General features: G+C 44.5%; 3 protein-coding genes across 3 annotated transcripts; all 3 read right to left on the reverse strand.

Moving 5' to 3' along the window:
- Window positions 1-10666: 10666 nt before the first annotated feature.
- Window positions 10667-29803, reverse strand: P3H3 (prolyl 3-hydroxylase 3). The gene is made up of 15 exons (XM_077258192.1): window positions 29363-29803; window positions 24706-24858; window positions 24422-24599; window positions 24048-24179; window positions 23770-23903; window positions 23154-23243; window positions 21382-21434; window positions 20902-20933; window positions 20664-20788; window positions 19571-19666; window positions 18711-18858; window positions 18504-18621; window positions 15755-15830; window positions 14436-14576; window positions 10667-12010 (listed from the first exon to the last, which is right to left on the reverse strand). The coding sequence occupies exons 1-15, from the start codon at window positions 29726-29728 to the stop codon at window positions 11825-11827; spliced, it is 2028 nt and encodes a 675-aa protein (XP_077114307.1). The 5' UTR covers window positions 29729-29803; the 3' UTR covers window positions 10667-11824.
- A 3567-nt stretch (window positions 29804-33370) lies between these two features.
- Window positions 33371-40758, reverse strand: LOC143769541 (tumor protein p63-regulated gene 1-like protein). Its single transcript, XM_077258194.1, has 5 exons — window positions 39085-40758; window positions 38645-38736; window positions 38075-38251; window positions 34559-34715; window positions 33371-33838 (listed from the first exon to the last, which is right to left on the reverse strand). Exons 1-5 carry the CDS (start codon window positions 39253-39255, stop codon window positions 33644-33646), a joined length of 792 nt encoding a protein of 263 aa, XP_077114309.1. The 5' UTR covers window positions 39256-40758; the 3' UTR covers window positions 33371-33643.
- Window positions 40759-47797: 7039 nt separating this feature from the next.
- GPR162 (G protein-coupled receptor 162) lies at window positions 47798-81620 on the reverse strand. The gene is made up of 5 exons (XM_077258195.1): window positions 81487-81620; window positions 73154-74897; window positions 51205-51391; window positions 49096-49280; window positions 47798-48601 (listed from the first exon to the last, which is right to left on the reverse strand). The coding sequence occupies exons 2-5, from the start codon at window positions 73991-73993 to the stop codon at window positions 48074-48076; spliced, it is 1740 nt and encodes a 579-aa protein (XP_077114310.1). The 5' UTR covers window positions 73994-74897; window positions 81487-81620; the 3' UTR covers window positions 47798-48073.
- Window positions 81621-144179: the final 62559 nt, after the last annotated feature.

Consider the following 144179-nt stretch of genomic DNA (forward strand, 5'->3'; position numbering starts at 1 on the left):
CACTGGTGACATTATACACAGGAGCTCTGTATATAATGTATAGGTAATACAGTGATCACTGGTGACATTGTACACAGGACCTCTGTATATAGTATACAGTGTATAGTGTCAGTGTATAGGTAACACTGACTCACTAGTGACGTCTCTAGGTGAAGTCCTTCATCTTTCATCCAGCACAGACCGCCATCATTTCTTCCAGCCAGGGCTCGTCTCTGCAGGAAATAACACAGTTATCTAGAGCTCCGCTTGCAGAACACATTACTTAATTTTTCCCAACTTCTACATTACACCACATGAAGAAAAGAAGGCGACATAGTGTCACTCTGCAAAGTAACAGGACCCCACCATTTAAAACAATATACTCAAAATAAAATAAATACATCACTGCAGTAATAATATCCCTTAATTAGCCCCTATGATAATAATATTTCCCATCCTGGCCCCGTGTGTCTCATTCCTGGCTCCAGCCATATGTTCTCCCATCCTGCACTCATGAGTATCCATTCTACCCCATATGATCTCCCCATCCTGCCCCATCTGTCTCCATCGTATCCATCCTGACCCATGATCCTATCCTGCCCCATGTCTTTCATTTTACCCCGTGTCTCCAATCATGCCCCATATCTACATTCTGTCCATGCCTCCAGCATACTGCCCCCAGTGTCTCCTGCATATTGCCCCCAGTGTCTTCAGCAATCTGCCCCAGTGTCTCCAGCAATCTGCCCCCAGTCTGTCCAGCATTGTGCCCCAGTCAGTGTCTCCAATCTGCCCCAGTGTCTTCTCTCCAGCATTGCCCCCAGTGTGTCCAGCAATCTGGCCGTTCGCAAAGAAAAAAAACCAAAAAAAACCGAGTTCTCCTCACCTGTCCTGTGCGCTCCAGCGGCGAGCTCCCTCCTGCAGCTCGCACTCGCCGGCGACGTGTGTGCTGCGCCTGCGGCAGACTTCAGATGCCAGCCTCCAATTGGCTGGCGGCTGTTGTTAACTATTGACGTGCGGGCACGCGCCCGCACGTCAATAGGTGAAACTGCCGCAGCGCCGGTAGGGGCCCGCTGAGCATATGAGACGGGGCCCAATGCGGGCCCCCTCTCTGCCCACCGGGCCTATACGTCAGTCAGGGCAGTAATGCCCTGACTGGCGGTGGGCAATCTGAGCGGTAGCCGAGGGCCCCCCCCCACACCACTGGGCCCTTGACTACCGCCCAGATTGACCCTATTATAATCCGCCCCTGACTGCACCCAATACATTGTACGGGCGATATTTATCTTGCAGAGACTGAGCGTCTCAGCAGGGGAAATTGACATGCTGCGGTCTGGAAAGACGCGCCGCATGTCCGTCTCCGCAGGTAAGCCGTGGGCGTTGGTGCATGCATAGAGGAGATGGGATTTCTTAAAATACCATCCACTATGTTATCACATCTGGACGTTGCGGGTTGGACGCTGAACAAGTACACAGTGTCCAGTCCACAGCGTTTACTGACCGTGGGAACATACCCTAAGATTATTAATATCTGTGCAAAGTGATTTGACCAGAAGAATAGTGAGTGCAGCTCTGGAGTATAATACAGGATGTAACTCAGGATCAGTAATGTAATGTATGTACACAGTGTCTGCACCAGCAGAATAGTGAGTGCAGCTCTGGAGTATAATAAAGGATGTAACTCAGGATCAGTAATGTAATGTATGTACACAGTGACTGCACCAGAAGAATAGTGAGTGCAGCTCTGGAGTATAATACAGGAGGTAACTCAGGATCAGTAATGTAATGTATGTACACAGTGACTAAACAAGCAGAATAGTGAGTGCAGCTCTGCAGTATAATACAGAATGTAACTCAGGATAAGTATTGTTATGTATGTACACAGTGACTACACCAGCAGAATAGTGAGTGCAGCTCTGGGGTATAATACAGGATGTAACTCAGAATCAGTAATGTAATGTATGTACACAGTGACTGCACCAGCAGAATAGTGAGTGCAGCTCTGGAGTATAATACAGGATGTAACTCAGGATCAGTAATGTAATGTATGTACACAGTGACTGCACCAGCAGAATAGTGAGTGCAGCTCTAGGGTATAATACAGGATGTAACTCAGGATCAGTAATGTAATGTATGTACACAGTGTCTGCACCAGCAGAATAGTGAGTGCAGCTCTGGAATCTAAGGGTATGTGTCCACGTTCAGGATTGCATCAGGATTTGGTCAGGATTTTTCATCAGTATTTGTAGCCAAAACCAGGAGTGGAACAATTAGAGGAAAAGTATAATAGAAACATATACACCACTTTTGCATTTATCACCCACTCCTGGTTTTGGCTACAAATACAGATGAAAAATCCTAACCAAATCCTGATGCAATCCTGAACGTGGACACATACCCTAAGGCTAGGTTCACATTGCGTTAAAGCAGCCCGTTCAACACGTGCGTTAAATGGGCTGCGTTAACACAAGTGCTGAAATTCGATCGCCCTAGCGCAGATAGAGCTAGCAGATGCTCTATCTGCGCTAGCAGTGACGGACCCGGAAACACTGCAGCCCGCGTCCAAGAGTCTGTCACTCAATGACAGCACATCGCTAGCACACGCCCATTTTGGCATGCGTTGGCAATGCCCCCGAAATAGGGCTTAATTGCAGCGTTAACGGACTGCTTAAACATAATGTGAACCCAGCCTCATACAGGATGTAACTCAGGATCAGTTCAGGATCAGTAATGTTCCCCTCGTTTAATGACAGAGAATCCTACAATGGTCACAGAAATAACTTGAATCTGACAAAAGTAATAATAAATAAAAAATCTATGAAAATGAAAGTCAGACTTTGCTGTTCAGCCATGCTTCCACAGAGTTAAAAAAAAACAAAAAAACTCATGAAATCGGCCTGGACAGAAATGATGATGCCCTTTACTTAATATCTTGCTGCACAACCTTTTTGAGGCAATCACTGCAATCACACGATTCCTGTAACTGTCAGTGAGACTTCTGTACCTCTTGACAGGTATTTTGGCCGCTCCTCAAGAGCAAACTGCTCCAGTTGTCTCGTGTCTGAAGGTCGCCTTTTCCAGACGGCATGTTTCAGCTCTTTAGGTCAGGGCTTATAGAAGGCCACTTCAGAATAGTCCAATGGTTTCCTCTTAGCCACTCTTGGGTGTTTTTAGCTGTGTGTTTTGGGTCATTACCCTGTTGCAAGACCCCTGACCTGTGACTGAGACCAAGCTTTCTGACACTGGGCAGCACATTTCTCTCTAGAATCCCTTGATAGTCTTGAGATTTCATTGTACCCTGCACAGATTCTAGACACCCTGTGCCAGATGCCGCAAAGCAGCTCCAGAACATAACAGAGCCTCCCTCCATGTTTCACAGTAGGGACAGTGTTATTTTCTTGATATGCTTCATTTTTCCGTCTGTAATCATAGAGCTGATGTGCCTTGCCAAAAAGTTCCATTTTTGTCTCATCTGTATAGGACATTCTCCCAGAAGCTTTGTGGCTTGTCAACTTGTAGTTTGGCAAATTCCAGTTGGCTTTTTTATGATTTTTTTTTTCAACAATGGTGTCCTCCTTGGTCGTCTCCCATGAAGTCCACTTTGACTCATGCAACGACAGATGGTGCGATCTGACATTGATGTTCCTTAAGCTTGAAGTTCACCTTTAATCTCTTTAGTAGTTTTTCTGGGCTCTTTTGTTACCATTCGTATTATCCGTCTCTTTGATTTGTCATCAATGTTCCTCCTGCGGCCACGTCCAGAGAGGTCGGCTACAGTCCCATGGATCTTACATTTCTGAATAATATGTGCAACTGAAGTCACAGGAACATCAAGCTGCTTGGAAATGGTCTTATAACTTTTACCTTTCACATGATTGTCTATAATTTTCTTTCTAATCTCCTGAGACAACTCTTTCCTTCACTTCCTCTGGTCCATGTTGAGTGTGATACCCACCATGTCACCACACAGCACAGTGAGGATCTGTAGCCCTATATACCGGCCACTCCCTGATTCCAGGATTGTAGACCCCTGTGATGCTGGTCAGTGGACACACCGCGATTTAACATGTCCCTTCTGTCACATTATTTTCAGGGTGCCATCATTTCTGTCCAGGCCTGGTTCATGAGTTTTGTTTTTTAAACATTCTGTGGAAGCAGGGAGGAAAAGCAATGTCTGACTTTCATTTGTTCATTTTCATAGATCTTTTATTTATTGTTACTTTTGTCAGATTCAAGTTTTTTCTGTGACCATTGTGGGGTTTTCTGTCATTAAACGAGGGGGACCAACAATCGTGACCCCGTGTGTATAATTAGGATAACGCTCGCGGACAGAGGACTCTCTTACTTTAGAGGGACATTTGTCATCTGGTTTTTGGAGCCTTTTTTGCGTGTTCTTATCCGTACTTAGATCTGGACGTGGTGTGTGACGCGTCTCGTGCCTCAGAGCGAATACCCTGGATTGTGAGTGTGGAGGGCGCAGGACAGCAGCAAAAGCCACCAGATTACACTAAAGAGATTATCCAGCAGACGCACAAGGAGAAGGACGGCTCACACAGAGGACGGAGGAACAGGAAATGTCAAAAACTGCAAGAGAAGCCCCTGGAGTCAGCCCAGGACTACTGACAGGGGCCCCATACCGGCCACGAGACATCCACAGAGCAGACAGCCTGGACAAGTGAAACCTCAGAGCGACACAAGGAGCCACAGCGGGAGTCTCATTTGGTTACTCAAACCGAAAAGATTTTATTAGCAAATTAGCTGAGTGAGACGGGTTAACTCCATCCATCCAGAGCCTCTCTAATAGCACTCACACAGCACTCTGCTCTCTAGTAGCACTCAGCCCTCTCTATTAGCACTCAGCTCTATCAGCACTCACAGTACTCCGCTCTCTATATCAGCTCTCTCACAGTACTCCACTCCTATCAGCACTCTCACAGTACTCCGCTCTCTATATCAGCTCTCTCACAGTACTCCACTCTCTATATCAGCTCTCACAGTACTCCGCTCTCTATATCAGCACTCTTACAGTACTCCGCTCTCTATATCAGCACTCTCACAGTACTCCGCTCTCTATATCAGCACTCTCACAGTACTCCGCTCTCTATATCAGCACTCTTACAGTACTCCGCTCTCTATATCAGCACTCTCACAGTACTCCGCTCTCTATATCAGCACTCTCACAGTACTCCGCTCTCTATATCAGCACTCTCACAGTACTCCGCTCTCTATATCAGCACTCTTACAGTACTCCGCTCTCTATATCAGCACTCTCACAGTATCCCGCTCTCTATATCAGCACTCCACTCTCTATATTAGCACTCTCACAGTACCCCGCTCTCTATATCAGCACTCCACTCTCTATATTAGCACTCTCACAGTACTCCGCTCTGCATATCAGCACTCCGCTCTCTATATTAGCACTCTCACAGTACTCCGCTCTCTATATTAGCACTCTCACAGTACTCCGCTCTATATTAGCACTCTCACAGTACTCCGCTCTATATTAGCTCTCTCACAGTACTCCGCTCTCTATATCAGCACTCTCACAGTACTCCGCTCTCTATATCAGCTCTCTCACAGTACTCCGCTCTATATTAGCACTCTCACAGTACTCCGCTCTGTATATCAGCACTCTCACAGTACTCCGCTCTCTATATCAGCACTCTCACAGTACTCCGCTCTCTATATCAGCACTCACAGTACTCCGCTCTCTATATCAGCACTCTCACAGTACTCCGCTCTCTATATCAGCACTCTTACAGTACTCCGCTCTCTATATCAGCACTCTCACAGTACTCCGCTCTCTATATCAGCACTCTCACAGTATCCCGCTCTCTATATCAGCACTCCACTCTCTATATTAGCACTCTCACAGTACTCCGCTCTCTATATCAGCACTCTCACAGTACCCCGCTCTCTATATCAGCACTCCACTCTATATTAGCACTCTCACAGTACTCCGCTCTGCATATCAGCACTCCGCTCTCTATATTAGCACTCTCACAGTACTCCGCTCTCTATATCAGCACTCTCACAGTACTCCGCTCTCTATATCAGCTCTCTCACAGTACTCCGCTCTGTATATCAGCACTCTCACAGTACTCCGCTCTCTATATTAGCACTCTCACAGTACTCCGCTCTATATTAGCACTCTCACAGTACTCCGCTCTGTATATCAGCACTCTCACAGTACTCCGCTCTCTATATCAGCACTCTCACAGTACTCCGCTCTCTATATCAGCTCTCTCACAGTACTCCGCTCTGTATATCAGCACTCTCACAGTACTCCGCTCTCTATATCAGCACTCTCACAGTACCCCGCTCTCTATATCAGCACTCTCACAGTACTCCGCTCTCTATATCAGCACTCTCACAATACTCCGCTCTGTATATTAGCACTCTCACAGTACTCCGCTCTCTATATCTGCACTCACAGTACTTTGCTCTCTATATCAGCACTCTCACAGTACTCCACTCTCTATATCAGCACTCACAGTACTCCGCTCTCACTATTAGCACTCTCACAGTACTCCGCTCTCTATATTAGCACTCTCACAGTACTCCGCTCTCTATATCAGCACTCTCACAGTACTCCGCTCTCTATATCCACACTCTCACAGTACTCCGCTCTCTATATCCGCACTCTCACAGTACTCCGCTCTCTATATCAGCACTCACAGTACTCTACTCTCACAGTACTCCGCTCTCTATATCAGCACTCACAGTACTCTACTCTCACAGTACTCCGCTCTCTATATCAGCACTCTCACAGTACTCCGCTTTCTATATCAGCACTCTCACAGTACTCCGCTCTCTATATCCGCACTCTCACAGTACTCCGCTCTCTATATCAGCACTCACAGTACTCCGCTCTCTATATCAGCACTCCGCTCTCACTATTAGCACTCTCACAGTACTCCGCTCTCTATATCAGCACTCTCACAGTACTCCACTCTGTATATCAGCACCCTCACAGTACTCCGCTCTGTATATCAGCTCTCACAGTACTCCGCTCTCTATATCAGCACTCTCACAGTACTCCGTTCTGTATATCAGCACTCACAGTAGTCCGCTCTCACTATTAGCACTCTCACTGTACTCCGCTCTCTATATTAGCACTCTCACAGTACTCCGCTCTCTAGATTAGCACTCTCACAGTACTCCTCTCAGCACTCACAGTACTCCGCTCTCTATATTAGCACTCAGTACTCCGCTCTCTATATTAACACTCACAGTACTCCGCTCTCTATATTAACTCACAGTACTCCGCTCTCTATATTAGCACTCACAGTACTCCGCTCTCTATATTAACACTCTCACAGTACTCCGCTCTCAGCACTCTCACAGTACTCCGCTCTCTAGATTAGCACTCTCACAGTACTCTGCTCTCTAGATTAGTACTCACAGTACTCCGCTCTATATTAGCACTCTCACAGTACTCCGCTCTCTATATTAACACTCTCACAGTACTCCGCTCTCAGCACTCTCACAGTACTCCGCTCTCTAGATTAGCACTCTCAGTACTCCGCTCTCTATATTAGCACTCTCACAGTACTCCGCTCTCTATATCAGCACTCACAGTACTCCGCTCTCTATATTAGCACTCTCATAGTACTCCGCGCTCTCAGCACTCACAGTACTCCGCTCTCACAGTACTCCGCTCTCTATATTAGCTCTCACAGTACTCCGCTCTCACTATTAGCACTCTCACTGTACTCCGCTCTCTAGATTAGCACTCTCAGTACTCCGCTCTCACTATTAGCACTCTCACAGTACTCCGCTCTCTATATTAACACTCTCACAGTACTCCGCTCTCAGCACTCTCACTGTACTCCGCTCTCTAGATTAGCACTCTCAGTACTCCGCTCTCTATATTAGCACTCTCACAGTACTCCGCTCTATATTAGCACTCTCACAGTACTCCGCTCTCTCTATTAGCACTCCGCTCTCTATATTAGCACTCACAGTACTCCGCTCTCTATATTAGCACTCTCATAGTACTCCGCGCTCTCACTCTCACAGTACTCCGCTCTCACAGTACTCCGCTCTCTAGATTAGCACTCACAGTACTCTACTCTCTATATCAGCACTCACAGTACTCCGCTCTCTATATTAGCACTCTCACAGTACTCCGCTCTCAGCACTCACAGTACTCCGCTCTCAGCACTCACAGTACTCCGCTCTCTATATTAGCACTCTCACAGTACTCCGCTCTCTAGATTAGCACTCACAGTACTCCGCTCTCTATATCAGCACTCTCACAGCACTCCGCTCTCTATATTAGCTCTCACAGTACTCTGCTCTCACTATTAGCACTCTCACTGTACTCCGCTCTCTAGATTAGCACTCTCAGTACTCCGCTCTCTATATTAGCTCACAGTACTCCGCTCTCTATATCAGCACTCTCACAATACTCCGCTCTCTATATTAGCTCTCACAGTACTCCGCTCTCTATATCAGCACTCTCACAGTACTCTGCTCTCTATATTAGCTCTCACAGTACTCCGCTCTCTATATTAGCTCACAGTACTGCGCTCTCTAGATTAGCACTCTCACAGTACTCCGCTCTCTAGATTAGCACTCTCACAGTACTCCGCTCTCTCACTCTGTGAAATATTTGCCATCCGAGGTGAATGAGAACTCTCTGCGCTGTTGCATTATTGCAGATCGTTGCGTCACTTTGTCATACAATTTGGGACCGAGATGACATTTGGCGGTCAGCGGAGGACGGTCGCATTGTTTTTGCTTGGTTCTGCTGCAGGTCACTTGCTGGGGGTAGTTGTCCTGTGTATAAATGGCTGCCGTGTTGTGGGACATCTGGTCTGATGTGAGGCCATATGGGCATACGCTTGGAATAACAGTTTATACTGAGAGGATTATGTTTTGGGCAGTATGGTTCTTGGCCATCATATTCGGTGCCAACACTCTCACAAACAGCTGAGGGTTTGTTGCAGTTGTCTCCAGTGTAACAAGCTCTGTGGGGTAAACAGCAGCACAGATCTTCCTTTTCCCCTGGTGAGACAGAGGTGGTGTATCCTATTCTACTAATGGGCGTAGCGCTTTGTGTGCATGGACGCTTGTCCCCCTATAAAAATGACACCTTCGTTGCAGAGATCTGGTGTTCCAGTCAAGAGAAATCTACCGTAGAAGTCATATTCAAATTAGTCTGTAAGTGCACTGGGGGCGTGTCACTGCTGCTTCAAAGTGTACTGACACGCCCCCGGTGCACTCTCAGCCTGATTTGCATATGGCTTCTACACTAGATTTCTAATGACTGGAACATGTAATCTCTACAAGAAAGGTGTCATTTTTATTAGGGGAGATATGTCTACACAGCCAGGAGCCAGTAGGTCTAATGACTGACTATATACGAGAATTGTATAGTCACATTTACTATGGGGGAGAGGGTCACTTTAAGGGTTGATATCAACATCCTTGGTAGTCTAGTGTATTCATAAGATCAACATCAATATTCCTGGTGGTCTAGTGTACTCAATATGATCAATGTTAATTTCTCTGATGGACTAGAGCCATAAGGGGTTATAAATATCAATGGTGGTCTAGGAACGCAAAGCGGTATCATTGGTGGTCTAGGGTAGGAAGAGATTAATGTTAGCATGGCTGATAGTCTAGGGCTACATTAGGTTAATATCAACGACCATAGTGGTCTAGGGTAGGAAAGGGTTAAAGTCAGCATCACTAGTGATCTATGGAAGAATATTAGCATCCCTGGTGGCCTAGGACAGTAAGGGGTTAATGTCAGCACCCAGAGCGGTCTAAGGCAGGAAGGGGCTATGTCAGGATCCCTGGTGGTCTCAGACAGTAAGGGGCTATGTCAGGATCCCTGGTGGTCTCAGACAGTAAAGGGCTATGTCAGCACCACCGGTGGTCTAGGACAGTAAGGGGCTATGTCAGCACCACCGGTGGTCTAGGACAGTAAGGGGCTATGTCAGCACCACCGGTGGTCTAGGACAGTAAGGGGCTATGTCAGCATCCCTGGTGGTCTAGTAGAGTAAGGGGCCATGTCAGCTTCCCTGGTGGTCTAGGGCAGTAAGGGGCTATGTCATCACCCCTGGTGGTCTAGGACAGTAAGGGGCCATGTCAGGATCCCTGGTGGTCTAGGGCAGTAAGGGGCTATGTCAGGATCCCTGGTGGTCTAGGACAGTAAGGGGCTATGTCACGATTTAGGCTGTAAAGTGGTTAATTAGAACATCCATGTGTGATGGTGTAGGGCAGTCAGGTGTAATGTCAGCATCCCTGGTGGTCTGGGGCTGTTTTTGCTGTGTCTCTTTCTGTGCACATCCTCATACTATGCCGTTTTCCCTTCCCCTTTGCACCCTGATGTCTTTTTTTGCAGCCCGTCTCTCGCTCCTCGTCTCTATGTATGTCTCTCCATAGCCAGGTCGGATTTTTGCAGCATGGCTGTCTCTTTGTGCACCTGGTGGTCTCTCGTATGCGGTCAGGGGGTCTCGTTCTGCCCACTGTGTTCGCTGCCCGTCTCTGTCCATCTCTCGGATCGTCCCCATATAAAGCCATCCCGCGGTCTGATTTTCGCTAAGTGTCTCTTTCTGTCCGTGCGTCTCTCTCTCGGATCGTCCCCATATAAAGACATCTCCCGTGTCCCCCCGGGCCGCGCTCACAAGCACCTTATTGTGTAGAAACCATCTTGTGATTTTGGCAGCGCCGGTAATGCACTTCTCCCCCAGGTCACACAGCGAACTGGAGGCTTTATTAGAAAAATACAAAAACCTCATCATTAACCCACCGATGACCGGCGCAGCGCCCTCTGCGGCGGTCCCGACGTACGTGCCGAGCTCCTGGCTACAGAAACACAGAACATAACCCACTATAAGAAGCACTAAACCTGCAGCATTCCAATGTTCTGCACGGCTCATTGCTCTCTGTTATCAGCCAGGCCGGCTAATATGAATTAAGAGGCTGCAGTTTTGGGGATTTGGAATAGGAAATCCTAAAAATAATTAAATGCTCTTTCCTCCTTTGTGTCATAGCTGCCCCCAAACCATTTCTTTATAAATATCACTATATTCCTCTTATTACGCTGGGGTGCTATTATCAGCCGCCCCCCTTATAACGCTCCGACACTATTATAAGCTGTCGTCTGCAGGTTCAGTCTGCGGCTTTAATCTTGTGTTCCGTAAGGAAACCTCATCAGCGGATGGTAAAAGGTTTCTGCCACTTTCTATCAATTTCTCGCCATTTTTCATCATCTCCGCTTGCTGTCAGTAAATGGAAACTTTCTCATATCCAGAAATTGAATCCAGCTTCTCACAGCTGAGGGTTCGTTACACGTTCAGATAATCCTTGGCGAGTCTCTCTCCTGTGCTAGACGTCTGGTACAATGTATCAGAGCCAGGAAAATGTAGCAGCCGGGAGTCCAACTTAGATGCAACTGTAACAACTTCTCAGCTGTGGGAAGTGTGACGTCTTTATGGGATTTTAAGTCGGTGGATGCAACCAAAAACGTTTTCTTTTACTGCCAGCAAGCAGAGATCTTGAAAAAAATGGGGAAGAACTGTAGCAAAAAGTAGATTAGAAAGTTGCAGAACTTTGTATTATGCACTGATTGGCCTTTGTCTACATCAATCTTAAAGAACCTCCCCACCCCAACATCCCCTTTAAGCCATGAAGTGTCCGCAATGTTCACAGCCGGTGACCCATTAACCCATACCAGGCTACAGCCTGCCGCACTGTATGTCGTTAAGACACTGCTTTACCCCCTAAACCTGCAGAATCCCCAAAGCGAGGGCGGTCTGCAGAGCATCAGTCCATTAACCCCTTCCCTTCTGTCTGGCAGGGGCCGCATTGTGCTCAGTCTCCTCCGCGGCCTCTAAAGTTCATCTCTGATTTTCCTGGCGACTCTTCTCCTCTGCTGCCGTCCGGACGGTTTCTCGGTCCCTTCATTTCCGGAGGTCGTTGTCCTGGACGTCTCCCTGACAATCCTGGCGGGTTTGTCTTCGGCTTCCTTGGCTTTACTGACCTCGCCCGTCACTATGCTTTTTGCTTTAATTCTTTCCTTTAAAGGGGGAAAAAAAACCAAAACACATTAGTACGGGACGCCATATTGACACCGCCACCGGCAAGGCAGCGGTCATCCATTAACCCCTTCATGGCCAAATGATGTAATCAGGAGGGGACGACGTCATCAGGAAGGGGACGACGTCATCAAGAGGGGACGACGTCATCAGGAGGGGGACGACGTCATCAGGAAGGGGACGACGTCATCAGGAGGGGGACAACGTCATCAGGAGGGGGACAACGTCATCAGGAAGGGGACGACGTCATCAGGAAGGGGACGACGTCATCAAGAGGGGACGACGTCATCAAGAGGGGACGACGTCATCAGGAGGGGGACGACGTCATCAGGAGGGGACGACGTCATCAAGAGGGGGACGACGTCATCAAGGAGGGGACGACGTCATCAGGAAGGGGACGACGTCATCAGGAAGGGGACGACGTCATCAGGAAGGGGACGACGTCATCAGGAAGGGGACGACGTCATCAGGAAGGGGACGACGTCATCAGGAAGGGGACGACGTCATCAGGAAGGGGACGACGTCATCAGGAAGGGGACGACGTCATCAGGAAGGGGACGACGTCATCATGAAGTCGACGACGTCATCAAGAGGGGACGACGTCATCAAGAGGGGACGACGTCATCAAGAGGGGACGACGTCATCAAGAGGGGACGACGTCATCAAGAGGGGACGACGTCATCAAGAGGGGACGACGTCATCAAGAGGGGACGACGTCATCAAGAGGGGACAACGTCATCAAGAGGGGACGACGTCATCAAGAGGGGACGACGTCATCAAGAGGGGACGACGTCATCAAGAGGGGACGACGTCATCAAGAGGGGACGACGTCATCAAGAGGGGACGACGTCATCAAGAGGGGACGACGTCATCAAGAGGGGACGACGTCATCAAGAGGGGACGACGTCATCAAGAGGGGACGACGTCATCAAGAGGGGACGACGTCATCAAGAGGGGACGACGTCATCAAGAGGGGACGACGTCATCAAGAGGGGACGACGTCATCAAGAGGGGACGACGTCATCAAGAGGGGACGACGTCATCAAGAGGGGACGACGTCATCAAGAGGGGACGACGTCATCAAGAGGGGACGACGTCATCAAGAGGGGACGACGTCATCAGGAGGGGGACGACGTCATCAGGAATTGGACGACGTCATCAGGAGGGGGACGACGTCATCAGGAGGGGGACGACGTCATCAGGAGGGGGACGACGTCATCAGGAGGGGGACGACGTCATCAGGAGGGGGACGACGTCATCAGGAAGGGGGCGATGTCATCAGGAAGGGGGCGACGTCATCAGGAAGGGGACGACGTCATCAGGAAGGGGACGACGTCATCAGGAAGGGGACGACGTCATCAGGAGGGGACGACGTCATCGGTTTCTGGCTGTGCGTTCTTAGTCTCTCCGATGTTCACATCTGCGCTTCCATTTTTAATAGTCGGATGTCATATTCCTGCGATGGAATCTGCTGAACAATGGACACCAGCAGCGCCTGGCAGACCCTACTGATTTATAGGGGTGGTCCGGCTGTTACACTAAAGGGTCTATGGTTTCGACCGGAGATGAAAAATCGCTGCATACAAAAACGATGGAGCCTACAGAGTCTACGGTGTATAGGACAGAATGCACAGATTGTGTCTTCCCTGCCCGTCTCCTCCATTCCTTCCTCATACTATAAAAAATAATAATGAAAAAAAAAAAAAAACAACTAAAAGAATCATATTACCATTCAGGATTCTGGGAAAGCTGGGTGAGATCTCTCCCGGGAGCTGTTTTTCCATCTCAAACACAGATTTAAAGGGGTTGACCATTTAATTTTTCAGAAATATCCAAAAATGCTGATAGAATTTAAAAAAAAAAAAAAAATAAAAATAATTTATTATGCTCATCTTACTGATCCTTTCCTCTCTCCTCCCCAAGTGCTGCCTGGATCACTCTCCATATATATTTTATTCTGGCCATGCAGACATGTGACCGCTGCTGCCAATCACTGGTGCTGGTCACCTGTGTGGCCAGTGATTGGCTACAATGATCACATGTCCATCTGGGTGGTAGAAGAAGCCCAGCGGTTGCCTGGGACCCAGGTATCACTAGAAGATCAGCAGTAAGGGTATATATTGTATATTTTTTAAACATTCTGGGCTTTTTACAAAAAAAGAAAAGTTGGTGTGAACATTCCCTTTAAATAAAAACAGCTGCGGAAAACTTGGGTGTAAATAATACAATTTAGTGGAAAGTTTGAGAAGATGCCGGAAAGGAAAAATCTTATCATTAAATAACATGATCGGAGCATAACTTCCCTGAAGATGTCGAAAAAAAAAAATGGTGTAAAAACAAGGCAGGCGGATGTACAGGACGCGGGGACGCAGGTCCGGCTCTGACATTTACTCAGACTGGTGTTACCTGTTCTGCGTGTTCTGCCGATCCCGTGAACCACAAAGTGATCGCACATCTTCTCCCCTGTGTCACAGCACGAACCCCGTGGGCATTCTCACCCCCCGAGCTGAATAGGACCAGGCGGCCACAGCGGGGGCGGACCTCTGCCTGCTCGTAAAATACAGAGGACTCAATTAACATTTTTAATATATATATATATTATATAATTATTTTTTTTTTACTGCAGATAGACAAAAAAAAATTCTGATACAGAGCGCCAAATCCTCTGCACACATAGGGTTTATTGATAGAAGGCTCATTTCCCGCAGACACCACTAGAGGGAGTGTAGAACACACAGCACTCAATAATAGCAGTGTATGCACTATGCTCCTCAGCTCCCCCTAGTGGTGGCAGCTGGCAGAGTTTTACAATTCGGAGCCCTAATTTTCTTTGCTGTTGGGGGGATACATCAAGCAATAAATGCAAATTTTGGACCTAATAGAAGGAGTATTAAAGTATGTATATTAACGTCACACTCAACTGCACAGCAAAAAGCAACTGAACGTTATTCTACTCCTCTCTGTTATCAGCCGTTTCACTGCAGGAGGAGGATGACTGCAGCGTTCTTCATTTTCCCAACAGGGAATTTGTTTTTCTGATTATTGCCGTATGATCACTATTATTTGCAACTAGATTCCAGCCTTTAGTTCATACAGCTTTAATTTTTAATTTGATAATCCGGAATGTTTGATAATACGGCACTTTTTTCATTATTGTCGGATTAAAGGATGCAAAGTTTTTTTTTATTATTTTTTTACCATCATTTCAAAAATCCTTGGTGGTCTAGGGGCATAAAAGGGGTTATTTGCAAATTCCTTGGTGGTGTAAGGTGGTCAAGGGGTTAATTTTATGTTCCCCGATGTTTCAAGGTAACAAATAGTAAATTCAGAAGTTCTGATCTTAGAATCCCCTCTCAGCCAATCAGACAGAAGAGCATCTTAATTAGCATAAAGAATGAGCACAAGTTGGTTAATAGAATTCCCAGATTTTCAGATATTCTGGATTATCAGATGCTCAAAAAAAGTAAAGGAAATTGGAGGAATTTATTGTTTCAAAAACTTTGCTGCAGAATTTGCTGTAAAAGAAATATTTTTTTTTAGGAAAACCACAAAATAGAAATGATGGTTTATGTGTCGAAATTTCTTTTAGCGTCTTTTGCTGTTTTTGTGTTATCGTTACTGGCTGCTCTTCACTATAATACATCAGCAGCATCACCTGCAGGCGACCAGTGGTACTACACCCCACCACAATAAAAAGCTACTACGTCTATAAATCTCACACTCACCGAGACTGTTGTCCCGTCCATTTCTGTGAACAAAAGGTCGCCCCCTTGAAAGTCGTCATTCAGATAAAGCATCCCACTATGGCGGAATAAATCACAGAAAGGTTATGGATATCAGTCCTAATTAAACTACGGTCAAGTCCATTTTAAAAAGTAAGGTGACATGTTAGAAGATCTCAGGGATGTGTGGCCTCCAATAATCACTGCAAGGGCGCATACTCATTTGTGAGAAAAACGGGTGAGTGCAATCTGATTAAAAAAAAAAAAATCGGACTGCACTCTGACCAATGTTATTCAATGGGTTACAAGTCATCTGCAAACTTCTCAGCTGAAAAAAAATCGCAGTATGCTGCCGTTGGTTGTGCATATTGGCCAAGATTCGCCAATGCAAGTCAATGAGACCATGCGAGTGCTGTCCGATTTTCATACACCGGCATCCTTTGAAAAGACGGTAATTCATCTGCCATGTACAGTAAAATCACAGTGTGGCCCGACAGAATAGATATATACATAGAATACACATTATATATATAGATGTCACAGACATTATATATGTATGTTAGATAGAATAAAAACCAGCAATTCAGCAGCTGCATACAGTAAAATCACAGCAGAAGCCGACAAGAAAGAAGAGATGGATTACATACAGTAAATACACACAGAATAGGTAGATATATAGATGTCAGTGACAAATACAATTAGTAAAGTGTGTGTGCAGCTTACTGTACATGTATTTAATTATTAAAAGATTATTTGTCTGAAAAAAATGGTGTGGGCTCCCACGTAATTTTCTTAACCAGCAGAGGGAAAGCCGACGACTGGGGGTAGATGTTTATAGCCTCGGAAGGGGGCAATACCCATGGAGCTTCCCAGGCTATTAATATCAGCTCACAGCTGTATACTCAGCCTTTACTGGCTATTAAAATGGGGGACCCCCCAAAAAATGATAAAGGGTACCCCTATAATTAGTAACCAGCAAAGGCTAGGCAGACAGCTGCGGGCTGATATTAATAGCCTAGGATCCTCCATCACTTGGTGGCTATAAACATCGGTCCTCAGCCGTCGGCTTTCCTTCTGCTGGTTAAGAAAATTATGCGGGAGCCCACGCCATTTTTTTTCATATAAATAATCTTTTAATAATTAAATACATGTTCAGTAAACTGCACACACAGTGTACTAATTGTATTTGTCACTGACCTCTGTATATCTATCTATTCTATGTGTAAATACTGTATGTAATCTCTCTCTTCTATCCTGTCGGGTCCCGCTGTGATTTTACTGTACGTGGCTGCTAATTGCCGGCTTTTCATCTATCTAATCTGTATATATACATTTGTGTGTTTTTTGAAGAATATTTCCTATGAAAACTACAGTATGTGTAAATTTCATAGAGAATTGCTCTATGTAAAAGCTCACCTTAAAATTACACTGCATTTGGATGTAAATCGTATGTTAGGTATGAAAAAAAAAAAAAAAATCGCATGAAAATCGCATGACACTTGCATGGCACCAGTCCTACTTTTCTGGACCGAAATCAGAACTTTTTTTTTTTCACACATAGGGGTATGAGCCCTAAAAAAGGGTAACGATAAATTGCCAGAAGTCTCCCATTCACTCCAATGGGACTGTAACGCAGATTTAAAGGATAAGATTTTGGGCCCACATGAGGTCATTTGTTTTTCCTTTAAATGGATTCATTTTGGGCTATAAATACATTTTTGCAGTCGGCTTTTATACTCGCTTTGTTTTCCTGTACATCGCTGGCTGTAGAATATGGTACCTGGAAATCTGTCAGTGAGCTTTTTTTGATTTTTTTTTTCTTTTCTGAATTCCGTGCTGATTTATGACCACATGAAACTTAAGATGAAGTTTGTAGTCAAAACTCAGCGGAGAGGAGCTACAAACAAGACAGATAAAAGTGACAAAGGTCAGAAGGAGCTCGCAGACCGATTCTCAGTTAACTCGTTCTGCAGACAGTAATGTGCAAGGAAACAAACAGCCCGTACAAGCCAAACGGTGCAACATTTCTAATAATCATTTATTTTTAGCTCAAATTAAATTAAAATAAAAAAAACTCTGAATGTGTCTGTCTCCTTTAAGGCTTTCTATGTTCTTCCCAGGACAACTATCTCATATACTTGGACTATGCAGTGAACATTGGGACTGTTGGCAAGCAGGTGCATGATCACTTAAAGGGTTTTTTTTGATCTAAAATGTATTTTTGGGGGGCTAAAAATCTATTTTGCAATTGGGTTTCATGCCAACTTCGGCACAATTTTCCTTCTACAGCCTCGGTGCTGCACTTTCTATTGCTGGCTGCAGAATGACTTAACTGAGAATCCGTCAGTGAGCTCGAACCATATCAAAAGTTGAAAGTGCAGGAAATCGAAAAGCCTTTAAAAAAAGGTCAAATGATGCAAAATTTTTAATAAAACCCAAACATTATTTTTAGCCTCAAATATAAATAAATGGTCCGCTTAAGTGGACAACCCCTTTAAATTTTCAGACACAAGGCCTTGGGCTGCACTACTGAGAAAGCATGCCCTCTGCAGTACTCGGCAGCAGCCCGCACTTTCCCGGGACCGTCGGTCGGCAGGGTCTCAGTGGTGCAGCCTCGGGCTCTGCGGCCTGTAACTTCATTTCCTTCTATCTCAGCAGAGAAATAACATTTTGAGAAAAGGTTTTCACATTTTTGATGGAAATTCTGCCGAGATGATACATGGGGGGTTCTGGGAGCGCAGTGTTCACTCACCTATAGTCTCTGTGGATATACGCAGGGGGCTCCCGCCAGCACTCCTTCTCCTCGGGGTCCAGGATACAGTTGTCTGCATGCACGGGGTGACTGAGGTCGGAGCGTCCCTCCTGCTCCCCTGACAGTGAAAAGAGGGGACGAAGTTAAAGGGGCGTATAGGGGAGTATATGAGGTCGGCCCCATAGTGACAGCGGGAGCCTCACTTACCCGCAATGGCTGAGCGGCACACGAGCTGCGAGTATGAGAAATGCAACGTCCCGGCCTCAAAGTACGACTGCGCCAGAACACGAGCGCGCTCCGTCGCGTGGTACAGAAAGTGAGCGCGGTGGCGATCCACCGATCCCGAGGAAACCATCTATAAAGAGATCCCCCAAATTAGCAGTAATTACCATACGGGAATGATGAGATCCGACAACTAAGATGGAGGAGTTCAAAAACCAGGAGTTTTTCAAGCAGAAACTGCCTCAGGAAACGCTACTTTTTTTTGGAGAGTTTTTCTTTTTTTTTTTCCTGAAGATTGGACAGTGACAAATCTTTTTACAAAAGTGACATGTATGTGTTCATTTCTTCCAGGGATTTTCCAAATCCTCTACAGAAAAAAACAAAAAAAACAACCCTCTCCCAAAAACTCCTCCTATGAGCAGCAAAATATATTTTTCCTATAATAATTAATTGGAAGAGTTTTGTAGGAGTTTTAGAGGAAGATTTGTGGGGGATATCTGCTACATAAACTCCTAAAAAGATATTAAATGACTACACCCTAAAGGGGATGTGCACACCATGACTTTTTTTTCTGGGTTTTTGGAGCAGAAACTCCAAGTTTTTGAAGAGTTTTGAGTTTTTGTGCCTGATTTTTGAGAGTTTCTGCTCCAAAAATTCAGCCTAAAAAAACAAACAAACAAAAAAAACAACTCTGTGCATGTACCATTGGGAATTCTTTTCAGCGTCTTTTTTTTTTATTGTTTTTTCAGGGGGAATCCACCTGAAAAAGAGGTCTTGTGCACACAGCCTAAAGAAATCTTGTCAGACTAGTGGAAGGGTCCGCTCTTACTGCCCCAGATTGGTACCTGAAGGGCCTGCAGGACAGTCAGGCCTTGGATTTGTTCATGGGCCGTGTGAGGGGATCGTCTCCTCTTCATCGCTTCTCCGGAAGCTTCTGCTTCCTGAAGACACACAGAAACATTGTCACATTGGTATTCGTTATAACGAGGGTCCCGCGCAGCATGAAAACTACCAAATGATCAGGCAGAGCGGCCACAAAGTGCTCAATCATAGAGGCCGATCTCCGTGACAATTGTATGAAAGAAGGAAGAAATGATCCTGCGACAAATATTCACCCCGGGCATGAAACGTTCCTTGTCCCAGACCCCGGCAATGTTACCATCAACCCCTTCCCACTCCAGATGACTGCATTTTACGCCCACCTTAGGATTGTAAAGACTAAAAAATACACTTAAAAGTAAAAAAAAAAAAAAAGTATTAAAAACATATTTTAAAAATTCCAGTCACCCCCTTCTCTCCATTAAAAAAATAAATATTTCCTTTTCCACAAATGTCCAATGTAGTAAAATATACAAATTATTTAACCCCTATGGTAAACACAATAATGCAAATAAAAATCAAAAAGTAAAAATTACCGCATTCCCCCACAATAAAAAATGTACCCCAAAAGGTAGCATTAAAAACTACGGCTTGGCGCACAAAAAAAAACAAGCCGTCACATTGCCCCATGGAAGGAAAAATAAATAAGGTACGGGTCTCAGAAAACGGCGACTGAAAAAAATGTAAAAAAAAACAAAAAACCCAAAACATTCCTTTAGAATTTTTTTTTTTAATAAATTACTACAATATATATATTAAAGATTTTTTATCAGTACACTATATGGTAAAGTGAATGTTGTCAACTCGACTGGCAAAACAACAAGCCATCACATGGCGGAAGCAAAAGGAGATGGAAAAACACTAAAAAAAAAAAAAAAAAAAAAAGAGTTATGGCTCCTGGAAGAAAGGGAGGAAAAAAGTAAAGTGCAAAAATAAAAAAAATAGTCCTGCGTCCTTAAGAGTTTAATCCCTGTATCTCTGACTACCGGGAACGCTGACATTGACCCCTTGTCTCCCCTGGTTCTCCAGGGAACCTGACACTATTCCTTCTTCACATACCTGCACCAGTCCAAGCAATGCCTCGCACTCCTCGTCAGTGAGGACTCCATCCAGGGTGACTCTGGAGGTCCCGTTCATCTGCCGGGGAGTCAGTGTGACCGTCACCTCCTCGTATGGGAGTAGTCCTGCAGAACACGATGGGAGTTTACTGGTCAAGTGCGCGGCCATATACCCGTATGTCTATACCATCACACGGTGAGAGCGCGAAACGTGGCACAGTAAGTCGCACGGTACTCACCGCCAGCCTCCTCCGCGGCCGCTCGCTCAGCCCTAGGTAAAAAAAAAAAGAGAAGGAAACCTTATTAGACATAGAATGTCGCAGAGGAAATCTGTGATCTGATTGGAGCAGAGGTGCGGCGCCCCGACAAGGCGAGTATTGTGCATCGTAACCCAGGCATAACGCTCCATGAGCGCCCCCTCACAACAAATAATGGCCCCTTCAAAATATAATAATGTCCTTTAAAAAGTAAAAGTAATAGTGCCCACTCTTCCCGAAAAAAGTAGGTTTGGCGTCTTGCAGCATGGCCGGAGAGCGGTGCGGCCCCCTACAGCTCCTGCTCTACCTCCACATTGATGTAATGGGTCTCTTGGCCAGGAGTTCAGGGCATCTGACCCGTCCGGGATCTCACACGTCACCCACATCACAGTACTTTTTTTTTCCTTTAGTAACCTGCGCCCCTGCGGCCCCCCGATGCTGAGCCTGAGGGGCTGACCTCACCTGATTCTCTCTCGAAGACTCTCTGGAATAATTTCCTCTGGAGTCCATAGATCCTAAAAAGACAGGGGGTCGCAGACAAGAAAATGGCGTCATTTATATTCTGTCTGGGGGGCTAGAAGGGGGATTCACACAATTGTGCAACATTTATAGAATAGGGAATAAGTCACTGATCGCTGGGGGTCCGAACGTTGAGAACCCCGTATGATCTGAACACAAGAATGTTCCCTTTCACTGACACCAAGCAGAGATCTCGGAAAAAAAAGGAAAATTCAAAGATAAGTATATTTACTTGTATCTAAAAGGGGCTGTCCGCCTTTGAAGATTTTTTTTGTTTCTTAAATGCATGTGTTTGGGGCTATAAATCATTACAAATGTTGCACCGTTTGCCTTCTTTAGCCTCTTTACTGCACTGTCTATTGCTGCAGAATGGGTTAACTGAGATTCGGCCAGTGAGCTCGCTCTGACGGTCTGACGGGCAGCTCGTAACTCTTTTATCGGTCTTTTTCTGAGCTCCACAGACCACAAAGTTGAAAGTGCAGGAAATAAAAGAGCCTGGAAAAGCCGAACGCTGCAAAACGTTTAATAAAAGCCAATTGAAAAAAAATGATTTTTAGCCCCAAATACATGCATTTAACCCCTTAACCCCCGGAGATTTTTTTGGTTTTGCGTTTTCGTTTTTCGCTCCCCTCCTTCCCAGAGGCATAACTTTTTTATTTTTTCCGTCAATATGGCCAAGTGAGGGCATATATTTTGCGGGACGAGTTGTACTTTTGAAAGACACCATTGGTTTTACCATGTCTTGTACTCAAAAACGGGAAAAAAATTTCCAAGTGAGCTTAAATTGCAAAAAAAGTGCGATCCCACACTTGTTTTTTTGTCTTTTTTTATACTAGGTTTACTAAATGATAAAACTATCCTGCCATTATGATTCTCCAGGTCATTACAAGTTCATAGACACCAAACATGACTAGGTTATTTTTTATCTAAGTTGTAAAAAAAAATTCCAAACTTTGCTTTAAAAAAAAAAAAAAAAATTTGCACCGTTTTCTGAGACTCGTAGCGTCTCCATTTTTCGTGATCTCGGTTTTGTTGAGGGCTTATTTTTTGCGTGCCAAGCTGATCTTTTTAATGATACAATTTCAGTGCAGATACGTTCTTTGATCGCACGTTATTGCATTTTAACGAAATGTCGCGGTGACCAAAAAAACGTAATTCTGTCGTTTTTAATTTTTTTTACGCCGTTTAGCAATCAGGTTAAATTTTTAGATCGGGCAATTCTGAACGCGGCGATACCAAACATGTGTAGGATTGATTTTTTTTTTTATTGTTTTATTTTGAATGGGGCGAAAGGGAGGTGATTTGAACTTTCATATATTTTTTTTCATATTTTTTAAAACATTTATTTTTTTAACTTTTGGCATGCTTCAATAGCCTCCATATGTGACTAGAAGCTGGCATAACTCGATCGGCTCTGCTACATAGAGGCGATGGTCAGATCGCTCCTATGTAGCAGAATTACTGACTTGCTATGACCGCCGACCACAGGGTGGCGCTCACAGCAATCTGGTATCAACACCCGTAGAGGTCTGCAGGAGACCTCTGGTTGTTATGCCAACAAAGGCAAATTTTGCACATTTTCTGTCCTTTGCATTGGAGCAATAATAGGAGCTGGGAGTTGGAGAATTTTGCACAACCTTTCATTTTCATTCACATCCTCATGAAGAGAATTAAGGAACATTGTAATAAACGATGAATGAATAAATGTGTCTGACCGGATCCTGAAAGTCGATGCCCAGGTTCTCCATGACGTAATACAGCAGCTTCTTCTCGGACAGCGCCTGGCGCACGTAGGACGCGATGTTCTGCAAAGCAAGACACCAATCATAATCCAGAACCTCGAAACTGGCGACATCGTCCCGAGGAAAAAAGTGGGAAAAATTAAAGGAATTTTCCATCATTAAGAGAAAAGGAGGCATCGGTGCCTCCAGCTCAGCTGCGTGGTCTATTAGAATCTGATATAGTCTGCCATCCATCCCTTGTGCCCCCTGCGTGCTGATCTGTCCCTCCTCCATGCTTTATACTGCAGCTTTGCTTTTTGAGTCTAGCTTGCTTGTGGGGATCAGATCCCACTCGGCGATGATCTTCGACCCCAGCTTACTGCACTGTCCCTTAAAGTCTGATATTCACACCGGATCTCATCAGAGGCTCCTGCTGATCATCCGCCCCTCCCCCATGCTTTATACTGCAGCTCTGCTTTTCAAGATTAATTTGTGGAGATCACATTGAATCCACCAGTTCTGAAAGGTCACTTTTCGCCATATAACGCAATTACTGTACTATGCGGGGACATCTGGAAGGGGCACATACTTTTTCACCGGCGGTCATTACCTCGCGAGCTCTGATCTCACTTTTCCTTTGCAGTTTCTGCTCATATCCGCGGAGACTTTCCAGCAAGGTCTCATTACGTGGATGGAAAAGTAGTAGGGACCGTGCGATCTGCGCAGCCGACTCCCAGGCCCCAACTGTAAAGACAGAAGGACAAGAGGGAGAACGGTTCGGAGACTACAATTCCCAGCATGCCTTGATGAGCTGCAGCCGTCAGGACATACTGGGAGTTGTAGTTTTTACATTACAAGGTGACGCACAGCCTGGAGAAGACGACTTACGCTGGGAATATCCTCGCTGAAGCAGCTGCAGATGAGAGACGAGGACGTCCTGGGGGGAGCGCTTCTGTCCCGGCGTTAATGACACCTCCAGGGCGCACCGCTGCTTACACTGTAAGACCCGAGAGTAATATTCTGGGGGAGGACAGGCATTAGTGATCACCCAAAAGTAAAAAATGGTCACACGAAAGAGCAACGTGACCCCCGCTCTTGGCATTTACTCCATGCACATCCAAAGCAGCTTCCAAAATCCTACAAATCACCCTTGGAAACTGGTTTATAGTCATATTTTTGGGGTCACCCCATGAGTGAACATCAATATACAAGGATGGGGAGACTACAAGTCATGGACCGGCAGAGAAGACATCTACAGATACCTGCGATGACCTCAGGGAAGTCTCGGTGGGTTTCATTCTCGTGCTCTCGTAATCCCTCACAGAGGGTCCGGCAATCATGGAGCGTAGACAGAAATGAGCTCAGAGACTCCTCCAGCCTCAAGACTGCGGTGGTCGGACGCTCCTGAGATAGGAGAGGCAACGCTTGGGCAAACAGAGCCTGGGGTAAGAGGACATCATGGTGGTCAGTCGGGAGGAGCAAAACCAGGAGCAATGGATACCAATGAGGACAAGGAACACTCGTGACTTGTAGCACCAGCTGTTACCTTGTACGGGGGCTCCTCCAGGTCTCGGAAGCTTCGTTCTTCAACCCCTTTCATGGTGCGGTACCGGGTAACATCTCCATGGATCTGTTCATGATGGGGGTTCCTCACATAGAAAGTGTAGGCAGCGGCAGCCGCTTCATCCAACTCCTCCAGCTGTGAAAAGTGAGGGAAAAACAGACATGGCTCAATCCCACCAGAAATCAGACTTCAGCTCCATCAGAATCTAAAGCCGATGTCTTCTTCTCCACCAAAACTAAAATTCCCCATCCATCCAAAGTCTAGGGCCAAGACGCCTCCATCCTGCCTGAGCCTAGGGCCAAAGACGCCTCCATCCTGCCCGAGCCTAGGGCCAAAGACGCCTCCATCCTGCCCGAGCCTAGGGCCAAAGATGCCTCCATCCTGCCCGAGCCTAGGGCCAAAGACGCCTCCATCCTGCCCGAGCCTAGGGCCAAAGACGCCTCCATCCTGCCCGAGCCTAGGGCCAAAGACACCTCCATCCTGCCCGAGCCTAGGGCCAAAGACGCCTCCATCCTGCCCGAGCCTAGGGCCAAAGACGCCTCCATCCTGCCCGAGCCTAGGGCCAAAGACGCCTCCATCCTGCCCGAGCCTAGGGCCAAAGACGCCTCCATCCTGCCCGAGCCTAGGGCCAAAGACGCCTCCATCCTGCCCGAGCCTAGGGCCAAAGACGCCTCCATCCTGCCAGAAATTAGACTTCAGCTCCACCAGAATCTAAAGCCAATGTCTTCTTCTCCACCAAGACTAAAATTCGCCATCCCTCCAAAGCCTAGGGCCAAAGTAGCCTCCATCCTGCCAGAAATTGCTCCATCAGAATCTTCTAAATCCAATATCTTCTTCACACCACCAAAACGAAAACTCCCCCATCCTGCCAAAGCCTAGGGCCAAAGACGCCTCCGTCCTGCCAGAAATTAGACTTCAGCTCCAGCAGAATCTAAAGCCATTGACTTCCATTCACCAAGCCCAGCAATTTTACGCCACTCTCCATGAGGGAACGGGGTGTAATGTGAGGCATGTCTCTTACCAAATCAGACATCTGACAAGCGGCTTATGCCTCACTGTGTGCCTCCCCACAAAAACTAAGATTTATGTAGTAAGTAATGCCTATGTTTGTCATGAATTAGACAAGCGGGAGTCGCCAGGCTCCGTACCAGAGCTTGGTGATGGTGTAAAAATGCCAAAAGTCGCTACATTTTTGTGCAACCTCATTACGACTTTTCAAAGCTTTGTAATCCAGAATTCTTATGTAAAAGCTTTGAAGAATCGGAGCCGCTGTCTTCTTCATCCCACCAGAACCAAAACTCTTCATAGCACCAGAGCCTAGAGCCAATGACGCCTCCATCCTGTCAGAATCTAGAACCAATGATGCCTCCATCAAGCCAGAAGCTAGAGCCATTGATGGCTCCATCAAGCCAGAAGCTAGAGCCACTGATGGCTCCATGCAGCCAGAATCTAGATCCAATGACACCTCGATCCAGCCAAAAACTAGAGACAACGATACCTGCATTCATCTAGCCAGAATCTAAAGCCAATAACGCCTCCATCCACCCAGAATCTAGAGCCAATGACACCTTCATTCAGCCAGAATCTAGAGTCAACGATGCCTTCATCCATCCAGAGCCAATGACTCCATTCATCCAAAATCTAATGATGCCTCCATCCATCCAGAATCTAGAGCCAATGATGCCTCTATTGAGCCAGAATCTAGAGCCAATGATACCGCCATGTCATTATAACCTAGAGTTAATGATTCCTCCATCCCACCAGAATGTAGATCAGGGGTGGACACCATTGGTGCAACTTGTTCAGCTTCACAGGGGCCTAAAATGTCAGGGGGCAACTTCCACCTCCAAAGCAACTTATGTCACGGACACATTATTGGGCTGCAAAAAGGCGCATATACTGTTCTTGCTCGGGGACCTTCATTTGTCTGTGTCCGCATCCTTGACCTAGAGCCAATGATACGATACCTCCATCACACAACACTTTAGGGTCATATATGCATCCTACCAGAACCTAGACCAACAATATTTCCATAAGACCAGATTCTAGAGCTAACGATACTTCCATACCACCAGGACCTAAAGCAAATGTTACCTCACATCCCTCTGGAATCTAGAGCCAATGTCACCCTACATCCCACCAGGACCCAGAGCCAACGTTACCCCACCAGGACCTAGAGCCAATGTTACCCCACATCGCACGAGGACGTAGAGCCAATGTTATCCCATCAGGACCCAGAGCCAACGTTAGCCCACATCCCACCAGGATCTAGAGCCAATGCTACCCCACATCCCACCAGGACCTAGAGCCAATGTTATCCCACCAGGATCTAGAGCCAATGCTACCCCATATCCCACCAGGACCTAAAACTAATGCTATCCCACCAGGATCCAGAGCCAATGCTACCCCATATCCCACCAGGACCTAGAGCCAATGTTATCCCACCAGGACCTAGAGCCAATGTTATCCCACCAGGACCTAGAATCAATGTTATCCCACATCCCACCAGGACCTAGAGCCAATGTTATCCCACATCCCACCAGGACCTAGAGTCAATGTTATCCCACATCCCACAAGGACCTAGAGCCAATGTTATCCCACATCCCACCAGGACCTAGAGCCAATGTTATCCCACATCCCACCAGGACCTAGAATCAATGTTATCCCACATCCCACCAGGACCTAGAATCAATGTTATCCCACATCCCACCAGGACCTAGAGCCAATGTTATCCCACATCCCACCAGGACCTAGAGTCAATGTTATCCCACATCCCACCAGGACCTAGAGCCAATGTTATCCCACATCCCACCAGGACCTAGAGCCAATGTTATCCCACATCCCACCAGGACCTAGAGCCAATATTATCCCACATCCCACCAGGACCTAGAGCCAATGTTATCCCACATCCCACCAGGACCTAGAGCCAATGTTATCCCACATCCCACCAGGATCTAGAGCCAATATTATCCCACTTACACTGGAGCTCATGTGTTGTTCTTACCAGTCAACAAGCTATAATTTCATTTCAGCCATTTGTTACTTAAAAATCTGTTTCTGGGAAAGCTGGATGACAATGCTCCTTCCAGGTCGGATACAGGATTTCCCCAGATCCTCAGACTCACAAATACAAACCTGGAAATGTCCAGGAGTCAGAATCCAGATGAACGGTGATGATGATACTCAGCTTTCCCCGAAATGGATAAAACTTATTAAATGGTTGGAGGAGGTTTTAATAACCGGACAGAAGAGAACAGAAGTGACGGGGACCAGATATTCACTCCGGACGCTCCAGCCTATGTGGGCGCTTTTCCCTCTTTGGTTGTGTAGATTTTAACTTTTTAATTTTATTTTCTGTCTCCATAAACAGACGGCGCCTCCCCCATCCCCATATACACATCCACGTGTGCAAGCCCCTACATGGCTGCAATGCATTCTGGGCAGTTAACCCCTTGGATAATTTTCCTGGACAGTTTCCAAAAATCACCACCAGCAATGAATGAGACATTGAGGCGTCACTCACCGGCCGTATACTCGTCTTCTATCTGCAGAGTATTATACCGCACATAACATCCATACTGATACCTGCCACCGCCGGACCCCGAATCCAGCATTTGTGGTTTATAGGACCCCCCAAGTAAAGGATCCATGATTCCCTGCAGACCATTGCGGTGTACAAGCCTGGACTGCAGACCATCGCATCTCACCATCAGTGTCACCTTTGCATGTTTGGAACCAACTGCAGATCATCACACCCAGAACAGTAGTTTACCTTTTTCTACCCAGTTCTGGACTGCAGACTATTGCACCAGTCACTGCACCCTCCTGCAGACTATTGCACCAGTGTCACTGCCACCCTCCTGCAGACTATTGCACCAGTGTCACTGCCACCCTCCTGCAGACTATTGCACCAGTCACTGCACCCTCCTGCAGACTATTGCACCAGAGTCATTGCACCCTCCTGCAGACTATTGCACCAGAGTCATTGCACCCTCCTGCAGACTATTGCACCCTCCTGCAGACTATTGCACCAGAGTCATTGCACCCTCCTGCAGACTATTGCACCAGAGTCATTGCACCCTCCTGCAGACTATTGCACCAGAGTCATTGCACCCTCCTGCAGACTATTGCACCAGAGTCATTGCACCCTCCTGCAGACTATTGCACCAGAGTCATTGCACCCTCCTGCAGACTATTGCACCAGAGTCATTGCACCCTCCTGCAGACTATTGCACCCTCCTGCAGACTATTGCACCAGAGTCATTGCACCCTCCTGCAGACTATTGCACCAGAGTCATTGCACCCTCCTGCAGACTATTGCACCAGAGTCATTGCACCCTCCTGCAGACTATTGCACCAGAGTCATTGCACCCTCCTGCAGACTATTGCACCAGAGTCATTGCACCCTCCTGCAGACTATTGCACCAGAGTCATTGCACCCTCCTGCAGACTATTACCCCAGGGTCCTCCTGCAGACTATTACCCCAGGGTCCTCCTGCAGACTATTACCCCAGGGTCCTCCTGCAGACTATTACCCCAGGGTCCTCCTGCAGACTGTGGCCTCACCCCCGCCCCATCAGTCGCCCTCTGGTGTACCCCTACCAGGCAGCCCCCGGACGCCCCCTGTGCCCCGTCTCACCCGGTAATGGGCCAGTTGCAGGTAGTTGTAGGGCGCCCCCTTGTGGAAGGTCTTCTCCGTGTCCTGGGTCAGGCGGTACAGGGAGGGCTCCCCCAGCTGCAGCCGCTCGCAGCTCAGCAGACAGTCCGCCCGCTCCATCACCGCCTCCTCCAGCTGGGCCCCCCGGAGCCCGCATTCCTCCCCGCACCTCAGCCGCACTCCCCGCACCGCCCGCAGGCTCCGCAGCGCCCCCCACAGCTTGTCCCGGGCCTCCGACCACTCGCCCTTGGAAAAGAGAGAGACCCCGTCCCAGAGCAACTCATCGGGGGGCTGCAGAGTCACCGAGTGCACCAGCCCCAGGCTCAGGAGCAGCAGAGGGGCCTGCATGCTGGGGGGCAGCCGGGGAAGAAGGGAGGAGGCCCGGCCGAGGCTGACATCCCCAACCGGAGGAGGAGGAGGAGGAGAAGGCCGGGGGAGGGGGCAGGTGAGGAGCAACGTGGACGAAAGCTGAGGAGCAACACAGAAAGGAATGACCAGAGGGAAGCAACAATGTAACAACTGCAGGGAAGAAACAATGTAACAACTGCAGAGAAGAAACAATGTAACAACTGCAGAGAAGGGGAGACAATGTAACAACGGTAGGGAAGAAACAATGTAACAACTGCAGGGAAGCAATAATGTAACAACTGCAGGGAAGAAACAATGTAACAACTGCAGGGAAGAAACAATGTAACAACTGCAGGGAAGAAACAATGTAACAACTGCAGAGAATAAACAATGTAACAACTGCAGGGAAGAAACAATGTAACAACTGCAGAGAATAAACAATGTAACAACTGCAGGGAAGAAACAATGTAACAACTGCAGAGAATAAACAATGTATCGACTGCAGGGAAGAAACAATGTAACAACTGCAAAGAAGATGAGACAATGTAACAACCACAAGGGAAGAAAACAATGTAACAACTGCAGGGAAGAAACAATGTAACAACTGCAGAGAATAAACAATGTATTGACTGCAGGGAAGAAACAATGTAACAACTGCAAAGAAGATGAGACAATGTAACAACCACAAGGGAAGAAAACAATGTAACAACTGCAGGGAAGAAACAATGTAACAACTGCAGAGAATAAACAATGTAATAACTGCAGGGAAGAATCAATGTAACAACTGCAGAGAAGAAACAATGTAACAACTGCAGAGAAGAGGAGATAATGTAACGACTGCAGGGAAGAAACAATGTAACAACTGCATGGAAGCAACAATGTAACAACTGCAGGGAAGAATCAATGTAACAACTGCAGAGAAGAAACAATGTAACAACTGCAGAGAAGAAACAATGTAATAACTGCAGGGAAGAAACAATGTAACAACTGCAGGGAAGAATCAATGTAACAACTGCAGAGAAGAAACAATGTAACAACTGCAGAGAAGAGGAGATAATGTAACAACTGCAGGGAAGAAACAATGTAACAACTGCATGGAAGCAACAATGTAACAACTGCAGGGAAGAATCAATTTAACAACTGCAGGGAAGAGGAGACAAGGGTAACAGCTGCAGTGAAGAAACAATGTAAGAACTGCAGGGAAGAAACAATGTAACAACTGCAGAGAAGAGGAGACAATGTAACAACTGCAGGGAAGAAACAATGTAACAACTGCAGGGAAGAGGAGACAAGATAACAGCTGCAGGGAAGAGGAGACAATGTAACAACTGCAGGGAAGAGGCGCCCAGGTAATAACTGCAGGGAAGAAACAATATAACATCTGCAGAAAAAAAAATGAAAGAAACAATGTAACAATGGCAGAGAATAGGAAAGAACACTGTAACAACTGCAGATAAGAGACAATGCAAAAAAAACTGCAGAGAAGAGGGAAGAAACAATGTAGAGAACTTCAAACTTAAACTTTCCTTTCCTTTTTTTTTTTTTTTGCATGTAACTTTTGTACATGTTGTTGTATTTTAAGGACTGACTCTTTTCCAGCTACAAACGCCTAAAGCTATTCGTGCCAATAGGGTGAATCTAGAGTAGCGGCAGAGCGACTGCTGATTGGTGGTCACTGGTCAGCCATGATATCGCCTGTTTAGGCAGTCACCTGCACCTCCATGCGCATAAGCTGTCATTGTTCTCAGCAGCATGTTTACACGGGACATTGTGCTGCCGAGAATGATGATTTTTATTGGTGTCGGGTGATTGGCAGCCTGTTTACACAGGACATTGTGCTGCCGAGAATGATGATCTTTATTTATTTGGGGTGATTGGCAGCCTGTTTACACTGGATGATTATTGGGAAACACATCCAGGAATACTACTATAAATGGTCACTTAGGGCCGATCAGACAAGTGTACATGTGTTTATGAGGCTGTGAGTTTGCTCTGTCCATCCGGCCATTCCATATTCCAATCTGAACCCATCCAGGTTATCAGCTGTAATCTTTATGGAACATAGCAGCTAGTCCTCCTTTTACCTGCAGCGCCACCAGTGGAGAAAAGAAGAATGACATGTGTTTTCCAGCATGCTGTGTGGGTAATGCATGGATGTGATGGATCCTCCAGAGCCAGCGACTCTCTGTATATCTAGTTTCTGCTCAAGTTGGCGGACGAGGATACAGAACAGAGGACACTCCTGCTACCTTAAGTGTTTTATAAGATTTTTTATTTTTTTCTGTATCAAACAACCCCTTTAAGAACAGGCTGATAGTTTATATCTAGCAAAGTCTGATCAGAGTCATTTCGAGACCTCATCAGTAGTTTTAACCCTTTGGATGTAAAGGAGAATGTTGCCATTCACTAACAACAAACAGTGATTATGAAAAAAAGTGAAACATTGATTCATCAACTAGGAAGATAACTGAGAAATAGTGTTGAGCATTCCGATACTGCAAGTATCGGGTATCGGCCGATACTTGCTGTATCGGAATTCCGATACCGAGATCCGATATTTTTGTGGTATCGGGTATCGGTATCGAAACAACATTAATGTAAAAATGTGTAAAAGAGAGAATTAAAATAAAAAATATTGCTATACTCACCTCTCCGACGCAGCCTGCACCTTACCGAGGGAAGCGGCAGCGTTCTTTGTTTAAAATTTGCGCTTTTCTTTCCTTTACGTGAGTCCCGGCTTGTGATTGGTTGCGTGCCGCCCATGTGACCGGGACGCAACCAATCACAGCAAGCCGTGACGTAATTTCAGGTCCTTCAGGATTTTAAAATTACGTTCCGGCGTTGTGATTGGTTGCGTCGCAGTCACATGGGAGACGCAACCAATCACAGCAAGCCGTGACGTAATTTCAGGTCCTTAAGGATTTTAAAATTACGTCCCGGCTTTGTGATTGGTCCGCGTCCCGGCAACATGGCCGCCATTAACCAATCACAAGCCGTGACGTCACGGGAGGCTGGACACGCGCCCATTTTAAAATTTTAAAATGCGCGCGTGTCCAGCCTCCCGGCTTGTGATTGGTTGACCGCGGCGCAACCAATCACAAGCCGGGACGTCACGGGAGGCTGGACACGCGCCCATTTTAAAAAGCGCGCGTGTCCAGCCTCCCGTGACGTCACGGCTTGTGATTGGTTAATGGCGGCCATGTTGCCGGGACGCGGACCAATCACAGCAAGCCGTGACGTAATTTCGTCACGGCTTGCTGTGATTGGTCCGCGTCCCGGCAACATGGCCGCCCTGACCAATCACAAGCCGGGACTTCACGTAACCAAGTAAAAGCGCAAATTTTAAACAAACAACGCTGCCGGTTCCCTCGCTGAGGTCCAGGCTGCGTCGGACAGGTGAGTATAGCGATATTTTTTATTTTAATTCTTTCTTTTACACATTTATATGGATCCCAGGGCCTGAAGGAGAGTTTCCTCTCCTTCAGACCCTGGGAACCATCAGGGATACCGTCCGATACTTGAGTCCCATTGACTTGTATTGGTATCGGGTATCGGTATCGGATTGGATCCGATACTTTGCCGGTATCGGCCGATACTTTCCGATACCGATACTTTCAAGTATCGGACGGTATCGTTCAACACTACTGAGAAACCTTTCCTTTTTTAATAATTAAAACCCCTTTAGATATTAATCCCCCCTCAACCCCTGCAGAGTGGTCTGTGCCATTTGGATGCTACAATGTATCACTGTGGATGATATTATTTATTAGTAACTCCATCTATTAATAGGAAGCTCATAGGTCACAGTGGAATAGCAGAGCCGGCGATGCGGGCGGCCCGGTGTCCACACCTGCCCTCATGGTCGTACTACTCCTAGTGTTTCCACGATGGTCGTCTTCATAGAAGGTTCGTTGCTCAGAATCCAAACCCCCATCGAGGCTTGGCGTAGCCCAACTGGACCTTTTTGTTAAACAACGAGACAAGTCCGAGGGACGTATCTATGGTCACAGGCCTCTGGAGGACCATCAGACCGTTGGCATGACCGGGGAGGGGGCTGCGTTCATGCGCCAGCTTCACCATCTCCACTAGCTGCTCCATGAATGTCTCCGGCTGAAAGAAGAGAAGAAGAAACGGATAATGTGGATCCTCTGCGCCACCTCTTTCTCCGCTCACATTCCTGTCTAACCTCTTTGGTCACACCGGATCAGCTCCTGAAATACTCTGTGCTGCTAAGGAACTCCGCTCCCTCTACATTTCTATAGGATCCTACAAAAATTCCATTTTTTTTTTGTATATCAACACTATTTAGTCTTAAAATAATCTACTGTGGGGGAGACATGGATTACAAATGGGGACCCCCTGTTATCTCCCTTCACCAATGTAATCACAGGTCATAACTTTTGAGAATATCTCTTTAAACACTCTGTGCTGCTGTTGGGGCCGCGCTCCTTCCATTATGTAGATCGTGAGCTCCCGTTTGTTTCCATTCTCACCTTCAGATCTCACAGCCACATCTTTAATTACAAAATTACACATGGAGAAAGATCACTGCACCATTGTTACTCTCTCCTGAAATACTCTGTGCTGCGGTACGACCCTGCCCCCTTCTATTATCTAACTCTTTACATCCCATTTGTTTCTATCCTCGTCTTCACATCTTCCATTTTCCCCAGGCAGCCCTCACTCACCTAACCACACAAGAGTACAGGTCACTGACCCAATTCTCTCCTGAAATACTCTGTGCTTCTGTGAATCATCGTTCTTTGTTCTGCTTCCTCATATGATCCAACTGAGAGTATATGAAGGATGGAAGGAGGGATAATGTCTTACCTGGCACATATCTCTCAAGTCTTTGTCTTCTGGGTTTCCTGGGTGTTGGATCAGGTTGATGTACGATAGATCTTCTGTCCATGGATTCCACCACGATAGGAGTGACGGAGGTTCCCTGAACTTGTCCCATTTTATCTGGATCGCATTTCCCTTTCGTCTGGAAAAGGCAAATATTAATATAAAAAGGTCGCCATATCCGAAAAATATAACAATGTATAATTTAATTACACTTATTCTTCGTAGCAGTCAGAGGACGGCATGATACACAAAGTAATTTACTGTAGTGGCATGATAACATGTTTACCTACAGCCACCACTAGGGGGAGCTCCCTGTATACAGAGATACATGATAAGATCCTGTCTGCAGCCACCACTAGGGGGAGCTCCCTGTATACAGAGATACATGATAAGATTCTGTCTGCAGTCACCAGTAGGGGGAGCTCCCTGTATACAGAGATACATGATAAGATCCTGTCTGCAGCCACCACTAGGGGGAGCTCCCTGTATACAGAGATACATGATAAGATCCTGTCTGCAGCCACCACTAGGGGGAGTTCCCTGTATACAGAGATACATAAGATCCTGTCTGCAGACACCACTAGGGGAAGCTCCCTGTATACAGATATACATGATAAGATCCTGCCTGCAGTCACCACTAGGGGGAGCTTCCTGTATACAGAGATACATGATAAGATTCTGTTTGCAACCACCACTAGGGGGAGCTCCCTGTATACAGAGATACATGATAAGATTCTGTTTGCAACCACCACTAGGGGGAGCTCCCTGTATACAGAGATACATGATAAGATTCTGTCTGCAGCCACCACTAGGGGGAGCTCCCTGTATACAGAGATACGTGATAAGATCCTGTCTGCAGCCACCACCAGGGGGAGCTCCCTGTATACAGAGATACATGATAAGATCCTGTCTGCAGCCACCACCAGGGGGAGCTCCCTGTATACAGAGATACATGATAAGATTCTGTCTGCAGCCACCACTAGGGGGAGCTCCCTGTATACAGAGATACATGATAAGATCCTGTCTGCAGTCACCACTAGGGGGAGCTCCCTGTATACAGAGATACATGATAAGATCCTGTCTGCAGTCACCACTAGGGGGAGCTCCCTGTATACAGAGATACATGATAAGATTCTGTCTGCAGCCACCACTAGAAGGAGCTCCCTGTATACAGGGATACATGATAAGATCCTGTCTGCAGCCACCACTAGGGGGAGCTCCCTGTATACAGAGATACATGATAAGATCCTGTCTGCAGCCACCACTAGGGGGAGCTCCCTGTATACAGAGATACATGATAAGATTCTGTCTGCAGCCACCACTAGAAGGAGCTCCCTGTATACAGAGATACATGATGAGATCCTGCCTGCAGCCACCACTAGGGGGAGCTCCCTGTATACAGAGATACATGATAAGATCCTGCCTGCAGCCTCCACTAGGGGGAGCTCCCTGTATACAGAGATACATGATAAGATACTGTCTGCAGTCACCACTAGGGGAAGCTCCCTGTATACAGAGATACAGGATAAGATCCTGTCTGCAGCCACCACTAGGGGGAGCTCCCTGTATACAGAGATACAGGATAAGATCCTGTCTGCAGCCACCACTAGGGGGAGCTCCCTGTATACAGAGATACATGATAAGATTCTGTCTGCAGCCACCACTAGGGGGAGCTCCCTGTATACAGAGATACATGATAAGATCCTGTCTGCAGCCACCACTAGGGGGAGCTCCCTGTATACAGAGATACATGATAAGATTCTGTCTGCAGTCACCACTAGGGGGAGCTCCCTGTATACAGAGATACAGGATAAGATCCTGTCTGCAGCCACCACTAGGGGGAGCTCCCTGTATACAGAGATACAGGATAAGATCCTGTCTGCAGCCACCACTAGGGGGAGCTCCCTGTATACAGAGATACATGATAAGATTCTGTCTGCAGCCACCACTAGGGGGAGCTCCATGTATACAGAGATACATGATAAGATCCTGTCTGCAGCCACCACTAGGGGGAGCTCCCTGTATACAGAGATACAGGATTATATCCTGTCTGCAGCCACCACTAGGGGGAGCTCCCTGTATACAGAGATACATGATAAGATTCTGTCTGCAGCCACCACTAGGGGGAGCTCCCTGTATACAGAGATACATGATAAGATCCTGTCTGCAGCCACCACTAGGGGGAGCTCCCTGTATACAGAGATACATGATAATATCCTGTCTGCAGCCACCACTAGGGGGAGCTCCCTGTATACAGAGATACATGATAAGATCCTGTCTGCAGCCACCACTAGGGGGAGCTCCCTGTATACAGAGATACATGATAATATCCTGTCTGCAGTCACCACTAGGGGGAGCTCCCTGTATACAGAGATACATGATAAGATTCTGTCTGCAGCCACCACTAGGGGGAGCTCCCTGTATACAGAGATACAGGATTATATCCTGTCTGCAGCCACCACTAGGGGGAGCTCCCTGTATACAGAGATACATGATAAGATTCTGTCTGCAGCCACCACTAGGGGGAGCTCCCTGTATACAGAGATACATGATAAGATCCTGTCTGCAGTCACCACTAGGGGGAGCTCCCTGTATACAGAGATACATGATAAGATCCTGTCTGCAGCCACCACTAGAAGGAGCTCCCTGTATACAGAGATACATGATAAGATCCTGTCTGCCGTCACCACTAGGGGGAGCTCCCTGTATACAGAGATACATGATAAGATCCTGTCTGCAGCCACCACTAGGGGGAGCTCCCTGTATACAGAGATACATGATAAGATCCTGCCTGCAGCCTCCACTAGGGGGAGCTCCCTGTATACAGAGATACATGATAAGATCCTGTCTGCAGTCACCACTAGGGGGAGCTCCCTGTATACAGAGATACATGATAAGATTCTGTCTGCAGCCACCACTAGAAGGAGCTCCCTGTATACAGAGATACATGATAAGATACTGTCAGCAGCCACCACTAGGGGGAGCTCCCTGTATACAGAGATACATGATAAGATCCTGTCTGCAGTCACCACTAGGGGGAGCTCCCTGTATACAGAGATACATGATAAGATCCTGTCTGCAGTCACCACTAGGGGGAGCTCCCTGTATACAGAGATACATGATAAGATCCTGTCTGCAGCCACCACTAGGGGGAGCTCCCTGTATACAGAGATACATGATAAGATCCTGCCTGCAGCCACCACTAGGGGGAGCTCCTATTGAACTCTAATATAAATCTATATGCAGTGAGCTCCCCCTAGTTGTGGCACAATAATTTTATAAGTGAAGCACTCGATAACGTTGCATCTTTTTTCCATTGCATGTATTAAAACCCTGGACTCAATTTCTTATTAATCACATTTAACCATTTGCCTTTGCAGGATACATTGATCATTGCAAGCTGCTCGATTTTCAGAGACAAAGCACCCATCCCCCACCTCGCCCCTCGTGCGCCCCTGCAGCAGCTGCATAACTTCTTTGCTTTGTCGGCTTACTTACTTGTTCAGAGCCATCTTGGGATATGACAGAGGTCCCCATATCACTGTGTCGATGTAATTCAGGGGGATACGAAACACGTGAGATCTACCAAGCTCCACAAAGTCGTAGTAACAGATCAGTAGTGATCGGTCGCAGAGAAAAGCGATCACTTCTCGCTCCGTTCCCCAGTGACTCATCCTGCAAGACAAGAAGACAGTGAGAGAAGCCACAGCAAATGCCGGTGAGCGCTCCTCCAGGAGGACCACAGCCGCGCTCCCCCAGGAGGACCACAGCCGGCTCACTATGTCCCTAATTCCTCCAGTAGGTGGCACTAGAGAGGCAGCCCTCATCCTCCTGGAAAAGAGCTAATTTGCATAACTATTTCCCAGGAAGCACTGCCTGACCATAAGTCTCCATAATGAGACACAATACCAGTGATAGGAGGGAAGAACACGAGGAAGAGATGAGAATGATTAATCTTATATCCCCCATGGGGCGATGGTGGCAATCGTGGGACATTATTCCGGAGTTTCCCATTGTTCTTGCTTCATCGTGGATCTAATGTAACGCAGATACTCGGAGAAGCCTTACTGCGCCAGGATCCAGGTGCTCCTCATGTTCCCGTCTTCTCCTGGAGATAAGTGGCTCTGAATTTCGTGGACGGCTTGCTGGACCACTGTGGGCTATGGGGTAACAAAAAAAGGGTCACGTGGATTCCCTGCCATTGCCAGCACATGACGATGGGTCATTACAGAGGAGCATTAGGTGATGGATGTAGCAGAGCTGAGTGACTAAACCACGTTATAGGCAGGATCCCATAGGTGACATAGGCCCTACAGCGGGTACGGTCAATGACGGGGCCTTTCCCGCTAATCTCCCACCAAACACTAGGATGCCACTAATTGCTGTCCGGGGTCACACTGGAATAGAGGGTGAAGGGGAACAGAGAGACCCCGGACATGATGTACAATAATGAGGGTCCTGACCTATTTATATATAGGGGGCGCCCCCACATGCAGTGCCGACATTACCCTGAATATGAAGTAGTCCTCATTGGGGGGTTTCTCCTTTACTTCCGGAGCAATGTTCTGGGGGGTGAAGGATTGTCGCGGCTCCAGCGTGTACATGGGGTGACTGGGCATTTTGGGGTCCGTGTTGTCAGCGGGTGACGAGGGCTCACTGGTTTTCCCCTCTTCGCTCATCCTTATAATGTCCAGTGATGTAATGTCGATTCTGGGGGCTTCTTTCTTCGGTTTCTTGCTCTCGCTGTCTCGTTTTATCAGTATCTCATCCTACTGTCCCTTTACCTGTTTATAAGTCTCTTGCTGTCTCTTTTTTATTTATTTGATCCTATTTTACTTTTTGCCGTCTGATGTTTGGTCCTCTCTCTCTCGTTAGACGGTGCCTTGCGCTGTTTTACAGTCTTTCTTTTGTTGCCAGTTCTTCACTTTCTCTGTCTGTGTTCTCCACTTACGTGACGGTCTCTTCACCTGTTATTAATCTCTCGAAGTCACTTTTTGTGTCTTCTGCTGTACATTTGGCTTCTCCTTGGTTCTTTTGTTGGACAGTCTCCTGCTGTCTCTTCGCCTGTTGTTACTCTCTTGCAGTCACTTTTTGTGGCTTCTTCTGCTGTATATTTGGCTTTTCCTTGGTCCTCTCTTTAGTTGGAGTCTCCTGCTCTCTTCGCCTGTTATTACTCTCTTGCAGTCACTTACTCTGTCTTCTGCTGTCTATTTGGCTTTTCCTTGGTCCTCTCTTTTATTGGACTGTCTCCTGCTGTCTCTTCGCTTGTTATTAGTCTCTTGCAGTCACTTTTTGTGGCTTCTTCTGCTGTATATTTGACTTCTTTGTCCTCTCTTTAGTTGGACAGTCTCCTGCTCTCTCTTCGCCTGTTATTACTCTCTTGCAGTCACTTTTTCTGTCTTCTGCTGTATATTTGGCTTTTCCTTGGTCCTCTCTTTTAAAGAACTGTCTCCTGCTGTCTCTTCGCTTGTTATTAGTCTCTTGCAGTCACTTTTTGTGGCTTCTTCTGCTGTATATTTGACTTCTTTGTCCTCTCTTTAGTTGGACAGTCTCCTGCTCTCTCTTCGCCTGTTATTACTCTCTTGCAGTCACTTTTTCTGTCTTCTGCTGTATATTTGGCTTTTCCTTGGTCCTCTCTTTTAAAGAACTGTCTCCTGCTGTCTCTTCGCTTGTTATTAGTCTCTTGCAGTCACTTTTTGTGGCTTCTTCTGCTGTATATTTGGCTTTTCCTTGGTCCTCTCTTTAGTTGGACAGTCTCCTGCTCTCTCTTCGCCTGTTATTACTCTCTTGCAGTCACTTTTTCTGTCTTCTGCTGTATATTTGGCTTTTCCTTGGTCCTCTCTTTAGTTGGACTGTCTCCTGCTGTCTCTTCGCTTGTTATTAATCTCTTGCAGTCACTTTTTCTGTCTTCTGCTGTCTATTTGGCTTTTCCTTGATCCTCTCTTTAGTTGGACAGTCTCCTGCTCTCTCTTCGCTTGTTATTAGTCTCTTGCAGTCACTTTTTGTGTCTTCTTCTGCTGTATATTTGACTTCTCGGTCCTCTCATTTGTTGGACTGTCTCCTGCTGTCTCTTGATCAGGCTGCTGACTGCTCCTCACCTGGGTTCTGCTGTCCTGAGCTCTGTCTCCAGCTGTCTCGGTAGCTGCCTGTCTCTTTGTGTTGCTTGCTGTCTCTAACTGTACGCAGGAAGCAGGAAATATCTCTAGGAAACGAAACCAGTTTGCCCAGTACTGGTGAGCGCTCACTGGGCTGTACACAGCGGGTAGAATGCTGTATACCAGCTAGAACAGAAGAACCTCGGCTTTATGAGACAATGTGCAATCCTGGCAAACAAAATACCATCTGGCGGCAGTGTAGATGACTTTTTGTGGCAGAGGAGATACATTTTCTGTTCCCTCGTCCATTTCTCCTGAATGTCCTCCATTGTTTCCATAAGAGTCTGGAACATACGATGTTATACACAACTGATCATCAGAGGAAGCCGCTGTCCAGAGGTGGCCGAACACGGCAAAATGTGTCATCAGAAAGTGACCTATTGTTTCATTCACATTTCTATATTATCTTTTTGGAGGTTTTGGGGATTTTTTTTAATTTTCTTTATCAATATCTACATCCAGAAATGTTGCATTTTTTACACTGAGCCTCATATATATTTAGGCTGAATTTTCCAGGTCTATAGAGATCAGTTCTCCGCAATCACATTAAAATGACTGATAACACCTCTATATACTGAAGATCCAGCAGTCACAATAGGTGATGTCACAGCTCACCTCCTCCTCCTGTACAATGACTGATAACACCTCTATATACAGTAGATAACACAGGATCCACCATTCACAATAGGTGATGTCACAGCTCACCTCCTCCTCCTGTACAATGACTGATAGCACCTCTATATACAGTAGGTAACACAGGATCCACCATTCACAATAGATGATGTCACAGCTCACCTCATCCTCCTGTACAATGACTGATAACATCTCTATATACAGTAGATAACACAGGATCCACCATTCACAATAGGTGATGTCACAGCTCACCTCCTCCTCCTGTACAATGACTGATAGCACCTCTATATACAGTAGGTAACACAGGATCCACCATTCACAATAGATGATGTCACAGCTCACCTCATCCTCCTGTACAATGACTGATAACATCTCTATATACAGTAGATAACACAGGATCCACCATTCACAATAGGTGATGTCACAGCTCACCTCCTCCTGTACAATGACTGATAGCACCTCTATATACAGTAGGTAACACAGGATCCACCATTCACAATAGGTAATATCACAGCTCACCTCCTCCTCCTGTACAATGACTGATAACACCTCTATATACAGTAGATAACACAGGATCCACCATTCACAATAGATGATGTCACAGCTCGCCTCCTCCTCCTGTACAATGACTGATAACACCTCTATATACAGTAGATAACACAGGATCCACCATTCACAATAGGTGATGTCACAGCTCACCTCCTCCTCCTGTACAATGACTGATAACACCTCTATATACAGTAGATAACACAGGATCCACCATTCACAATAGGTGATATCACAGCTCACCTCCTCCTCCTGTACAATGACTGATAACACCTCTATATACAGTAGATAACACAGGATCCACCATTCACAATAGGTGATATCACAGCTCACCTCCTCCTCCTGTACAATGACTGATAACACCTCTATATACAGTAGATGACACAGGATCCACCATTCACAATAGGTGATGTCACAGCTCACCTCCTCCTCCTGTACAATGACTGATAACACCTCTATATGCTGAAGATAACTTAGGATCCACCAGTCACAATAGGTGATTTCACAGCTCACCTCCTCCTCCTGTACAATGACTGATAACACCTCTATATACAGTAGATAACACAGGATCCACCATTCACAATAGGTGATGTCACAGCTCACCTCCTCCTCCTGTACAATTACTGGTAACACCTCTATATACAGCAGATAACACAGGATCCACCATTCACAATAGGTGATGTCACAGCTCACCTCCTCCTCCTGTACAATGACTGATAACACCTCTATATACAGTAGATAACACAGGATCCACCATTCACAATAGGTGATGTCACAGCTCACCTCCTCCTCCTGTACAATGACTGATAACACCTCTATATACAGTAGATAACACAGGATCCACTAATCACAATAGATGATGTCACAGCTCACCATCTCCTCCTCCTCCTGTACAATGACTGATAACACCTCTATATACAGTAGATAACACAGGATCCACTAATCACAATAGGTGATGTCACAGCTCACCTCCTCCTCCTCCTCCTGTACAATGACTGATAATACCTCTATATACAGTAGATAACACAGGATCCACCATTCACAATAGGTGATGTCACAGCTCACCTCCTCCTCCTGTACAATGACTGATAACACCTCTATATAGTAGATAACAGAGGATCCACCATTCACAATAGGTGATGTCACAGCTCACCTCCTCCTCCTCCTGTACAATGACTGATAACACCTCTATATACAGTACATAACACAGGATCCACCATTCATAATAGGTGATGTCACAGCTCACCTCCTCCTCCTGTACAATGACTGATAACACCTCTATATACAGTAGATAACACAGGATCCACTAATCACAATAGATGATGTCACAGCTCACCATCTCCTCCTCCTCCTGTACAATGACTGATAACACCTCTATATACAGTACATAACACAGGATCCACCATTCACAATAGGTGATGTCACAGCTCACCTCCTCCTCCTGTACAATGACTGATAACACCTCTATATACAGTAGATAACACAGGATCCACTAATCACAATAGATGATGTCACAGCTCACCATCTCCTCCTCCTCCTGTACAATGACTGATAACACCTCTATATACAGTAGATAACACAGGATCCACTAATCACAATAGGTGATGTCACAGCTCACCTCCTCCTCCTCCTCCTGTACAATGACTGATAATACCTCTATATACAGTAGATAACACAGGATCCACCATTCACAATAGGTGATGTCACAGCTCACCTCCTCCTCCTGTACAATGACTGATAACACCTCTATATAGTAGATAACAGAGGATCCACCATTCACAATAGGTGATGTCACAGCTCACCTCCTCCTCCTCCTGTACAATGACTGATAACACCTCTATATACAGTAGATAACACAGGATCCACCATTCATAATAGGTGATGTCACAGCTCACCTCCTCCTCCTGTACAATGACTGATAACACCTCTATATACAGTAGATGACACAGGATCCAGCAGTCACAATAGGAGATGTCACAGGTCACCTCTCAGCATGTATGCCTATCTACATCTGGGACGAATGGGCTGGGCAAGTCACAGTGGCTTCTGCTCCATTCTGGCCCAGCAGAGGATCCCTTTATTATGGTCATATGTGAGGACGCAGACAGGCGATCATTGGACAACCTCTTTTTGAACAGCTCAGAGTATTATCAGCCAATGAACATATCAATGACCTGTTCAATGCAACTTTACGGTAAAAATTTTTGAATAATGATTTTCGTGGAGCACAAGTGAATACCAATCCATTTTCCAATTAGTTAATTGAGCCCCAATTACTGTAGACAGACGTCGTCTGATGTCCGGATACTTCTGCCAGGACGGACCTGCTGATGATGGGCTCATAGCGGAGGATAATTCAGAACATATATGTGCAGCAGATTCAGGTTTTATGGTAACGGAGCCGTCAGCGATGGTGTAAAGACAACTAGAATCCTAAGACTATGTTCACATGTGTTTTTTTTTTTTTCAGATGTTTTTTGAGCAGTTCTGTTCTGAAAAGTTTTTCAAAATGCGCTCAGAAACTGCGTGTAAGACTCTTCTTATTCAGTATTATTAAAATTACTTGCTGTTCATATACTTGCTGTTCATATATTCAGACTTTTGAGCATTTTTTAACTTCCTCAAGTTTCCAAATAATGCTTTAAAACAGTAAGAACAGAGATAGCGAACATACAAATACACTCACATAAACAACAGAGGTAAGAACCGGGGAGTGGAGGATGGGGTAAAACCAAAGTAGGAGAAGGAAGGGACTTATCACACACTGAAAACCCAGCAACAGTCACAGATAAATCCACCAAACGCCTTCTCCAATAACCACCAACAACCTCCAGCCATGCAGCAAAAGCTAGGTCTGCAATAAGGGAAAGCCAGGACCAACATTATATAGGAGATGGTAGTGGCTAACAGTGAACACCTGAGAGCCTTAATGCAGGAAAGCTTTCAAGAGCTCTCAACTGAGCAAATTAACCCCTGCATTGCTAAAATAATTTTACTCCGTTTAAAGGGAACCTGTTACCCCCAAAATCGAAAGTGAGCTAAGCCCACCGGCATCAGGGTATCTACACCATTCTGGAATGCATTCTGTAATGCTGTAGATAAGCCCCCGATGTATCCTGAAAGATGAGAAAAAGAGGTTAGATTATAGTCACCCAGGGGCGGCCCACTGCGGTCCGGGTCCGTTCGGCGTCGTGGTCTGGTCCGGGGCCTCCCATCTTCATAAGATGGCATCCTCTTCTTGTCTTCACGCTGCGGCTTTGGCGCAGGCGTACTTTGTCTGCACCTGTTGAGGGCAGAGCAAAGTATTGCAGTGTGCAGGCGCCAGGCCTCTCTGACCTCTCCCGGCGCACTGCAGTACTTATCTCTGCCCGCAACAGGGCAGACAAAGTACGCCTGCGCCAGAGCCACAGCGTGAAGACAAGAAGAGGACGTCATCGTAAGAAGATGGGAGGCCCCGGACCGGACCGCAGTGGGACCACCCCTGGGTGAGTATAATCTAACCTCTATTTCTTATCTTTCAGGTAACATCGGGAGTTTACCTACAGCATTACAAAATGCATTACAGAATGCTGTAGATAAGCCCCTGATGCCGGTGGGCTTAGCTCACCTTCGATTTTGGGGGTGACAGGTTCCCTTTAATATGAAGGTGAAGTGCTTCTAATCAGTGCAGGAGTAGGAGAAATCAGATGCTGCGGTCTTCTGGCTCCTCTCTGTTGCAGTAAATATGACATGAATATAACTACTATAATGCTGCCCCCTATCTACAAGAATATAACTACTACTGTATAATACTGCCCCTATGTGCAAGAATATAACTACTATAATATACTCTCTTATGTACAAGAATATAACTACTATAATACTGCTCCTATGTACAAGAATATAACTACTATAATACTGCTCCTATGTACAAGAATATAACTACTATAATACTGCTCCTATGTACAAGAATATAACTATTATAATACTGCCCCTATGTATAAGAATATAACTACTATAATACTGTCCCCTATGTGCAAGAATATAACTACTATAATACTGCTCCCTATGTACAAGAATATAACTACTGTAATACTGCCCCATGTACAAGAATATAACTACTATAATACTGCCCCTATGTACAAGAATATAACTACTATAATACTGCTCCTATGTACAAAAGTATAACTACTATAATACTGCTCCTATGTACAAGAATATAACTACTATAATACTGCTCCTATGTACAAGAATATAACTACTATAATACTGCCCCTATGTACAAGAATAACTCTACTATAATACTGCCTCTATGTACAAGAATATAACTACTATAATACTGCCTCTATGTACAAGAATATAACTACTATAATACTGCTCCTATGTACAAGAATATAACTACTATAATACTGCCCCTATGTACAAGAATATAACTACTATAATACTGCCCTCTATGTACAAGAATATAACTACTATAATACTGCTCCTATGTACAAGAATATAACTACTATAATACTGCTCCTATGTACAAGAATATAACTACTATAATACTGCTCCTATGTACAAGAATATAACTACTATAATACTGCTCCTATGTACAAGAATATAACTACTATAATACTGCCCCTATGTACAAGAATATAACTACTATAATACTGCTCCTGAGTTCAAGAATATAACTACTATAATACTGCCCCTATGTACAAGAATATAACTACTATAATACTGCCCCTATGTACAAGAATATAACTACTATAATACTGTCCCTATGTACAAGAATATAACTACTATAATACTGCTCCTATATACAAGAATATAACTACTATAATACTCCTATGTACAAGAATATAACTACTATAATACTGCCCCCTATGTACAAGAATATAACTACTATAATACTGCTCCCTATGTACAAGAATATAACTACTATAATACTGCCCCTATGTACTGTACAAGAATATAACTACTATAATACTGCTCCTATGTACAAGAATATAACTACTATAATACTGCTCCTATGTACAAGAATATAACTGCTATAATACTGCCCCTATGTACAAGAATATAACTACTATAATACTGCTCCTATATACAAGAATATAACTACTATAATACTCCTATGTACAAGAATATAACTACTATAATACTGCCCCCTATGTACAAGAATATAACTACTATAATACTGCTCCCTATGTACAAGAATATAACTACTATAATACTGCCCCTATGTACTGTACAAGAATATAACTACTATAATACTGTTCCTATGTACAAGAATATAACTACTATAATACTGCTCCTATGTACAAGAATATAACTGCTATAATACTGCTCCTATGTACAAGAATATAACTACTATAATACTGCTCCTATGTACAAGAATATAACTACTATAATACTGCCCCTATGTACAAGAATATAACTACTATAATACTGCCCCTATGTACAAGAATATAACTACTATAATACTGCCCCTATGTACAAGAATATAACTACTATAATACTGCTCCTATGTACAAGAATATAACTACTATAATACTGCCCCTATGTACAAGAATATAACTACTATACTACAGCCCCTATGTACAAGAATATAACTACTATAATACTGCCCCTATGTACAAGAATATAACTACTATAATACTGCTCCTATGTACAAGAATATAACTACTATAATACTGCCCCTATGTACAAGAATATAACTACTATAATACTGCTCCTATGTACAAGAATATAACTACTATAATACTACTCCTATGTACAAGAATATAACTACGATAATACTGCCCCATATATACAAGAATTCTGTATTCATCACTCTTATTTCTTCCGCTGCTGCCATTTTTTTTTGTGGCGGTGTAACTTTATGTATCATTCTTTCTTGCCTTGATTACAACACAAACAATTTATAATCAAATCACAATTTATTTTTTTGTCAGTTTTTGGCTCATATTTCCAGTGTGTTTGTAGTGTGTTTATGGGTGGGCAAAGTGGCGTCATAGGAGGCCTGAGAGATAGAGGCAGTGTTAGCTTTGTGCCCCCATGAAGCCCTTTGCCCTCTCACAAACAGCAGATTTGCCTGAGAACAACAGAATCATAGGGAGGGTCCATGTGCAGCCCCTTCTTCAGTTCAGGGGTGACTGATATAAAGGAGGTAAATGTGAACGACCCTGTACACTCGTCTTCATGAAGTCCCGACTTTGCACCCCCTTTCAGACAAAGACGACCTACGGCTTTCAGTTACAACAAGTGGGGGGCTACAAAGGGATAGACGTCTCTCGCCCAAGCCTGCCAAAGACATTCCTCCCTCCAGTCCTTTCCTTGGGTGTGGAGAGGGTCTTGGGGTAGAGCGGACTCTGTGGGGTGTCCCAAGAGGTGAAGGACAAGGAGTATCATCGATGAAGGCTGTGATTTCGTCTCGAAAGAAGGAGTTGTGGATGCCGCTCCCCATTACTGGATGCCCTCCCATTCCTCCCTGCAGGAACTGGTGCAGGGAGCTGAGACCATCGTCGACTTCTCCTCGAGAAGGAAGCTGGTGGCGACCCCAAGCTTGTATATCATGACTTCTTCGAGGGGTGGAAGGGCTGCCTCCCCGTACAGATCCAGGCCCACCTCGTATATCATCCGAAGAAGACCACCTGAGCAAAAGTGGTGAGGAGCGAGGAGGAAACAGGTCCATTTCATCATGGGACATCCTTCGGGACAGAGGAACCTAAGTGGAGAGCGATAAATCAGTAGTCTTGCCATTATATGGCCAAGTCATAAAGGTGAGAATTCTTCTCTAAGAAGGACAAGTCTGGGGATCTACTTTGCTTTGTCCCCAGGGACTTATTTCTTACAAAGTCCTGTTGTACCTACCACATTCTCCCACAAATCTGGATCTACCTGACTCATCGACATTCTTCCCCATGTCACATCCCATGTTCCTCGTTGGCTCTACCTCTTTTAGAGCTCAGGTATGTGGCAAGGGGTAATCTGGAGGTGTAGGCACTCTGAATGTCGCCACATGGTGCTGCAGAGTTGCACCGCACTCTACCTGTGTAATATGACATGCGATTTTATTCCTACAGATTCCATATGAAGTTAGATGCTTCTGGAGGTGCAGTGTGGGGCCATCGATTGTTATTGGGGTCTCATAAGGAAGGCAATATTCTTATATGGGAGGAGTGAAACTTATGAGGACGCCATGAGATACGTATACGTCACCTGGTGTCGATGCACCTGTAGGTACTGGCTTCGATCTGTGGGCAGAAGAACGTGCCTTACAGGAAGAAATTTTCCATCTCTCAGGTCCCCTCCCAGGTAATGTGGAGGTCTCTTAATGGCGGCCCCATTGGAATCAAAGCGAACTTCACACAGTCGACCATCCGCAAAGTCATCTCGACCGCTGTCTGCAAGGGAAATAAAGAGCAGCAACATAAGTGCTTCAAGGGCTTTATCTGCAGCTTCTTTATACTCCAGAGCTGCATTCATAAGTCTGCTGACGGAAACACTAAGCAAATCTATTGACTGGCTCCTAACAGCTAAGCCGTAAGGTGTCGAGAAGAGAATTGACTTAACAAAGGATACCCCTTCCCATTTCATGCTGTCAGCAATGACACCACATGGAAGAGAAATGTCATAAGACACCAATGGCACCACATGGAAGAGAAATGTCACCAGACCTGAGAAAGAAATTAATTTCTTTACACAAGAAAGGTGAAGGCTGCAAGAAGATCAGCCAGGCTGTACTTATCAGTCAGATACTGGAGCAAAACTGATGCAAAAATGTAATGAAAATATGAACCTGCAACCATCTCACAGAGACGTTGAGGAGACCACTGAAGTTACCACCTAAACAGGAGAGTGTTCTGGTGAGAATGGCTGAAGAAGGTTGACATGGAAGTTCACTAAAGAAATAGAAAGCCAGTGTGTGGTGAGTGTTTCCTGTGGCACAATATAGCACATACTGCAGAGGAATGGCATCCAATGGTGTTGTCCATGAAGGAAACCTTTTCGAAAGCTCATGCACAAAAAACCCACCTACAATGTGACAGCCTATTCAGAAAACTATGAAGACTACTGGGACTTTATACTTTGGAGTGATGAGACCAAGATAATTGCTTTTGTGTTTTGCAGCTGATGGCTTCAAACCTGTATGGTGTAAGGTGAGGAATTCAAAGAAAATTGTGTGGTGCCTACAGTGAGATATGGTGGTGGTGAGGAGTTCAAAGAAAAATGTGTGCTGCCTACAGTGAGACATGGTGGTGGTGAGGAGTTCAAAGAAAAATGTGTGCTGCCTACAGTGAGACATGGGGGTGGTGAGGAGTTCAAAGAAAAATGTGTGCTGCCCACAGTGAGACATGGTGGTGGTGAGGAGTTCAAATAAAAACGTGTGCTGCCTACAGTGAGACATGGTGATGGTGAGGAGTTCAAGTAAAAATGTGTGCTGCCTACAGTGAGACATGGTGGTGGTCAGGAGTTCAAAGGAAAATATGTGGTGCCTACAGTGAGACATGGTGGTGGTGTTGACAGTGTCCTTATGTGGGGCCCTTGGTAGACGTGCACTTCTCCAACATGACAATGATCCAAAACACACATCTAAGGCCACTGCTGCATTTCTGAAGAAGAACAGGGTGAAAGTGATTCAGTGGCCAAATGTCTCCTGATCTGACAACCGAACACCTACAGGGCGTTCTGAAGAGACAGAGACAAGTTGTCATCACTGAGCATCCAGGCTCTAAAAAAGAGCTCATTCTTGAAGAATGGAAAATGACAGATGTTGCAACATGTCGCCAACTTGTTGATTCCAGGCCTACAAGACTTGTTGCTGTCATGTAGTAGCTTTTGATTGTGGGGTGTACTCATTTTTGCATAAACTGATAATTGTAGGTAAAAATATACTTTGAAAGTCAGCCTTGTAAAAAAATTAGAAAATTGCTCGTGTTCAGTGAGATATTAAAATCTTTTTTGGAAAGGGGGTGTACTCATTTATGCTGAGCATTGTATATCTATTTGCATTGGGTTTGTTACTTTAAGCATGCACGTGTGTTGTATATAGCAGGATTATTTATGTATACAGTATAGCGCTGCTATGTATGTGCCAGGTATTGCGGTACTATTTATGCATGGCCTTTATCGTTATTTGACGCGTGTGAATGAGAGGACATGACGGGGTGCCGGCAGTATCGCATCAGTGCTGATAAACCGTCACATCACGCACAACTTGAATTGCTTCCGCACAAAAAAAAAAGTTGACCGTTCTTCTGAAAACTCCTTCCTAATGGCCGTTTGCAGCGATTACCGCAATAGAGTTAATAAAGTGTTAACGCTCACCTTCATCTCCACTGTCAGACAACATGGAGGCACAGTGTTCCCAAACGGTGCGTAAGTCTGCACGGTACCGAGCGCAGGACCAGATAAACGATGGAAGGAGAAGAGTCTGCGCCATCGAACACCATAACACGCAGAGCACCATCCACGGCGGAGCGCTATCATAACGAAGACTTACAAAACTCACCACCTGCAACACAAGAAAACATCGACGAAAGCTATAAAAAAATGTAATTAGGTTCAACGTTTTACTTGGTAATGTGTAATTCCACATTATGGCCTGAAGGTGTCACTGCTGATCACACATTATATCAGTAGCACGCTCTATAAAGGAAGCCATAACTAAGAGGCTGCATGAAATTACACGTTGCTGGAGCTTTCGTTTCCGTGTATGCGGTAATGGAAGAAAATGTTTCATAAATTATGGAGTGAATAAAAAGTAAACAATTAAGCAGCGATATCATCCGCGTACAAAAGCGCATCATAGAAAGGAAATGCTCACACAAACGTGTCACTGCTGAAAGCAAAGTTCTGGAAGGTTTATTTAAGGACAAGTTAACCTTTCCATTTCCCCACCTGATAGAACATTACCAGCCACTATCCGTATTTGTATCATCAGCAATAAGTAGATAGTAAATACCGCCCCCTATGTACAAGAATATAACTACAGTGGCATGTAAAAGTTTGGGCACCCCTGGTCAAAATTACTGCTGTTGGGAACAGTTAAGCAAGTTGAAGATGAAATGATCTCTGAAAGGCCTAAAGTTACAGATGACACGTTTCCTTTGTATTTTAGGCAAAACAAAGCTACTTTTTCATCTTTTACATTTTAAAATATTACAAGAAGGAAAATGAGCTGATGCAAAAGTTTGGGCGCCCTTCTTGAAGATTTGTGCGCTCAGATGACTTTGACCAAGTTTTCGGTCCTTAATTAGCCTGTTAGGGTTAAGGCTTGTTCACTATCATCCTTAGGAAAGGCCAGGTGATGCAAATTTACCAGGTGTATAAAAACCCAGCCTCCTCCAACCTTGTGCCAAATAACAGCAGCACTCTGAAAATGAAAAAGGGTGGAGGCCCACAAAGTATGAGAAGGCTATAAGAAGAGAGCAAAGTGTTTTCAAACTGCCCTTTCCTCTGTTCGAAATGCAATTAAGAAATGGCCGTTAATAGGAACAGTGGAGGTCAAGATAAGGTCTGGAAGACCAAGCAAAATTTCAGTGAAAGCTGCTCGTAGGATTGTTAGAGAGACAAAACAGAACCCCCACTTGAGTGCAAAAGACCTTCAGAAAGATTTAACAGACTGTGGAGTTGTGGTACATTGTTCTACTGTTCAAAGACACCTGCACAAATATGGCCTTCATGGAAGAGTCATCAGAAGAAAACCTCTCCTGCATCCCCACCATAAAATTCAGCGTCAGAATTTCACAAAATAACATCTAAACAATATATTAACACAGTCTTATAGAAAAATTAAGCAAAAAACGTCTATTAACGAAGTCTATATACACAATCTCAATTATATGTATAGAGGTACGATGATAAAATGCACAATATAGAAGATTAAAAACAAATCTTGGTATTTAATGAATAAAAGAATATATTCAATAGAATGCTGATAAATCAAGTTTCTGGAACAAAAGAAGAGTGCGGGAGCATAAGGAAACAAGGTAAGTACATAGGTGCTCATTATATAATCCAAGAATAAAATAAAAAAATAATCAAAAAAGAAGGGGAAGGGGGGACTTTCAGTTGAGAATTATGTGCTATATATCAGCCATTCCTTTTTGCCCTTGCACTTGTCACTTTCTTTTTGAGATTTGGCTTTGTACATCTAACATTTTACTGATTCATATTGAATGTTGATACTATGCACTTTACACGTCATTTATGAACTGGTATTGACTTAGTTTACTTTCTCAACTGAAAGTCCCCCCTTCCCCTACTTTTTTTTATTATTTTTTGATTTTTTTCTTGGATTGTATAATGAGAACCTATGTGCAAAACTACTTACCTTGTGTCCTTATGCTCCCGCACTCTTCTTTTGCTCTAGAAGCTTGATTTATCATCATTCTATTGAATATATTCTCTTATTCATTAAATACCAATAAATATTTATTTTTAACATCTAACAAGCCTGATGCATTTTGGAGAAAAGTCCTGTGGATGAGGTTAAAATTGAACTCTGTGGCCACAATGATCAAAGGTAAGTGTGGGGAAAAAAACATCTCTCCAACCAGTAAGCATGGAGGTGGATGAATTATGCTTTGAGGTTGTGTTGCAGCCAATGGCACGGGGAACATCTTATGGGTAAAGGGAAGAATGGATTCAATTAAATTTCAACAAATTCTTAACACCATCTGTAAAAAAGCTGAAGGTGAGAAGAGACAGAGGAAGAGGATGGCTTCTACAAATGGATAATGATCCTAAACACACGTCACAATCCACAATAGACCTCAAAAGGCGCAAGCTGAAGGTTTTACAATGGCCCTCACAGTCCCCTGATCTGAACATCATTGAAAATCTGTGGCTAAACCTCAAAATAGCAGAGGATGCAAGACGCCCCAGGAATCTCACAGAACTGGAGGAATTCTCCTAGGAGAAATGGATGAAAATCCCTCAAATAAGAACTGAAAGACTGTAGCCTGGCTACAAAAAGCGTTTACAAGCTGTGATACATTCAAAAGAGGGTGTTACTAGATACTATCCATGCGGGGAGCCCAAACTTTTGCATTGGCCTATTTTCATTTTTGTAATTTTTAAAATGTAATAGATGAAAATATTTTTTTTTGCCTAAAATACAAAGTAAATGTGTCATCTTTAACTTTAGGCCCTTTAGAGATCATTCCATCTTCAATTTGCTTAACTGCTCACAATAACAGCAACTTTGACAAGGGGTGTCCAAAATTTTACATGCCGCTGTACTATAATACTGCCCCTATGTACAAGAATATAACTACTATAATACTGCCCGCATTCGACAAGTATATAACTATTATAATACTGTTTCAATGCATAAGAATCTAACTACTATAATACAGCCCACATTTGACAAGTATATAACTATTATAATACTGTTTCAATGTATAAGAATATAACTACTATAATACTGCTCCTATGTACAAGAATATAACTACTATAATACTGCCCCTATGTACAAGAATAGAACTACTATAATACTGCCCGCATTCGACAAGTATATAACTATTATAATACTGTTTCAATGTATAAGAATATAACTACTATAATACTGCTCCTATGTACAAGAATATAACTACTATAATACTGCACCTATGTACAAGAATAGAACTACTATAATACTGACCCTATGTACAAGAATATGAATACTATAATACTGCCCCTATCAACAAGAATATAACTACTATAATACTGCCCCTATATACAAGAATATAACTACTATAATACTGCCCCCTATGTACAGGAATATAACTACTATAATACTGCCCTCTATGTACAAGAATATAACTACTATAATACTGCTCCTATGTACAAGAATATAACTACTATAATACTGCCCCTATGTACAAGAATATAACTATTATAATACTGCCCCTATGTACAAGAATATAACTACTATAATACTGCCCCCCTATGTACAAGAATATAACTACTATAATACTGCCTCCTATGTACAAGTATATAACTACTATAATACTGCCCCTATGTACAAGAATATAACTACTATAATACTGCCCCCCTATGTACAAGAATATAACTACTATAATACTGCCCTATGTACAAGAATATAACTACTATAATACTGCCTCTATGTACAAGACTATAACTACTATAATACTGCTCCTATGTACACGAATATAACTACTATAATACTGCCTCCTGTGTACAAGAATATAGCTACTATAATACTGCCTCCTGTGTACAACAATATAACTACTATAATGCTGCCCCCTATGTACAAGAATATAACTACTTTAATACTGCTCCTATAAACAAGAATATAACTACTATAATACTACTCCTATGTACAAGAATATAACTACTATAATACTGCTCCTATGTACAAGTATATAACTACTATAATACTGCCCCTATGTACAAGAATATAACTACTATAATACTGCCCCCCCTATGTACAAGAATATAACTACTATAATACTGCCCCTATGTACAAGAATATAACTACTATAATACTGCCCCTATGTACAAGACTATAACTACTACAATACTGCTCCTATGTACACGAATATAACTACTATAATACTGCCCCTATGTACAAGAATATAACTACTATAATACTGCTCCTATGTACAAGAATATAACTATTATAATACTGCTCCTATGTACAAGAATACAACTACTATAATACTGCTCCTATGTACAAGAATATGACTACTATAATACTGCTCCTATGTGCAAAAATATAACTACTATAATACTGCCCCTATGTGCAAGAATATAACTACTATAATATTGCTCCTATGTACAAGAATATGACTACTATAATACTGCTCCTATGTACAAGAATATAGCTACTATAATACTGACCCTATGTACAAGAATATAACTACTATAATACTGCTCCTATGTACAAGAATATAACTACTATTATACTGCTCCCTATGTACAAGAATATAACTACTATAATACTGCCCCTATGTACAAGAATATAACTACTATAATACTGCCCCTTTGTACAAGAATATAACTACTATAATACTGCCCCTATGTACAAGAATATAACTACTATAATACTGCCCCTATGTACAATAATATAACTACTATAATACTGCCCCTATGTACACAAATATAACTACTATAAAACTGTTCCTATGTACAAGAATATAACTACTATAATACTGACCCTATATACAAGAATATGACTACTATAATACTGCCCCTATGTACAGGAATATAACTACTATAATACTGCTCCTATGTACAAGAATATAACTACTATAATACTGACCCTATATACAAGAATATAACTACTATAATACTGCTACTATGTACAAGAATATAACTACTATAATACTGCTCCTATATACAAGAATATAACTACTATAATACTGCTCCCTATGTACAAGAATATAACTACTATAATACTGCTCCTATGTACAAGAATATAACTACTATCTATAATACTGCTCCTATGTACAAGAATATAGCTACTATAATACTGCCCCTATGTACAGGAACATAAATACCATAATACTGCTCCTATGTACATGAATATAACAACTATAATACTGCCCCTATGTAGAAGAATATAACTACTATAATACTGCCCCTATGTACAAGAATATAACTACTATAATACTGCTCCTATGTACAAGAATATGACTACTATAATACTGCCCCTATGTACAAGAATATAACTACTATAATACTGCTCCTATGTACAAGAATATAACTACTATAATACTGCCCCATGTACAAGAATATAACTACTATAATACTGCTCCTATGTGCAAGAATATAACTACTATAATACTGACCCTATATACAAGAATATGACTACTATAATACTGCCCCTATGTACAGGAATATAACTACTATAATACTGCTCCTATGTACAAGAATATAACTACTATAATACTGCCCCTATGTACAAGAATATAACTACTATAATATTGCTCCTATGTACAAGAATATGACTACTATAATACTGCCCCTATGTACAAGAATATAACTACTATAATACTGTTACTATGTACAAGAACATAACTACTATAATACTGACCCTATATACAAGAATATAACTACTATAATACTGCCCCTATATACAGGAATATAACTACTATAATACTGCCGCTATTTACAAGAATATAACTACTATAATACTGCTCCTATGTACAAGAATATAACTGCTATAATACAGCTCCTATGTACAAGAATGTAACTACTATAATACTGCCCCTATGTACAAGAATATACTTACTATAATACTGCTCCTATGTACAAGAATATAACTACCCTAATACTGCCCCTATGTAGAAGAATATAACTACTATGATACTGCCCATATGTACAAGAATATAACTACTATAATACTCCCCTATGTACAAGAATATAACTACTATAATACTGCTCCTATGTACAAGAATATAACTACTATAATACTGCTCCTATGTACAAGAATATAACTACTATAATACTGCCCCTATGTACAAGAATATAACTACTATAATACTGCTCCTATGTACAAGAATATAACTACTATAATACTGCACCTATGTACAAGAATAGAACTACTATAATACTGACCCTATGTACAAGAATATGAATACTATAATACTGCCCCTATCAACAAGAATATGACTACTATAATACTGCCCCTATATACAAGAATATAACTACTATAATACTGCCCCCTATGTACAGGAATATAACTACTATAATACTGCCCTCTATGTACAAGAATATAACTACTATAATACTGCTCCTATGTACAAGAATATAACTACTATAATACTGCCCCTATGTACAAGAATATAACTATTATAATACTGCCCCTATGTACAAGAATATAACTACTATAATACTGCCCCCCTATGTACAAGAATATAACTACTATAATACTGCCTCCTATGTACAAGTATATAACTACTATAATACTGCCCCTATGTACAAGAATATAACTACTATAATACTGCCCCCCTATGTACAAGAATATAACTACTATAATACTGCCCCTATGTACAAGAGTATAACTACTATAATACTGCCTCTATGTACAAGACTATAACTACTATAATACTGCCTCCTGTGTACAAGAATATAGCTACTATAATACTGCCTCCTGTGTACAACAATATAACTACTATAATGCTGCCCCCTATGTACAAGAATATAACTACTTTAATACTGCTCCTATAAACAAGAATATAACTACTATAATACTGCTCCTATGTACAAGAATATAACTACTATAATTCTGCCCCTATGTACAAGAATATGACTACTATAATACTGCTCCTATGTACAAGAATATAACTACTATAATACTGCCCCTATGTACAAGAATATAACTACTATAATACTGCCCCTATTTACACAAATATAACTACTATAATACTGCTCCTATGTACAAGAATATAACTACTATAATACTGCTCCTATGTACAAGAATATAACTACTATAATACTGCCCCTATGTACAAGAATATAACTACTATAATACTGCCCCTATGCACAAGAATATAACTACTATAATACTGCTCCTATGTACAAGAATATAACTACTATAATACTGCTCCTATGTACAAGAATATTACTACTATAATACTGCTCCTATGTACAAGAATAACTACTATAATACTGTCCCTATGTACAAGAATATAACTACTATAATACTGCTCCTATGTACAAGAATATAACTACTATAATACTGCTCCTACGTACACGAATATAAGTACTATAATACTGCCCCAGTGTACAAGAATATAACTACTATAATACTGCTCCTATGTACACTAATATAACTACTATAATACTGCCCCATGTACAAGAATATAACTACTATAATACTGCTCCTATGTACAAGAATATAACTATTATAATACTGCTCCTATGTACAAGAATACAACTACTATAATACTGCTCCTATGTACAAGAATATGACTACTATAATACTGCTCCTATGTGCAAAAATATAACTACTATAATACTGCCCCTATGTGCAAGAATATAACTACTATAATATTGCTCCTATGTACAAGAATATGACTACTATAATACTGCTCCTATGTACAAGAATATAGCTACTATAATACTGACCCTATGTACAAGAATATAACTACTATAATACTGCTCCTATGTACAAGAATATAACTACTATTATACTGCTCCCTATGTACAAGAATATAACTACTATAATACTGCCCCTATGTACAAGAATATAACTACTATAATACTGCCCCTTTGTACAAGAATATAACTACTATAATACTGCCCCTATGTACAAGAATATAACTACTATAATACTGCCCCTATGTACAATAATATAACTACTATAATACTGCCCCTATGTACACAAATATAACTACTATAAAACTGTTCCTATGTACAAGAATATAACTACTATAATACTGACCCTATATACAAGAATATGACTACTATAATACTGCCCCTATGTACAGGAATATAACTACTATAATACTGCTCCTATGTACAAGAATATAACTACTATAATACTGACCCTATATACAAGAATATAACTACTATAATACTGCTACTATGTACAAGAATATAACTACTATAATACTGCTCCTATATACAAGAATATAACTACTATAATACTGCTCCCTATGTACAAGAATATAACTACTATAATACTGCTCCTATGTACAAGAATATAACTACTATCTATAATACTGCTCCTATGTACAAGAATATAGCTACTATAATACTGCCCCTATGTACAGGAACATAAATACCATAATACTGCTCCTATGTACATGAATATAACAACTATAATACTGCCCCTATGTAGAAGAATATAACTACTATAATACTGCCCCTATGTACAAGAATATAACTACTATAATACTGCTCCTATGTACAAGAATATGACTACTATAATACTGCCCCTATGTACAAGAATATAACTACTATAATACTGCTCCTATGTACAAGAATATAACTACTATAATACTGCCCCATGTACAAGAATATAACTACTATAATACTGCTCCTATGTGCAAGAATATAACTACTATAATACTGACCCTATATACAAGAATATGACTACTATAATACTGCCCCTATGTACAGGAATATAACTACTATAATACTGCTCCTATGTACAAGAATATAACTACTATAATACTGACCCTATATACAAGAATATAACTACTATAATACTGCTCCTATATACAAGAATATAACTACTATAATACTGCTCCCTATGTACAAAAATATAACTACTATAATACTGCCCCTATGTACAAGAATATAACTACTATAATATTGCTCCTATGTACAAGAATATGACTACTATAATACTGCCCCTATGTACAAGAATATAACTACTATAATACTGTTACTATGTACAAGAACATAACTACTATAATACTGACCCTATATACAAGAATATAACTACTATAATACTGCCCCTATATACAGGAATATAACTACTATAATACTGCCGCTATTTACAAGAATATAACTACTATAATACTGCTCCTATGTACAAGAATATAACTGCTATAATACAGCTCCTATGTACAAGAATGTAACTACTATAATACTGCCCCTATGTACAAGAATATACTTACTATAATACTGCTCCTATGTACAAGAATATAACTACCCTAATACTGCCCCTATGTAGAAGAATATAACTACTATGATACTGCCCATATGTACAAGAATATAACTACTATAATACTCCCCTATGTACAAGAATATAACTACTATAATACTGCTCCTATGTACAAGAATATAACTACTATAATACTGCTCCTATGTACAAGAATATAACTACTATAATACTGCTCCTATGTACAAGAATATAACTACTATAATACTGCCCCTATGTACAAGAATATAACTACTATAATACTGCCCCTATGTACAAGAATATAACTACTATAATACTGCTCCTATGTACAAGACTATAACTACTATAATACTGCCCCTATGTACAAGAATATAACTACTATAATACTGCCCCTATGTACAAGAATATAACTACTATAATACTGCTCCTATGTGCAAGAATATAACTACTATAATACTGCACCTATGTACAAGAATATAATTACTATAATACTGCTCCTATGTACAAGAATATAACTACTATAATACTGCTCCTATGTACAAGAATTTAACTACTATAACACTGCTCCTATATTCAAGAATATAACTACTATAATACTGCCCCTATGTACAAGAATATAACTACTATAAGGCCACGTTCACACTTTGCGTTTTTTTTCCGCGGATCCGCGGCGATTTTGATGCTGCGGGTCCGCAGCAGTTTCCATAGCGTTTACATTAACATGTAAACCCTATGGAAACCGCAAACCGCAGTGCACATGCTGCGGGGAAAAACGCGCAGAAATGCAGCGGTTTAAAACCCGCAGCATGTCACTTCTTTGTGCAGAATCGCTGCGATTCTCCACCCATAGGAAAGCATTGAACCGCTTACTTCCCGCATGGGGCTGCGCCTATTGTGAATTCCGTTCTCGGGCTCCCTCCTGTGGTCGTGAATGGTACTTTGTTGAATTCTGTTCGTGGGCTCCCTCTGGTGGCTTTGAGTGATACTGCTGGTCTTTAGCTGGCTCCAGCTGCCTCGTTTTCTGCTATGCTTGCTGCCTATTTAACTTCACTTAGATCTTTACTTGTTGCCAGCTGTCGTTGTATTCAGTATTGGTTCAGATCTCTCTGGGACTTCCCTTGTGACCTGTCTCCTCCAGGAGAAGCTAAGTTCATGCTAGTTCATTTTGCTCAATGCTTTTGGAAAATGTTTCTCAGTGTATGATTAATTCAGTCCAGCTTGTTTATATGCTATTTCCTTGCTAGCTGGAAGTTCTGGGGTGCAGAGTTGCTCCCTCACATCGTGAGTCGATGTGAGGGTCTTTTGTATTCTCTGCGTGGATATTTTTGTAGTATTTTATACTGACTGCACAGTTACCTTGCTATCTTCTTCCTATTTAGTATTAGTGGGCCTCTTTTGCTAAAACCTGTTTTCATTCCTATGTTTGTATTTTCCTCTTAACTCACCGTCATTATTTGTGGGGGGCTGCTATTACTTTGGGGAAATTTCTCTGAGGCAAGTGAGGCTTTGTTTCTCTCTAGGGGTAGCTAGCTCTCAGGCTGTGAAGAGGCGTCTAGGGAGAGTTAGGTACGCTCCACGGCTGCCTATAGTGTGTGTGATAGGATCAGGGTTGCGGTCAGTAAAGTTCCCACATCCCCAGAACTTGTCCTATATTTCTGGTTTACCTATCAGGTCATTCCAAGTGTTCCTAACCACCAGATCCATAACATGTGCCCACGTTGCGGGAAGTAAGCGACTAATGTGCAGTTGCTACCCGGGGTGGAGGAGAGGAGACTCTCCTCCAGGCCCTGGGAAGCATAAATAGTATAAAAAAAAGAATTAAAATAAAAAATGATGCTATACTCACCTCTCAGCACTGCACGCGGCCGTCCGGTCTCAGTTGCTGTGCGAACAGGACCTGTGGTGATGTCGCGGTCACATGACCGTGACGTCACGAAGGTCCTTCTCGGCACAGCATCTTTGGAACTGGAGCGCCGCGTGCAGCGCCGAGGAGATCCGGACATCAGAGGGTGAGTATAACCAATTTTTATTATTTTTAACATTACTATTGATGCTGCATATTGCTGCATATGCAGCATCAATAGTATAGGAGTAATCCCGCAGCGGAAACCGCGGAACAAACCGCGATAAATCTGCAGTGATAACCGCAGCAGTTTTGCCCTGCAGATTTATCAATTCCGCTGCGGGAGAACCCGCAGAGGGACGCCGCAAAGTGTGAACGTGGCCTAATACTGCCCCCTATGTACAAGAATATAACTACTATAATACTGCTCCTATGTACAAGAATATAACTATAATACTGCTCCTATGTACAAGAATATAACTACTATAATACTGCCCCTATATACAAGAATATAACTACTATAATACTGCTCCTATGTACAAGAATATAACTACTATAATACTGCTCCTATGTACAAGAATATAACTACTATAATACTGCTCCTATGTACAGGAATATAACTACTATAATACTGCTCCTATATACAAGAATATAACTACTATAATACTGCTCCTATGTACAAGAATATAACTACTATAATACTGCCCCCTATGTACAAGAATATAACTCCTATAATACTGCTCCTATGTACAAGAATATAACTACTATAATACTGCCCCCTATGTACAAGAATATAACTACTATAATACTGCCCATATGTACAAGAATATAACTACTATAATACTGCTCTTATGTACAAGAATATAACTACTATAATACTGCCCCTATGTACAAGAATATAACTCCTATAATACTGCTCCTATGTACAAGAATATAATTACTATAATACTGCTCCTATGTACAAGAATATAACTACTATAATACTGCTCCTATGTACAAGAATATAACTACTGTAATACTGCTCCTATGTACAAGAATATAACTACTATAATACAGCTCATATGTACAAGAATATAACTACTATAATACAGCTCATATGTACAAGAATATAACTACTATAATACTGCCCCTATGTACAAGAATATAACTCCTATAATACTGCCCCTATGTACAAGAATACAACTACTATAATACTACTCCTATGTACAAGAATATAACTACTATAATTCTGCCCCTATGTACAAGAATATAACTACTATAATACTGCCCCTATGTGCACGAATATAACTACTATAATACTGCCCCTGTGTACAGGTATATAACTACTATAATACTGCTCCCTATGTACAAGAATATAACTACTGTAATACTGTCCACTATGTACAAGAATATAACTACTATAGTACTGCTCCTATGTACAAGAATATAACTCCTATAAAACTGCGCCTATGTACAAGAATATAACTACTATAATACTGCTCCTATGTACAAGAATATAACTACTATAATACTGCTCCTATGTACAAGAATATAACTACTATAATACTGCCCCTATGTACAAGAATATAACTACTATAATACTGGCCCCTATGTACAAGAATATAACTACTATAATACTGCTCCTATGTACAAGAATATAACTACTATAATACTGCTCCCATGTACAAGAATATAACTACTATAATACTGCCCCCTATGTACAAGAATATAACTACTATAATACTGCTCCTATGTACAAGAATATAACTACTATAATACTGCCCCTATGTACAAGAATATAACTACTATAATACTGCTCCTATGTACAAGAATATAACTACTATAATACTGCTCCTATGTACAAGACTATAACTACTATAATACTGCCCCTATGTACAAGAATATAACTACTATAATACTGCTCCTATTTACAAGAATAACTATAATACTGACCCTATATACAAGAATATAACTACTATAATACTGCCCCTATGTACAAGAATATAACTACTATAATACTGCTCCTATGTACAGAATATAACTACTATAATACTCCCTATGTACAAGAATATAACTACTATAATACTGTCCCTATGTACAAGAATATATCTACTATAATACTGCCCCTATGTACAAGAATATAACTACTATAATACTGTCCCTATGTACAAGAATATAACTACTATAATACTGCCCCTATGTACAATAATATAACTACTATAATACTGCCCTTATGTACAAGAATATAACTACTATAATACTGCCCCTATGTATAAGAATATAACCACTATAATACTGCCCTCTATGTACAAGAATATTACTACTATAATACTGCCCCTATGTACAGGAATATATCTACTATAATACTGCCCCTATGTACAAGAATATAACTACTATAATACTGCCCCTATGTACAAGAATATAACTACTATAATACTGCCTCTATATACAAGAATATAACTACTATAATACTGCTCCTATGTACAAGAATATAGCTACTATAATACTGCCCCTATGTACAAGAATATAACTACTATAATACTGCTCCTATGTGCAAGAATTTAACTACTATAATACTGCTCCTATGTACAAGAATATAACTACTATAATACTGCTCCTATGTGCAAGAATATAACTACTATATTACTGCCTCCTATGTACAAGAATATAACTACTATAATACTGCTCCCTATGTACAAGAATATAACCACTATAATACTGCCCCTATGTACAAGAATATAACTACTATAATACTGCTCCTATGTACAAGAATATAACTACTATAATACTGCTCCCTATGTACAAGAATATAACTACTATAATACTGCCCCTATGTACAAGAATATGACTACTATAATACTACTCCCTATGTACAAGAATATAACCACTATAATACTGCCCCTATGTACAAGAATATGACTACTATAATACTACTCCCTATGTACAAGAATATAACTACTATAATACTGCTCCTATGTACAAGAATATAACTACTATAATACTGCTCCCTATGTACAAGAATATAACTACTATTATACTGCTCCCTATGTACAAGAATATAACCACTATAATACTGCTCCCTATGTACAAGAATATAACCACTATAATACTGCCCCTAAGTACAAGAATATAACTACTATAATACTGCTCCTATGTACAAGAATATAACTACTATAATACTGCTCCTATGTACAAGAATATAACTACTATAATACTTCCCCCATGTACAAGAATATAACTACTATAATACTGCTCCTATGAACAAGAATATAACTACTATAATACTGCTCCTATGTACAAGAATATAACTACTATAATACTGCTCCTATGTACAAGAATATAACTACTATAATACTTCCCCCATGTACAAGAATATAACTACTATAATACTGCTCCCTATGTACAAGAATATAACTACTATAATACTGCTCCTATGTACAAGAATATAACTACTATAATACTGCTCGTATGTACAAGAATATAACTACTATAATACTGCTCCTATGTACAAGAATATAACTACTATAATACTTCCCCCATGTACAAGAATATAACTACTATAATACTGTTCCCTATGTACAAGAATATAACTACTATAATACTGCTCCCTATGTACAAGAATATAACTACTATAATACTGCTCCTATGTACAAGAATATAACTACTGTAATACTGCCCCTATGTACAAGAATATAACTACTATAATACTGCTCCTATGTACAAGAATATAACTACTATAATACTGCTCCTATGTACAAGAATATAACTACTATAATACTGCCTCTATGTACAAGAATATAACTACTATAATACTGCTCCTATGTACAAGAATATAACTACTATAATACTGCTCCTATGTACAAGAATATAACTACTATAATACTTCCCCCATGTACAAGAATATAACTACTATAATACTGTTCCTTATGTACAAGAATATAACTACTATAATACTGCTCCCTATGTACAAGAATATAACTACTGTAATACTGCCCCTATGTACAAGAATATAACTACTATAATACTGCTCCTATGTACAAGAATATAACAACTATAATACTGCCTCTATGTACAAGAATATAACTACTATAATACTGCTCCTAAGTACAAGAATATAACTACTATAATACTGCTCCTATGTACAAGAATATAACTACTATAATACTTCCCCCATGTACAAGAATATAACTACTATAATACTGCTCCCTATGTACAAGAATATAACTACTATAATACTGCTCCTATGTACAAGAATATAACTACTATAATACTTCCCCCATGTACAAGAATATAACTACTATAATACTGTTCCCTATGTACAAGAATATAACTACTATAATACTGCTCCCTATGTACAAGAATATAACTACTATAATACTGCTCCTATGTACAAGAATATAACTACTATAATACTGCCCCTTTGTACAAGAATATAACTACTATAATACTGCCCCTATGTACAAGAATATAACTACTATAATACTGCCCCTATGTACAAGAATATAACTACTATAATACTGCTCCTATGTACAAGAATATAACTACTATAATACTGCCCCTATGTACAGGAATATAACTACTATAATACTGCCCCTATGTACAAGAATATAACTACTATAATACTGCCCCCTATGTACAAGAATATAACTACTATAATACTGCCCCTATGTACAAGAATATAACTACTATAATACTGCTCCTATGTACAAGAATATAACTACTATAATACTGCTCCTATGTATAAGAATATAACTACTATAATACTGCCCCTATGTATAAGAATATAACTACTATAATACTGCCCCTATGTACAAGAATATAACTACTATAATACTGCCCCTATGTATAAGAATATAACTACTATAATACTGCCCCTATGTACAAGAATATAATTACTATAATACTGCTCCTATGTACAAGAATATAACTACTATAATACTGCCCCTATGTATAAGAATATAACTACTATAATACTGCCCCTATATACAAGAATATAACTACTATAATACTGCTCCTATGTATAAGAATATAACTACTATAATACTTACTATAATACTGCCCCTATGTATAAGAATATAACTACTATAATACTGCCCCTATATACAAGAATATAACTACTATAATACTGCCCCTATATACAAGAATATAACTACTGTAATACTGCCCCTATATACAAGAATATAACTACTATAATACTGCCCCCTATGTACAGGAATATAACTACTATAATACTGCTCCTATGTACAAGAATATAACTACTATAATACTGCTCCTATGTACAAGAATATAACTACTATAATACTGCCCCTATGTATAAGAATATAACTACTATAATACTGCCCCTATGTACAAGAATATAACTACTATAATACTGCCCCTATGTATAAGAATATAACTACTATAATACTGCCCCTATGTACAAGAATATAATTACTATAATACTGCTCCTATGTACAAGAATATAACTACTATAATACTGCCCCTATGTATAAGAATATAACTACTATAATACTGCCCCTATATACAAGAATATAACTACTATAATACTGCTCCTATGTATAAGAATATAACTACTATAATACTTACTATAATACTGCCCCTATGTATAAGAATATAACTACTATAATACTGCCCCTATATACAAGAATATAACTACTATAATACTGCCCCTATATACAAGAATATAACTACTGTAATACTGCCCCTATATACAAGAATATAACTACTATAATACTGCCCCCTATGTACAGGAATATAACTACTATAATACTGCTCCTATGTGCAAGAATATAACTACTATAATACTGCCCCTATGTATAAGAATATAACTACTATAATACTGTCCCTATGTACAAGAATATAACTACTATAATACTGCTCCCATGTACAAGAATATAACTGCTATAATACTGCCCCTATGTATAAGAATATAACTACTATAATACTGCTCCTATGTACAAGAATATAACTACTATAATACTGGTGGAGCTCAGCAGCAGGGCAGATCGCTCCCCCACTAGAGTATTCTTACAGGTGAGCGCACTGCCCAGCATTGATGTCAGCACTGCTTCCTTCAGAATTTTGGGCTTTTTCTTATGATTTTCTTACTGTCTTTCATCCGTTCTGACTATTCTTGCATATTGGAATTCAATGGCGCTGTCGAATGTAGAACCATTTTCTTCCATTATTATACAGTGAACTATGGCAGGAAATCAATAAACATTGTTCTCTAACGAGGCGCAAAGCAGAAAATAAAGCCATAAATACTGAGGAGGGAGAACAGGTTCACACGGCAGCAAAGAACCTAACATCGTGTATCTACCGGTAAGTATGGATTTTAGAGGGGAATCTGCTTTAGGAAACCAATTTCCAAATACCCCATTAGTAAATTCTGGAGTAATATAGGATGATCCCCACTTCCTGCTCTACAGGAGAATTTCTTGCTCTGGAGGACCCGACACTTTTCTACACTACACGGACAATGCATTGATTTCATTGCTGGCTGTGTAATACTGCATTTCACCTGTGGTGGCACTGCAGGGAAACTGAACACTTGTTGCTGGGTTACTCCATAGATCACTTCTGATTGTTGGGATCCGGACTGCAGAAAACACTGTGATCGACTCTGGCGTGAGACCAGACTAATAACATGTCTACAATGGAGCTGGACAGTGGTCGCGCGACCACAAGTGTGAGATTTGCATACCTGCAGTCACGTGCCTACTAGACGTATGTGGCCACGCTCAATGCAAGTGTATAGAGAGAGGCCGTGCACGTCTAGTCGGAATGTGGCAGGGAGAATGCAAATCACATATGTGCAGTCACATGATCCCTCTCCTGGAGAATCGGAAAATCCTCACAGTGTGCAGTGTGCGCGATGTGAGGATTCACAAGTCTGCAGTCACATAGAGTGACTTCAGACTTGTAGCCTAAGGCCGGATAACCTCTTGGAGGTCTCTGCTTGCTGTTAGTGAATGGAAACACTCTTTTTGATCCCCACTGACTGAAAAACTGTCAAGATTTAATAGTTCTTAAAGGGGTTGTCCAACCTGATCTGACATCAAGTGTGGAGTAACGCTAGTGCATACTGGGCGGTAGATCATCCCGTGTCGTGTATTTAGCGGGGCTGGGTGCAATCCCCAATTGGCTTAGTAACTGCAATAAATACCCATAGTGCTCTAGTGTTTCTGCAATGTCAGAGTATGCATAGACTATCCCTTTAAATCTATCAGCATCACCGATCGCCTATCTTGAAAGTTTGCTCCAATGTATCAGTTCAGTTAAAATGTATCAGCTTCATTCTCGCTCACAGAGGATTGCCTAAGACTGGATACAATTGTAGCAAATGAGTGTTGCTTTCAGCCTCTGAAAAAAACAAAAATGGCTTCTATTCCATGACAACCAGCAGAAATCTTGGAAACGGTAATGAATTGATACACAGAGCGTATTGGAAAGTTGTATAACTTTTCATTACATAACGCTTAAGCTTCATGTTTATAAAACCCAGAAAATCCCTCGAAATATTCTCATCACGTCCATCGCCGGGTATTATAGCGCAATGTGTTCTGGACATGATATGGCGGCTTTATTTCCTAAATTACTTTCCGTCCGCGCACAGTAATAATCCGGCGTTCAGCTAACATCGCAGTCACATGTCAGAGCGCACGTACTACAGCTGTAATCACACTACAACTCCCAGGAGGGTCTTTGAGGTCAAATATCTGTACGGATCTGATTGTAATGGAAGCGCTGACACTTAATAAGTGAAGGGCGACGAGCAAGTGGCAGACGCGGGGTTAACCATTCGCAAGCAGCTGCCCCTCCGCGCCGCTAATTAAGTGAAACAGATTATTACGTTAATTGTTAAAATAATTAACGTGAGGAAGAACGAAGGCATAAACCAGGGAGGCATCCAGGGAAGACGGGCAGGACGGGGGATGGGACAGCGAGGGAGGAGGGCGGCGCAGGTGTGACGGGGTAAAGATAGAGCAAATTATAGAGGTGGGGACATGGCAAGATAACAAGGCGTAACCTCGGAGGGTGCGGTCACATAGGGGGTTTTTGCTGAGTTTTTGGAGCAGAAACTCTTTAAGGCCGTGTGCACCCAGAGTGACACCGCTATAGGAAAACGTAGGCGGTCATTAATTTGGAGACGGCGTTGTCGTTTTTGCAGCGGCTCTACCGCCGGCGGAGGCTTTTTTCGTCCTACCATGTACAGAGGAGGATGAGTATGTCACTTCTTCTAACTGCGGAATATGTTGGCGCTATATAAATAAAATTATTATTAATATTATTATTCTAACGGCCTCAGGGTTGTAAGAAGTGACATAAGACGGAGCAGGAGTTTTTTCAAGGAGTTTTGGAACGTAAACTGAGCAGAAACTTTCCATATCCTCCAAATTTTAAAACGTAAATTTGCATTTCGATTCAGTTTCGGTTCTGAAAACGCAACAGAAAAAAATGTAATTTGCACATAGCGTAAGGGTGCGTTCACACTGTATATTGTTCTGAGGATCCAAGTCAGTGGGAAGGATAATAAAAACGTCCGGAGGACGCTCGAATATTTGTTTTTTTATGTCTCCGACCAAAGAAAACGTTATGGTTTTCTTTATGGGTTAATGGAAAAAACCTGTAAAATGCAAAAAAAAAAGATGTGAAAATCCGCGCTGATGGAAAAAAACTGGGAAAAACATTAAGGAAACAACAACAAAAAAATTCTACCAAATGACGCGTTAGGCTTACAAAACTCGAGAGATAAAGGCAGCGATCTTTAGTACGTTCTGTTTGAAAATGGCAGAAAAAGACGCAGTGTCGATGAATTCCTTTTGAAGCAGAGTTTCTAAAATTCTCCTCAAAAACTCAAAACTGCTCAAAAACGTGGAAATGTTCGTTCCAAATACTCAGCAAAAACACTGTGTGACAATGTCCCAAGGTTTGTCCCGAGGTTATGTTCACACTCTGCTTTTTTCCGTCATTTTTTGCAATGAAAATCTCATATAAAAAAAAAACAGTTTAAAAACTTTCAAAAGAATAAACATTAATTTCTGTATAAAAATATCTTCTTGTTCCCAGAATTCAGTGTGTTTAGTCTTTTGAGCTTTTTCTAAATGCTCCGACTTGGTCCTCTTGGTTAGATTCACACGTCCATGTCTCCCCGTCTGAGCGCGGACCGGCTCGTGACCCGAACTCCATATTTGCCCATGACGATGACCAGAAGACCTGCAGCCGGTCCATGCACTGGACCATCAATCATGGATGTGCCGGTCACTATGTATCCCCCTTTTTTTAATGCATAAATATGGCCCCCCTGCCCCAATGGTGCCCCTTGCAGCCGCCTACTCCCCCGCCCGGCTCAGCCCCCAGCCATTAGCGGCTGTTGGTGTGAATTACTCCGGTAATACTGTCCCATCCATCCCAGAGCAATGTGAGCTCATTAATACGAGAAGCGTTAATTAAGAGGATGGATTTGGAAGGTGAATTATTGGCTGGTGTACAAGTTGTAAGCTCATTACTGGAGGAATGAAGAGTGGAGGAGCCGAGCGCAGCCATGAGAGAAGCCGGGAGTGGGCAGACAAGGAGCGGAAAGGCAGATTGTGTAGGAGAAGTGAGTAGGTGTTTATCAGGGAGAACGCAAGAGGGAAGGTAGCGGCTGTAGAGAGCTAGACAGGGGGGTATCCACGGCGGGGGCTGCGGCCGCAGACCCACCTCACCCAAGCCCTGGTGCCAGCCGCCCCTCTACTGCACACGAAGACCACTGTGACATAAATGGGGCCAACTTGATCTAGTCCTGCTCACACAGCTGCATTCAAAGCAATCTGTCAGCAGATTTTTGCTATATAATCTGAGAGCAGCACAATGTAGAGGCAGAGACCCTGATTCCAGCGATGTATCACTTGCTGATCTGTGTGCTGTCATTTTGCAGAGCTCTGTAAAACCCCGCCCACACCACTGATTGCCAGCTTTCTGTGGACCCTGTGCAGAGGCAGAAAGCTGATGGAGGCAGGGTTGGACCAGGAAGCATGAGGCACCTAGTCCCTTAGTGATAACGTCCTGCTGATAAAACACTGATTTTAGCGAAACAAAAACACAGTCTTGTAAGTGACACATCACTGGAATCAGGGTCTCTTCCTCTACTTTTTTTTTTTTTGCTCTCAGTTTACATAGCAGAAACCTACTGACAGATTCCCTTTAAGGAGCAGTTGAGGAGAGAGAAAGATTTTGTTGCTGCCATATTGGATTAGTTACCGACGTGTACATTGTAACAGAAGGCAGCTGAGCATGGATTTTCAGCTTCTGCTTGCATACGAGAACGACAGTGCCGATTCCCTCAATTGCATTGAGTGACAGTTGTCCGTTATCTATGGGACTCACGGAGATTATAGCCGGGCTCAGCGCTCTGCCGGCTTTGTCAGTCCTGTAGATAATGAATTTTCTGGATCTGTAGTGACTTATTTTATCATTTTTGGGGGCAGGAACTGTAAATATCTGAACCCCCTACTGACCTAACCTGTATCCCATAAATAACTGTCCACCGTTCCATCATTTTTCCGTGTTGCGGAAGAGTCTGCCATTCTTTGCGGAGGGGCTGGACGATCCCCAATCCCTGTCTCTATACCACTAGACAAAAGCGAATGACTCGCGATGGAGATTACATCTACAGACCGTAATGACCGACAAAAATACTCGGCTGACCGGCCACCTACTGACTCTGAGCACTCGCAGCTTTCTGTGAATTGTATGAATGTTAAGAGTTAGCTGCGTCACTGAGAAGGAAAATAAAGATTAGGAGAGAAATTCTGCAGCATAAATTAAAAACATTGCTGGTAAATAATGAAAAAAAATAAAAATAAAACCAAATTTCCCGGACTCACCAATATGGGTAGCCCAGTGAGTGCATCGTACAGCAGCACAATGCCCCCAACCAGTCCGGTGACCTGCGCTGCCGTCCGTGGTGATTCTGACCCATCCAGTGATGAGCGTCTCTTTCCCTGAGCGTCCTGCACTACGATGGCCGGGACCTCCAGCATCCCTTCCGCCCCACCGTCCCCGCTCCCTCCTCTGTTCCCAGAGGCCGGACAGCAGCACGCGTGGTATATAGTCACTCCTAGGCATCCAAGGCCCGTGCCCACCCCGCCTAACAGGAGGAGCTGGAAGCACAGGCCAAAGCCCAATCCAATCCGACTAGCCAGGAAGTGGCAGCCACGGGTGTAGAACCGGCGGGCGTTGTCGTGCCACCCAATGGATGGCAACGTGGACAGCACGAAAGAAGCTGCCCAGATTCCCAGAGCCCCTTGCAATGCCTGTCTTCGTGCACCACCCAGCCTGTAACTGACGGGCCAGCGCACCATCCACATCCGATGATAGGACAGACAGGCCACGGTCAGGCACGTGGACAGCGCCAGCGTGTAATACGTGGACACAAACACCTTGCACAATCCCTCATTCCATTCATAACCCGGAGAATGTCTTCTTCTCAGCTGCACCACAGAAAACAACGATAAGGGCACAGCGGCCATGAGTAGATGTGTCCCTGCCAGCAAGCAGAGCAGCAGTTCCAGAGGGCGAGGGCGCTGGCCGCTCCCGCCGCGGCTGGCCAAACTCAGGATGCTCCAGGCGTTCGCAAGTAACGACAGAGCACCGCATGCCAGCCATGACACTGAGTTGTTCTGATAAAGCTCATCGGCCTCATCCTGATCAGAGGTTCGTGGCATTTTAAGGGCGAAAGTTGATATTGTGTTGTTGATTCCTTCTTCAATTTTTGCTCTTTGCTGTTTTCAATTTTTGATTTATTTTTTTATTTTTTGCCCTTTTATAGACTGAGTTTCTCAAATGCAAAAATCTTCCTCTGCCAAATAAAATTAGTGTACCGCTCTTCAAAAATTCTATCCTCGACTATCACTCTTTTATTTTCCAAATCTGCTTTGACCCTCCGTTGTTGCCTTCCACATTTCTCCTTAAACCTCCTGTAACCCTTTACGTTCCTCTACCTCTTCAATTTCTTACTGTCTAGTCATAGACTTGGCCAAACTTACCAAACCCACCTTTATCGCCCGACACTTGGTCACCTTTCCCGCTACCCAGACTTTCCTGTGACCATTAGTTGGTCTTCTTCCTACTCTATTCTTCAAGCAAATTATCTTCTATGCTTTCTACTTCCTTGGACTCTTCAATCATTTCTACCCTCCCAAAACCCCCTTTTTCCACCATTCACCCGTGCAAGGCTCTTCTAATGCCTTCTGGTCACTTTACAGGTCCCACATCTCCACCACTAATGTGCAAATTCTAGCAATGTTTCCACCTCTGACTTCCGTAAAGTCCTTACTAACGTTCTACCCTATATTTCCCATCTCTTGGTCGATCAACTCTCCATTCCGGGAAGTCAATTTTGGCTAGGAGCCTTTTTGAAATATGTTGGTTGCTTTCCGTAAGCCAAGTCCTTGCAGTCTCTTGTCGATATGTGCCGTCTCCTCCACTTTGTGCTCGCCTCCTTTTTCTCCACTGATTCCCAGTAGCGTCTTGGGAATTGCACACAGTCTTGTGATAATTGCAGTCACTCTCTGTGAGAGAGCTCATACCACTTCTAATGCTTGACGTGGAATCCCCGAAGAACGTCTCCTAAGGGAAGACCAAGAAAAATATCATGATAGTGCACGTCTGGCCGTCTCTCTCCCTCTGACACAAATAATGGCGCGCATTAAGACTAAGAAATGAAAAACTAAAGAGCCCAAGCAAGACTGAGTGAAAGTGCTCCATGGAGAGATCAAACCCCTTGCTGAGATTTCTGTTACAGATTTGTATGTTCTCCTCATGAAGCTCTTTCATTCCTCGCATCGGAGGTGGTCAATTGGACATCAAGAATGGGAACTTCTCACATACGTCTACCCTATATATATATATTTTTTGCTTTAATCTTTCCACATAGTTTTCGATAAATTACCTGAAAGTGATACGATCCCCAGTCGATTAGAACAGGACAGAAGTTTATCTTGGTGGGTGTCCAGGTGTTAGGAGGACCTCCACAGATTGCTATAACTCAGACGAGCACTGCTCTTCTCTGAGCCAGGCTTAAGTCTCCACATTCATCTATGTTCGAGGAACTGCAACTACCCAGCTAAAAGAACATCCAAGGCCAAAAATTTGGTATGGTACCCATGCCATGTCTAGACTTATAGTCCTCTAAACTAAAATCATAGGAAGTTATGGAGACCACCAAGTCAGTGACTTCAAAACTGAGCATTACACTCAAAAAGGGAGAGAAATTCGCTACCTCTCCGCCTACTCTCAGGCTTGGATAGGATCACCAAATGGCCTTCAGAAGACTAGAAAATGCTGGTCATTTAGTATATGGATGATATAAGCCACCTAGATCTCAAAAGTGGTGGAGGACACAGAAATGCAGAAATGTTTTCTGCATATACATTAGTAATTCACCACCTGTAGAATGTTTCATACTAATGCACTGGAATCCATACATTTTCCACCCTTCATTTTAGACATCTGTGGAAGGTGACCACCAGTTTAGTACATGCTTTCCTGAGTACAGAGGAAGTCAGTCTCTGACTTCCTGTGAATTACAGAATGACATCATCAGATCCCTTCTGACCCCTCCCTACTAAGCTTCACTCTGCTTATTCCTCTAGATGTCCCCACATGCAGCTAAATATATTACTTCTGCCAGTGATACACTGATTAGCTGCAGTTATCAACACCCCTGATTTTTATTGCCCTTTTCTTATATCTGTAAGTGCTGTGTGTAGAACCTTCTGCGTATCCTACAGCTTCAGCATGTCTCTCTGCCTCCTGCTTGGAAAAACTGTCAGGTAGAAACCTTTCACAAGAAGGAGCCAGGGTGACAAATTTAAGCTGCATCACATGAGACTACCACTTGTTGCCATTAGATAAGACTCAGAGCAGTGTAAGTGCAATGTGATGAGACTGCACCTCTTCTGCAAAGCAGGATGCATTTTCGGAAATGTAGTCTGCTTTAGAGAAAAGATATCAGAGCAACAGAATGAGCCAACATGGCAGACAGATCCGAAATAGCACATGGCTGATACAAGTATACACAAGCTTTACATGACGGCCTCTACATTATTCAATTTTCCACAGTTCTGCTTTATGGCAAACGTGCAAATGTTTTTTTATTGCCCAAAATTGGGGCATATGTTACCATCAAGGAATGCTTTAAAAATTCCTTTTTTGGGGGGCAATGTTTAAATAAGCTCCATCCTTTATAAGGGTCAGACAACAGGATTGTCCTGGCAAATCCGGAACTTTTGCCGAGTAGGCTTTGGTGTCAGCCACATCCGCACTGCTCTAATATCCATTATATCTCACATAATCCTTTTAGATTTTACGAGCTTTCCTGCCTATGAAATTACAAGTGTTTTATTGACTACCACATCCACCCTGCGTCATCTGGCTCAGCCCGGCTGAAAAGATAAGATTTAGGGTTTGTGGTTTTGCATTTGAGTGAATGTATCTGGCATTGATCAATGGGCATCCTGCACCCGAGCATCAATCATCTGTCCTCCTTGGCAGGAGCATAGATCCCAGAGAAGGCTGTTATGGATATTTAATACCGCAAATATTGAGTTACCCAGATCCAATGGCTATAAATCAGCATTCAAAGTTCTCTCTGTCGTTGCCCGGCCGGAACTTATGTACTGGTCCAACCAAAGTGGAAACTAATAGAAGACCTGGCCACTGGGTCATAAGGTGGGATGGGCGGCTGAATAGAAGGAACGCTATATACCGTAACGTGCGGTAATAACTATGTGTGTCCAATGTCAGCAGGCTGCTTGTCAGCCAATCATTGAGGGTAGATGGAAGTTATACACGGTAGGGTTAGGGTAGATGATGGAGGTTATATACTGTAGGTTTAGGGTAGATGATGGAGGTTATATACTGTAGGGTTAGGGTAGATGATGGAGGTTATACACTGGAGGGTTAGGGTAGATGATGGAGGTTATACACTGGAGGGTTAGGGTAGATGATGGAGGTTAAACACTGTAGGGTTAGGGTAGATGATGGAGGTTATATACTGTAGGGTTAGGGTAGATGATGGAGGTTATACACTGGAGGGTTAGGGTAAGTGATGGAGGTTATACACTGTAGGGTTAGGGTAGATGATGGAGGTTATATACTGTACGGTTAGGGTAAATGATGGAGGTAATACACTGGAGGGTTAGGGTAAGTGATGGAGCTTATACACTGTAGGGTTAGGGTAGATGATGGAGGTTATACACTGTAGGGTTAGGGTAGATGATGGAGGTTATACACCGTAGGGTTAGGGTAGATGATGGAGGTTATACACTGGAGGGTTAGGGTAGAGAATGGAAGTTATACACTGGAGGGTTAGGGTAGATGATGGAGGTTATACACTGTACAGTTAGGGTAGATGATGGAGGTTATACACTGTAGGGTTATGGGTAGATGATAGAGGTTATACACTGTACGGTTAGGGTAGATGATGGAGGTTATACACTGGAGGGTTAGGGTAGATGATGGAGGTTATACACTGTACAGTTAGGGTAGATGATGGAGGTTATATACTGTAGGGTTATGGGTAGATGATAGAGGTTATACACTGTACGGTTAGGGTAGATGATGGAGGTTATACACTGGAGGGTTAGGGTAGATGATAGAGGTTATACACTGTACGGTTAGGGTAGATGATGGAGGTTATACACTGGAGGGTTAGGGTAGATGATAGAGGTTATACACTGTAGGGTTAGGGTAGATGATGGAGGTTATACACTGTAGGGTTAGGGTAAATAATGGAGGTTATACACTGTAGGGTTAGGGTAGATGATGGAGGTTATACACTGTACAGTTAGGGTAGATGATGGAGGTTATATACTGTAGGGTTATGGGTAGATGATAGAGGTTATACACTGTACGGTTAGGGTAGATGATGGAGGTTATACACTGGAGGGTTAGGGTAGATGATAGAGGTTATACACTGTACGGTTAGGGTAGATGATGGAGGTTATACACTGGAGGGTTAGGGTAGATGATAGAGGTTATACACTGTAGGGTTAGGGTAGATGATGGAGGTTATACACTGTAGGGTTAGGGTAAATAATGGAGGTTATACACTGTAGGGTTAGGGTAGATGATGGAGGTTATACACTGTGAGTTTAGGGTAGATGATGGAGGTTATAGACTGTGGGTTCAGGGTAGATGATGGAGGTTATACACTGGAGGGTTAGTGTAGATGATGGAGGTTATATACTGTAGGGTTAGTGTAGATGATGGAGGTTATACACTGGAGGGTTAGGGTAGATGATGGAGGTTATACACTGGAGGGTTAGGGTAGATGATGGAGGTTATACACTGCGAGTTTAGGGTAGATGATGGAGGTTATAGACTGTGGGTTTAGGGTAGATGATGGAGGTTATACACTGTGGGTTTAGGGTAGATGATGGAGGTTATACACTGTGCAGTGATGGTACCTCGCTGATAACCTGTTAGATGATTGGCACATACTGTACAAGCCATCATATAGTGTTAACCACTGAGCCACCATACAGTGCTAACCACTGAGTCACCGTGCTGCTCTGTAGGATTGTACGGTGACGAGTTATATGGCAGATATATATTGTAGTGTTATGGTTGGGGTCAGAGCTTGAATGCTGTAAGGATAAATAGGGGACCAAGGATTAAATTGTGGGATTTGCGTTAAGCGGCAGAGATCATGTAGCGGGTATATATTGTAGGGTGCAGAGATCATATAGCGGGTATATAATGTAGGGTGCAGAGATCATGTAGCGGGTATATATTGTAGGGTGGAGAGATCATATAGCGGGTATATAATGTAGGGTGCAGAGATCATATAGCGGGTATATATTGTAGGGTGCAGAGATCATATAGCGGGTATATATTGTAGGGTGCAGAGATCATGTAGCGGGTGTATAATTTAGGGTGCAGAGATCATGTAGCGGGTATATATTGTAGGGTGCAGAGATCATGTAGTGGGTATATATTGTAGGGTGCAGAGATCATGTAGCGGGTATATAATGTAGGGTGCAGAGATCATATAGCAGGTATATATTGTAGGGTGCAGAGATCATGTAGCGGGTATATAATGTAGGGTGCAGAGATCATATAGCGGGTATATATTGTAGGGTGCAGAGATTGTGTAGCGGGTTTATATTGTAGGGTGCAGAGATCATATAGCGGGTATATATTGTAGGGTGCAGAGATCATGTAGCGGGTATATATTGTAGGGTGCAGAGATCATGTAGTGGGTATATATTGTAGGGTGGAGAGATCATATAGCGGGTATATATTGTAGGGTGCAGAGATCATATAGCGGGTATATATTGTAGGGTGCAGAGATCATGTAGCGGGTGTATAATTTAGGGTGCAGAGATCATGTAGCGGGTATATATTGTAGGGTGCAGAGATCATGTAGTGGGTATATATTGTAGGGTGCAGAGATCATGTAGCGGGTATATAATGTAGGGTGCAGAGATCATATAGCAGGTATATATTGTAGGGTGCAGAGATCATGTAGCGGGTATATAATGTAGGGTGCAGAGATCATATAGCGGGTATATATTGTAGGGTGCAGAGATTGTGTAGCGGGTTTATATTGTAGGGTGCAGAGATCATATAGCGGGTATATATTGTAGGGTGCAGAGATCATGTAGCGGGTATATATTGTAGGGTGCAGGGATCATGTAGCGGGTATATACTGTAGGGTGCAGAGATCATGTAGCGGGTATATATTGTAGGGTGCAGGGATCATGTAGCGGGTATATATTGTAGGGTGCAGAGATTGTGTAGCGGGTATATATTGTAGGGTTATGTTTGGGGTCAGAGGTTACAGGTTATAATGGGAGAAAGGTGGTTGTAAACTGCAGGGTGCAGAGATCATAAAGTACAGGATGACACAGGGTACATGCAATAATGCTGATAAATTATAGGTGTTCAGTAGGATGACAGATTATACGGGAGCTTTATATTGTGGGATTATAGCAGCACGGCAATATGCACTAATGGTGATAAGTACGGGGGTTGGGAGAGGTGACATGTCAGGGGTTACAGGTTATAGGGTAACATAGGAGAATGGCGGCCACAATCTGAGGAGCTGTACAGAGGTTTTATGGCAGGAGTGTATAGTGGGGTCCTAGTCCTGTCTGGTTACACGGTAGATCCGTGGAGTGAGCGGAGCGCTGGTGGTGGCACGTTATAGAGTTATAGTGAAATGAATGCAGCCATTCACTACGGGGTAAGGTGGAAGGTGACATATTGTAGGGTTATAGCGGGAACAGGTTGTGTAGGGCTATAGTAGGAGAGGCAGTCGTTACATGCTGGGTAAGGTTGTACATTGGGGCATCGGTTATTAATGGAGTGGGTGATGGGTGACGGCAGGGGGTCCTATATGGCGGGGGTCCTATATGGCGGGGGTCCTATATGGCGGGGGTCCCATATCGCGGTTGGCCCTAAGGTTACATAGGGTAACTGGCTATATGATATGTATATATGGTGACTACACGAGGGACGGTCACTGATGCCACAGCTACAGGACCATGGACAGAGGAATATTGATCAGGACGGTCATTAAATATGGGGAGAAGCGGGAACTTGATCTGATATAGAGGCAGACGAGGATTATATAGAAATTATACATATGTGACTGCGATAGTAAAGTGTGAAATTCTGCTGGGGGCGAAGATGAGGATGATATTTTGGGGTATACGGGATATATGTAGATGCGGAAATGCACGGAGCTTATAAAAATAGAAGCAATGGTAAAAAAAGAGGGAGTGATGGAGAAATATGGAATTACAGGGAGAGAGGGAATGACGGCGGAATATCAATTATGGGGCGATGAGGGAGTAACCGGGAGACCTGAAATTAAGGAGAATCAGGGACACAGAATAAAGAGATGAAACGGCGAGGATGAAAGGAGCGCGGAGGAAGAAAGCGGATGCTGGGAGTCGCGGAGAGCCGAGGACAAGTGATCCGGAATAATGAGGAGACACAATGAGATGACAGGAGGGATGACAGCGATGGACAGGCAGATGCCAGGCTGACGGACGACCACCATGTCCATTATTGGGGATCGCTGATGATATATGGAGGGGAGAGGGTCCAGGGTGCAGGTTACCGGGGATGATGAAGAAGGGGGCGCGGATGTGAAAAATGGGGGACAGAAGGGGAGATGCTCCAAGCCACAGCGGTAGAGGCTTACCTGCTAGTTAGCGCTGCCATGGAGACAGAAGCATCTCTGTGTGTCTCATGGACTGTGTCATTACATAGCACGCTCACACACCCGAGGGGGAAGCAGCAGCTGCATGTGAACACAGCCTACAGAGAAGAGGAGGAGGAGGAACAGCAACAGGGCGGAGAGAGGATGAGGGACCAGGAGGAGGAGAGCCAGGGACAGGGTTAGAGTGTCAGCTCCTGTGCGGAGGACCCGGGATATAGAGCCAGGGACAGGGCTAGAGTGTGAGCTCCTGTGTGGAGGACCCCAGGATATAGAGCCAGGGACAGGGTTAGAGTGTGAGCTCCTGTGCGGAGGACCCCGGGATATAGAGCCAGGGACAGGGCTAGAGTGTGAGCTCCTGTGCGGAGGACCCCTGGATATAGAGCCAGGGACAGGGTTAGAGTGTGAGCTCCTGTGCGGAGGACCCCAGGATATAGAGCCAGGGACAGGGTTAGACTGTGAGCTCCTGTGCGGAGGACCCCAGGATATAGAGCCAGGGACAGGGTTAGAGTGTGAGCTCCTGTGCGGAGGACCCCGGGATATGGAGCCAGGGACAGGGTTAGAGTGTGAGCTCCTGTGCGGAGGACCCCAGGATATAGAGCCAGGGACAGGGTTAGATTGTGAGCTCCTGTGCGGAGGACCCCGGGATATAGAGCCAGGGACAGGGCTAGAGTGTGAGCTCCTGTGCGGAGGACCCCGGGATATGGAGCCAGGGACAGGGCTAGAGTGTGAGCTCCTGTGCGGAGGACCCCGGGATATGGAGCCAGGGACAGGGCTAGAGTGTGAGCTCCTGTGCGGAGGACCCGGGATATAGAGCCAGGGACAGGGCTAGAGTGTGAGCTCCTGTGTGGAGGACCCCGGGATATGGAGCCAGGGACAGGGTTAGAGTGTGAGCTCCTGTGCGGAGGACCCCGGGATATGGAGCCAGGGACAGGGCTAGAGTGTGAGCTCCTGTGCGGAGGACCCCGGGATATGGAGCCAGGGACAGGGCTAGAGTGTGAGCTCCTGTGCGGAGGACCCGAGATATAGAGCCAGGGACAGGGTTAGAGTGTGAGCTCCTGTGCGGAGGACCCCGGGATATAGAGCCAGGGAGAGGGTTAGAGTGTGAGCTCCTGTGCGGAGGACGCCGGGATATAGAGCCAGGGAGAGGGTTAAATTATGAGCTCCTGTGCGGAGGACCCGGGATATAGAGCCAGGGACAGGGTTAGAGTGTGAGCTCCTGTGCGGAGGACCCCAGGATATAGAGCCAGGGACAGGGTTAGAGTGTGAGCTCCTGTGCGGAGGACCCCGGGATATAGAGCCAGGGACAGGGTTAGAGTGTGAGCTCCTGTGCGGAGGACCCCTGGATATAGAGCCAGGGAAAGGGTTAGAGTGTGAGCTCCTGTGCGGAGGACCCCAGGATATAGAGCCAGCGACAGGGTTAGAATGTGAGCTCCTGTGCGGAGGACCCCAGGATATAAAGCCAGGGACAGGGTTAGAGTGTGAGCTCCTGTGCGGAGGACCCCAGGATATAGAGCCAGGGACAGGGTTAGAGTGTGAGCTCCTGTGCGGAGGACCCCAGGATATAGAGCCAGTGACAGGGTTAGAGTGTGAGCTCCTGTGCGGAGGACCCCAGGATATAGAGCCAGGGACAGGGTTAGATTGTGAGCTCCTGTGTGGAGGACGCCAGGATATAGAGCCAGGGACAGGGTTAGATTGTGAGCTCCTGTGCGGAGGACCCCAGGATATAGAGCCAGGGACAGGGTTAGATTGTGAGCTCCTGTGCGGAGGACCCCAGGATATAGAGCCAGGGACAGGGTTAGAGTGTGAGCTCCTGTGCGGAGGACCCCAGGATATAAAGCCAGGGACAGGGTTAGAGTGTGAGCTCCTGTGCAGAGGACCCCAGGATATAGAGCCAGGGACAGGGTTAGATTGTGAGCTCCTGTGCGGAGGACCCCGGGATATAGAGCCAGGGACAGGGTTAGATTGTGAGCTCCGGTGCGGAGGACCCCAGGATATAGAGCCAGGGACAGGATTAGATTGTGAGCTTCTGTGCGGAAGACCCGGGATATACAGCCAGGGACAGGGTTATATTGTGAGCTCCTGTGCAGAGGACCCGAGATATAGAGCCAGGGACAGGGTTAGATTGTGAGCTCCTGTGCGGAGGACCCCAGGATATAGAGCCAGGGACAGGGTTAGATTGCGAGCTCCTGTGCGGAGGACCCGGGATATAGAGCCAGGGACAGGGTTAGATTGTGAGCTCCTGTGCGGAGGACCCCAGGATATAGAGCCAGGGACAGGGTTAGATTGTGAGCTCCTGTGCAAAGGACCCCGGGATATAGAGCCAAAGACAGGGTTAGAGTGTGAGCTCCTGTGCGGAGGACCCCGGGATATAGAGCCAGGGAGAGGGTTAGATTATGAGCTCCTGTGCGGAGGACCCCGGGATAGAGAGCCAGGGACAGGGCTAGAGTGTGAGCTCCTGTGCGGAGGACCCCAGGATATAGAGCCAGGGAGAGTGTTAGAGTGTGAGCTCCTGTGCGTAGGACCCCGGGATATAGAGCCAGGGACAGGGTTAGATTGTGACCTCCTGGTGGAGGACCCTGGGATATAGAGCCAGGGACAGGGTTAGATTGTGAGCTCCTGTGCGGAGGACCCGGGATATAGAGCCAGGGACAGGGCTAGAGTGTGAGCTCCTGTGCGGAGGACCCCGGGATATAGAGCCAGGGAGAGGGTTAGATTGTGAGCTCCTGGTGGAGGACCCTGGGATATAGAGCCAGGGACAGGGTTAGATTGTGAGCTCCTATGCGGAGGACCCCAGGATATAGAGCCAGGGACAGGGTTAGATTGTGAGCTCCTGTGCAGAGGACCTGGGATATAGAGCCAGGGACAGGGTTAGATTGTGAGCTCCTGTGCGGAGTACCCGAGATATAGAGCCAGGGAGAGGGTTAGAGTGTGAGCTCCTGTGCGGAGGACCCGGGATATAGAGCCAGGGACAGGGTTAGATTGCAAGCTCCTGTGCGGAGGACCCGAGATATAGAGCCAGGGACAGGGTTAGATTGTGAGCTCCTGTGCGGAGGACCCCAGGATATAGAGCCAGGGACAGGGTTAGATTGTGAGCTCCTGTGCGGAGGACCCCGGGATAGAGAGCCAGGGACAGGGCTAGAGTGTGAGCTCCTGTGCTGAGGACCCCAGGATATAGAGTCAGGGAGAGTGTTAGAGTGTGAGCTCCTGTGCGGAGGACCCCAGGATATAGAGCCAAGGACAGGGTTAGAGTGTGAGCTCCTGTGCGGAGGACCCCAGGATATAGAGCCAGGGACAGGGCTAGAGTGTGAGCTCCTGTGTGGAGGACCCCGGGATATAGAGCCAGGGAGAGGGTTAGATTGTGAGCTCCTGGTGGAGGACCCTGGGATATAGAGCCAGGGACAGGGTTAGATTGTGAGCTCCTATGCGGAGGACCCCAGGATATAGAGCCAGGGACAGGGTTAGATTGTGAGCTCCTGTGCGGAGGACCCGGGATATAGAGCCAGGGACAGGGTTAGATTGTGAGCTCCTGTGCGGAGGACCCGGGATATAGAGCCAGGGACAGGGTTAGATTGTAAGCTCCTGTGCGGAGGACCCGGGATATAGAGCCAGGGACAGGGTTAGATTGTGAGCTCCGGTGCGGAGGACCCCAGGATATAGAGCCAGGGACAGGGTTAGATTGTGAGCTCCTGTGCGGAGGACCCGGGATATAGAGCCAGGGACAGGGTTAGATTGTGAGCTCCTGTGCGGAGGACCCGGGATATAGAGCCAGGGACAGGGCTAGAGTGTGAGCTCCTGTGCGGAGGACCCCAGGATATAGAGCCAGGGACAGGGTTAGATTGTGAGCTCCTGTGCGGAGGACCCCAGGATATAGAGCCAGGGACAGGGTTAGAGTGTGAGCTCCTGTGCGGAGGACCCCAGGATATAGAGCCAGGGACAGGGTTAGAGTGTGAGCTCCTGTGCGGAGGACCCCAGGATATAGAGCCAGGGACAGGGTTAGAGTGTGAGCTCCTGTGCGGAGGACCCCAGGATATAGAGCCAGGGACAGGGTTAGATTGTGAGCTCCTGTGCGGAGGACCCCAGGATATAGAGCCAGGGACAGGGTTAGAGTGTGAGCTCCTGTGCGGAGGACCCCAGGATATAGAGCCAGGGACAGGGTTAGATTGTGAGCTCCTGTGCGGAGTACCTGAGATATAGAGCCAGGGAGAGGGTTAGAGTGTGAGCTCCTGTGCGGAGGACCCCGGGATATAGAGCCAGGGAGAAGGTTAGAGTGTGAGCTCCTGTGCGGAGGACCCCGAGATATAGAGCCAGGGAGAGGGTTAGAGTGTGAGCTCCTGTGCGGAGGACCCCAGGATATAGGTACCAGCAGTTATAGGGGGAGTACGATAAAGGAGGGGGGGATGATAAGAGGCTTATCTAGGAGACGGATACAAAGTAGCAACTGGAGACGTGAGAGTTCCGAGACCCTTAGGAAATGCAACATTGTAACAAAGCCCCCCCCAATCACCTCCCCATTAAACCCCCGGGATGTCAATCACTCAGAGAAGAGACAGCAATCATGGAGAGACAGCTGGGAGCAGGATGAGATTAGAGCGCAGGGGACATATGGGCTTTACATGACCCCGGGGTCAACATCATCCTTAACCCCAAAATCTCAAGTGCTCTGCAGATGTGCAGGGATGAGGGGTGACCGGGGGAGGGGAGGCCATGCTGGGGGGATAAGCCTTCATTATTGGGGGCTGTGCAGTGAATTCATTTCCCGGCCCAGGATTACACAGTGATTTAGCTTTTCATAAGCCCTATCCTGCTGCCGGGGACAGGCTCACACACAGGCTGTCTCCCCCCGCAGACCTCATCGCGCCCACCTCTCCGGAACACACCACTCATGACGTCATCATCACAGTCCTGGTCCTGCCCTCTCCTCCATTGATGGGGATTTGGGGGTGTTCCCTGCTCTCAGGGGTGGGGGGCTCCACTCATAGTGTGTTACCTTAATAAGCAGCTCTCACACGTCCACATATGACACCCTGTCAAGACGATGTGCTGGGACTTGTAGTTCCAACATTAGATAGAGGAAATAAAAGTTGCTTCAGTTGCTGAGGGTTGTAGTTCCCCAGTAGTTTCCTGTGCCTGGGGTGTAGGGTCAGAGCTCGCTCCCCTGTCTCCCCCTGCAGAGGCCATTGCTGATGTTACTGCCTTGTCACATTATAGATTGCCAGCTCTGCAGGACAGCGGGCTCAGTGAGCTTATAGTAAATCTGCTGTGACTTGTAGTTCCACAGGTCTCATGACAGCAATGTGAAATCACCCTGCAGCTGGCGGGGAGGGCAGGGATTGTGGATCTGGTACAGATGTCAGGGAAAGATTACAGGAGATTGTGAGAGGAGGGAGAAGGATTTACTGGATCCGCACAGAATGATGAGAGTCACATCAGCATGGGATGGGGACTGTGCACAAGTGTATCTAAGCCCTCATTATAATGTGCTGCTAAACTGATGTATCTAATCCTATCCTGTGTGATACTGCCTGCTGAGCTGTGTATCTAATCCTATTCTGTGTGATACTGTCTGCTGAGCTGTGTATCTAATCCTCTCCTGTGTGATACTGCCTGCTGAGCTGTGTATCTAATCCTCTCCTGTGTGATACTGTCTGCTGAGCTGTGTATCTAATCTTATCCTGTGTGATACTGCCTGCTGAGCTGTGTATCCAACTCTATCATGTGTGATACTGCCTGCTGAGCTGTGTATCTAATCCTCTCCTGTGTGATACTGTCTGCTGAGCTGTGTATCTAATCCTATCCTGTATGATACTGTCTGCTGAGCTGTGTATCTAATCCTCTCCTGTGTGATACTGCCTGCTCAGAGGTGGATCTAATCCTATCCTGTGTGATACTGTCTGCTGAGCTGTGTATCTAATCCTATCCTAAGTGATACTGTCTGCTGAGCTGTGTATCTAATCCTCTCCTGTATGATACTGACTGCTGAGCTGTGTATCTAATCCTATCCTATGTGATACTGTCTGCTGAGCCGTGCATCTAATCCTATCCTAAGTGATACTGTCTGCTGAGCTGTGTATCTAATCCTCTCCTGTATGATACTGACTGCTGAGCTGTGTATCTAATCCTATCCTATGTGATACTGTCTGCTGAGCTGTGTATCTAATCCTATCCTAAGTGATACTGTCTGCTGAGCTGTGTATCTAATCCTATCCTGTGTGATACTGTCTGCTGAGCTGTGTATCTAATCCTCTCCTGTGTGATACTGTCTGCTGAGCCGTGTATCTAACCCTCTCTGCCTGCTGAGCTGTACCTATTGCTATGGTCACACAGTGTTCGCGTCCTGAGATCTCTCTGTGCCAGCAGATGGCTAATAAAAGTTGCCAGCTGATGTAGTTTCACCCCGGACCACCAGGCAATGTGACAGCCACCCCTTTACCACTAATATTTGGCCGTGAATAGCGGTATTACTGTACAGTATTATGACAGAACTGAATGGCAGTAATACGCAGTGTTGAAGTATTATTTCAGTAACTGGGCACCATATGTGCGGGTGCAGCTCTTTAGCCCTAAGGACCCTCCGCCACATAGGAAGACACCATTCTTATAAATGCCACATGGTGGGCTGGTGCGTCACATGACGCCTCCGTCTATATGATGGTATTATGGGGAATGTATGTGCAGTCTATTAGGGATGTGCCCAGCCATTGTAATTTGCCACTACATGGCGGTAATTAATTGGACAAAACATTACTTTGCACTGAATGGCAGTATTGTGGGGAAATATGGTAATAGTTTACATACAGTATGGAAGTATTATTTAGGCACTGTATGGCGGTAATATTTGTTCACCAGTATAGTGTGACCATTTGGCTTTGTATGGCAATATTGTGTGCTCATTATATGTTTTTTTTGTACATGAAATGAACGTATTATTTGGGCATGGTGTGGTGGTATTATGTGGTCACTAAACAGCATAGTGGGACCAATGTGAGGATGTATAGTTTGGCGATGTACACCACGAGTAAAGGACACAATAGACATCTCCTCCAGTTAATGTTTCATATATGAAGACCGACTACAAGTCAGTACCATAAAGTTGTCAGACTCAGGCTCGACTTCACCGCTGGTCCCTCCAGAGCTTCATAAATCAGGTCAAGGTCGCTGCGGCCTCACAGGGAAGATGTGAGCACAGATCCTAACAAAAAAACTGAAAAAAAAAAACAGCACGAAAATCAGGACATGAACTTTACACACCCACGACTGCCACATGCAAGCAGGAAAGATGGCGGACTAAAGGGGCACCAGGTGTAACGGTCAGAGAAAGGTCCTCTAAGGCTACGTTCACATTTGCGGTCAGCGCCGCAGCGTCGGGCGCCGCAGCGGCGCCGCATGCGTCATGCGCCCCTATATTTAACATGGGGGCACATGGACATGCGTTGTGCTGCGTTTTGCGCCGCATGGCCGCAAGCGTTGGACGCAAGAAACGCATCAAGTTGCATTTTTTTTGCGTCCAACTTTCGGCCAAAAACGACGCATGCGGAGCAAAACGCAGCGTTTTAGCGTGCGTTTTGCCGCGTTTTTGTTTGCGTTGTGCGCTGCGGCGCCGACGCTGCGGCGCACAACGCAAATGTGAACGTAGCCTAACACAGCCACAGTACCTTCATAACACAGCTGCAGAACAATAACAGCACAGCCTCATTACCCCATAACACAGCCACAGTTCCCCAATATCACAGCTGTGTAGAACCATAACAGCACATCTACAGTACTCCCCTAACACAGCTACAGTACCTCTATAACACAGCTACAGAACCATAACAGCACAGCCTCATTACCCCATCACACAACCACAGTACTTCCAGAGAGCAGCAACAGTACCACATAACACAGCTACGGAACATAACAGCACAGCCACAGTACCCCCATAACATAGCCACAGTAGTCCCATAACACACCAACAGTACCTCCATAACACAGCTACAGGACCATAACAGTACAGCCACAGTACACCCATAACATAGCCACAGAAGTCCCATAACACACCAACAGTACCACATAACACAGCTACGGAACATAACAGCACAGCCACAGTACCCCCATAACATAGCCACAGTAGTCCCATAACACACCAACAGTACCTCCATAACACAGCTACAGGACCATAACACCACAGCCACAGTACCCCCATAACATAGCCACAGTAGTCCCATAACACACCAACAGTACCTCCATAACACAGCTACAGGACCATAACAGTACAGCCACAGTACCCCCATAACATAGCCACAGTAGTCCCATAACACACCAACAGTACCACATAACACAGCTACAGAACCATAACACCACAGCCACAGTACCCCCATAACATAGCCACAGTAGTCCCATAACACACCAACAGTACCTCCATAACACAGCTACAGGACCATAACAGTACAGCCACAGTACACCCATACCATAGCCACAGTAGTCCCATAACACACCAACAGTACCTCCATAACAGCTACAGGACCATAACAGTACAGCCACAGTACCCCCATAACATAGCCACAGTAGTCCCATAACACACCAACAGTACCACATAACACAGCTACAGAACCATAACACCACAGCCACAGTACCCCCATAACATAGCCACAGTAGTCCCATAACACACCAACAGTACCTCCATAACACAACTACACAGGACCATAACAGTACAGCCAAAGTACCCCATAACATAATGACAGCACCCCTATAACACAGCCACAGTACTTCCATAACTGCGTAGAATGCTACATGTGAAAGGACTAATAGTAATAATAACCCCCCCATCCGCTCTCCAACACATTATTATAAAGCTGTGAGCCTCTACACGAACTCTCCTGAACACGAGAAAGGGCGGCAGGAAAGCAATCTGTGCAATCAGCGCACGCTCCTCTGATCCGACTAATCACGAGACGCTAGTCGGAGGGGTCATGAAGACGTTACATTGTTACAACAATTTAATATCACATTGACCCCCCGGAGGTCCTGGTGCTGGGAGATCACTGAGCTGCAGCTTCTGAGTAACTATGCAAATACCCGGAGGGGTGTCCTAAAAATACCAAAATCCGCTGATCCTGCAGTAACAGTAGTGACTGAACTGTGAGAAGAAAACCCTTAAAGAGGCATTCCCACAAATGAAAGTTACCCCATATCCACAGTATAGAGCATATCCTGTTGTTTGTTGGGGGTCCAACTGCTGGGACCCTGTTGGAAATAGCAGAGTTCCATAGACAATGAATGGAGTGAAGATTGATCATGTACACCTCTACTCCATTCAAAGTGGTCACTCTCAGGATCCAGAGAACGTTGTTGCGATTTCTAGGTTTGGTGCACTCATAACTGACTCAAAGAGTGGTAATAAATAGTTACACATCCAATTGGAAATGTGTTTCAAGTGGGGTACCTCAAGGCTCTGTCCTGGCCCCAGTGCTGTTGGACATTTTTATAAATGATCTAGATAAGGGAACGGAAGGTAAACTAATCAAATTTGCAGACGATGCAAAGCTAGGAGGGACAGCTAACCCTAGTGAAGACAGAGGATTCAGAAGGATCTAGATAAGCTTGAACAATGGTCAGCAACTAATAGAATGGTATTTAACTATTGAAGAATTGCAAGATTCTACATCTGGGCATGAAAAGCGAAAATTACATCTACAGAATGGGAGGCATAAAACTAAACAACAGCACTTGTGAAAAAGACTTGGGTATACAAATAGGTCACAGACTACACAAGAGTCAACAGTGTTATGCAGCAGCAAAAAAAGGCAAACACAGTTGTAGGATGCAGATGCGTAGCTAGGGTTTTGGTTCAGGGGGGCCAAACTTCTGAGTGGGCCCCTAACCAGGTAACCTTGATTACAACTCGGTGACGCACCCTAATAGTGGAGGAGAACCTCAGCAGATGACCGCACTGTTGCTGAAGATAGTCTCTATATAAAGACCAACATGGATATTACCGCCATATGGTCAGTGGTAAATACCAGCCCTACAGAACATATAAGAGATCACAGTACAGTTACAGACAATGTCTTACCGCTGACGTTCTTTATGATGGAGTCGTTTATTTTTCCCGTCTTTTCCATCTGGCCCAGACCGACATGACAACATCTTCCAGCCACGACTCAGCTGCAGAGAATATAACAAAGACACATTTCACATCTCATATTCCAGTCCCATCACCATCTATTCCCAACCTGCACAAACTCCTCATCCTGCTGATACCCCAATACTGAGCCGCTGCTGCTGTATGTGTCCCTATTACTGCCCCTGATACCCCAATACTGAGCCGCTGCTGCCGTATGTGTCCCTATTACTGCACCTGATACCCCAATACTGAGCCGCTGCTGCCGTATGTGTCCTTATTACTGCACCTGATACCCCAATACTGAGCCGCTGCTGCCGTATGTGTCCCTATTACTGCACCTGATACCCCAATACTGAGCCACTGCTGCCGTATGTGTCCTTATTACTGCCCCTGATACCCCAATACTGAGCCGCTGCTGCCATATGTGTCCCTATTACTGCACCTGATACCCCAATACTGAGCCGCTGCTGCCGTATGTGACCCTATTACTGCACCTGATACCCCAATACTGAGCCGCTGCTGCCGTATGTGTCCCTATTACTGCCCATGATACCCCAATACTGAGCCGCTGCTGCCGTATGTGTCCCTATTACTGCACCTGATACCCCAATACTGAGCCGCTGCTGCCGTATGTGTCCCTATTACTGCCCCTGATACCCTAATTCTGAGCCGCTGCTGCCATATGTGTCCCTATTTCTGCACCTGATACCCCAATACTGAGCCGCTGCTGCCGTATGTGTCCCTATTACTGCACCTGATACCCCAATACTGAGCCGCTGCTGCCGTATGTGTCCTTATTACTGCACCTGATACCCCAATACTGAGCCGCTGCTGCCGTATGTGTCCTTATTACTGCACCTGATACCCCAATACTGAGCCGCTGCTGCCGTATGTGTCCCTATTACTGCACCTGATACCCCAATACTGAGCCGCTGCTGCCATATGTGTCCCTATTACTGCACCTGATACCCCAATACTGAGCCGCTGCTGCCGTATGTGACCCTATTACTGCACCTGATACCCCAATACTGAGCCGCTGCTGCCGTATGTGTCCCTATTACTGCCCATGATACCCCAATACTGAGCCGCTGCTGCCGTATGTGTCCCTATTACTGCACCTGATACCCCAATACTGAGCCGCTGCTGCCGTATGTGTCCCTATTACTGCCCCTGATACCCTAATTCTGAGCCGCTGCTGCCATATGTGTCCCTATTTCTGCACCTGATACCCCAATACTGAGCCGCTGCTGCCGTATGTGTCCCTATTACTGCCCCGATACCCCAATACTGAGCCGCTGCTGCCGTATATGATCCTATTACTGTACCTGATACCCCAATACTGAGCCGCTGCTGCCATATGTGTCCCTATTACTGCACCTGATACCCCAATACTGAGCCGCTGCTGCCGTATGTGTCCCTATTACTGCCCCTGATACCCCAATACTGAGCCACTGCTGCCGTATGTGTCCCTATTACTGCACCTGCTGTGTGGTTCTCTGCGCCTTCTAAATTCTAATGCACCTCTCTATAATATAGTAATGCCGGGCGCAAGTGCCCTAGAAAAAAGTGCCCATATTTTGTCCCCTAGAAAGTAATAATGCCCTGTGTGCCCCTTTGATAATCACAGTAACCTGAGTTCCCCTATAACAATAAGTGCCCACTTTACATTTAATAATGTCCCAAGTCTCTCCCCTGTACAGCTCCCATATACACAGTATGATGCTCTCTTATACACAGTATAATGCCCCCTCACTGTATAATACCACCCCCACAGTATACTGACCCCCTAGTAGCCCCCAAACTGTTTGATGGCTCCAACACTGTAAGATAACCACCTCACTGTAATCTCCACACTGTATGATGCCCCCCTAGATAGGCTCCATATAGTATAATGCACCAGATAGTCCTAAATATAGTATAATGCACCCCCTATAGGCAGACTCTATAGCACAAGGCAGCCCCCATAGGCAGACTCTATAGCACAAGGCAGCACCCATAGGCAGACTCTGTAGTATAAGGCAGCACCCCCATAGGCAGACCCTGTAGTATAAGGCAGCACTCCATAGGCAGACCGTGTAGTATAAGGCAGCACCCCCATAGGCAGACCCTGTAGTATAAAGCAGCACCCCCATAGGCAGAACTGTTATGGTTCTCAATGGCAAGAGAACATAGCCCAGCAAACATACGAACTAGCTCTTGGAAGGATGGAAACTAAACTGACCATGAACTAAACCTGCCGCACAACTAACAGTAGCCGGGTAGCGTAGCCTGCGTTTTATCCCTAGACGCCCAGCGCCGGCCGGAGGACTAACTAATCCTGGCAGAGGAAAATATAGTCCTGGCTCACCTCTAGAGAAATTTCCCCGAAAGGCAGACAGAGGCCCCCACAAATATTGGCGGTGATTTTAGATGAAATGACAAACGTAGTATGAAAATAGGTTTAGCAAAATTGAGGTCTGCTTACTAGATAGCAGGAAGACAGAAAGGGCACTTTCATGGTCAGCTGAAAACCCTATCAAAATACCATCCTGAAATTACTTTAAGACTCTAGTATTAACTCATAACATCAGAGTGGCAATTTCAGATCACAAGAGCTTTCCAGACACAGAAACGAAACTACAGCTGTGAACTGGAACAAAATGCAAAAACAAACAAGGACTAAGTCCAACTTAGCTGGGAGTTGTCTAGCAGCAGGAACATGCACAGAAAGGCTTCTGATTACAATGTTGACCGGCATGGAAGTGACAGAGGAGCAAGGCTAAATAGCGACTCCCACATCCTGATGGAAACAGGTGAACAGAGAGGATGATGCACACCAGTTCAATTCCACCAGTGGCCACCGGGGGAGCCCAAAATCCAATTTCACAACAGTACCCCCCCCTCAAGGAGGGGGCACCGAACCCTCACCAGAACCACCAGGGCGATCAGGATGAGCCCTATGAAAGGCACGGACCAAATCGGAGGCATGAACATCAGAGGCAGTCACCCAAGAATTATCCTCCTGACCGTATCCCTTCCATTTGACCAGATACTGGAGTTTCCGTCTGGAAACACGGGAGTCCAAGATTTTTTCCACAACGTACTCCAACTCGCCCTCAACCAACACCGGAGCAGGAGGCTCAACGGAAGGCACAACCGGTACCTCATACCTGCGCAATAATGACCGATGAAAAACATTATGAATAGAAAAAGATGCAGGGAGGTCCAAACGGAAGGACACAGGGTTAAGAATCTCCAATATCTTGTACGGGCCGATGAACCGAGGCTTAAACTTGGGAGAAGAAACCCTCATAGGGACAAAACGAGAAGACAACCACACCAAGTCCCCAACACAAAGCCGAGGACCAACCCGACGCCGGCGGTTGGCAAAAAGCTGAGTCTTCTCCTGGGACAACTTCAAATTGTCCACTACCTGCCCCCAAATCTGATGCAACCTCTCCACCACAGCATCCACTCCAGGACAATCCGAAGATTCCACCTGACCAGAAGAAAATCGAGGATGAAACCCCGAATTACAGAAAAAGGGAGACACCAAGGTGGCAGAACTGGCCCGATTATTGAGGGCAAACTCCGCTAAAGGCAAAAAAGCAACCCAATCATCCTGATCTGCAGACACAAAACACCTCAAATATGTCTCCAAGGTCTGATTCGTCCGCTCGGTCTGGCCATTAGTCTGAGGATGGAAAGCAGACGAGAAAGACAAATCTATGCCCATCCTAGCACAGAATGCTCGCCAAAATCTAGACACGAATTGGGTACCTCTGTCAGAAACGATATTCTCCGGAATACCATGCAAACGGACCACATTTTGAAAAAACAGAGGAACCAACTCGGAAGAAGAAGGCAACTTAGGCAGGGGAACCAAATGGACCATCTTAGAGAAACGATCACACACCACCCAGATGACAGACATCTTCTGAGAAACAGGAAGATCCGAAATAAAATCCATCGAGATGTGCGTCCAGGGCCTCTTCGGGATAGGCAAGGGCAACAACAATCCACTAGCCCGAGAACAACAAGGCTTGGCCCGAGCACAAACGTCACAAGACTGCACGAAGCCTCGCACATCTCGAGACAGGGAAGGCCACCAGAAGGACCTTGCCACCAAATCCCTGGTACCAAAGATTCCAGGATGACCTGCCAACGCAGAAGAATGAACCTCAGAAATGACTTTACTGGTCCAATCATCAGGAACAAACAGTCTACCAGGTGGGCAACGATCAGGTCTATCCGCCTGAAACTCCTGCAAGGCCCGCCGCAGGTCTGGAGAAACGGCAGACAATATCACTCCATCCTTAAGGATACCTGTAGGTTCAGAATTACCAGGGGAGTCAGGCTCAAAACTCCTAGAAAGGGCATCCGCCTTAACATTCTTAGAACCCGGCAGGTAGGACACCACAAAATTAAACCGAGAGAAAAACAATGACCAGCGCGCCTGTCTAGGATTCAGGCGTCTGGCGGACTCAAGATAAATTAGATTTTTGTGGTCAGTCAATACCACCACCTGATGTCTAGCCCCCTCAAGCCAATGACGCCACTCCTCAAAAGCCCACTTCATGGCCAAAAGCTCCCGATTCCCAACATCATAATTCCGCTCGGCGGGCGAAAATTTACGCGAGAAAAAAGCACAAGGTCTCATCACGGAGCAATCGGAACTTCTCTGCGACAAAACCGCCCCAGCTCCGATTTCAGAAGCGTCGACCTCAACCTGAAAAGGAAGAGCAACATCAGGCTGACGCAACACAGGGGCGGAAGAAAAGCGGCGCTTAAGCTCCCGAAAGGCCTCCACAGCAGCAGGGGACCAATCAGCAACATCAGCACCCTTCTTAGTCAAATCAGTCAATGGTTTAACAACATCAGAAAAACCAGCAATAAATCGACGATAAAAGTTAGCAAAGCCCAAAAATTTCTGAAGACTCTTAAGAGAAGAGGGTTGCGTCCAATCACAAATAGCCTGAACCTTGACAGGATCCATCTCGATGGAAGAGAGGGAAAAAATATATCCCAAAAAGGAAATCTTTTGAACCCCAAAAACGCACTTAGAACCCTTCACACACAAGGAATTAGACCGCAAAACCTGAAAAACCCTCCTGACCTGCTGGACATGAGAGTCCCAGTCATCCGAAAAAATCAAAATATCATCCAGATACACAATCATAAATTTATCCAAATAATCACGGAAAATGTCATGCATAAAGGACTGAAAGACCGAAGGGGCATTTGAAAGACCAAAAGGCATCACCAAATACTCAAAGTGGCCCTCGGGCGTATTAAATGCGGTTTTCCACTCATCCCCCTGCTTAATTCGCACCAAATTATACGCCCCATGAAGATCTATCTTAGAGAACCACTTGGCCCCCTTTATGCGAGCAAACAAATCAGTCAGCAGTGGCAACGGATATTGATATTTAACCGTGATTTTATTCAAAAGCCGATAATCAATGCACGGCCTCAAAGAGCCATCTTTCTTAGCCACAAAGAAAAAACCGGCTCCTAAGGGAGATGACGAAGGACGAATATGTCCCTTTTCCAAGGACTCCTTTATATATTCTCGCATAGCAGCATGTTCAGGCACAGACAGATTAAATAAACGACCCTTAGGGTATTTACTACCCGGAATCAAATCTATGGCACAATCGCACTCCCGGTGCGGAGGTAATGAACCAAGCTTAGGTTCTTCAAAAACGTCACGATATTCAGTCAAGAATTCAGGAATCTCAGAGGGAATAGATGATGAAATGGAAACCACAGGTACGTCCCCATGCGTCCCCTTACATCCCCAGCTTAACACAGACATAGCTTTCCAGTCAAGGACTGGGTTATGAGATTGCAGCCATGGCAATCCAAGCACCAACACATCATGTAGGTTATACAGCACAAGAAAGCGAATAATCTCCTGGTGATCCGGATTAATCCGCATAGTTACTTGTGTCCAGTATTGTGGTTTATTGCTAGCCAATGGGGTGGAGTCAATCCCCTTCAGGGGTATAGGAGTTTCAAGAGGCTCCAAATCATACCCACAGCGTTTGGCAAAGGACCAATCCATAAGACTCAAAGCGGCGCCAGAGTCGACATAGGCATCCGCGGTAATAGATGATAAAGAACAAATCAGGGTCACAGATAGAATAAACTTAGACTGTAAAGTGCCAATTGAAACAGACTTATCAAGCTTCTTAGTACGCTTAGAGCATGCTGATATAACATGAGTTGAATCACCGCAATAGAAGCACAACCCATTTTTTCATCTAAAATTCTGCCGTTCACTTCTGGACAGAATTCTATCACATTGCATATTCTCTGGCGTCTTCTCAGTAGACACCGCCAAATGGTGCACAGGTTTGCGCTCCCGCAGACGCCTATCGATCTGGATAGCCATTGTCATGGACTCATTCAGACCCGCAGGCACAGGGAACCCCACCATAACATCCTTAATGGCATCAGAGAGACCCTCTCTGAAATTCGCCGCCAGGGCGCACTGATTCCACTGAGTAAGCACAGCCCATTTACGGAATTTCTGGCAGTATATTTCAGCTTCGTCTTGCCCCTGAGATAGGGACATCAAGGCCTTTTCCGCCTGAAGTTCTAACTGAGGTTCCTCATAAAGCAACCCCAAGGCCAGAAAAAACGCATCCACATTGAGCAACGCAGGATCCCCTGGAGCCAATGCAAAAGCCCAATCCTGAGGGTCGCCCCGGAGCAGAGAAATCACAATCCTGACCTGCTGAGCAGGATCTCCAGCAGAGCGAGATTTCAGGGACAAAAACAACTTGCAATTATTTTTGAAATTTTGAAAGCAAGATCTATTCCCCGAGAAAAATTCAGGCAAAGGAATTCTAGGTTCAGATATAGGAACATGAACAACAAAATCTTGTAAGTTTTGAACTTTCGTGGTGAGATTATTCAAACCTGCAGCTAAACTCTGAATATCCATTTTAAACAGGTGAACACAGAGCCATTCCAGGATTAGAAGGAGAGAGAGAGAGAAAGGCTGCAATATAGGCAGACTTGCAAGAGATTCAATTACAAGCACACTCAGAACTGAGAAAAAAAAAAAAAAAAAATCTTCAGCAGACTTCTCTTTTCTCTCCTTTCTCTGTCAATTAATTTAACCCTTTTTGGTCCGGTCAAACTGTTATGGTTCTCAATGGCAAGAGAACATAGCCCAGCAAACATACGAACTAGCTCTTGGAAGGATGGAAACTAAACTGACCATGAACTAAACCTGCCGCACAACTAACAGTAGCCGGGTAGCGTAGCCTGCGTTTTATCCCTAGACGCCCAGCGCCGGCCGGAGGACTAACTAATCCTGGCAGAGGAAAATATAGTCCTGGCTCACCTCTAGAGAAATTTCCCCGAAAGGCAGACAGAGGCCCCCACAAATATTGGCGGTGATTTTAGATGAAATGACAAACGTAGTATGAAAATAGGTTTAGCAAAATTGAGGTCCGCTTACTAGATAGCAGGAAGACAGAAAGGGCACTTTCATGGTCAGCTGAAAACCCTATCAAAATACCATCCTGAAATTACTTTAAGACTCTAGTATTAACTCATAACATCAGAGTGGCAATTTCAGATCACAAGAGCTTTCCAGACACAGAAACGAAACTACAGCTGTGAACTGGAACAAAATGCAAAAACAAACAAGGACTAAGTCCAACTTAGCTGGGAGTTGTCTAGCAGCAGGAACATGCACAGAAAGGCTTCTGATTACAATGTTGACCGGCATGGAAGTGACAGAGGAGCAAGGCTAAATAGCGACTCCCACATCCTGATGGAAACAGGTGAACAGAGAGGATGATGCACACCAGTTCAATTCCACCAGTGGCCACCGGGGGAGCCCAAAATCCAATTTCACAACACAGAACCTGTAGTATAAGGCAGCACCTCCATAGGCAGATCCTGTAGTATAAGGCAGCACCACCATAGGCAGACCCTGTAGTATAAGGCAGCACCCCTATAGGCAGACCCTGTAGTAAAAGTCAGCACCCATAAAAAAATAAATAAATACTCACCTCTCTTCCTCCTTGTTCCCGCAGTTCAGAGATGTCAGATTCATCATCACAGTTGTCATACTCCCCTACTGCTGCTAGCACCTTGTTAGGCCATCTAGGACACTTAGAACAATTGATCAAGAAGTGGTCAGACTGGCCGCAGTAGAAACATAGACTTTCACGAAGGCGATGCTCCCGGCGCTCATTGATCTCGCGCCTCTGAACGGAATCAATTTGCATGGGCACCTCAGAGGTTTTACCTGCAGGCTCTTTGGAAGGAAGGGAAAAGTTAGAAATACGGTTATATGCAGCAAATTTCTCCTGCCTACGCTCAGTAAAGCGAATGTCTATGCGCACATAATGTTGTATAAATGTCTCTAGCTCTTGTGGTGACTCAGAGCGAGCTAGTTCATCTTTTATAATACTAGACAGACCCCTTTTAAAAATAGGCAATTGTGCATAACTGTCCCAATTAGTATCTACCGCTAATCTCCTGAATTCAGTGGCATACTCAATAACAGAACGTTTAGCCTGGCGTAAGTGCAGCGCCCCAGAGACCTGGTCGTTGCAGTAATGCCGCTCTGCCACTCAGGGGAGTGATGTTACGTCTGATTGCACAAAAGGAGTTCACCTGACCAGGTATCACAGTCGCACACTACATTTCACACTTCAGCCACCAGGGGGAGCAAAAGGTTCTATGTATTAGGCCACTCCTCACACTTGGGTAAAACTGGGGGCTGGATAGGAAGTGAGTTAGAAGCTGACTGGGTTGGATCCAGGCAACATCCTGTGGCAGAGGGTGTTGCGGGGGAAGATTCAGGGGGTCTCTGTCAGGGGTGGGATCCTGACAGTGACCTAGCGAACAGGACAGATTGTTACGGAGCCGCGCATGCACTCGAATGCGGCGGCATCTTAAGAAAGGATACGAAGCAAAGTTTATTGTGGAGAAGTGAGAAACGAGGTCGCAGCAAAAAGGAGATAAACCAGTAGGAGTCGTGCCCCGAGATCGGCAACATCCTACTGAGGCGCATAGCCGGTGGCCGGAACGCCGAGGAAGTATTGGGCTCCAAGCAGTACTTCAAACAGCGGCAGGACAGTTGATTATAGGTTGGCTGTCTCACCTAAAACACCTAAGCAGACATAGGAGGCAATTGTGGGAGAGGGGCGATGCTAGGGTCCTGGAAGAACTCCAGGCCTACCCGTCATACGGGTGCGTCCTAGCCATATCATCTGGGGGACGGAGAAAGAACATCAGAACAGATCCGAGTTGTGAGAAAGAACATCAGAAACAGACACAACAGTTGTGAGGACTATCCCGTGGTGCTCAGCAGGGAGGTACTACAACACACAGGCGCTAGAAGGTAGGCACTGATTTCCACCTGCAAAGGAAACTCTGGATGTGCCTTCGGACCGGCCGGTCTCAGCCAGCCCTGTTAGCAGTGCTCTGGATTGCGGATCCCGAAGCCTTCAGTAAAGAGGTAAAGAGACTGCAACCCTGTGTCCTCGTTATTCATCGCGCCTCGCACCACACACCAAATCACCACCACCACCTTTCATTGGACGCCCCTTAGCAGGGTCACGGACCAGGTCTAGCCACCGTGACAACCCCAGGACTGAGACTGAGAGGCCCGGTACCGAGTACCCCGCGGCCCTGCATCTGGGGGCGCTCCATAAAGACAACAAAGCAGATTCAGCGGTTGCACGGCGATTAGGGTCATCAAACATTAGTGCCATAGCGGCCAAGAAATTATCCAAGTTATTTAACCGTGGGTCACGAGACTCAATCATCGGATTCGCCCAGGCGAGCGCTCGTGAGGTCAGCAGCATTATTACACACAATACTTTGGATCTATCAGTAGGAATACGGTCAGCATGCACATCAAAATATAGCATACATTGATTCACAAAGCCACAAAACTTGTCGCGATCACCATTAAATCTGAATGGGGGCAACTTAGGTGGGCTAGCTGGTGACGGTTGCCCAGAGGGAAAAGCCGCTTGTGCAGCTATTTGCGTGCTTATGTCCTGAAAAGCCCGTCCATACTGGGACTCTATGCCAGCAAGTTTGTTTTCCTGGGCTGCCATGCGGGTGCTTAAGTCCTGCAAAGTTTGTTCAAACACTTGTTGATTGAGTTCAAAGCTTCCAAACTTCTTTTGCAGACCTTCCACATCTTTCTGCAGTGATCTAATTATGGAAAACACCTGCTCTAGTCTGCTTTCTGCAGTCATTGTTCCAGCAGTCTCCTTTTTTTTATGGCTAGAGTATCCTGTAATAATTATAGGGGATAACTCAGGAGACTCTTTGCGTGGAACAAGACAACTACAGGACACAGTTTTGTAAGTGGTAAAGTCTATATTATTGTTGAGGGAGGATCTAAAGTGATCCTTCACGGTTAACTCAGTGATTTTAAAATTAATCTACAAGGCGTTGCCGGCAACTGAAAATGACCAGACGGAGACGTGTGTCTCTGTTTGGGGGGGATCAAGCTGATCTCTCTGGCCCCCGTTTATTGTGTATGACTTATCATAGTCATAGAAATTATACTTCAACCAATCAGCATAAGAACACGCTCACAGCTCTTAACCTATAAGAATGCGGGAACACTCTGTGCGTCAAAGTCTCGTAGAACAATACACCCTCAGTCTCATGTTCTGTTTAGATTGCAACAATAAAGGTCTCATAACAGCTGTAAACTTTAGCCTACTAACAAAATTTATCTTAGAACAGCAAAATGGAGTCGAAAAGCACAAAATGGAGAATCTTTCTTAATTTGTCCCTTCACATTATCACACGGTGATTCAAACAGGTGCAGAGGGAAACTCAAGTCCACAACACTTGGTGTAAATATTAAACGCAGCTTAGCAGTCTATAGGAAACTTCAGAGGAAAATGCAATCAAGCAGAAAGTCTATGAAGCACAGTTATTCTTGAGGATTCTTGACACAAATAAATCCTTGTCTTAGTCCAAACACAGATAGATAAGCTTATAAGGCAGTTCAAATCATATCTTAGCTCAACCAGGGAGGCCTGGTTAATAGTCTCAGGTTTTTGCAGAGCAGAAACAGCTTACATGTCCAGCAAATGCAGATGGAAGTAAACACGAGCAGCAGATGAAGGAGGATTACTGAACACTGGTGTATGCAGCAGGAACTCAGAGCAGAGTAGCAGGATCACCACACAGGTTCACAGGACCAGGTATATAGCCAGGGAGTAATCAGAGGTCAGGAGCTGGATGCAAGGCAGAATACTCTAGCACAGACTGAAGGCTGGGGTGGAGTTTTATAGCAGGAAGACACAGTGCACATGAGACCAAAGACGCCATCTTGGAAAAGGGCAGCAATGCACAAAAGGTAAAAAATGTTCTGAGTCCTGACACTCAGCTGTCAGCTTCAGCAAGGCTGGTTATCAAGAATAGAGGGGTCCCTATGCCGTTTTTAAATTATTTAAATAAATAATTTAAAAAAAAGCGGCGTGGGGTCCCCCCATTTTTGACAACCAGCCTTGCTTAGACAGCTTGGGGCTGGTATTTTCAGGCTGGTAAGGGACCATGGATATTGCACCCCCCCCCCGGTCTAAAAGTAGCAGCCCACAGCTGCCCAGAAATGGCTCATCTAAAAATCACTTAGGGTCCCCCTATAAATTCAAGCCAGCACAGGATAAACAGACAGCTGTGGGTTGGTATTTATAGCCTGGGAAGTGGTCAGAGATATTGCCTCCCCTCCCAGGCTACCAACATCATCCCTCAACTGCAGCAGAAATGGCGCATCCATAAGATGCGCCATTTCTGGCTCTTTGCCCCGCTCTTCCCACTTGCCCTCTAGCGGTGGCAAGTGGGGTTGATGTCACCTTTGTATTGTCAGGTGACATCAGCCCCAAGGCTTAGTAATGGAGAGGCGTCTATAGCATACCTATCCATTACCAATCCTATAGTTATATGGTAAATAAACACACAGCCAGAATAAAGTATTCTTATTTTATTTGAAATAAAAACAAACACACTTTTCCATTTTTATTTAAAAATAACAACTACAGTTATACTCACCTAAAGCCCATTCCATTGAAGCCCTTGTCTCCTGTAATAAAACAAAAATAAAAAAAAAATCCCTCACCTGTCCGTCGTTCTGTCCCTCGCCGTAATCCATGTCTGAGGATGAATAGTTTTCCATAAGGACCGTGCCAAGATGTGACCGTCCAGACTGAGAACCAGTGATGAATGAGCTGCTGCGAGAGCAGCATCAGTGACCAGCGGTGACATCATCGATATTACCATGGGTCCCTGATGCAGCGTTTCCAGCCGGGCTAATGATTGAGCGGGACTGGCTGGTCTTATTGTATCAGGGGTACGATATTTATCATTGCACAACGGAGGGGTCCGGTGTTCGAAATGTTGACATCTATCCACAATACCAGAAGCATCCTTGTCCTTGAGCATGGGGAAACATCACTGCATCTAGGCGCATAACACATTTATGGTGCGGAGGGGGATCTTTTTGATCAAATGCTAAAGCCATATAATACAAAGAGGAAGAAGAAAAGTCAAAACGAGATAGGTTTACTTGTGGCCGGCTGAATTATACTATTTGCAATACCCCCCAAAATATACAATAATTACATTTATTCTTTTTTGGAGAGGAGGAAGGGAAAAGTCCCAGCCACCAAAAGAAATTGGAGACCGTAAAAAAGTGTTGTGTATGAACAAAAAGGAGAAAAATGTAAAGACATGATATACCAGTGCAGTATTAGTCCTGACGCTTCCATATTTACCACTTCTCTGTGGATTATTACATTTTTACTTTCATCGCCTCTTTTTTTTTTTTTTTTTAATTCACCATTTATGTCTTCTGAGCAGTTAAAGAAACAAATGAATAACCTTCACATTATAACAATAGATAAATACCTAGGATTTTAGCATTTGAATGGGATCTGCACAATTGTTTAGGTGTCTCAGAACATGAAGTGGAGTCCAAAAATTATCCAAGCAAAATAAGACAACAAAATGTCTGTTGAGCCCATTCACATGTCCAAACAGGATATTAGGCCACTTTGTGGGTGGTTCTGAATTCAGGAGACACAGCCCAATAAATGTTGCGGTGCCTGTCATGCTGTGCGTCAATAAATGTCTCCTTTCTAGCAATTCAGGACCTGTGAGAGCTAAAATTAGGCATTGTGCACATGGTGTAGTATAGACTCCGACGCAGCCACCAAGTTTTCCCAGGTCACGCTGCTTCATGAAAACACCAGTAGTCATTTTTGTGAAGAGGCTTTGCCGGCGATATTGCCTTCGTTTTTGCGGCACAGCAAGAGCAGAGCTGCCGGCATCATTCCCTCTATTAGGTGTTTTTTTTAATGAGTTTTTTTGCAGTAGAAATTAAATGAAAATTCTCTAAAATTCTCCACAAATCTCAAAACTCTTCAAAAACTTGGAGTTTCTGCTCCAAAAACTCAGCAAAAAATACTGTGCACATAAAAACCCTTAGCCTAAAACTGTTATCTTATGGGTTTTGCAGGCCTATTTGCAATATAGAGTTTTTTAAATTCACAATACACTGCAGTACTAAGATATTGCAATGTATTGTGTGAGTGATGAATTGATTAAATTTTAAAATTTTTAAATAATAAAAAAAGATATAAAATTTTAATCTCCCCTTTACACCAAATAAAAACATCAAAATGTAAAAAATTAATTACTTAACATATTTGGTATTGCAGCGTAATCACCTGCAGTGATAGAGTATAAAAATATTAGAGCCTAAAAAAATGAAAAAAAAAAGCAATCAAATTGTCAAATATACCAAAAAGTGGTACAAAAAAACATCAGCTTGATGCACAAAAAAAAGCATCTACACAAGTACATCGATGGAAAACTAGGAAAAGTTATGGGTCGCAAACCAACTTTTCAGTTCTAAATATTTTTTATCCATTAAAATAAAAAAAAATTATGATTTTGTTATTGCCATAATTGTACTGATCTGTTATGTCTTTCTTACTTGCACAGTAAATTGCGTAAAAATAAAACCCAAAAAACTATGTAAAAATGTGTTGTGTTTTTTTCTCACCATTTCACTGCAGCAGGAATGTTTTTTCCCCGTTTTGGAGTACACTACATAGAAAACTGAATCTCACACAAAACTACAAATCGACCTCTAAAAACAAAGCCTCATATGGCTGTAATGACAGAAAAATGAAAAAAAGTTATAGCTCTTGGAAGAAGCGGAGGAAAAAATGGAAGCACAAAAATAATCACCTGGTCCTTAAGGCTATGTTCACATCATGTTTGCTCCTACGTTTAGTGGCTCTGTCAAGGCTTACGTTCAAAACAGGATTTAGATGCGTGCATTAACGAAGCCATGGACTATAATGACGCAGACGGAGTCACAGTGTGCTCTGCTGTACATCTTTTTCAGCCGTATAAGTGAGTCGCTCACCAGGGAAATGGGGATACTCGGTACCGGGTCCGGTCTTAAAGTGAATGTCATGGTGGCTGCGACCCGGTCCGTGGCCCTGGGACTCAATTGAAGGGGAACGGTCTTTTAAGGGGTATTGTGAAAGTCTATTTTCGTGACGCCACCTGTGGTACTCGGTCAGTAGGGACCAACACCACTTAAAGGGGTCCCCTGGGGTGATGGTATGGCGGCTGGATGGTGACGCTTCCCACAGGTGAATCGGGGTCCCCAGGGCTCCCAAGATATATGGCAGGGATGATGTGTTGCCGGTAAATAACAGAGGACTCGAGGTTGCAGTCTTTACCTGGTTTACTGGAGTTGTAGTAGGCCTCAGTACAGGGTACCGGCAACAGGTACAGAAGGAGTCCAGGTAGCCCGGAAACAAGAAGAAGTCCCCTTGGCAGGTCAGGTTTGGAACCTTCCTCTATGCTCTGGGTTTCTCGTAACTTGCTACCTGTGGTTTGCTGGCAAAGTACGCCTTTCTCTCTCCTGTCCTGGGACAGAACCTGCACAGAAGGCAGCTTGAGCTGTACTCTTGGGGGTCTCTGACATGGTGACTCCAGGCTCTATCTGCTGACTTGCCTCAGGTATGGTATGGGCAATATACTCATAGTCCTATGCCCTCCGGCTCTGCTGTGGACCTTACAGCTATCCACAACCTCGAGCTCCCGGTGCCCAGTTTCTGTGGTCTGGCTATTAGGGGCCTAATCATCGCCAGCTTGAGTCCTCAATCTCTCCTCTGCTCCTTTCCTGTCTGCTCCATACTGAACTGAACTCGACTGACTTCACTCCTCCTCCAGACCAGGATCTTTATTCAGGGAATCTGCCCTAAAACCGGGTTTTGAGCTCCCCCTCCTGGCCTGGATTCAGAAGGTGTTGTGTGTGAGAATTACCTGCCAAAGAGATCCCTCTTGTTTCCAGGCATAGCACTACCCTCCCCGAGAGGAAGGCAGCACTACTGTGGTACCGGAACACCTGGGGTGCCACATACGCCTAGGTGAGGAGGGCAGCACGACGTCTTGATATGTTGTAGAAGGACATTGGTGTCATTGCAGCGCCCCAGAGTCCTGGTCGTTGCAGTACTGATGCTCCGCTGCTAAGGGGGGCTATGGTACGTCTGATGGCACTGAAGGAGTTCACCTGACCAGGTATCACAGACACCAATACACTTTGCAGTCTGGCCTCCAGGGGGAGCTAAGGGTGCTATGTATTAGGCCACTCCTCACAGTCTGGTAAAACTGGGGGTTGGATAGGAAGTTAGAGAGAAGCTGACTGGGAATCGAACAGGCAACATCCTGTTGCAGAGGGTGTTGCGGGGAGAGACTCAGGGGGGTCCCTGTCAGGGATGGGATCCTGACAGAGGCCTAGCGAACAGAGAGAACGTTACTGGACCGCGCCTGCACCTGATCGCGGCGGTACCCTAAGAAAGGACAAGAAGCGAGGTTTATTGTGCTGAGTGAGAAACGAGATCAACGCAACAAGGAGAAATACCAGTAGGAGTCGTGCTGTAAGACGAGGCAACATCCTACTGAGGCGCGTAGCCGGTGGCCGGAACGCAGAGGAAGTACTAGGCTCCAAGCAATACTTCAAACCTATGGCAGGACAGTCAGCTATAGGCGGGCTGTCTCACACAAATCACCTACGAAGACACAGGGGGCAACAACAGGAGAAGGGCGACACTAGGGTCCAGGAAGAGCTCCGGGCCTACCCGTCATACGGGTGCGTCCTAGCCATATCATCTGGGGAACGAAGCAGAACATCATAATCGAGTTGTGAGGGAACTTCAGAAACAGACACAACAGTTGTGGGGACTATCCCGTAAGCACAGCAGTGGAGGACCACAACACACAAGCGCTAGAAGGTAGGCACAGATTTCCACCTGCAAAGGGAACTCTGGAGGTGCCATCGGACCGGCCGGACTTGCGCAGCCTGGTTAACCGTTTCCGGACTGAGGATCCTGAAGCCTTCAGTAAAGAGGTAAAGAGACTGCAACCTGGTGTCCTCGTTATTTACTGTGACCAGCACTGCACCGCACTACCACCACCATCCACACCTTTCATTGGGCGCCCCTCAGCAGGGACACGGACCGGGTCTAGCCACCGTGACAACCCCCAGAGCAGAGACTCAGAGGCCCGGTACCGGGTACCCCTCGGCCCTGCGGCAGTGGGGGCGCCACATCATCAGTAAGAGTAACTCACCTATTAGGGGCTGTGGGTTCCTCTACTATTACTGACTTCAGTCTCTGACCTCTTCTGAGACATAACACCCTCTGTCATCAATACAGAAAAGTAAGTGAACCCTCTATAGGAAGAACCAGTATTGTACTATACAATTCACTGTAGCTATAGGTCTCTATCATTCCTGGCTTTCCAAGCTCTGGAATTTTGGCAGCAATCTCCTGTTAATATTTCACAGTCCATCATTTCTTCCTTGGTCTTCATAGAATGGCTAAGTGCAGCTGATCCCGTTATCCCAAGTATGGCGGCAATCTCTGACCTGATGACATGAGATGGTGAATGCTGAACAGTTTCTCTTCTTAGGAGGCAGCTGAATGTTCTTTGCTGCTTTTCTTCTCAGATAACAAATAGTAACTCCTTGGCAGAGCAGTATTTTAGCTATCCGACTGGTGGTTCTCGAAACCTTCCCAGGTCGCTGCATCTTTTCCTAGGAGGAAGTTGAATAGTCTTCATTGGTCTCCCTTTTTCTTCTTATTTGTTGAAAAAAACAAAAACGTTGATTTATGTTTTATGGAAATAATGGAGAAAAAATAGGATTTCAGGGTCTGGATAAGTTATTGGGGAACACTGGTACCATGCATTGGTTCTGAGAGCAACTCACTGGTCAGGGGGCCCTTGGCTCCTCTTCTATTACTTTCTTTGTGAGCATTATTCCAAGCATGGTGTCACGATGGTGTCAAGTCCACCTGGAAGATCTGGAGTTAGACGGTCACGTCGGGTAATGAATCGAAGGTCTTCTTTAGTGATGGTGTGATTTGTGTCCCATATTAAATGGATTTAGTTTCCTCTGGTGCTGAAGACGTTAATGACCCTTTCTATGCTGGTCAGAAACATGCAGCTCCATTTCAGCTGTTTCTGAAAAAAAAAAGCTAAGTGGCTGGAGTGGAGTTGTTGTAGAGGTGTTCTGCGGTTTGCTGTAGTACGTGTGTGTTTATCTCCTGGTCCCTGTTCCATTTAGCTTATTTCTCCCTGTTCCTATCCTCCTTTCTATTGTTGTTGGTGCTTTTGTATGATAGAGGTTTTCTGTGACCCTTGTTTTCGTTTCTATCTTGTTTACATTACCTTTCTGTCCCATGCCTCATGGGGTGGGGGAGAGGACAGGTCAGGGTTTAACCCCTTCCCGACCTTTAACGCCACGTAGGCGTCATGAAAGTCGGTGCCAATCCGACCTGTGACGCCTATGTGGTGTCATGGAGGGATCGCGTCCCTGCAGATCGGGTGAAAGGGTTAACTCCAATTTCACCCGACCTGCAGGGACAGGGGGAGTGGTACTACAGCTTCACCCCCCCCCGTGGCTACGATCGCTCTGATTGGCTGTTGAAAGTGAAACAGCCAATCAGAGCAATCTGTAATATTTCACCTATGAAAATTGGTGAAATATTACAATCCAGCCATGGCCGATGCTGCAATAGCATCTGCCATGGCTGGAGACCCCGATCTGCCCCCCCCCCCACCGCCACCGATCTCCTCCTCTCCGTCCTGTCATGTCCCCTGCTCCCCTCCATCCTCCTGTCCTCTCCCCCGTCCTCCTGTCTGCTCCCCCCGTGCTCCGATCCCCCCCCCCGTGCTCTGATCCCACCCCCCCCATACTTATCAAGCTCCGATGTCCCTCCCGGTGTCCGTCCATCTTCTCCATGGGCACCGCCATCTTCCAAAATGGCGGGCGCATGCACAGTGCGCCCGCCGAATCTCCCGTCCGGCAGATTCTTTCCAGGTACATTTTGATCGCTGTGATAGGTTCTATCACAGCGATCAAAATAGAAAAAATAGTAAATAAACCCCCCTTATCACCCCCATAGGTAGGGAACATAAAAAAATAAAGAAAATATATTTATTTTTATTTTCCACTAGGGCTAGAGTTGCACTTAGGGTTAGAGTTGCACATAGGGTTAGGGTTGCACTTAGGGTTGCACTTAGGTTTAGCGTTGCACTTAGGGTTGCACTTAGGGTTAGGGTTGCACTTAGGGTTAGGGTTGTGCAGCGCCCCCACTGCCGCAGGGCCGAGGGGTACCCGGTACCGGGCCTCTGAGTCTCTGCTCTGGGGTTGTCACTGTGGCTAGGCCCGGTCCGTGACCCTGCTGAGGGGCGCCCAAATAATAGGTGTGGATGGTGGGGGTAGTGCGGTGCAGTGCCGGTCACAGTAAATAACGAGGACACCAGGTTGCAGTCTCTTTACCTCTTTACTGAAGGCTTCAGGATCCTCAGTCTGGAATACGGTTAACCAGGCTGCGCAAGTCCGGCCGGTCCGATGGCACCTCCAGAGTTCCCTTTGCAGGTGGAAATCTGTGCCTACCTTCTAGCGCTTGTGTGTTGCGGTCCTCCCCTGCTGGGCTTACGGGATAGTCCCCACAACTGTTGTGTCTGTTTCTTGTGTTCCCTCACAACTGGATTCTGATGTTCTTCTTCGTCCCCCAGATGATATGGCTAGGACGCACCCGTATGACGGGTAGGCTCGGAGCTCTTCCTGGACCCTAGTGTCGCCCTTCTCCTAGTGTGCCCCCTATGTCTTCGTAGGTGATTGGTGTGAGACAGCCCGCCTTTAGCTGACTGTCCTGCCGTAGGTTTGAAGTATTGCTTGGAGCCTAATACCTCCTCGGCGTTCCGGCCACCGGCTACGCGCCTCAGTAGGATGTTGCCTCGTCTTACAGCACGACTCCTACTGGTATTTCTCCTTGTTGCGTTGATCTCGTTTCTCACTCAGCACAATATACCTCGCTTCTTGTCTTTTCTTAGGGCACCGCCGCGATCAAGTGCAGGCGCGGTCCCGTAACGTTCTCTCTGTTCGCTAGGCCTCTGTCAGGATCCCACCCCTGACAGGGACCCCTCTGAGTCTCTCCCCGCAACACCCTCTGCCACAGGGTGTTGCCTGTTCGATTCCCAGTCAGCTTTCTCACTAACTTCCTATCCAACCCCCAGTTTTACCAGATTGTGAGGAGTGGCCTAATACATAGCACCCTTAGCTCCCCCTGGAGGCCAGACTGTGAAGTGTATTGGTGACTGTGATACCTGGTCAGGTGAACTCCTTCAGTGCCATCAGACGTACCATAGCCCCCCTTAGCGGCAGAGCATCAGTACTGCAACAACCAGGACTCTGGGGCGCTGCAGTTGCACTTAGGGTTAGGGTTGCACTTAGGGTTGCACTTAGGGTTAGGGTTGCACTTAGGGTTAGGGTTGCACTTAGGGTTAGGGTTGCACGTAGGGTTAGGGTTGCAATTAGGGTTGAGGTTGCAATTAGGGTTGCACATAGGGTTAGAATTAGGGTTAGAATTAGGGTTAAGGTTAGAATTAGGGTTACAATTAGGGTTAGGGTTAGAATTAGGCTATGTGCACATGGTGCGGATTTGGCTGAGGATCCGCAGTGGATTGGTCGCTGCGGATTCGTAGCAGTTTTCCATCACGTTTACAAACCAAAACCGCAGTGCCCATGGTGCGGAAAATACCGCGCAGAAACGCTGCGTTGTATTTTCCGCAGTATGTCAATTCTTTGTGCGGATTCCGCAGCGTTTTACACCTGCTCCATAATAGGAATCCGCAGGTGAAATCCGCACAAAAAACACTGGAAATCCACGGTAAATCCGCAGGTTAAGCGCAGTGCGTTTTACCTGTGGATTTTTCAAAACCGGTGCCGAAAATCCGCACACAAATCCGCAACGTGGGCACATAGCCTTAGGGTTAGGGTTGGAATTAGAGTTAGGGTTGGAATTAGGGTTAAGATTATTGTTAGGGGTGTGTTGGGGTTAGGGTTAGGCTTGTGGTTAGGGTTATGGTTAGGGTTGGGATTAGGGTTAAGGGTGTGTTGTGGTTAGGGTTGGGATTAGGGTTAGGGGTGTGTTGGGGTTAGGGTTGGAATTAGGGTTAAGATTAAGGTTAGGCTTGTGGTTAGGGTTATGGATAGGGTTGGGATTAGGGTTAGGGGTGTGTTGGGATTAGGGTTGTGATTAGGGTCATGGTTAGAGTTTGGATTAGGGTTAGGGGTGTGTTGGGGTTAGTGTTGGAGTTAGAATTGAGGGGTTTCCACTGTTCAGGCACATCAGGGGGTCTCCAAACGCGACATGGCGCCACCATTGATTCCAGCCAATCTTGCATTGAAAAAGTCAAATGGTGCTCTCTCCATTCCGAGCCCCGAAGTGTGCCCAAACAGTGGTTTACCCCCACATATGGGGTACCAGCGTACTCAGGAGAAACTAGACAACAACTTTTGGGGTCCAATTTCTCCTGTAACCCTTGGGGGGAAAATAAAAAATTGCAGGCTAAAAAATTATTTTTGAGGAAAGAAAAATGTTTTTTTATTTTCACGGCTCTGCGTTATAAACTTCTGTGAAGCACTTGGGGGTTCAAAGTGCTCGCCAGAAATCTAGATAAGTTCCTTTGGGGGTCTAGTTTCCAAAATGGGGTCACTTGTGGGGGGTTTCTACTGTTTAGGCACATCAGCGGCTCTGCAAACGCAACGTGACGCCCGCAGAGCGTTCCATCAAAGTCTGCATTTCAAAACGTCACTACTTTCCTTCTGAGCCCAGACGTGTGCCCAAACAGTGGTTTACCCCCACATATGGGGTATCAGCGTACTCAGGAGAAACTGGACAACAACGGATGGGGTCAAATTTCCCCTTTTACCCTTGGGAAAATAAAAAATTCTGGGCTAAAAAATTATTTTTGAGGAAAGAAAAATGTTTTTTTATTTTCACGGCTCTGCGTTATAAACTTCTGTGAAGCGCTTGGGGGTTCAAAGTGCTCAACACACATCTAGATAAGTTCCTTTGGAGGTATAGTTTCCAAAATGGGGTCACTTGTGGGGGGTTTCTACTGTTTAGGCACATCAGGGGCTCTGCAAACGCAACGTGACGCCCGCAGATCATTCCATCAAAGTCTGCATTTCAAAACGTCACTACTTCCCTTCCGACCCCCGACGTGTGCCCAAACAGTGGTTTACCCCCACATATGGGGTATCAGCGTACTCAGGAGAAACTGGACAACAACTTTTGGGGTCCAATTTCTCCTGTAACCCTTGTGAAAATAAAAAATTGCGGGCTAAAAATCATTTTTGAGAAAAGAAAAAATATTTTTTATTTTCACGGCTCTGCGTTATAAACTTCTGTGAAGCACTTGGGGGTTCAAAGTGCTCATCACACATCTAGATTAGTTGCTTGGGAGGTCTAGTTTCCAAAATGGGGTCACTTGTGGGGGAGCTCCAATGTTTAAGCACACAGGGACTCTCCAAACGCGACATGGTGTCCGCTAACGATTGGAGCTAATTTTCCATTCAAAAAATCAAATGGCGCGCCTTTCCTTCCGAGCCTTGCCGTGCGCCCAAACAGTGGTTTACCCCCACATATGAGGCATCGGCATACTCAGGAGAAATTGCCCAACAAATTTTAGGATCTATTTTATCCTGTTGCCCATGTAAAAATGAAAAAATTGAGGCTGAAAGAATTTTTTGGTGAAAAAAAAAGTACTTTTTCATTTTTACGGATCAATTTGTGAAGCACCTGAGGGTTTAAAGTGCTCACTATGCATCTAGATAAGTTCCTTGGGGGGTCTAGTTTCCAAAATGGGGTCACTTGTGGGGGAGCTCCAATGTTTAGGCACACAGTGGCTCTCCAAACGCGACATGGTGTCCGCTAACGATTGGAGCTAATTTATCATTAAAAAAGTCAAATGGCGCTCCTTCCCTTCCGAGCCTTACCGTGTGCTCAAACAGTGGTTTACCCCCACATGTGAGGTATCAATGTACTCAGGAGAAATTGCCCAACAAATTTTATGATCTATTTTATCCTGTTGGCCTTGTGAAAATGAAAAAATTGAGGCTGAAAGAGATTTTTTGTGAAAAAAAAGTACTTTTTAATTTTTACGGATCAATTTGTGAAGCACCTGAGGGTTTAAAGTGCTCACTATGCATCTAGATAAGTTCCTTGGGGGGTCTAGTTTCCAAAATGGGGTCACTTGTGGGGGAGCTCCAATGTTTAGGCACACAGGGGCTCTCCAAACGCGACATGGTGTCCGCTAACGATTGGAGCTAATTTTCCATTCAAAAAGTCAAATGGCGCTCCTTCCCTTCCGAGCCCTGTCGTGCGCCTAAACAGTGGTTCCCCCCCACATATTTGGTATCAGCATACTCAGAACAAATTGGACAACTACTTTCGGGGTCCATTTTCTCCTTTAACTCTTGGGAAAATAAAAAAATTGTTGCTAAAAGATCATTTTTGTGACTAAAAATTTAAATGTTCATTTTTTCCCTCCATGTTGCTTCTGCTGCTGTGAAACACCTGAAGGGTTAATAAACTTCTTGAATGTGGTTTTGAGCACCTTGAGGGGTGCAGTTTTTAGAATGGTGTCACTTTTTGGTATTTTCAGCCATATACAGGTCCTTCTCAAAAAATTAGCATATAGTGTTAAATTTCATTATTTACCATAATGTAATGATTACAATTAAACTTTCATATATTATAGATTCATTATCCACCAACTGAAATTTGTCAGGTCTTTTATTGTTTTAATACTGATGATTTTGGCCTACAACTCCTGATAACCCAAAAAACCTGTCTCAATAAATTAGCATATTTCACCCGTCCAATCAAATAAAAGTGTTTTTTAATAACAAACAAAAAAAACATCAAATAATAAAGTTCAGTTATGCACTCAATACTTGGTCGGGAATCCTTTGGCAGAAATGACTGCTTCAATGCGGCGTGGCATGGAGGCAATCAGCCTGTGACATTGCTGAGATGTTATGGAGGCCCAGGATGCTTCAATAGCGGCCTTAAGCTCATCCAGAGTGTTGGGTCTTGCGTCTCTCAACTTTCTCTTCACAATATCCCACAGATTCTCTATGGGGTTCAGGTCAGCAGAGTTGGCAGGCCAATTGAGCACAGTAATACCATGGTCAGTAAACCATTTACCAGTGGTTTTGGCACTGTGAGCAGGTGCCAGGTCGTGCTGAAAAATGAAATCTTCATCTCCATAAAGCATTTCAGCCGATGGAAGCATGAAGTGCTCCAAAATCTCCTGATAGCTAGCTGCATTGACCCTGCCCTTGATGAAACACAGTGGACCAACACCAGCAGCTGACATGGCACCCCACACCATCACTGACTGTGGGTACTTGACACTGGACTTCAGGCATTTTGGCATTTCCTTCTCCCCAGTCTTCCTCCAGACTCTGGCACCTTGATTTCCGAATGACATGCAAAATTTGCTTTCATCAGAAAAAAGTACTTGGGACCACTTAGCAACAGTCCAGTGCTGCTTCTCTGTAGCCCAGGTCAGGCGCTTCTGCCGCTGTTTATGGTTCAAAAGTGGCTTTACCTGGGGAATGCGGCACCTGTAGCCCATTTCCTGCACACCAGACTCAGTCCACTGCTTCCTCAGGTTCCCCAAGGTCTGGAATCGGTCCTTCTCCACAATCTTCCTCAGGGTCCGGTCACCTCTTCTCGTTGTACAGCGTTTTCTGCCACATTGTTTCCTTCCAACAGACTTACCATTGAGGTGCCTTGATACAGCACTCTGGGAACAGCCTATTTGTTGAGAAATTTCTTTCTGGGTCTTACCCTCTTGCTTGAGGGTGTCAATGATGGCCTTCTTGACATCTGTCAGGTCGCTAGTCTTACCCATGATGGGGGTTTTGAGTAATGAACCAGGCAGGGAGTTTTTAAAAGCCTCAGGTATCTTTTGCATGTGTTTAGAGTTAATTAGTTGATTCAGAAGATTAGGGTAATAGGTCGTTTAGAGAACCTTTTCTTGATATGCTAATTTATTGAGACAGGTTTTTTGGGTTATCAGGGGTTGTATGCCAAAATCATCAGTATTAAAACAATAAAAGACCTGACAAATTTCAGTTGGTGGATAATGAATCTATAATATATGAAAGTTTAATTGTAATCATTACATTATGGTAAATAGTGAAATTTAACACTATATGCTAATTTTTTGAGAAGGACCTGTAGACCCCTCAAACTGACTTCAAATGTGAGGTGGTCCATGAAAAAAATGGTTTTGTAAATTTTGTTGTAAAAATGAGAAATCACTGGTCAAATTTTAACCCTTATAACTTCCTAGCAAAAAAAAATTTTGTTTCCAAAATTGTGCTGATGTAAAGTAGACATGTGGGAAATGTTATTTATTAACTATTTTGTGTCACATAACTCTCTGGTTTAACAGAATAAAAATTAAAAATTTGAAAATTGCGAAATTTTCAAAATTTTCGGCAAATTTCCGTTTTTTTCACAAATAAACGCAAAAATTATCGACCTAGATTTAACACAATCATGAAGCCCAATATGTCACGAAAAAAACCTCTCAGAATCGCTAGGATCCGTTGAAGCGTTCCTGAGTTATTACCTCATAAAGGGACACTGGTCAGAATTGCAAAAAATGGCCAGGTCATTAACCCCTTACTGACCTCGGACGGGATAGTACGTCCGACGTCAGGTCCCCTGCTTTGATGCAGGGCTCCGCAGTGAGCCCGCATCAAAGCCGGGACATGTCAGCTGTTTTGAACAGCTGACATGTGCCCGCAATAGCGGCGGGTGAAATCGCGATTCACCCGCCGCTATTAACTAGTTAAATGCCGCTGTCAAACGCTGACAGCGGCATTTAACTACCGCATCCGGCCGTCACATGATCGGAGGTCGGCGATGCTTCTATATTGTAACCATAGAGGTCCTTGTGACCTCTATGGTTACTGATCCCCGGCAGCTGTGAGCACCACCCTGTGGTCGGCGCTCACAGCACACCTGATTTTCTGCTGCATAGCAGCGAATAGCAGATCGCTGCTATGTAGCAGAGGCGATCGCGCTGTGCCTGCTTCTAGCCTCCCATGAAAGCTATTGAAGCATGGCAAAAGTTAAAAAAAAAGTTAAAAAAATTTGAAAAAAATAAAAAAAATATAAAAGATTAAATCACCCCCCTTTCGCCCCAATCAAAATAAATCAATTAAAAAAACATCAAACCTACACATATTTGGTATCGCCACGTTCAGAATCACCCGATCTATCAATAAAAAAAAGCATTAACCTGATCGCTAAACGGCGTAACGAGAAAAAAAATCGAAACGCCAGAATTACATTTTTTTGGTCGCCGCGACATTGCATTAAAATGCAATAACGGGCAATCAAAAGAACGTATCTGCACCGAATTGGAATCATTAAAAATGCCAGCTCGGCACGCAAAAAATAAGCCCTCAACTGACCCCAGATCATGAAAAATGGAGACGCTATGAGTATCGGAAAATGGCGCAATTTTTTTTTTTTTTTTAGCAAAGTTTGGAATTTTTTTTCACCACTTAAAAAATAACATAGTCATGTTAGGTGTCTATGAACTCGTAGTGACCTGGAGAATCATAATGGCAGGTCAGTTTTAGCATTTAGTGAACCTAGCAAAAAAGCCAAGCAAAAAACAAGTGTGGGATTGCACTTTTTTGCAATTTCACCGCATTTGGAATTTTTTTCCCGTTTTCTAGTACACGACATGGTAAAACCAATGATGTCGTTCAAAGGTACAACTCGTCCCGCAAAAAATAAGCCCTCACATGGCCAAATTGACGGAAAAATAAAAAAGTTATGGCTCTGGGAAGGAGGGAAGTGAAAAACGAACACGGAAAAACGAAAAATCCCAAGGTCATGAAGGGGTTAAGGTCAAAATAGGCTGGGTCATGAAGGATTTCCCAGGATCATAGTAAGGTCGGAAAATCGGACCTCTCTACCTTCAAGACAGGGATAGTTAATGTTTCAGTGTTAGAGACGGTTTCAGGCCCCCCATCCTTACTGAAGACCATCATAGTGTGACACATGGCTTCAACCTTTGACCTGTTCAGGTGAGACATCACATTTTCCATCTTTAAAATACAATAAAGTAAGTGAATACCCTATAGGAACAGCAGGTATCTTACTATGGGGACTTGCTCGTGTTAGATGTAGCTTTCTGTTATCATTTTCGGCTCTGAAATTTTAGAAGCTTTGTACTTATAGTGTATTAAGGTTCTTCTCCTTATACGAGCAACTAATAATGGACAAAATGGCGAATATTAGAAAATTAATAAGGGAATTCTAAAAAATAAATGTATAAAATGACACAATGATGGCATATTGCGGGTTGTGGCAGTAATGATGGCTTTTGGTAGTTGGTAGGTGTTGTCTATTTGATGACAGGTGGTAATACAGTTGGTGGCAGCTGATGACAGATGATGTTGGTGGTTTGCAGGTAGCAGCCAATTGTGGTAGTCAACCAGGAGCGGCTATTGGCAGCTAAATGTAGTTAAAGCTAAAAACACGTAGTAATGGAGCCAGTTGTTCTTGGTGGCTTGGGTGTAGCTGGTATTAACTGCTGGTAGCAAATTGTTGTTGCATGGTTGTGATTGGTGGCATCTATTGCTGGTGACTAGTGGTGGCTGGCATTCTTTTTCCCAGGTATATTAGGGTGGTCATTTGAAGCAAGAATACATATTAAAGATATGTTCGTTTGTTATAAAATAGACGTCCCCCCATATTCATGTTCTCTGTGCTACATGTGTATCCTGTAATGTGACTATATCTTCCCAAGTAACTGTCTATGAGAGCAGGTACAGAAGGGTTGTCTTCTCCAGTAGTGATGGAGTATAAATAGTGTCCGGTTTTGTTGCTGCTTTGCGCTTTTATGGTGGTCCTCGCTGCATCCCTAGGTCTCTCTATCTCTTCTTAGGAGGTAGCTGAATGGTTCTCACTGCTCTCTCTGCAACTTTATCCTCTTCGTTATGGGTTTCAGGTCTGAAAAAAAATAATGCGGAGGATTTAGTGGTTCCAGCATCCACAGAAATTATTTCTATTATAACTGGCCTAAAAAGGATAGAGATTAAAATTCTATCATCCAGAAACACATGGAGCTTGTGCCCGGCACGATCACAGCAAGAGCTTTGTCCATGGCTGTTTAACCCTCTATATTCCACTGTCAATAGCAACTGCAGCACTTAGATGGTTGTGAGACGGAGGAGGTTCCCACTTTCACACCATTGACGCGATGTTTGACCTAAGTTTTGCAGGGTATTAGACCAGGGAGCAGACAATTCACTGTTCAAGTCCCATAAAGTGACTAAGTGAAAAAAATCCTGCAAAATTATACAAAAAAAATCATAAAATAAAAAATGAAAAAAATCATGGAAAAATGTTTCAACCAAAAAAAAATCACATTTGTTATGCAAAAACAAAAATAAACAAAACTAGTACACTTATTTGGTAATAATTATAAAAAAAAAAGCATAACTAGCGTTCCTTCACTCCTGAATCCTGCCATGTGTCCAAACAGCACATTACTATACAGTCACATATTGTCACGGGGATACCGCAACAGAGAGGGGCCAGAAGACCGCGGTCACTGGTTTCACACACTCCTGCACTGGTTAGAAATACTTCACCATTGTATTAAACAGTGCAGGTTTTTTTTCTTGCTAACAGTGCAAGGCTTAATCTGTTCAGTCGTAGCTCCTGGAGCTTTCCTACTTGGATTGTGTCAGCTGTTCAGTGTTGGCAACTCCCCTCTGGTATATATGCTCGCCTCTTGCACTTAGAGATCACCAGTGTTAGTTCAAACTGCCTGGTTCTGGAGTTGGAGGTGTTGTTCGTGATTGGAGGAGGTGTTTGGAAATTGTTCAGAAGATTGTTGCTTGGAGTTTTAACTGTCATTGTCATCCCTTTTATGACCCCAATGGCAGAGGGTCTCAGAAATAATTACTAAGTCTGCAAACACAAAAAAACAGCTCATAGGGAGTGGTAACTGAGCTGACCATATATCTAATCCTAGCACCACAAATAGCAGCAGCCGGGGAACGTGCCTACGTTGGTTCTAGACGTCTCGCGCCAGCCGGAGAACTAACTAACCCTAGAAGGGAAAAGAAAGACCTTTCTTGCCTCCAGAGAAAAGACCCCAAAAGTTGGATACAAGCCCCCAACAAATAATAACGGTGAGGTAAGAGGAAAAGACAAACGTAAGAATGAGCTAGGTATTTAGCAAAGAGAGGCCCACTAGCTAATAGCAGAATATAGTAAGATGACTTATATGGTCAGCAAAAACCCTATCAAAATATCCACGCTGGATATTCAAGAACCCCCGAACCGTCTAATGGCCCGGGGGGAGAACACCAGCCCCCTAGAGCTTCCAGCAAAGTCAGGAATCACATTTAGTACAAGCTGGACAAAAATAGGAGCAAAGCAAATAACCAAAAAACAAAGAAGCAAGACTTAGCTTAATTTAGCACGAACCAGGACCAGCAGACAGGAGCAAACAGAAACGATCTGATTACAACGATGCCAGGCACTGGACTAAGGATCCAGGAAGTTTATATAGCAACACCCCTGGACTAACGACCCAGGTGGGTGCCAAACTGAGGAAAGACAATCCCAGAGTCATATCACTAGTAACCACAAGAGGGAGCCAAAAAGTCTAATTCACAACAGTACCCCCCCCTTAAGGAGGGGTCACCGAACCCTCACCAAGACCACCAGGGCGATCAGGATGAGCAGCGTGAAAGGCACGAACTAAATCGGCCGCATGCACATCAGAAGCAACCACCCAGGAATTATCCTCCTGACCATAGCCCTTCCACTTGACCAGATACTGAAGCCTCCGTCTGGAGAGACGAGAATCCAAGATCTTCTCCACCACGTACTCCAACTCGCCCTCAACCAACACCGGAGCAGGAGGCTCAACAGAAGGAACCACAGGTACAACGTACCGCCGCAACAAAGACCTGTGGAACACGTTGTGAATGGCAAACGACACCGGAAGATCCAAGCGAAAGGACACAGGATTAAGGATTTCCAATATCTTGTAAGGACCGATGAAGCGAGGCTTAAATTTAGGAGAGGAGACCTTCATAGGAACAAATCGAGAAGACAGCCATACCAAATCCCCAACACGAAGTCGGGGACCCACACCGCGGCGGCGGTTGGCAAAACGCTGAGCCTTCTCCTGTGACAACTTCAAGTTGTCCACCACATGATTCCAGATCTGCTGCAACCTATCCACCACAGAATCTACCCCAGGACAGTCAGAAGGCTCCACATGTCCCGAGGAAAAACGAGGATGGAAACCAGAGTTGCAGAAAAATGGCGAAACCAAAGTAGCGGAACTAGCCCGATTATTAAGGGCAAACTCAGCCAACGGCAAGAAGGTCACCCAATCGTCCTGATCAGCAGAGACAAAACACCTCAAATAAGCCTCCAGAGTCTGATTAGTTCGCTCCGTTTGTCCATTAGTCTGAGGATGAAAGGCAGAAGAAAACGACAAATCAATGCCCATCCTAGCACAAAAGGATCACCAGAACCTGGAAACAAACTGGGATCCTCTGTCAGACACAATATTATATAATAATAATAATAATTTTTATTTATATAGCGCCAACATATTCCGCAGCGCTTTACAACTTATAGAGGGGACTTGTACAGACAATAGACATTACAGCATAACAGAAATCACAGTTCAAAACAGATACCAGGAGGAATGAGGGCCCTGCTGCTCGCAAGCTTACAACCTATGAGGAAAAGGGGAGACACGAGAGGTGGATGGTAACCAGGGGCGTAACTACCGCGGTCGCAGGGGTCGCAATTGCGACGGGGCCCGCAGTGCTTAGGGGCCCACCCAGTCCAGCAGACTGGGCGGGCTCCTAAGAACTCTAAGCTACAAAATGGGCCGCCGGCCCTTTAAATAATTCTTCCTTACAGGCCCTGCTGCGCGTGCACTCGCGATCACGGGTGGGACTGCACTTGACCCGCAGCAGAGCCCCTCCACCGCAGAGAGCCGCACACCACTATTATAGCTGCCACTGCTCTGTGCGCACAGGACCTGTGATGAGGTCACAGGAGGGGAGGAGTTGGAGTCACATGATCAAGGGCTTCCGTGTAGTGCAGGACAGTAGTGCAGTGCTGTTTGTCATCGTGCTGGAGGAGGGTAAGCTTTTGTGTGAGGTCAGGAGGGGTTTGGGTGGATGTAGCAGAGCAGTGTGTGTATGAGGTGTACAGAGCGGAGCCGTGTGTGTATGAGGTGTACGGAGCGGAGCCGGGTGTGTATGAGGTGTACGGAGCAGAGCCGGGTGTGTATGAGGTGTACGGAGCGGAGCCGGGTGTGTATGAGGTGTACGGAGCGGAGCCGGGTGTGTATGAGGTGTACAGAGCGGAGCCGGGTGTGTACGAGGTGTACGGAGCGGAGCCGTGTGTGTACGAGGTGTACGGAGCGGAGCCGTGTGTGTACGAGGTGTACAGAGCGGAGCCGGGTGTGCATGAGGTGTACGGAGCAGAGCTGGGTGTGCATGAGGTGTACGGAGCGGAGCTGGGTGTGTATGAGGTGTACGGAGCGGAGCTGGGTGTGTACGAGGTGTACGGAGCGGAGCCGGGTGTGTACGAGGTGTACGGAGCGGAGCCGGGTGTGTACGAGGTGTACGGAGCGGAGCCGGGTGTGTACGAGGTGTACGGAGCGGAGCCGGGTGTGTACGAGGTGTACGGAGCGGAGCCGTGTGTGTACGAGGTGTACGGAGCGGAGCCGTGTGTGTACGAGGTGTACGGAGCGGAGCCGTGTGTGTACGAGGTGTATGGAGCGGAGCCGTGTGTGTACGAGGTGTACGGAGCGGAGCCGTGTGTGTACGAGGTGTACGGAGCGGAGTCGGGGGTGTACGGAGCGGAGTCGGGTGTGTACGAGGTGTCGCATCTCTGCTTCAGGAAAATGGCCGCCGCGATCTCCATCTGGGCACGCGCGGCATCCTGCGGCCATTTTCCTGAAGCCGCGGCCAGCAGAGCGCCGCTTCTGCGCACGCGCGGCCAAAGGAAGATGGCCGCCCCCACCGATCACCAATGAAATGTCGCACATCACGCTATTTTCACTCCCCTGTGCAGTGGATTCGGGACCTTGGGCATGCGCACACCACTACGCCACCAACGGAAAACTAAGCAAGATCTGGGGGAAGACACCACGCCCATCTCACCAGACCAGCCTGATTGACAGGCGAAAACGACTACTTTGGTAACGTATTTCGGCAGCATAGGTGGGGAATCGGGGTCCACAAAATACACTATTGCAATGCACAGCTCAGGCCCTATTTAACAGTATTTTTATCTCATACGGAAAAAACGGGGTGACAGGTTCCCTTTAAGAGAAAGCCAAAATAACCCCGGGACAGAAGGCGAGAGCAGGGGGGAGGTGCGGGACAGAGCCGCTTTAGGCTAGTTTCACACTAGCGTTAACTGCAATACGTCGCAAATGCGTCGTTTTGCCGAAAATACGCATCCAGCAAAAGTTCTTGCTGGATACGTTTTTTCGTCATAGACTAACATTAGTGACGCATTTGCGATGCATTGCCAAACGTCGCGTCCGTTTTGCGACGCTTGGGCGTGTGGTAGTGGACCGTCGGGAGAAAAAAACCTTACATGTAACGTTTTTTGCTCCCGACGGTCCACTTTTTCCGACCGCGCATGCGCGGCCGGAACTCCGCCCCCACCTCCCCGCACTTCCCCGCACCTCACAATGGGGCAGGGGATGCGTGGGAAAAATGCATCCGCTGCCCCCGTTGTGTGGCGGAGACCACACTAGCGTCGGGAACGTCGGCCCGACGCACAGCGACGGGTTGTTCCCGACGCTAGTGTGAAACTAGCCTTAGTCAGGAGAAGCTGAGGAGCTGCAGCCGGTTTACATCAGCCACCCCTGTACCAGAGAGGAGATTGTGAGTTGTGTATATGAGCTGGTATCTCTGGTGTGTGTGTGTGTGTGGTATCTGTAGTGTGTGTGTGATAACTGTAGTATGTGTGTGATATCTGTAGTATGATGTGTGTGTGTGTGATATCTGTAGTGTGTGTATGTGTGTGTGTGTGTGATATCTGTAGTGTGTGTATGTGTGTGTGTGTGTGTGTGATATCTGTAGTGTGTGTGTGTGTGTGTGTGTTATCTGTAGTGTGTGTGTGTGTGATATCTGTAGTATGATGTGTGTGTGTGTGATATCTGTAGTATGTCTGTGTGTGTGTGTGATATCTGTAGTGTGTGTGTGTGATAACTGTAGTATGTGTGTGATATCTGTAATATGATGTGTGTGTGATATCTGTAGTGTGTGTAATAACTGATGTGTGTGTGTGTGTGTGTGTGTGTGATATCTGTAGTATGATGTGTGTGTGTGATATCTGTAGTGTGTGTGTGATATCTGTAGTATGTGTGTGTGTGAGGCAGCGGCGTAACTACTACGGTCGCAGCTGCAAGCGGCTCTGGCAGGTCAGGGGGCCGTGAGTCCCCTTGAACCTGTCTCCCTTATGCTTGTGTCCCCATGTGCCAGTCTCCCTTGCCCATTAGTCCCTGTGTGTCCCCATGTGCCTGTCTCCCTTGTCCCCTTATGCTTGTGTCCCTTGTCCCCGTGTGCCAGTCTCCCTTGCCCATTAGTCCCTGTGTGTCCCCTTGAGCCTGTCTCCCTTATGCTTGTGTCCCCGTGTGCCAGTCTCCCTTGCCCATTAGTCCCTGTGTGTCACCATGTGCCTGTCTCCTATGTCCCCTTGTGCTTGTGTCAGTCTCCTTTGTCCCCTTGTGCTTGTGTCAGTCTCCTTTGCCCACTAGTCCCTGTGTGTCAGTCTCCCTTTCCCACTTGTCCCTGTGTGTCCCCTTGTGCTTGTATCCCTTGTCCCCTTGTGTCAGTCTCTTGCTCACTAGTCCCTATGTGTCCCCTTGTGCCTGTCTCCCTTGTCCCCTTGTGCTTGTCCCTTGTCCCCGTGTGTCAGTCTCCATTGCCCACTAGTCCCCTTGTATCAGTCTCCCTTGCCCACTATTCCCCGTGTGTCAGTCTCCCTTGCCCACTAGTCCGTGTCCCCGTGTGCCAGTCTCTCTTGTCCACTAGTCCCCGTGTGCCCTTTGTGTCAGTCTCCCTTGCCCACTTGTGTCAGTCTCCCTTGCCCACTAGACCCCTTGTATCCTTCTCCCCTGCCTCCTAGCCCCCATGTGTCCCCTAGTGCCTGTCTTCCTTGCCCCCTTGTTCCCTCTCCTCTGCCCCCTCGTCACCATTTGCTCGTGTCTTTGTCACTGCCCCTGTATGGAGGGGCTGCATTATACTATGAGGGGGGCTGCATTGTATTCTATGGGGCTTACATTGAATTTTATGGCGGGGGGGGCCCCATTTGGAAGTTCGCACCGGGGCCCATAACTTTGTAGTTACGCCACTGATGGTAACAATTGCTTTAGTTATTTGGACCAGCCATAGTGTAAGGCTGGGGTGTTCATGTAAAGCTGCATGAACCAGTTAACTGCCTAAGTATGTAGCAGTACAGACACAGAGTGCTATTAACTGCATAAAGTGTATGAGAACACGATGCAAGGAACCTGATTATGTGTTTTGTTTTTTTTTCTATTTTTAATAGGCCACACAGGGATAGTTAGGTTAATGCGTTGAGGCGGTAGGCCAGTCTGAACAAATGCGTTTTTAGGGCACGCTTAAAACTGTGGGGATTAGGGATTAATCGTATTAACCTAGGTAGTGCATTCCAAAGAATCGGCGCAGCACGTGTAAAGTCTTGGAGACAGGAGTGGGAGGTTCTGATTGTTGAGGATGCTAACCGGAGGTCATTAGTGGAGCGGAGGGCACGGGTAGGGTGGTAGACTGAGACCAGAGAGGAGATGTAGGGTGGTGCTGAGCCATGGAGTGCTTTGTGGATGAGGGTAGTAGTTTTGTACTGGATTCTGGAGTGGATGGGTAGCCAGTGTAATGACTGGCACAAGGTAGAGGCATCGGTGTAACGGTTGGTGAGGAATATGATCCTGGCAGCAGCATTCAGGACAGATTGGAGCGGGGAGAGTTTGGTAAGAGGGAGGCCGATTAGTAGAGAGTTAGAATAGTCCAGACGGGAATGAATAAGAGAAACAGTAAGAGTTTTTGCAGAGTCGAAAGTAAGAAAAGGGCGAATTCTAGAAATGTTTTTGAGATGCAAATAAGAAGAGCGAGCCAGTGATCGAATGTGGGGGGTGAATGAAAGCTCGGAATCAAGGATAACCCCAAGGCAGCGGGCATGTTGCTTTGGAGTAATGGTGGAACCACACACGGAGATGGCAATGTCAGGCAAAGGTAGGTTAGTAGAGGGAGAGAACACGAGGAGTTCAGTTTTTGACAGGTTCAGTTTCAGATAGAGGGAGGACATGATGTTAGAGACAGCGGTAAGACAATCACTGGTGTTTTCTAAGAAGGTCGGAGTGAAAGCAGGAGAAGAGGTGTATAATTGGGTGTCGTCAGCATAGAGATGGTACTGGAAACCAAATCTACTGATTGTTTGTCCAATAGACAATATTCTCAGGAATGCCGTGCAAACGAACCACATTCTGAAAGAACACAGGAACCAGATCGGAAGAGGAAGGCAGCTTAGGCAAAGGCACCAAATGGACCATTTTAGAAAAGCGATCACATACCACCCAGATGACAGACATGCCCTGAGACACCGGGAGATCTGAAATGAAATCCATGGAAATGTGTGTCCAAGGCCTCTTCGGGACAGGCAAGGGCAAGAGCAACCCGCTGGCACGAGAACAGCAAGGCTTAGCTCGAGCACAAGTCCCACAGGACTGCACAAATGACCGCACATCCCGTGACAAGGAAGGCCACCAAAAGGACCTAGCCACCAGATCTCTGGTGCCAAAAATTCCCGGATGCCCTGCCAACACCGAGGAATGAACCTCGGAAATGACTCTGCTGGTCCACTTATCAGGAACAAACAGTCTGTCAGGTGGACAAGAGTCAGGTCTACCAGCCTGAAATCTCTGCAACACACGTCGCAAATCAGGAGAAATGGCCGACAAGATAACTCCCTCTTTAAGAATACCAACTGGTTCTGCGACTCCAGGAGAGTCAGGCACAAAGCTCCTTGAAAGAGCATCAGCCTTCACATTCTTTGAACCTGGTAAATACGAGACCACAAAGTCAAAACGGGAGAAAAACAATGACCAGCGGGCCTGTCTAGGATTCAGGCGTTTAGCAGACTCGAGATACATCAAATTTTTGTGATCAGTCAAGACCACCACACGATGCTTAGCACCCTCGAGCCAATGACGCCACTCCTCAAATGCCCACTTCATGGCCAGCAACTCCCGATTGCCAACATCATAATTCCGCTCAGCAGGCGAAAACTTCCTAGAGAAGAAAGCACATGGTCTCACTACCGAGCAACCAGGGCCTCTCTGCGACAAAACGGCCCCTGCCCCAATCTCAGAAGCATCCACTTCGACCTGAAAGGGAAGTGAGACATCAGGCTGGCACAAAACAGGCGCCGAAGTAAACCGGCGCTTCAACTCTTGGAACGCCTCCACGGCTGCAGGAGCCCAGTTAGCAACATCAGAACCTTTCTTGGTCATATCCGTCAAAGGTTTAACAACGCTAGAAAAATTAGCGATAAAACGACGGTAGAAGTTAGCAAAACCCAAGAACTTCTGAAGACTCTTAACTGACGTGGGTTGAGTCCAATCATGAATAGCTCGGACCTTGACTGGGTCCATCTCCACAGCAGAAGGGGAAAAAATAAACCCCAAAAAGGGAACCTTCTGTACTCCAAAGAGACACTTTGAGCCCTTAACAAACAAAGCATTCTCACGCAAAACCTGAAACACCATCCTGACCTGCTCCACATGTGAGTCCCAATCTTCAGAGAAAACCAGAATATCATCCAGATAAACAATCATAAATTTATCCAGATACTTCCGGAAAATATCATGCATAAAGGACTGAAACACTGAGGGAGCATTAGAGAGCCCAAAAGGCATCACCAAGTACTCAAAATGACCTTTGGGCGTATTAAATGCTGTCTTCCATTCATCTCCTTGCTTAATGCGCACAAGGTTGTACGCACCACGAAGATCTATCTTGGTGAACCACTTGGCACCTTTAATCCGGGCAAACAAGTCCGACAACAGAGGCAAAGGATACTGAAATTTAACAGTGATTTTATTCAGAAGCCGATAGTCAATACAAGGTCTCAAAGATCCGTCCTTCTTGGCCACAAAAAAGAATCCCGCACCAAGAGGGGAAGAGGATGGACGGATATGCCCCTTCTCCAGAGACTCCTTGATATACGAACGCATTGCGGCATGCTCAGGTACAGACAGATTAAATAGTCTTCCCTTAGGAAATTTACTACCTGGAATCAAATCTATAGCGCAGTCACAGTCCCTATGAGGAGGCAGAGCACTGGATCTGGACTCACTGAATACATCCTGATAATCAGACAAATACTCAGGAACTTCCGAAGGAGTAGAGGAAGCAATAGACACCGGCGGGGAATCAGCATGAATTCCCTGACAGCCCCAACTTGACACAGACATTGCCATGGAAATCCAAGACTGGATTGTGGGTCTGTAACCATGGCAGACCCAAAACGACCAAATCATGCATTTTATGCAGAACAAGAAAACGAATCACCTCCCGATGTTCAGGAGTCATACACATGGTTACCTGCGTCCAAAACTGCGGTTTATTTTCCGCCAATGGCGTAGCATCAATACCTCTAAGAGGAATAGGATTTACCAACGGTTCAAGAACAAAACCACAGCGCTTGGCAAATGACAGATCCATAAGACTCAGGGCAGCACCTGAATCCACAAACGCCATAACAGGGTAAGAAGACAATGAGCAAATTAAAGTCACAGACAAAATAAATTTAGGTTGCAAATTACCAATGGCGACAGGACTAACAACCCTTGTTAGGCGTTTAGAGCATGCTGATATAACATGTGTAGAATCACCACAGTAAAAACACAACCCATTCTGACGTCTATGATTTTTCCGCTCATTTCTAGTCTGAATTCTATCACATTGCATTAAATCAGGTGTTTATTCAGACAACACCACCAGAGGATTAGCGGTTTTGCGCTCCCGCAAACGCCGGTCAATTTGAATAGCCAGCGCCATGGAATCATTCAGACTTGTAGGAATGGGGAAACCCACCATCACATTCTTAATGGCTTCAGAAAGGCCATTTCTGAAATTTGCGGCCAGAGCACACTCATTCCACTGAGTAAGCACGGACCATTTCCGAAATTTTTGGCAATACACTTCAGCTTCATCCTGGCCCTGAGAAATAGCCAGCAAGGCTTTTTCTGCCTGAACTTCAAGATTGGGTTCCTCGTAAAGCAATCCGAGCGCCAGAAAAAACGCATCAATATTTGCCAATGCCGGATCTCCTGGCGCTAGCGAGAAAGCCCAATCCTGAGGGTCGCCCCGTAAAAAAGAGATAACAATTTTAACTTGCTGAGCTGAATCTCCAGATGAACGGGGTCTCAGAGATAGAAACAATTTACAATTATTCCTGAAATTCCTAAACTTAAATCGGTCTCCAGAAAACAGTTCAGGAATAGGTATTTTAGGTTCAGACATTGGACTACTGGTAACAAAATCTTGTATGCCCTGCACACGAGCAGCAAGCTGGTCTACACTTGTAATCAAGGTCTGGACATTCATGTCTGCAGCAAGCACAAGCCACTCAGAGGTAAAGGGGAGGAAGAGAGGAAAGAAAAAGAAAAAAAAAAAACTCAGAATTTCCTTTCTTATTATCCCACTTCTACAATGCATTAAACATTCAATGTTGGCCTGGCATACTGTTATGACCCCAATGGCAGAGGGTCTCAGAAATAATTACTAAGTCTGCAAACACAAAAAACCAGCTCATAGGGCAGTGCTAACTGAGCTGACCATATATCTAATCCTAGCACCACAAATAGCAGCAGCCGGGGAACGTGCCTACGTTGGTTCTAGACGTCTCGCGCCAGCCGGAGAACTAACTAACCCTAGAAGGGAAAAGAAAGACCTTTCTTGCCTCCAGAGAAAAGACCCCAAAAGTTGGATACAAGCCCCCAACAAATAATAACGGTGAGGTAAGAGGAAAAGACAAACGTAAGAATGAGCTAGGTATTTAGCAAAGAGAGGCCCACTAGCTAATAGCAGAATATAGTAAGATGACTTATATGGTCAGCAAAAACCCTATCAAAATATCCACGCTGGATATTCAAGAACCCCCGAACCGTCTAACGGCCCGGGGGGAGAACACCAGCCCCCTAGAGCTTCCAGCAAAGTCAGGAATCACATTTAGTACAAGCTGGACAAAAATAGGAGCAAAGCAAATAACCAAAAAACAAAGAAGCAAGACTTAGCTTAATTTAGCACGAACCAGGACCAGCAGACAGGAGCAAACAGAAACGATCTGATTACAACGATGCCAGTCACTGGACTAAGGATCCAGGAAGTTTATATAGCAACACCCCTGGACTAACGACCCAGGTGGGTGCCAAACTGAGGAAAGACAATCCCAGAGTCATATCACTAGTAACCACAAGAGGGAGCCAAAAAGTCTAATTCACAACACATCCCCTACTATTTGGTTTCTCCTTCCTTTAACGCCCCTGTGTCCCACGCTGCTGTTTTGTGTATTTTGTATAGCTGGTGTTTTCATTTATCCCTGTCCATCATCCCTTGTTTGCCTGGTTAGTGTGTTCCTATACACTTTGGCTTCCCACTACCATGGGTAGGGGAGGACAGAGATCAGGGTAGATATAGGAGCTCAGAGCATAACAAGGCATGAGAGTCCTGCGTTTCCACCTTTAGAAGTAATCCGGGAGACAGGGACAGACTAGGGCACCTCTAGGTCAAGGGTCCTGTTTAGTGCCCAAAAGTTCCAACCCTTTCGTGACACATATAGGGTATTGCAGCATTCGGGAGAAATTGTGTAACAAATTATGGGGGCATTTTCCTGTAATAGATAATTATGGTTTTATTCAGTGGTGCTTAGAGACCAGCTTGGATGTAATGCTGCAGATTAATACCACCACCACACTGTGGTTGGAGGAAAAATCCTCTATATGATAAATAATAAATTAAATCCGCGCAGAAAACCCAATAAACGAATATTAAATATTTATGTGTTTAATAGAAAAATAAGGAATATTAATTGCACAACACTACTTGATATTAAGCACATGCGAAAAGACAATGAGATTATGCACCAATGTATAAACGAAGGCACTAGCCTGATTCCCTAATCTGAATGTAATATCAATAAAAATGAATGGGAGTGACTAGTAACCTCTCTATATGCACCAATGGATTCCTACCTACCGCTTCGTATTAAATAAATGTCTTTAAAAAACATAGAGAGATCTCTCAAAAAAAAAAAGCACTAAAAACGGCAATAAACCGCAAACGTAGGAAAAAACAACAAAACGGTAAAGTGCACCATGCACAACAGAGGGTGTGGAGCCCAAAGTACTCTACGAAGCTGCCCCGGCCGGTAGCATAACTTCAGTGAACCAGGTGTAGCAACGTATGGACGCCGGATAAACCAGGTTGGAATCCCGCTATACGTGCCACCTGTTACCTTCGATGGAGCTCATACGTTGTAGTTGTCCTTTCTTCGCTGTGTCCTCGGTGAAGATTTCTCAGATCCTGGGTGAGTAGTGTGGTCGCGGCTTCTGTAGAGTTCTCTGCTCCCTGACGTTAACGCTCTCCGGAGCAGGACCTGCCGTGATGTAACAGATCACGTGAAAGGAGGAATGGTTTGCAAACTGAACGTTCAGAGAATACGGGTCGCCGCTTGGGCCACAGTCCTACGCGTTTCGGAAAGAACGCTTTCCTTCATCAGGGATGGCCATAGGTGACCCGTAACTCCTTTTATACAGACATAGAAAAGGCAGATGATTTTACAAAAACCCGAAGAGTTCTATCTCACTATTCAAACCCTTAGGAATGATAGTGTCCAGAGTGAATATCCACTTACTTTCTGCTCTAGACATAGTGGCAATAAAGTTTCCCTTTCTCCAGGGTACTGGTATTTTTTCTAACCCCATAACTTCCATGGAATTAAGGTCACCATTATGTTCTACCACAAAATGTTTTGACAGAGGGTGACCCATAAATTTCTTCTTTATATTACCCATGTGTTCATTTGTCCTTACTTTGAGTGGGCGCTTGGTGCGTCCTACATATAATTTCTCACAAGGGCATTTAATGACATATATAACCCCTTCTGTGTTGCAGGAGATAAACTGCTGAATCTTGTATTTTTTACCATGATTGATCAATATGCTTTGTTTTTTAATATTCGTTTTTTTACACATACTGCATTTGCGGCAGGGAAAAAAGCCTATAATATTTTTAGTGATACGATTTTGTGTATCACATACATGTTTGTGCTGAGTTGTTGGTGCAATAAAATTACCAAGATTACGGGCTTTCTTATAGATAAATTTAGGATATGTAGGGATATGATTCCCTAGGACCTTATCCTCTCTTAAAATCCCCCAGTGTTTGTTCACAATTTTTTTCAAAATGGAAGAATTGGAATTAAATTGTGTAATAATGGGCACAAATGCCATTTTCTGATTGTCATTTTTCTGGAGTTTATTTGTATTTTTATTTTTAAGTAGGTCCTGACGAGCTATGCAGGAGACTTGGTTTCTTGAGCATTCTAATTCCTTTGGGTCATACCCTTTTTCTAGAAACTTCATGGTTAATGAATCTGCTTCTGTTTCAAAGTCTTGTGTCCTTGAACAATTGCGATGCAACCTCATGTACTGACTTTTAGGTACATTAATAAGCCAAGATGGTAGATGGCAACTATCCATATGAATAAAACTATTTACATCGGTTGGTTTATTATACGTGCCTGTGTGTATAAAAGAATCCTCAATAAAAATCTTTAGATCAAGAAAATTAATATTTTTAGTACTAGTGATAGCATTAAAATTAAGAAAAAAATCATTTTTATTAATATCATCTAAAAATACATTCAAGGATACAGGTCCCCCAGACCAAACGAATATAATGTCATCTATATAGCGGCGCCAGAGGACCAGGTTCGCGCGAATAATGCCCCCAGGGTGAATATATTTCTCTTCCCACCTACCAACATACAGGTTGGCGTAACTGGGCGCGAACCTGGTCCCCATAGCCGTTCCCCATTGCTGGGTATAGTAGTGCCCTTGAAAATTAAAATAGTTGTGAGTTAAAATAAATAGCATACATTCTTGAAGAAATGCAATCTGTTCCTGAGGTATATGAGAGAACTTGTTTAAAAAATAAGAGGCTGATTCACATCCTTTCTGATTTTCTATGACTGTATATAAAGAGGTGATGTCCAATGTCCCCATTATATAATTATCCTTCCACTCAATTTCATTAAGTATGTTAAGAATGTGGGTACTATCTTTAAAATGGGATGGAAGGAGAGGCACCAGCTCTTGCAGGTGTTGGTCTAAAAATTGCGACAAATTGGCAGTGAGGCATTGTATGCCCGATATAATAGGGCGTCCAGGAGGATTTGAAGAATCCTTATGGATTTTCGGTAAGTAGTAAAATGTGGATATCCTTGGAAATGAAGTATCAACAAATTCGAGTTCGTTTGTACTTAGAAATCCTTTATTGAATCCTGTTGTCAATAGTTGTTTCATCTCTGCCCTATATCTATTTGTGGGATCAGCTTTGAGAACCTTATATGTCCGGGAATCACTTAAAAGACGGAGTGCTTCTTTTTGATAATCTTCCTGATTTAGAATAACTATTCCTCCTCCTTTATCTGCTGGACGTATTACCAACCCTTTATTATTTTGTAAGGTACTAATTGCTGATCTTTCTTTGAATGTGAGATTCTGCTTATATTTGGAACATCTTTTATCGCTAATTTTTCTTATCTCTGAAATTTATCCATTTTCGTAGAGGGGGCATATTTTAGACCCTTGTGTAATAGTGAATGTATTCACTCCCATTCATTTTTATTGATATTACATTCAGATTAGGGAATCAGGCTAGTGCCTTAGTTTATACATTGGTGCATAATCTCATTGTCTTTTCGCATGTGCTTAATATCAAGTAGTGTTGTGCAATTAATATTCCTTATTTTTCTATTAAACACATAAATATTTAATATTCGTTTATTGGGTTTTCTGCGCGGATTTAATTTATTATTTTCCTGTAATAACTCTTAAGAAAAAGAAAATTCTGAGGACAAAGCATCATTTTAGAGATAAACATTGTAATTTTTAACTTCATAGTATAAAATTCCATGATGCACTTTTTGTGTCAACTTTCTCATTACACCTCTTAATTAACTCATTGAGGTTGTTTTGTAAAATGTGGTCACTTTTTTGTGGAGGGGGGAGATATGGAGTTTTGTCAACTCAGCGGCTCTGTCAATGTGACATGACGTCACAAACCATTCCAGGAAAATCTGTACTTACGTCCTAAGCTTTGTTATGTGTCCAAACAGCTTTTTCTAACCACATATAGGGTACTCAGGAGAAACTGAGTGACAAATTGTGGGGTCCTTTTTCTCATTTTAACCTCCGTGGAAATGAAAAAATTAACTGCTAAAGCAACATTTTAGTCTCCAAAAATTCTGTAAATCACCTGTTGGTGCAAAATGTTAGCTACACCAAAGAATGAATTCCCCACAGGGTGTAGTCGCCAAAATGGGGTCACTTATGAAGGTTTCTGCTGTTTTGGAACTTCAGGGACTCTGCTAATACGACAAGGAATCAACAGTATATTACTGCTCAGGCCCACAATGGCTCAAAACGCGTAATTGGATGGTTCTCTTTTTTCCTCCATGTTTGATATGGCCTATTGTTATCTTAAGAAGATTTAAACAAGCATAATTGATTTTAGCGTATTTTTGATGCTGGTATTGCAATGTACTGTATTCCTTCCAATATTGAACTTCAATGGTAGCCTTGCTTTGTGCCAAGACAGTAGTTTCCAACCACATATGGGATATTGTCGCATTCAAGAAAAATTGAGTAACACATTTTAGGGTCCATTTACTTATTCTACCCCTTTTGAAAATACAAAATTTGGGATGAAAGCAATAATTAATGGAAAAATCATAATTTTTCATTTTCGCCGCCATATCTTATAACATTCTATGAAGCACTTATTGGTTCAAGATGCTCATCCAACCCCTAGATGAATTCCTTGAGTGGAGTAATTTCTAAAGTGTGGTCAATTGGTTGATTTTTTTTGCTGTTTCGGCATCTCATGGTCTCTGCAAATGCAGTATGGCACCTGCAATCCATTCCAGCCAAAATTGCACTTCAAGAGTCAAATAGCCCTTCTTCCCTTCTGAGACCTGCCGTACGCTGAAATAAGAGTTTCTGACCAGATATTGGGCATCGGTGTACTCAGGAAATATTGCACAACAACAGTCGGGAGCCTATTTTCTAGTGTTACCCTTGTGAAAATGAAAAATTGGAGGCTAATTAACATTTTTGCAGAAAGAAATATATATATATATTTTTAATTTTTCCTTTTAATTTGCATTCATTTCTGTAAAGCACCTGAAATGTTAATGGAGCGCCCCCACACCGCCGCAGGGCCGAGGGGTACCCGGAGCCGGGCCTCTGAGTCTCAGTTCTGGGGTTGTCACGGTGGCTAGACCCGGTCCGTGGCCCTGTCTGTCAGTGGGGGACGTCCGGTGCAATAAGTGGTGTTGTAACGGTGCAGTTGTGGGGTGCAGGTCGCGGTAAATAATGAGGACACCAGGTTGCAGTCTCTTTACCTCTTTACTGAAGATCTCTGGGTCCTCAATCCAGAATACGGTTCACCAGGCTACGCAAGTCCGGCCGGTCCAATGGCACCTCCAGAGTTCTCTTCACAGGAGGAAATCTGTGCCTTCCCCCTAGCGCTATGTGTTGTGGTCCTTCCCTGCTGTGCTTACGGAAAGTACCCCACAACTGTTGTGTCTGTTTCTGATGTTCCCTCACAACTCGACTAGATGATGTTCTGCTAATCCTCCGTCCCTCCCTGAGGTTCGGGTAGGAACGGCACCCGTTTGACGGGTAGGCCTGGAGTTCTTCCAGGACCCTAGAGACGCCCCTCTCCCACAATTGCCTCCCAAGACTTCATAGGTGATTTGAGTTAGACAGCCCGCCTGAGACTGACTGTCCTGCCGCTGTTTGGAGTATTGCTTGAAGCTGAATGTTATTCTACTCCCTCGGCGTTCCGGCCACCGGTAGTGCGCCTCAGTAGGATGTTGCCTCGGTCTTACAGCACGACTCCTACTGGTATTTCTCCTTTGCGTGATCCCGTTTCTCACTCAGCACAATCTATCTCTCTTCTAATCCTTTCTTGGGCACCGCCGCTACCCGGAGCAGGCACGGTCCCGTTACGTTCGTTCTCGTTGCCAAGCCTCTGTCAGGATCCCACCCCTGACAGAGACCCTACTGTATCTTCCCCTACAACACCCTCTGCCACAAGGTGTTGCCTGGTTCCAACCCAGTCAGCTTTCTGATCTAACTTCCTGCCTGACCCCCAGTTTACCCACTATGGTGGGGAGTGGCCTAATGAATAGCACCCTTAGCTCCCCCCGGAGGCCCGGCTGTGAAATGTATTGGTGTCTGTGATACCTGATCAGATGAACTCCTTCAGTGCCATCGGACGCACCATAGCTCCCCATAGTGGCGGAGCCACAGTACTGCAACGACCAGGACTCTGGGGCGCTGCATTAATAAACTTCCTGAATATGGTTTTACATACCTTGAAGGGTGCAGTATTTTAACCCCTTCATCCCCGGGCAATTTTCCATTTTTTTATTTTTTACTCCCATTCTTCCAAGAGAAATACCGTAGCTTTTTTTAAATTATTCCATTAATATAGCCATATGAGGGCTTGTTTTTTTGTGGGGTGAGTTGTGCTCTTGAATGCAACCATTGATTTTTTTTTTGCCACATAGTGTACTGAAAAAAATGGGGAAAAAATTCCAAGTGGGGTGAAATTGCAAAAAGAAGGGCAATTCCACAATTTTTGTTTAATTATTTACCATGTCCACTGTTTGGTAAAACTGACCTGGAAATGTGATTCTTGAGTACGCAGATACCAAACATCTATAGGTTCTTTTTTACATACGGTAAGTGGTGAATAAACATTCTGAAATTTGTACGAAAAAAAGGTTTCATGTCCTTCGCCATTTTCCAAGACCCATAGCGTTTCCATTTTTTGGGGATCTGTGGCTGGATGAGGGATTATTTTTTATGCCCTGACCTGACTTTTTTTTACTGATACCATTTTGGGGTAGACTTGATGTTTTGATTGCCTCTTATCGCTTAGCCTTAAGGCTTGGTTTTTGCAGGACAAGTTGTCACTTTAGGCTACTTTCACACTAGCGTCGGGAAAGACCCGTCGCTGTGCGTCGGGCCAACGTTCCCGACGCTAGCGTGGTCTCCGCCGCACAACGGGGGCAGCGGATGTATTTTTCCAACGCATCCGCTGCCCCATTGTGAGGTGCTGGGAAGTGCGGGGAGGTGGGGGCGGAGTTCCGGCCGCACATGCGCGGTCGGAAAAAGCGGACCGTCGTGAGCAAAAAACGTTACATGTAACGTTTTTTTCTCACGACGGTCCGCTACCACACGCCCAAGCGTCGCAAAACGGACGCGACGTTTGGCAATGCGTCGCAAATGCGTCGCTAATGTTAGTCTATGACGAAAAAACGTATCCAGCAAGAACTTTTGCTGGATGCGTATTTTCGGCAAAACGACGCATTTGCGACGTATTGCAGTTAACACTAGTGTGAAAGTAGCCTTACTGAATAATATACTGAAAAATTGGAAAAAATCCATGTGAGAAGATATGGTGAAAATGTAATTCTGTTATTATTTTCGGGTTTTGTTTTCACAACATTCATTCTACAATAAAACACGACCCAGGATGATGATTCTCCAGATCAGTACGACAACGGCGATACCACACTTGTATCGTTTTTGTGTTTTTGTTATTGTAGTGGCTAAAAAATTCTGAACTTTGTAAAAAAAAAAACTAAAAATTAATTTTGTGTTGTCATTTCTGAGTTCTGATGGTTTGTTCTTTTCCTTCCATGCAGCGGTGTGAGAGTTTGTGTTATTTCTATTTATTTTGTGGTACATACAGCATTTTTATCACTTTTTATTGCAATTTTTTGGAGCCAGAAAATGATAATTCTGGCATTTCATTTTTTGTTTCTACCTTATGGATGAAACGGTTAATATATTCATAGATCGGACTTTTACAGTTACCAAATATGTTTATTTTTTGGTTGGGAAAAAGAGATGAGGGGGGATTTGAATTTTTATGTTTATTATTTATGTTTTTAATTTAATATTTTTACTTTTTTTTCACTTTAAATTTTATTTCTCATAGGGGACTTGAAGCTGCGATCATTTCATCACTTGCACAATATTTAACAAGTCTTTTAGTATATAGTCTATGAAGTCCAGCACCAAGATGGTGACAATGGGGGCCTTCAGAAGGCCCACAGCTGCCATAGCAACCTATAGGCACCCCACTATCGTGTCACCAGGGACAAACGGATGCCCCGGAGGATTGCTTAATTACTGCTCAGATTGTTGCTATGGGAGACAGGTGGCGGCTGTAGAACACCGCTCCCGAGCCCACATTCTCTCCATTACTGTTGTTGTCATCATAGATGGGGAAGGGGTTACTACAGCGGCCATTCAAGGAAACCTCAGCTTGATAATAATCTAATGGTGAAAGATTGATGGACGCTGGATAATTATGGCAGAGTGAAGACAGCAGGGGAGATTTATCAGGCTCTCTAGCAGTAAAAATGTCTGTGTTGCCCATAGCAACCAATTACAGCACAGCTTTCATTTTTTAGGAGCACTAAAAGAAATGACAGCTGCAGTGTGATTGGTTGCTATGGGCAACAGATATTTTTACTGTATTGTATAGGGGAGACTGGGGGTCTCTTCATATATTTTCTATACTGCGTCTGAGTGTCTGCCTCCATAAGGCGCATATGCCCCAAAAGGATGCATGACAGAGCACCTCTAGACTTTGTTGGCACCATTATAGTCAATGGCCCCGTTGGCGCATATGCCCGATTTCTGTTTTGTGGAGGATTCGGACGCAAGCCCTGACAGTCCCCGATGAGACCACTGAACAAGGGCAAGAACTCAATGTGAGAGGAGCCTTATATGTTTGGACCATTTGTACATATATCTTCGTTTCAGGAGAAGACTATACATCATTCCCAGTTATACAGCCATCATCTGCTTCTACCAACTCTGCTCGCTGCTCTTAACCCCTTAAAAGCCGCTGTCAATCTGTAATGGTGCATTAAAAAAAAAGGTTTTTAATCAGCGACAGGCACAGTCCGGCCGCGAATTCGCCCCTTCCTACTCTCCATCAGTGCCCCCTCCATACTCCCCTCCAGTCAGCGCTCACACAGGGTTAATGGCTGCGTTACACCGAGTTATGCCGCGGTGCAACGCAGTCCGTTAACGCTGTTATTAACCCTGTGTGACCAACTTTTTACTATTGATGCTGCCTATGCAGCATCAATAGTAAAAAGATCTAATGTTAAAAATAATAAAAAAAAGTAAAAAATCATTATATACTTACCTTCTGGCGCCTTTCCCGCTCCTCGCGATGCTCCGGGCCATGTATTGCGGTCTCGCGAGATGATGACGTAGCGGTCTCGCGAGATCGCTACGTCATCATCTCGCACACCACAATGCATTCTTGGGACCGGAGCGTCGCGAGGAGCATCGCTAAATGCCTCACCTGGATCCAGGGGCCGCCGGAAGGTGAGGTTATTTTAATTCTTTTTTTTTATCAGGGATATGGTGCCCACATTGCTATATACTACGTGGGCTGTGTTATATACTATGTGGGCTGTGTTATTTACTACGTCTCTATGCTATATACTACGTGGCTGTGCAATATATTATGTGGCTGGGCAATATACTACGTGGCTGTGTTATATACTGCGTGAGCTGTGCTATATACTATGTGGGCTGTGCTATACACCACGTGGCTGTGTTATATACTACGTGGGCTGTGCTATATACTACATAGCTGAGAAATATACGTGGCTGGGCAATTTACTGCATAGCTGTGCTATATACTACGTGACTGTGTTATATACTACATTGGGCTGTGTTATATACTACGTGGCCTATGTTGTATACTACGTGGCCTGTGTTATATACTACGTGGCCTGTGTTATATCCTACGTGGCCTGTGTTATATACTATGTGGGCTGTGCTATATACTATGTGGGCTGTGCTATACACTATGTGGGCTGTGTTATACACTACATGGGCTGTTATACACTACGTGGGCTGTGCTATATACTATGTGGGCTGTGCTATATACTACGTGGGCTGTGCTATATACTACGTGGCTGTGCTATATACTACGTGGCTGTGCTATATACTACGTGGCTGTTATATACTACGTGGCTCTGTTATATGCTACGTGCCTGTGCTATATGCTACATGGGCTGTGTTATATGCTACGTGGCCTTTCCTATATACTACGTGGCCTGTGCTATATGCTACGTGACTGTGCTATATGCTACGTGGGCTGTGTTATTGCTACGTGGGCTGTTATATGCTACTTGGCTGTGGTATATTTCTCTGCTGTATCTGTGCATCATGAATCGTGGTATGTGTTAAAGAGGGGGGCCCACTGAGACTCTTTCGCCCGGGGCCCTCAAAAACCTGGAGCAGGCCCTGGCTTCACTGATTGGTAACGCCCAGCTGGCCGCGAACAATCAGCGACAGGCACAGTACGGCCGAATCCTGTGTATAAATTGCATTATTCTGAAAACTTCATAAATAAACTACATACATATTCTAGAATACCCGATGCGTTAGAATCGGGCCACCATCTAGTATATATATATATATATATATATGTGTATATATATATATATATATATATATATATATTTATATATATATATATATATATATATATACACACACACATATTATATATATATATATATATATATATATATATATATATATATATATATGTATATATATATATATATATAAAGTTAAACAAAATAAAAATAAAAATTTCCCTTTTTCCCCCAATTAAAAATAAAGAAATAACAAAACGTCAGAATAAAAAACGAATTTACCTGTTAGGTCAGTGACGTAAAGGGATAATAAATCAAAGTAGCATAATTAAGGTTTTACTACTGAAAAAAAATCCAATAAGAACAATCCAAAACGTCATATCTATCCCAAAATATGAAAATGTTACAGGTAGGGTTGAGCGAAACGGGTCGATCATTTTCAAAAGTCGCCGACTTTTGGCTAAGTCGGCGTCTCATGAAACCCGATCCGACCCCTGTGCTTGTCGGCCATGCGGTACGCGACTTTCGCGCCAAAGTCGCGTTTCAATGACGCGAAAAGCGCCATTTCTCAGCCAATGAAGGTGAACGCAGAGTGTGGGCAGCGTGATGACATAGGTCCTGGTCCCCACCATCTTAGAGAAGGGCATTGCAGTGATTGGCTTGCTGTCTGCGGCGTCACAGGGGCTATAAAGGGGCGTTCCCGCCGACCGCCATCTTACTGCTGCTGATCTGAGCTTAGGGAGAGGTTGCTGCCGCTTCGTCAGAAGCAGGGAGAGCGTTAGGCAGGGTCCACTAACCACCAAACCGCTTGTGCTGCAGCGATTTCCACTGTCCAACACCACCTTCGGTGTGCAGGGACTGTGGAAGCTATTTTTTATTTTTTTTTCCTCAGCGTTGTAGCTCATTGGGCTGCCCTAGAAGGCTCCGTGATAGCTGTATTGCTGTGTGTACGCCACTGTGCAAACCAACTGCTTTTTTCAAAGCACATATCCTCTTGTTCCTTCCTTTCTGCACAGCTATCTTTTTTGTTTGTCCACACTTTTTATTTAATTTGTGCATCAGTCCACTCCTATTGCTGCCTGCCATACCTGGCTTACATTACTGCAGGGAGATAGTAATTGTAGGACAGTCCCTGTTTTGTTTTTTTTTTGTGGGAGATTAAGATTGGCATTTCTGCTACAGTGCCATCCCTGTGTGTGCCATCTCTCACTGAGTGGGCCATAGAAAGCCTATTTATTTTTTCCGTGATTTGTGTTCTAAATTCTACCTCAACACAAAAACACTACATCAATCAGTGGTAGAAAAATATTGGCCTCAGTCAGGGCTTGTGTGCCACTGCTGTGTGTGCTATCTCTCATTCAGTGGGCTATAGAAAGCCTATTTATTTATTTATTTTTTTTCTTATTATTTGGTTTCTAAAGTCTCCCTGAAAAAAAAAAAAAAAAAAAAAAAAAACAGTGGGAGAGTAATATTGCCCTTTCAGCTTGTGTGCCAGTCTTGACTCCTGGGTGTGCCACCTCTCTCTCATTCAGTGGGCCATAGAAAGCCTATTTATTTTTTTGGTTTTTTTAATATTATTTGGTTTCTAATGTCTCCCTGAAAATAAAAAAAAAAAACTTAAAAAAACAGTGGGAGAGTAATATTGCCCTTTCAGCTTGTGTGCCAGTCTTGACTCCTGGGTGTGCCACCTCTCTCATTCAGTGGGCCATAGAAAGCCTATTTATTTTTTTTTTAAAATATTATTGGGTTTCTAAAGTCTCCCTTAAAAAACAAAAAATACATAAAAAAACAGTGGGAGAGTAATATTGCCCTTTCAGCTTGTGTGCCAGTCTTGACTCCTGGGTGTGCCACCTCTCTCATTCAGTGGGCCATAGAAAGCATTTTTTTTTTTTCCTTGATTTGTGTTCTAAAATCTACCTCAACACAAAAACACTACATCAATCAGTGGTAGAAAAATATTGGCCTCAGTCAGGGCTTGTGTGCCACTGCTGTGTGTGCTATCTCTCATTCAGTGGGCTATAGAAAGCCTATTTATTTATTTATTTTTTTTCTTATTATTTGGTTTCTAAAGTCTCCCTGAAAAAAAAAAAAAAAAAAAAAAAACAGTGGGAGAGTAATATTGCCCTTTCAGCTTGTGTGCCAGTCTTGACTCCTGGGTGTGCCACCTCTCTCATTCAGTGGGCCATAGAAAGCCTATTTATTTTTTTTTTTAAATATTATTGGGATTCTAAAGTCTCCCTTAAAAAACAAAAAATACATAAAAAAACAGTGGGAGAGTAATATTGCCCTTTCAGCTTGTGTGCCAGTCTTGACTCCTGGGTGTGCCACCTCTCTCATTCAGTGGGCCATAGAAAGTCTATTTATTTATTTTTTTAAATATTATTGGGATTCTAAAGTCTCCCTTAAAAAACAAAAAATACATAAAAAAACAGTGGGAGAGTAATATTGCCCTTTCAGCTTGTGTGCCAGTCTTGACTCCTGGGTGTGCCACCTCTCTCATTCAGTGGGCCATAGAAAGCCTATTTATTTTTTTTTTTAAATATTATTGGGATTCTAAAGTCTCCCTTAAAAAACAAAAAATACATAAAAAAACAGTGGGAGAGTAATATTGCCCTTTCAGCTTGTGTGCCAGTCTTGACTCCTGGGTGTGCCACCTCTCTCATTCAGTGGGCCATAGAAAGTCTATTTATTTATTTTTTTAAATATTATTGGGATTCTAAAGTCTCCCTTAAAAAACAAAAAATACATAAAAAAACAGTGGGAGAGTAATATTGCCCTTTCAGCTTGTGTGCCAGTCTTGACTCCTGGGTGTGCCACCTCTCTCATTCAGTGGGCCATAGAAAGCCTATTTATTTTTTTGGTTTTTTTAATATTATTTGGTTTCTAAAGTCTCCCTGAAAAAAAAAAATAAATAAATTAGGTGGGAGATTAATATTGACATTAGTGCTTGAGTGACAGTCCTGCGTGTGTGTCATCTCTGTGATTTTGTGCCACAGAAAACAGAGTGTGTAACATTGTGCCTGATTTTCCTTGTGGTCTCACCAACCTGTTAAGGGATATAGAAATCATACTGAAGTTATAGCTCACCGTGTAAGTTGTTTGACAGCAACAAATAAAGTTACTTTGGTTAAGATTTTAAAACAATGAGGAAGTCTGGTGCAAGAGGTCGTCGTGGGCGTTCATTGTCAGCTGGTAATGATGGTAGTGGTAGTGGAGCATCAGGTGGTCGTGGGGATAAAAATATTCCACCTAAGTCTGGAGCTGTGGAGCCAGTTTCGTCGTCAGGCTACACAAGGCCTCGAACGCTCTCTTTT

The sequence above is a fragment of the Ranitomeya variabilis genome, chromosome 4 (genome assembly GCF_051348905.1).
Source record: "Ranitomeya variabilis isolate aRanVar5 chromosome 4, aRanVar5.hap1, whole genome shotgun sequence".
NCBI classification, from domain to species: domain Eukaryota; kingdom Metazoa; phylum Chordata; class Amphibia; order Anura; family Dendrobatidae; genus Ranitomeya; species Ranitomeya variabilis.

What these genes read in the sequence shown, in the direction of transcription:
- P3H3 (XM_077258192.1), bottom strand. Translation starts at nt 29,728, where the DNA reads ATGCAGGCCCCTCTGCTGCTCCTGAGCCTGGGGCTGGTGCACTCGGTG. An exon ending in GCATCGACTTTCAGGATCCG is followed by an intron (nt 21,435 to 23,153) that starts GTCAGACACATT and finishes CTGTCTTTTTAG; the next exon opens with GATCTATGGACTCCAGAGGA. An exon ending in CATTGCTTGGACTGGTGCAG is followed by an intron (nt 19,667 to 20,663) that starts GTATGTGAAGAA and finishes GTGTGTCTTCAG; the next exon opens with GAAGCAGAAGCTTCCGGAGA.
- LOC143769541 (XM_077258194.1), bottom strand. Translation starts at nt 39,255, where the DNA reads ATGAGCGAAGAGGGGAAAACCAGTGAGCCCTCGTCACCCGCTGACAAC. An exon ending in CCCAAGATGGCTCTGAACAA is followed by an intron (nt 34,716 to 38,074) that starts GTAAGTAAGCCG and finishes TGCCTTTTCCAG; the next exon opens with ACGAAAGGGAAATGCGATCC. An exon ending in ACTTGAGAGATATGTGCCAG is followed by an intron (nt 33,839 to 34,558) that starts GTAAGACATTAT and finishes CTCTTCTTTCAG; the next exon opens with CCGGAGACATTCATGGAGCA.
- GPR162 (XM_077258195.1), bottom strand. Translation starts at nt 73,993, where the DNA reads ATGCCACGAACCTCTGATCAGGATGAGGCCGATGAGCTTTATCAGAAC. An exon ending in GTCTGACAGTGGAGATGAAG is followed by an intron (nt 49,281 to 51,204) that starts GTGAGCGTTAAC and finishes TTTCCCTTGCAG; the next exon opens with ACAGCGGTCGAGATGACTTT. An exon ending in TACAGGTGCATCGACACCAG is followed by an intron (nt 48,602 to 49,095) that starts GTGACGTATACG and finishes CTCTCCACTTAG; the next exon opens with GTTCCTCTGTCCCGAAGGAT.